At 49.8% G+C, this 144179-nt stretch overlaps 1 protein-coding gene across 1 annotated transcript; it reads right to left on the reverse strand.

Annotated features, from left to right (window-relative positions):
• Positions 1-5514: 5514 nt before the first annotated feature.
• On the reverse strand, positions 5515-86643 carry Col13a1 (collagen type XIII alpha 1 chain). Its single transcript, XM_051186749.1, has 41 exons — positions 86601-86643; positions 86296-86362; positions 79709-79735; positions 76791-76826; positions 73561-73587; positions 71641-71691; positions 64969-65004; positions 64451-64477; positions 64223-64249; positions 62310-62336; positions 62189-62215; positions 61429-61455; positions 58624-58689; positions 55798-55905; positions 54234-54260; positions 53185-53220; positions 44425-44469; positions 42931-42963; positions 42128-42154; positions 39392-39445; positions 38409-38495; positions 37792-37845; positions 36566-36610; positions 36180-36248; positions 33848-33871; positions 32722-32784; positions 31838-31882; positions 31414-31557; positions 30855-30953; positions 29456-29500; positions 26968-27009; positions 26177-26203; positions 25747-25827; positions 21343-21378; positions 18700-18753; positions 17652-17705; positions 16728-16763; positions 11329-11415; positions 10408-10485; positions 7218-7256; positions 5515-5789 (listed from the first exon to the last, which is right to left on the reverse strand). The coding sequence occupies exons 2-41, from the start codon at positions 86296-86298 to the stop codon at positions 5787-5789; spliced, it is 1923 nt and encodes a 640-aa protein (XP_051042706.1). The 5' UTR covers positions 86299-86362; positions 86601-86643; the 3' UTR covers positions 5515-5786.
• Between the last annotated feature and the right edge of the window lie 57536 nt (positions 86644-144179).

A 144179-nucleotide genomic window follows, 5' to 3' on the forward strand; every position in this document is an offset into this window, starting at 1 on the left:
TCTTGGGGGCTGAGGTGGTCTAGCTGAGCTCCTGCGTGTGGAGAGGGCAGAGGCCTTGCTCTTCTGCAGTCACAACTCCGATCAGCTCCTCAAACCAGATGGGCCTTCAGGAAGGCTTCTGCAGACAGCCTCTGTGAAGGGCAGATCCTCCATCTTGGTCCTCCTCCAAGGCTAGGTGCTTTCCCCATGGCCCAGGCTGCCTTCACTTCTTGGCTACTAGCCAAGGACTCTGACCCTTGAGAAGGCACAGAGAAGGAGCCTTGCTGAGCATTAGCATGTTCTATGGGCACTTCCTAGGACAAGAGATCTCCCCAGGCCAGCTCCCACATAGCTGTAGCCAGATCACCAGCTCCTCACAGCAAGATGAGAAGATGAGATCTTTATCTCTTTCTTACACTTCAATCTCACATTGGGCTCTTACTAATTGGAGATTCTCCCACAGAAATGAATCACAGGACTGTTGGCACCCAGAGAAGTGGCTCCATTTCATCTTCACTTAAGGTCAGAGAGTTCAAGCCCATTATTGCTCCTTCAAGGTTAAATTCACACTATGTTTGGCCTAAGGTGTGGCTATTGTGTGCCTTGCCATGACAACAGGATATTTGACCTAAAGTGTAGCTAATGGATGTTTCAACTTGGTAGCAGGAATATTTGGTTTAGGGTGTGGTTACTTGATGTTCTGGGAATTGAGAAGGTAATTAGGCTTGCTTGTTCTTTGTATATTGGTAAGGATGCCTTTTGCCTTCCCTCCCTCTTGATTGGGGTATAGAAAAGCTTTGAATAATGCTGATCCTAATATTCACTGGATGCCTTCCTAACTCTATCTCTTTTTCGTGTCTAATTCTTTCCTTAATCCACACTCCTTCTAAGGATGGACTGGACTAGCCAGCAGGATGGGACAGATGGATCCCACCTTCGGGCAGCCACTAGCGCCCCCCCCCCCACTTTGTGAATCCTTCCCAAAGACCTCAGCCCATCCTTCCTGACCATGCTGGCCCTTGGCATCCTGTGTCCTCAGGATCCAAGAGCCTTGGCTGGCTGTGACCCTCCTTGAGCACTCAGCACATGCTATTGTAGTCCAAAGACTCCAAGCAGTGGAGAGCACAGGACACCCCAGTGTCCACAGTCATTCAGGGAGCTGATCTGGATGTAGAATCCGAGGGCTTCGGGATATCAGAGATGATAGGGCCACTGGAGATCACCCAAATCTAATGTCCTCATCTGAAACTTAGACATACTGTGGCAGGGGCTCCCCAGGACCAGACTTGGAATGTTAGAGAAAAGGGCCAGAAGCCCAATCTGTGGACCAGTCCATAGGCCAAGTCATGTCCCTGTCAGATCTTGTTGTGCCTGTGATGTCAAGCTGCTGGGAATGGTGGTAAGCATGATGAGTCATAGATGGGGATCAGAGGGAAATGTGGGGAAGAGCTAATCCGCTCCTCAAGAAGGTGTGGCTCCCTACAGCTTGGGGACAGTCATTATTCTTGTCTGTTGAGCTGCATGTCTCCACTAGATGGAGTTGGGCAGTATGTCTCCTGTGGCAATATGTACCATGGGGCAAAGGCACTGGGCAGGCAGCAGCTGGACAGTTAGAGTCCTGAGTATTGCTTTTTCTTTTTCCTTTCTGGATAGGGTCTCATGTAGCCCAGGCTAGGCTCAAACTCACTGCGGAGAGGAAGATGACCTGGAATTTCTGACTTCCTGCCTCCACTCTCCCAAGTGCTAGGATTCCAGGCATGCACCAACAAGATTGGGTTTAGACATTTCTGGGGCCGGAACCTAGGACTTTGCACAAGCTAGACTACAACTCTACAACTGAGCTACGTTCACACACTCAGAATGACCTTTTCCTGCAGGCTTCTACAGTGCCCCCTGCAACCACACGCACCCTTCTCCTGATTGTGTCCATCTTCTTGAGTCACGGCACTCAACACAATTAAGATCCAAGTGGAGCCGCTAGGGTAAGGGTGGGGGCTGGGGTGCAGTTCAATGCCTGAAGGAGATAAGGGGGTTCCTGGCTGAGGGGCACAGGGGGTCCAGTGATGTGGAAAGATGGTGTGTTTATGCACACAGGCCTGTGAACCCCTGGCCAGGAAGGTGGAGACTTCACAGCTAGGCTTGAAGTGACGTGTGTGCCCACCTTAGTAACAGTGATGGCATTCCTGTTTCCTGCCACTGTTGTTTCCTTTGCTCGTATTTTTCTTTGGTTTTCTTTATGCCAGGCTGGGGATTGTACCCCGGGCCTCTCAAGTGCCAGGCAATGTTCTACCATTGAGCTACAGTCTGGACTTGACTGTAACCCATGCCAGCCTCAATTTCTCTATCCTTGGGCCTCCCTAGTGCTGTGACCAGTGCCAGGCATTCTCTATCACGGTGGGTGACTGGAATTCTCTAGGGGTTAAGTGGGTGAAAAGCACAGGTTTGGAACAGGAGAGATTTCCCACTGTCCCCAGAAGACTCAGTTGATGTGGGTCTTGGCTGTTCCTGTGTGTGGTGTGTGTGTGTGTGTGTGTGTGTGTGTGTGTGTGTGTGTGTGTGTGTGGTTTCACTCTTATTCTGACGATGTCATCACTGAGTTGTGACTACATCTTGCCAGCAGCCTTTTAGAGACCCTGGTGGCACTCTGAGTTCCCAGGGCCTCACTCAAGAGTGGGGAAATTGGCCCAGGAGCTGGGGGACATCCAAGTCGGGGTGAGGACCAGTTTCAATAAACACAACTTGAGACAGGCTGTGTGACTTTGGAGGGCCAGGCATTTTTGCCTATGTGGATTCCTTCCTCCATTAAAATGTAGGACATCCTATTTTGTGGCTGCTGGTAGAAAGACAGATGTGTTGCTGGCAGGAGTCTGAATGTGAAGACAGTGACATTAAAATGTATTTGGAGTTCATGTAACTGGGTAGGATGAGGAAGATGCTGGAGTGGGGGCCATGGTGCCATCCTGAAAGGGCTCATGGTTTGGGCCTGGCTTGGGTGGCTGCATGCTTCTTCCTCACAAGGAGGGGACAGGCAAATGCTACTCATGTCCACTGGGATTCACACCAGTCAGCAGCTTCCTTTTTCAGACGAGGAAGCCAGTATCCAGAAGGAAGCTGGTACCCAAGAAGGGAGGTCTGATTTCTAGTCTACTGAATGTTGCAGGTGACCCCTGAGTTCCTATGCAGAACTGGAGTCTGGGCAGCATGATTCCATTGTATGTGATGGTTAATGATTGTGAGCTCACCCTCACACATGGCAGGTTCTTAGGAATGTGGAGGATGGAGTGTGTGTGTGTGTGTGTGTGTGTGTGTGTGTGTGTGTGTGGTGGGGCAGTCCCCATTAACAGTGGCTGTATAGAGGAAATGTGAAATGAAAATAGGTCTGGAAAGGGAGGTATTGAAATTCCCAGAATCCTGTACTGTTTTCAGGTCCCAAGGGCATGCTAAACAGCTAACAGTAATCCAGCAGTCTACACCACTACATCCTAGTAATACTGACCTGGTCATCAACAGAAGTTTCCTATGGGAAGATTGCTAAGTGGTTAGAGCATTTGCTGAGCAAATATGAGGACCTGAATTCAGGTCCCCAGAACCCACATAAATGGTCCCAGACTCAGAAGGCAGGAGCACGACATGCCCCAGAGCAATCTAGCTACTGAAACCAGTCATACTGGCAAGATCTGGGTTTGACTGAGAGACCCTGCCTTTGAATAAGATGGAGAGGGATGGAGGGTGACCCCTGACATCAACCTGGAGCCTCCACATGCCCACACACCTACATGCACAGGTGTGCCCACACACATGCAAACATGCACACACACCACACACAGCCATGACAGTAGAAAAAAATAAAGAAGGGATTTCCTGAAACCTTCACCAAGCAGGCACTGTGACAGAATTAACAATACAACCTTTTTTTCTCTGCCTTTCTTTTTCTTTTGGAAACAAGGTTTTCCTGTGCGGCCCAAGCTAGCCTCAGATTTGTGATCCTTCTGCTTCAGCCTCTGGACAGCTTTATTTGTGTGTAAGAATAAGTGTGGCACCAGAAGACAACCTCAGGCACTGATCCTCAGAACCCACCCACCTTGTTTCTTGAGACAGAGTCTTTCTCAGCCTGAAGCTTCTGATTAGGCTAAGCTAGCTGTTGGCTAGCAAGGCTGGAGGAATCTACCTTCTGGGCACTGGGATTCCAAGTATGTGTACCCACATTTAGCCTTTGCCCATGGGTTTGGAGGACTGAACCCAGGTCCTCAGTCCCATGCAGCAGGCATGTTGCTGACTGCCTCACTTTTCCAGCACAACTTCATTTCTTAAATAAATAAATATGTGTGTGTGTGTGTAAACACTCTTTTATGTGTACTCATGCTTTGCCTACACGTATGTATGTGGACCATATGCACACTTAGTGCCTGCAGAGGTCAGAGGAGGGCATCAGATCCCTTAGAACTGGAGTTACAGATGGTTGCACACCCTGAGGGCGCTGGGAATCAAACCCTGGTCCTCTGCAAGAGCAGCCAGTGCTCTGAGCCACCCAGTCATCTCTCCAGCCCCACAACAACTCTATTTCCTATAAAATAACACAACTTGAGGTTTGTCACATATGGCTGAGCTCTAGTGGGTGTGGTGGTGGGGGCGATGCTTTTGCTGGAGTAGATTGGCTCCTCCAGCCAGCTGCATTGGACCTGCAGATTTCTATGAAGCTCTGTAGTAGCTGTTATTAGTGACAGTTCCTCATAAGGAGCTACAGAAGTTTGAGAAATGAGACTAGACCCTTGGACTCCAGTTGGTGGCACTGTTTGGAGAGGCTAATGGAGCCTTTAGGGGGTAGAGCCTTGCTGAGGGAAGTCCCTCCCTGGAGGTGGGCTTTGAGGTTTTATAGCTGGCCCCACTTCCTGTTCTCCTTCTCGGGTTCCTGTGTGTGGATGAGATGCCAACAGCCAGCTTCTTGCTCCTGTCGCCATGCCTTCTCTAGAATGATAGACACTACCCCTGTGGGACTGTGAGCCAAAAGCAACCCTAAGCTGCTCTAGGTTGCTTTCGGTAATATTTTATCACAGCAACAGAAATAGTAACTGATACAGAGGGCAAAGAAACTGAAACAAACAAAAGCCCTACCCAAACCCCGAAGCAATATTTAAGTCCCCTTTGCAGCCCTGTGGGTCCACGATATTGCTGAACCCTCAATGCTCATGTGATGAATTTGGGATATGACACAAGGAACATCCCCTTAATGAGTCCCTACCCTCCTTTTGTTGAAGCTAACATTTCCCAATATTGTTCCACACTTTTGAGGGCTCCTGCTTTTGAGACTTCCTGCTTGCACAAGACAGAATGGAGTTAATTTAGAGATTAAACAGGATCATAAATTGCCACATTTCACTTTTTTCTTTTTAATAATGAAAGTCACTTAGAGTTTAAAGTATTGCCAGACACATCTAGTCTGGTGAACATCATGGATCTCCACATTTCTGTGAGTTCACACATAAGTTTGCCACACCTCTGTGCTGGCAGACCCCCTTTGGCACTGGAACATAATAATTTATTAAGCTGTGATGTTTAATAAGTGTGCACAAATATCATGCAACATTAGGAGCAGACTCACAGACAGAGTGTATTAGATTTATACAAAAATGTCTTGTAAACAAAAGGGAAAGGGGTTATTTTCTGTACAAAATATGCAGGTTTTCCTCTTTTCTTTTTTAATGATCTGTAAGATGCATCATACTTTGGGCATTTTCAAAAAGTGAAAACTGTATAAAAATAAATATCCTATGTACAAACACACACAGGCCAATCCGAGGTTAGAGGCATCACTGCAAAACAAAACCAGAACAATGGAGAGTTAGTTTCAGGGAGCCTGGATGCTCACTCCTCAGGGCAAAAGGGGGTGGGTTTGTCTTTGATTGCATCAGAACCTGTGATAGGGAAGTGTGGGACCTTAATCCCCCTAGGGAAAGAACCTTATGTGGACATTCCCACTCCCAGGATAGGAAATCCAAATTTAACCTTTTAGCTACTCCCAATGTGGCCACTAGAGGGCAGTCTCTTTATGCTGTCTTGTAAACCATGCTATGCACTACATTTGCCCAGAAGTCACTTCTGGAATGAACCAGCAGACCTGGGCTTCTTTAGTTGCTTTTCCAACACAGTATAGCTCTGGGCAGCAGCTGTGGTTCCTTGCTAAGCACAACATGTTCCATGTTCTGCCCACCAGCAACAACCTTGGAGGAGAGAATCTCTGGGGACCCAGGAAAGTCTTATTTAATGGTCCTCCGACAAGTCCTGGATGAGGCTCTCAGTGAAGTGCAGATTCTTGGGGTGGGGGGAGGCACTGCCCCCTCAATGTTCTTCCTTTCTATGAACTTCTCCTCTCTATGCCTTGTGAGAACTTTAGGAACCCATGTGTTTAGTTTACATCTGATTCCTTGTTTGTCTACCTACTTTTTCTAGTCCTGTCAATTAGATTTTGAGGTTCGGGGTTCAGGGTGCCGAGTGAACTCATTGTACAATTCTGAGTTACAGGCACAGGGCTGGACTAAAGCTAAATTTTTGAGTATGGGGTCCTGAATCTTACTATGAGGACATACTGGTAGCTTTAGATGATAGTGGGGGGGTTCTGAGAAGATGCTGAGGGGGAAGTGAGGTACAGGGAGATGGCTGTCTACCTGCTGCAGACCTTGTGAGGACAGAGATAGGCTTCTGCCCTGAGGCTGGGGAATCCTGTGACTTGGGAGCTGTGGTTGAGAGGGCTGGCCTTGTGGCATTTGGCTGACTGTTTTAATGATGGCAAATGACAGTGGCATTGTGAATCTGGTGGTATCTCAGTATTTGGGATACCCTAACCTCCTAGGTGGGTAGGTGCTTATGTATCACCATGCAGGATTTATGCAGTGCTGAGGATCAGACTCATGGCTTTGTGCATGCTAAGCAAACATTTTTATCAACTGATCTACATGTTTGGTCCCTTAAGATGTCTCTAAGTGTTCCTCCAAGTGTGCAGTGAATGGCTGTGTAATGAGAACACTCTCCCCTGATGAGCGGATGTATAATGGGGACCCCCTCTTCCCTGCCACCCACTGGCCACTGGTGAGGTAGCACCTTTTTTTTTTTTTTTTTTTTTTGACCCACATCTTGCTGTCTCATCTGCAGAAAAGCAAGATGGAAAACTGCCAGCTTCACGGCACTGTTGGGAAATGGCTGCACCTTTGACCCTGAGCTGCAAGGGCCTCTGTGAATATTACCTTGTTCCAGCAGCCTTGGACTGGTAAGCCATCTTCTCCCTGCAAGGAGGTGGAGAATACTTAGACTCTGGAGGTAGTTAGCTGAGTAGACAGGTAACTATGACACAATCATTTCCATAGCCTAGCTGGGTCATGGCCTACCCCACTGTTGTCTGCTTCCTTTCTTGCTCTGGGTCAGCATCTTAGAAGTGAGTGGGAAGCTTTCAGACACCACTGTTTTCCCTTTGGCTAATGCTGAGTGCAGCTACAGTACAAGGCTAAGAGGGACTTGTGGTGATATACTGTTTATGATCTAATAAAGCCACTGAAGATCAGAATGCAAAGCTGGGTGGGCGTGGCACACACCTTAAATTCCAGGACTTATGAGACAGAGGCAGATGGATCTCTCTGAGTTCAAGGCCACCCTGGGTTACACAAGAGTGGATCAGTCTAAAAGAGAATTAGAGTTCATGCTTTTAATCCCAGCACTAGAGAATATATAAGGAGCTCAGTGCAGTCTCAGAGAGCAGTCTAGGATTGGTGGAGAGCAGTGCAGTCTGGAAATGCAGTCTGAGGTTCAGTAGATTGCTTATCCAGTGTGAGCATTGGTAGAGGTGAGACTCTACTGGCTGGCTGCTTTGCTTTTCTGATCATCAGCTTTAACCCTCGCATCTGTTTCTGGGTTTTCATTATTTGTGTAACAGGGACTGCTGTGGCTGTGGCTGTGGGCTCAGCCTGCATAGATGCTCTTGAATAACACAGAGAACCATCTTTGCTCTGACTTGGAGGAGTGCTGAGAACTCAGGTCACTGGGCCCTTGGGCCTCCTGGTCTTCCTCAGCAAACCTATTCAAGGAAACGGTGTACTGTGGTCCCCAGCCTGCCTGAATTTGGGAAGTGTCATCCAAACGTCTCAGAGAATGATCACTACTGGGTGGGGATGGGGTGGCAAGGGACAGGCAGCCTCAGGGACATTGCAACAGGATCTCGAGAGTCTTCTTGGCCCAGCACCAGACACTTGAATCTGGAGGGAGATGGAGCATTGGGATGGGAAGTGACTGTACGCGGTCTGAGGCAAGGCAGCAGCTTCAGGATGCTGTGCCCATGCCGGGGATCTTCACAAGGCTTCTTGGACCTAACATTCTGGCTTCTCTGGTATACCCTGAGGCAATCCTGGGATCTTCCAGAGGTTAGGTTTGGCGGAGGGTCAGGGGGAACCAAGAGTAGAGGTCGGGGTCTCAGTCTAGGTCTAGTGGGAGGGCAGCTCCATCTTAGAACTGCAGTCCCTAGGGTCTCCTCCACCCACTTCAGCAGAGAAACTCCCAATCACCATGCATACTGAGGTGTTGCCCCAGTCCAAGTAAACCTAGCACACACTCAAGTCATGTCAATAGCTCCTGTAGCCATTCCTGCCAACCCATGTCAAAGGAGGCATCATTATGGGATGTTTTTTGGAAAAGACATCATTTTGAATGGTCAAATAATGTTTCTCCTCTGGGCTTGGAAGAGGACTTGCAGGAGGTGGTGCATTTCAGTTTCATGGTGGCTTTTTGTCCCCTTCACAGTCTATCACACCATGCCAAGTCACCCACTGCCACAGTGCAGCACTCTGCACACAAATTCTGGAACGGAGTGGGCCTTTGAGGGACACAGTGGCATTTCCATCTGGACATGGATGGTGGCAGGGCACACTGGAAGAGCAGGCAGAGAGCGGGAGGGCCAAGGTGCAGAGTGCTCAGGGGTGTGTGTGTGTGTGTGTGTGTGTGTGTGTGTGAGACTGGCCCAGGAAAGACCCGGTGTTAATTAATAGAAGAGCTTTGGAAGTCATGGTTGAGAAAGGCACCCATGCATGCTGCATGCTAGGGATGGCACGCGGGGGGGGGGCAGTCATGTTAGGAGGAGGCTTGCTACTGTGTGTGCTTGACCTGTGCCGGCTGGCTTTGCATTTATGTTCTAAAACTTCTCTGGTGCCCTTCAAGTAACTCTATGATCATCCATGCTTTCTAACGCCATTTTTCATTCAAGGAGGATCCAAGCTAGGAATTTTTGGCAGGGAATTCTGAGGTGACAGCAGCTTCAGAATCTCCTGGGGAAATGGAAGGTAAGCAAGAATGCCTAGACTTGTGCCTGTAGGGTCAGGATTTGCCTTCCAGTTGTTTTACAATTAGTTAAGAAGGTCATACAGACACGCGATAAGTTACCGTCTGGAGTAAGACTGGGCCTGGAAGAAACCAGCTCCTGAGTTTCAGCTCCAGGCATGTTCAGGGGTGACTGGCCACCACATATCTCCTAACTACATTCTAGACCTTTCCATTTCTTTTCCTAGTGAGATACCTAAAGACAAAGGACAGAGACACCAAAGGAGAGTCTTCTGGGTCTTTAGCATCTGTGGCCATACTCTAGTTCTGATGCTGTCACCTGTGCCGTGACCCAGGATCCAGTCTGGAAGAATGGGATAGGGTGACCCTTAGCTCCACCTTAATTATAGAATGTCTCTGTCTGGAAGCATGCCCCATGTCCCTTGACAAACTGGGGAAGGGGTGGATTTGTATCTGGGCTTGGTTGGCAGGGTGACTGGCAGCTCACTCTGTGTTTGGCTAGTTTGCTCAGCTTGTGTTAAGTGCACGGTGTGGAGGCAAAACAATGAGTGTTAAAATTCTGCCCAATGGCTGGGCGGTGGTGGTCTCAACTTTATACCCCAGCACTCCGGAGGCAGAGGCAGGTGGATCTCTGTGAGTTTGAGGTCAACCTGGGTACAGAGTGAGTTCCAGGACAGGCTCCAAAGCTACACAGAGAAACCCTGTATTGAAAAAACCAAAAAGAGAGAGAGAAAAAAAATCCTGCCTAATGAATTTGCTGCCCTAGCTTCCACAATGGTCTAGATGCAATCAGGCAATAAGGATTAGATGAAGCTAAGATTGACTTTGCAGGGGGCTGGTTGATGGTGTATGTGTGTGTTGGGGTGGGTAGTGCTTCAGAAGTATTTGCAGGAGAAAGCTAAGAAAACACCTGGCCGAGTCACATGCAAGAGGGTGACATGCTTGGGAGCTTCTAAAGCTTTAGGCGGCATGACTCTTAGTGTCTACATAATGAAGAAACAGTAAGCAGGAGCTGGGAGAGTATAGCAAGAGGATCAGGCGGCACACGGGTACACACCACACGCGTGGGGTAGCCCAAATTGGCCACGCAGGCAAGGAAGGGAAGTGCCATACCAGTGGGCATGGGGCATCCAGTCCGTCCAGCCCTGGTAGCCCCGGCTCCCCTTTCTCTCCTTTAAAACCTCGGTGGCCCTGTTCATAAAATCAACCATGATGATTACTGAGGTCCAAGCCAACCATCTCCAGGTGGGGAGCGGAAAGGCCCCGTCCTACCCTGTCCAGGATGCAGACCCTGATATATTCAGACACCTACATAATAAGGGGAAGTGCACCGAGGGAACACTCTCTTCAGCACTGAGACCCCCTACATGGTACAATCACAGACAATCTCCCCTTGAGAGCATCGAGGCTTTTAGAAACTTCCGGAGCTCTGAAAGATGGTCATTTGAGTAGCCAGTCCAATGAGCCACAATCATTATTAATTGCTGGCTTGTTGAGAAGGCTGCTTGTGGCTATCTACCAATTTTGGTGTGCAGTTCTCCTGAGTCTTATCTGGGCTACTGGGCAGTGCCTGAAAAGCCCCTGTTCTGCCCAGCATGGACTCTCAATGGCCCTCAGGAGACTCAGTCTGGGGTCTTGCATGCTGACAGAGTGAGATCTCAGACAGCTAGAGCTGCAAGCCACAGAGGTGGCCATGACACAAAGGATGCAAATCCTGTGCCATAAACACCACTAGGGCTTGCAAAGCACGGCTGGGGACAGAGTCCTTTTTCCCAAACCCTGTGGGTTCTCTCCTTCCATCCATCCATTGTTCTGAATCTTCAAAGGAGAGCAACTCAAAGGCAAGGGACTTAGCAGAATGGCTTGCAGCTGTGGCTGTGAGGCCCACCCTCTGCAGGCAGGACTGCCAAGGCACAGACAGGCTTGGTGGCATCTGCAGAGCCCTGCTCCTCAGTGCATTTGCTTCCTTTGTTCCCAACCCGAAACCCTGTGGAAAAAAACTCAGAACCATGCAAACGAGAAACAAAAACATACCAGCGGGCAGGGGGCGTCTAGTCCAGGTGCTCCTTGGTCCCCTTTATCCCCTTTAGGCCCTCTAGAGCCTTTCTTCCCCCTTTCCCCCTGTAAGCAATGGTTTAGTCCAAGGTAAGGTGGGGGAGAAACAATACACATCTTCAAAACTTTAGGATCCTGCACATGTTAGAGATGGACAATTAAAGGATAGAGGGGGAAGTAGCTTTTCTTAATTAAGTTAGCATCTTGGTAGGACTATGGGGCATACCCACCTCCCAACTCTAAGCACCTAAGATTTTGGCAAAGAAGAGAAGGTAAGGAGAGGGAGGAGACAGAGGTGAGAGCAGGGGCATCTTTGAGCTGAAGTGGAAGGAAGAGCCCGCTGAAGACGGTGGTACCACATTTTGCTGAAGCCCTGCAAAGGATGATGGGTGGGAGGCACCTTCTATCTCTTTAAAGATTTAATCTTGAAGGCTTTGGACTGACAACCTTATTCCAGCTAAAGCTTATTTTCTTTTAAAACAGGTCTCTCTCTCTCTCTCTCTCTCTGTGTGTGTGCATTTGAGTGCAGGTGTCCACAGAATCCAGAGGTGTCAGAGCCTCCTGGAACTGGGGTGACAGGTGGTTTTGGTCTGTTCCCTGTGGGTGCTGGGAATCAAACTTGGGTCCTCTGTAAAAGCAGTATACATTCTTAACACCTAGCCGTCTCTCTAGGCCCTCTTGTCCCAGTTAGTTCTTTCCCCTTTGATGTTCCCTTGGGAAGCAAGATGACTTTGTTGAGAGTCCTGGCATGTGTACATGCATGCATGATTGCAGCCTGTACACGTGTGCAGGATGGTGAGTGTGGTGTATGTGCGTGCTTTGTCATGTATATATTTTCAGGTTGATCCTCCCTTATGTGTCTCTGGCTCTCATCATCACTACTCAAAATTGTACTGCTGGGCTGACATGCTAGTCCAGCAGGCAAAGATACTTGCCACTTAGCCTAAAAACCTGAGTTCATCCCCAACAGGGTAGGAGAGAAATAACTCCCATGGGTTATCTTCTGACCTCAACAAGTGCACAGTGGCATACTTCATTATAGATGTCTCAGGAGTTCATTTCCTTCTGAAAAGCTTCTGCAATCCTCCTAATTGAACCTCTGTTTTATGTCTTGGGGTTCATCTAAAGAAGGGCTCTGGGGCATTTCTCTTAAGTCACGGAAATGAATTTGCAGCTAAATTTTCCTATGCTCAGTCCTTTAAAATGGGCCATGGATGTCCCTGAGGTGCCTTCTGGGACACTCTCCTCTGTGGAAGGTGTGTTATCTCATGCCCAGAGACTTGTATATCGCTGCTCCATTGTGGCAAGACCAAAGGCACAGTCACTAACTTTAACTGCCAGTTACTAAGTTTAACTGCTCTGAGCTTCAGGTTTTTTTTTTCCATCTGTAAAATGGGTATATTACACTCGCTTCCAAAATTAGTGTGTGACCTGTGTACAAGAAATGCTCACTGGTGGATTGCTGTATTACTCAGTAAGGGAGTGTGGACCAGCCGAGTCACTCGCTGTTTGGAATGGAAGACCTAGCTAAGTGTCCTCAGGGGTGTGGCCCTTGCTCTCTGAGTCATAAGTACAGTTTCCTAATGAAGGGGACAGGCAGGGTTGCTGGGAGGTTGGTTGGTTCCAGGACTTAGTGGATTTACCTACAGGTCACTGTGTGGCCACCCACACTATGGGTGTTTTGGAAGACTCTGGAGCTACTGCTTTACCTACATGTCCCCTACTGCCCACTTCAGAGTGGGACATACAAGAGGTGCCCCCATCCCCAGCTCCATCCAGCAGGTGAGAAGGGAGGGACAGATGTGACCCACCGAGGTCCCTTATATATTCCTGACAAATGTGGAAAACTGACTTCAGGAGACACAAACCAGGAGGTGGAGGCAGGGTGAGAGGTTGGGGTTTCAGTGGGTGCACATATTGTGGGAAAGACAGAGAAATAAAAGGAGGAGGCTGGACTGGGCCAGAGAGACTGAAGGGGAAGGAAAGAGGGACAGAAGGGCTCAGGAAGCGAGATATGCACAGGCCCCCTAGACATGCCCCAACCCCCAGGCCTGCATGGTGGCATGCTTGGACCTTTTCCGCTGGCAGGCTTGCAGGCAACTCTATGGCAACAACCAATCAGCCAATGTCCTGATAATTACATTGCCAGAGTAATGATACCCTTACTCTTTGGCCCGTTTGTTGTTGTTTCCATCAGTGTTCTCCTCTAACCCAGACTAGCCTCACACTTGATTATGGTTGAGGCCTTCCACCTCTGCCTCCCAAACCCAGGGTTACAGGCCTGAGGCACCACGTCTGGCTTTGTTTGACCAGTGTTTCTGTTGTGAACATGAACCCTGGGCCAAATTCACTGGGTCACTTAGAGACAAGTGGGGCATGGGTGGGAGAAGGGTACCTGCAGAGACAAGAGTGGAGTGCCCTCTCAATGTCCTTGCGTGTCCTTAGCAAGCGTGTGTGTGTGTGTGTGTGTGTGTGTGTGTGTGTGTGTGTGTGTGTGTACGAGCACGCACACGCGCGGCTTGTGGGAGTCAGTTATTTCCTTCTACACATGGGAACTGAACTCAGATTGTCAGGCTTGGTGGCAAGCACCTTTGCCTGTGAGGCCATGTTGCCAGCCCAACTGTATAATTTTAAGGTTGCGTCTTGGCTTGGGTGAGGTAGAACAGAGTTCCAGTCATCCCCCAGGTGTGAGGAAAGCAAAGTTTGATGAGGGTACATTTTGAGGGATGCCTGTGAGAGCTACTCTTCAAAACTCAGGTTAACACTGAGTGTCTCCAGAGTCACCTTCCTAGGGAAGCAACATTGACAGTTTGAACCAGAACCTTGTCCCTCTGACATGTCACCTGGATCAATATCCTTTATCTCCCTCTAGGCCTCATTAGTGCTGGTGGCTTAGACACTTGAAAGAGGTGGCCAGCTTCAGCGTGTCTTTTTTTTTCATTTAGCATCCTGAGAGCTGACTCTTCTAGGTGAGAAAAATTAGTTGTACCTTGATTTAAAACCTGTTGAATGGAAACCAGGTGTTGGTGGCACATACCTTTAATCCCAGCACTCGGGAGGCAGAGGCAGGTGAATCTCTGTGAGTTTGAGGCCAGCCTGGTCTACAGAGAGAGTTCCAGAATAGGCTCCAAAACTACACAGAGAAACCTTGTCCCGAAAAACCAAACCAAAAAAAAAAAAAAAAAACAAAAAAACCACCACCACTACCACCACCAAAAAACAAATAAATAAAAGAAACCTGCTGTTTGGGATTCATCTGGACCTCCATAATGTACCACACTGCTTTCTGAACATGACTCCCTTCCTTCCTTGCTTGCTTTCTTTCTTCCTTTCTTTTTTTCTTCCTTCCTTTCTTCCTTCCTTCCCCCTCTTTCCCTCCCTCCTTTCCCCCTTCCTTTAAAGATTTATTTATTTATTATATATATATAGTGTTCTGCCTGCACGCCAGAAGGCAGCACCAGATTCCATTATAGGTGGTTGTGAGTCACCATGTAGGTCCTGGGAATTGAATTCAGGACTTTTGGAAGAATAGCCAGTGCTCTTAACCTCTGAGCCATCTCTCCAGCTCCCTGAACATGACTTTCTTTTTCATGGATTTCTGAGGTAAGATCCCAGGTGGGCCTTAGGGGGTATGTAGCAGCGTCAGCCCTGACTTCCCGATCCTCCTGCCTTGTACCTCCTAAGTGCTGAGATTACAGGCATGTGCCACCTGCTAAGCTTTATGCAGAGTTAACCTGGAACTCAGGGCTTTAAGTGAACAATTCTATCAACTAAGTTATACCCCCACCCCCTGACTGACTCCAATGAAGAGACATATTCTAATTTATATATAGGATGGGGAACGCTATCAGAGTGAAGGGAAATAGAGAAGCAAGATTTCCCCCCACAATTTCTGGGGCTTCCACTGATGATGGTTTAGCATCATAGACCCAGGCTGGTCCATTTTCTCATCCTCCCCCATCTGTGACACGGGTACCTCACTGGTCCTGACCCCCCACTATGGCAGAAACATTACCTTCATTTTAAGTGACTCAGTGCCTGCAGCCAACGGAAAAAGTCTTAAGAAATAGGCTTGAAAATGTTAATTGAGTGTAATAAAGAAAAACAGAACATATTAGAAATGAGTTAGGAAGGTTTGGATGCCAATGAAGAAATGGAATGATCAGGTTTTCTGGAGACTCAGAGACCAGCCACATGGCTGAAAGTGGGTCGGTCAGTTTGTTGCAGTGGATTTCCATGTGGTCTTGCTATAGACAGTTTGGTAGGGGTGGCTCTGCCTCCTCTCACTTGTTCATAGGTGTTTGGGAACAAGTTGAGTTGCTTTTGTGTGGCTGCCAGTAAGGAGACTTTAGGGGTTTAGAAGTGCCCAGTAAGTACTTCTTAAATTGAGGAGGATGGATTTAACTGGGGCTAGGATTCTGACAGTTCTATTCCTGAAGATAAGATCAGCGGTCCAAGATTGGTCAGGTTCTGGAATCCACGTGCTCTGCCTCTGTCTGGGGTGGGGTGAAGGGTAGGGATGGGGGGTAGGGATGGGGGAGGCGATTCAATTTAGCCTATTTCAGTGTTCTGGACAGTTGGTTCTTTGTGTGTTCCTCCCATTCCTTGGCATGTAAGGTCCATGAGCTTTACAGCCTGGTAGAAGATGCCTTGGTCCTCAGGGGAGTGTGTACATGGCACACTGATGGGCACTAGAGGAGGTGATGGAGAGGGCTATCTCTTGCATAGATGTAGTTAGATTATTGCTGCTGTGCCCAAATACTCAAGGCTATGGCCATTATGTGCCCATAGTGCTGGGCACACTTAAGGCATCCTGAAGACAGCAGGAGCCGGGGCGGGGGTGGGTGGGTTGGAGGGTGCAGTTTATTCCATTCCCTGCCAAGTCTCCAAGAGAAATAGTAGCTGGGATACTTTCTTTCTTCCTTTTTTTTCCCAAGGGCTTGGCTGTCTGTTCTCAGAGCTGGAATTTACTTTCTTGGTCACCAGTGAACTGGAATGCTTGGCAAACCTAAGTTTCAGGCAAAGATGAGGTGACAACAGATCTAAAAATATCACTAAGGGGACAGTTATCGAGGCAACATAAAGAGGGTTGGGTGAAAGGCTCCTGTTACTGGATGGACATGCTAATCTGAGGGTTGCTGCGGGATTCATTTAGCCTTCTCTGGAAATGAGGAGAAATACTGACTTCAATGGGAGCACTAGGCCCCCAGGCTTCCTGACTGCATGGCATGGAGCCCTTTGCTAGAAAGCCTCTCAATTTAGGATGATTTATCAGGGAAGACTGTTTGTCCTGTTAGGTCAGGAGTCTCCAATTGATCATTCCATTCCATGATGAAGACATTAGTAACCAGATCCCAAGTGCGAGGGCTCAGACTTACCCGGTTTCCTTTGTCCCCGGGTGGTCCATGTAAACCCTGCATTAAATCAGAGAAATGAAGACATGTTAATGAGAAAACACGAAACGGCCATAAGGTCCTTCCTTCAGGCTCAGCAAACGTCACAGATGCCCAGTTCAGTGGAGATGGGCTTCATGACCCCCACTTTACAGACGAGGAACAGAAAAGCAAGTGCATCAAGCAACTTGACCTAGAGGCATTTATGAGCTAATCCACGGACAAGGTTCTTGGTTTTCTTGCCCTATAGCCCATGTCCCTGTTGGTGATTGTGTTCTTCTGGGATCATTCATGGGGGGAGGGTGGGTTTTATGCTGCATTCGGGTGGGGATTGGGTACTCTGAGATGAATGTTTCCATGGCTGTCCGGCCAGGCCCTTGCTCCACAGCTGCTGAGACCTTCTTTTCAAGGGTACAGCACCCCAAGGGTACGAGTGTTAAGCATCCACTGGACACAGACACACTTGTTTAGTTAGTATCCACAAGAACCTCGGGTGGATGGGGAAACAAAACCCAGGCTCTGTGAGACAGCCACTTGGCTTCTGTAACAAAGCTGCAGGCAAATGCATTGCAGATGGAAGCCAAGCTTAGTCCTCAAGGCTAGCACCCCTTTCCGTGTTGTGGGGGAATCTGGAGCCTAGACAACAGAAATGGTGGCACCTTGGGACCCTGCTGCACAGCACAGGGGCTAAAGTGGAAGGTTCCAGAATGCTCTTACACACGTGAGTTGGTCCCTGTGAAGAGCACCTGTCCCCTGCCATGTCCCACAGGGACTTCTAACTCCATTAACTCTAGGCAGCTTCTTTCAACCCCGGGTATGGGCTCCAGGCTCTGGGCTATGTGTTTTGATCTTGCTTCTAGTTGCAGCAAGAGATGGACAGAGGGAACCCTCCCATCCCTGGAGACTCACAGGAAGCCCTGCAGCTCCCATTGGTCCTGTCATCCCTGGGTCTCCTTTGCTGCCCTGAAAGAGAGAGAGAGATGCCAGTGAATCTTCCATGATGTGGCGACTCCCTTTCCAGGACAGTTTTCTAATTCCCCATGGGGAAGTCCCTCTGGAGTGTGAGAAAACTGAGGCGCGTGTGAGGCAGAGCGTGCTCTAACAACACGTCCACTGTCTCTGGGGCACAGCCTACTTCCTGGAAGGACTAGACAGTAGGAGAAGAACACCACACAGTGGAGCTTTGATTTTGTTTTCCTCTGAAGCCCGTGTCATCATCCTGGAGTGGCTATCCCGGTTTCCCCAGGGGACCAATTGGGTTTCTCTGATCTCAGAGTGGCTTACAGTCTACGTAGAAGCCACCCACTTCCCCACCACAAGCATCTCCTGGGAAGGCAAAGGGCGGAGGGAGAAGGTGTGGACAGAGAACTCCACAGATTCTCCATGGGGGTGGATAGGCATGGAGTCAGCCTACTAAGGATGACGGATCCTGGGTGTACGGGAACCTGGATGGCTGAGAGGAGTAGAGTCCTGCCCCCGCCCCCAACCTGAGTTGATTCTTGTCACTCACATCCCTTTATACCCATTCTGTGAGGGATGGGTTGGGCTTCAAATACCGTGTTACTTGGCAACAGCCACTCAACACTAACGGTGGGAACCCTGCCCAATGCCCTGGCTTTCTGACTTACTGATGTCATCTGGGGGCTTTCTAAATCCCACATGGCCATCTGTCCCACACTGTTTCTCTAAATGAGCATAACAGACCTGCATCCTTGAGAGACTGAACTGTGACAGGTGCCAAGGTAGCAGCGGAGAGAGGGCCTTTTCTATCTCACCTGTCTCCTCACAGCCATTCAGTGGCTTTCTTCTCCCCCAGGCTACTACAGCGATAACCAGAAGTGGATGGAGGAAGGGGTGAGGGTTGAGACCCCAGGGGATGGGTCCCAGGCACAGGGGATGAACAAGCCTGGTGTAACCCTCCTTTCTGGTTTCCCAAGCCCCTACCCTGAGCACTCACCCGCTCTCCTTTTGGTCCGGCTGGGCCTGGAACTCCGATTGGTCCTGGAGTACCCTGGGGAGGTGAAAGAGAGCAGAGATAAAGGGCCAGTTGCTGGACAGAGCCCAGAGAATCCCAGCCAGGACTCGAAGATGTGCAAAGCCTGAGCCCTGGTTTTCAGGATTGGCAAAGCCAGGCTTGTTCAAGGAGGCCATTTTATTGGGCCACGATCCATTTTGGGTTTAAGGGCCTTGATGGAGCACTCCTTCCCCCTCCTCAGAGCCAGATTCATGAATGAGAACCTCTCATATCACAGCCAAGCTTGCCAAGGCTGAGAACAGTAGGACAGTTGCTTGGTTTGCCACCGACAAGAAATGGGGAGGGAGTGACCCGTCCCAGGAGTGGGGGCCTAGGGTCGGCGCCCCTTGCTGTCACAGCTCCACATGCAGCGGGAGGGTCTTCATGCCACAGAGACTGATGCAGAGACACACTCAGGCAGGCCAGGCGTGAGAGGGCCATCCAGCACCCCTCCCCCAACCCTCTGCAGACCCCACAGATCCCCAGGCCTGAGGAACAGGCAAACAGTCACGAGTTAGCGCCCTCCAATGTCAGAACCACACTGGCCTTCAGGAAGTAGGGACAGGTTCTCTCTTAACTTGGGGTCCCAGGGAGCTAGGGGCACGTCAGTACACTGGGGGATTGCTTAGAGAAAGAGCTGGGCCTGCTACAGACTCAGCAAACATTTCAACTAGACCAAGTATCTATTTCACAGCCTCATGTCTATTGGCCCCTCATTATTTATGTGTCTTGCTCAGACCACTCTGGCTCATGGGGCTGGCCTTAGGAGGATGCTGTCTGGTACTCTGAGTGTAGCTGGGAAGGTGGGGCATGAACATATGGGAGAATGCAGATTAGCTACATGGGTAACAACAGAGCCAGGAGAAGTTCTTGGTGTCCTCTGTGCCATAAGGAGGAAGAGGGTAGAGTGCAGAAGACAGTAGAGGCCCCTCAGAGTAGGACTGGAGGCTGGTTCTCTGCCTCCGCAGTTCTCAGACTCACAGTATTGAAAGGGTCCTCAGACTGACCCAGGCTTCAGTTTCCCACCATAAATCTAAAAGGTCAATCAGGGAGTCTCCAAGGCCTCCCCGGATAAATGTGCAAATGCTGGGCCTGACTCCCAACTATCAGCAAGACAGGACACTCTGTGGCTCTTTCATACAAGGAGACAGAATTGGCATTTGGTAGGATGAGGCTCTGATGGGTCACCTTGGGCATCCTACTACCCCTGAAAGCTCCAGGTTCTGTCCCACAACCCTGCCTGTAATCCACATCAGGAACCACCCAGTTTTTTTCACTCCCATACCACACTTCAGCCTATATCACTAACTGTAGCTGGTGATGGACCTTAGCAGGCTAAGACGGACCTTAGATGGCTACCAAGATACAACTGACTGGGTACAAGTGGCTGGGCACACATCCCTGGTATGGCTTCCAAACTGGGAAATCCTATGCCTTAATCCCCAAACTAATGCTTGATGGGCGATGTCATTCTGTAAATATGTTTCTCTTATTGGTTAATGAATAAAGCACAGTTGGCCATTAGGAAAGCAAGATAGGCGGGACAAGGAGACAAGGAGGATTCTGGGAGGTGTAGTAGGAGTCAAGATGTAGGGACTTGAGAGAAGAGGTCCAGACCCTCTCTCCAGTAAGCCAAGACCACATGGAAATATTTAGATTAATAGAAATGAGTTAATATTTAAGACAGAGGTAGCCAATAAGAAACACTAGTAACAGGCCAACAGCTTTATATCTAATACAGCATCTCCCTGTGTTATTGGGGGCTGGCCCTGCTCTGGGTCCAGGTTGGTGGGACCCAAGAGAGCTTCTCATAAAAAATGCTGGCAAGTCCACGGGTGTTCTGTGCGGGTAAAACAGAGGGGTGCTTCCTGTGGCCTTTGAGGACTTGTGTTTGCAGAAGGAATAATGAGAGCTCTTTTCTGGGATCTGGGGAAATGGAGTAGTGGGGAGTCCAGGTCCCTCCCTTGCTCTATTACAGACCCCTTGTTGTGCTTGCAGGGTGGCTTGGGTACAACCCACAGTGAAAGGTGTGGTTAAAACGCACTCACTCACACTCACAGGACACTGAGCTGAGATTGGTCTCTGAGGTCCTACATGCTACTCCCATCCTGACCCTTCTATGCTCGCCAACAAGCTCTCCGGGTGGGGTGAATACTTGTGACTGGAAGGCCCTCAAGGGTAGACAGGAGATGGACAGATTTCACAGTATGACAACAACACAGCGTGAAGGTCACACACAAGACATTTGTGTTTGCTGGGGACACATCTTGGCTCAAGCCCCAGGGTAGGGTTCCCAGGCTGGACTCAGCATCAGGGTCACTGTTGCTAGAGTGACTTCTGCTGTCCCATGCTTTGCATGTCTGGGGTCCTTGAGTGCACACTCACTGTGGCCAAGGGGTCTGAAAGGGCATCTCTGCTGTGGGGGGCAGACAGGACTTTCTGGTGTCTATGGCAGGACAAAGCATGATCGCTGTCTCTGCAGGGGTGGGGTGGGGGAGCAAACAAGGCCACAGCAGGAAAGACAAGAGGGATCATAGGCCAGACAGAGATGGGGCAGGGGAAGGGTGATGGAGAAATGACACTCACCGGTGGCCCAGGCCTGCCGTCCAAACCTGAAGCTCCCTGGACGAAGGGCACAATTTGACCAAAAGGAAGGGAAGGGAGGGAGTGGGAGAGAGAAAAAGGAGACAATGGGGAGGGGAGAGGTGAATAAGCGTGACTCTGGACAGACACAAATGCTATAAACACAATGGGGGTGAGCTTGGGAGGACAGGGGGTGTGTTTACACGGACACCCGGACGCTGACAAGAACACGGAGACATTGAGGGCTGTGGATGGCTGCTGAGCTGAGTGAATCCTGGGGACAGATGCTCTGACATTCCACAGCTCTTGTCCCCCTCTCTCCCTTCACCCCACAGGAGCCCCTCCTCCCAGGTGCTCTGATGCTCAGAGAAGGACACAGAAAGGCATTCCTGGGAGGACATGTGGATCCGGAGCTACACTCCCTCCCCAGGGCAGGCTACATGGAGTTTTTTGGGGAAGGGATGTGATCCCAGCTTCTTTTGTACTCCTATAGAGATAGGTCATTTGCACCTCCTAATCTCAATCTCCCCCTCTCTTTCCCTACCTACAACCCCCCACCGTGTGTGGTGTGTGTGCGCGTGTCTGTGTGTGTGCGTGGTGTGTGTGTGTGTGTGGTGTGTGTGTGTCTATGGTGTGTATGGTGTGTGTGTGTGTGTATGTGTGTGTGAGCCTGTGGTGTGTGTGGTATATGTGTGTGTAGTGTGTGTGTGTGGTGTGTATGTGGTATGTGTGTGTATGTGTGGTGTGTGTGTGTGTGTGGTATATCTGTTGTATGTGTGTGGTGTGTGTGTGTGGTGTGCAGTATGTGTATGTGTGTATGTGTGTGTGAGCCTGTGGTGTGTGTGGTATGTGTGTGTGTGTCTGTGGTGTGTATGTGGTGTATGTGTGTATATGTGGTGTGTGTGGTGTGTGTGGTGGGTGGTGTGTGTGGTGTATGTGTCTGTGGTGTGTGTGTGTATGGTGTGTGTGGTATGTGGTGTGGTGTGGTGTGTGTGGTGTGTGCTGGTGTATGTGTCTGTGGTGTGTGTGGTGGGTGGTGTGTGTGTCTGTGGTGTGTGTTTCTGTGGTGTGTGTGTGTATGGTGTGTGTGGTATGTGGTGTGTGTGTGTGTATGTGTGTGTGTGTGGTGTATGTGTCTGTGGTGTGTGTGGTGGGTGGTGTGTGTGTCTGTGGTGTGTGTTTCTGTGGTGTGTGTGTATGGTGTGTGTGGTATGTGTGTGATATGTGGTGGTGGTGTGTGTGTGTGGTGTGTGTGGTGTATGTGTCTGTGGTGTGTGTGGTGGGTGGTGTGTGTGTCTGTGGTGTGTGTTTCTGTGGTGTGTGTGTTTGTATGGTGTGTGTGGTATGTGTGTGGTATGTGGTGTGTGTGTGTGTATGTGTGTAGGTCAGAGAACAACTTCTTGGAGTTGGATTTTCTTCTTTCACCATGTTGGTTCCAGAAACTGAACTCAGGTTTCAGGGCTCACAGAAAGTAATTTTACCCACTTAACCCTCTTGCTGGCCCCAGCACTCGCTTTTAAACATAAGTAGAAGTAGACTTAGTTCTGCTCCCTCTGGGCAGGCGGAGGTAGCCTGAATGAGGGTCCTGGCAATGGCTGACATTTCTCTGGCCCTTTACAGTTAGACACAGACTTAGTCCATTCTACTTTCAAACAAGTGTCCTTTTACAGACAGAGGCTTTAGAGGCAGCTGGCAGGATCATAGGTCTAAAGCTACAAATTTGTGGTAAATGGGCCTGAAGGTGAGACACTAGTCAGCCTGCATGCGGGGGCCTCATTACTCCCTGCTGGCCAATGAACAAGGACTTGGTGGGAATGGGGCCTTTGTGCTAGCCCCGGGCTCTGAAGTGGTCTCTGGGATTGGCAGGAAGGGACATCTAGTCAGCAAGCATGGAGTTCTTGAAAATGGCTTTTAACTGAGACTCAGAAATGAGCCTCAGTCTCAGGGTAGATGAGGGGAGACCAGGAGATTGAGTGTAAGGAGCTGGTCCTGGGAAAAGGTAGTGGATTGGATGAGGCTGCAAAGCTTCATGCTCAGTGTTAAGACCACCAATTGTGGGACTGACTTTGACCCCAAGTTAGAGCTGAGGTTCCTGACTCTGGCTGCACATGTAGTGTCTTTCCTGGGGTTCTGTTTACAATACAGATATCCAGGTTCCATGCTGGCCCAGTTGCATGACTCTTCAAGAATGGGGGCCCTGGGTCAGGATATGTTTAGAAAGCTCCCAGTAGACTCCACAGTACCCTGGAACCACAGAGAGCTAAATGGAAGTGGGAAGCCAGCAGGATAGGCCTGGAGAGGCTGCTACCTGCTGCCACATGGCTGCTGACACCCAGGTGCAGTCTAGAAGCAGCCTGGGGCATCCATGGGATTTGCAGATGCAATGCCGCTGCCAAGTGCTCTTGAGGGATGTGGGTCAGTCAGAGGGCATGGGCCATAGCACTCAGACCCTTGGTGAGCCACTAGCATCATCCTTCCAGGGCTACAAATGCTAGTGATGTGTTGATCAGAGTATTTATAGGGCCTGTAAAATGCCAGGCATCCAGATGAAGGATTCAAAGGTGCTAGGCTCTCCTCCCTCCAAAGCCAATGTCCAATCATCACCACTCCCTATTTTCTCCCCAAAGGCCTTGTGAACTTCATTCTATGAACAAGCGTGTTGTTTCCTTTTTGTTTGTGTTTTGTAGGTGTGAGCATGGAGCATTGTGTACAGGTGAGGGGTGAGGCCATGCCCGGTGCATGTATGGGTCAGAGGACAACCTCCAGTGTCATTCCTTAGGCACCACCTCCCTCCTTTGGTTTGGGCCTGGAAGCTCTCTACAGAGTCCGGGCTAGCTGGCAATGAGCTTCTGGGGAGCTGTGGCCATTGTTGGAGAGTACAGGCACGCACTGCCACTGCCCAGCTTCTTTTTCTTTTGGTTTTTTGAGACAGGGTTTCTCTGTGTAGCCCTGACTTTCCTAGAACTTACTCTGTAGACCAGGCTGGCCTCGAACTCAGAGATCCACATGCCTCTGCCTCCTAAGTGCTGGGATTAAAGGCGTGAGCTTAACATGGGTTCTCATACTTGCAAGACAAGCACTTGACTGAGGAGTCATCGCCCCAGGCCTTCTGTTGCATTTTGTTTTCAAGCTAAGGAAAGGATTTCTCTGTACATGTGCCTCTACCAGAAACTGTTGGAGAAACAAACATAGAGGGGCTTCTCTGTCACTCATCTGTCACTGTCTTTGTTTACATCACCTGTTGGGTTGCTGGGTTATTGGCATGGGTATCCCTAACTGAAGCCTCTCATGTTCATCGGGGTTTTGGGCTCTATGAAGGTGAACCACAGGTGATCTGTGGTTGAAGGGGTCAGGAAGGTGCTTCTGTGTGTACTTAAGTCATTCCAGACACCACTTCTAAATGGGCAAGCATCTGCTAAAGCCATCACTTTCTTGTGGTCTGCCAAATGAATCAGATCTTTAGCTCTTCCAATGCTTGCTGCACCAGTTGGAGGGAAACAGTCCCTTTGGCCTCTGCTGTGTGTTTGCTATGACTGTACTGGTTTCCCATGGTTCCTCTGCTGTTTACAGCTGCCTGGGGTTAGGGACTGGCTTGTAGCTGGAGACAGAGGAAGCCCCCTGTAGCTTCAATGGAGGAGCATCCTTTGGCTCAGTCTAACCACCAACTTCAACTGTGACCTCAAATGACCATTAGTACAATGACAAGATGATTTGCTCGAGTTCTTTTAGCTCTTGAAAAACAGATTCAGACAGTGACGCATGAAGAGCCACAAAGCCACTGGGAGGGTAGGACAGAGACTCATGCAGTCTGATCTATAGGTCTAGACAAACAGAATCCTGGAACCCATCCTCAGAGGCTGATGAGGGAGTACTCCACCTCTGGAAGGCTAAGAGCACAGGCTGTGCAAGCAGCCTTAGCCTGCTGGGACCATAGAGCTGACTTTATGCATGCCTGTGTGATGTGACTAGTATACAAAAGAAAGGATTTGTGGTCTCCCTTGGGGTCATTTGGGGAAGACACGAGGAGGGAGAATAGCCATTGTCATACTGACCCAAGTCTTCCATGCTTACTCCCTAGGACACACATTTATGGAGTCAAGTCAGGCCCCAGCAGGCCCTGAGTTTGAGCTCAGGCCTTTCTGGTTCTCCATCAGGTTGTTCCTCAGGTGCGGACCCTACCTCAGTTAGCTTCACATTGTTCCAGTACTAAGACTAGGCCCGGGAAGGATGCTGAGGGCCCGAATTCCTTCCCCACTCTGGAAAGGGAGAACCCAACACACTACGATGCTGAGAATTTTAGATGCACAGGCAGAGCAGTGTCCTCCCTGGCCCCTGCCCAGCAGTGAGGCCTGGAGGAGCTACCAAGGGCGGCTCCTCCCAGAAGACTTAGGGCTCCCAGGTACTTACAGGCAGACCCAGAGGCCCCCGGTCTCCTTTTTCTCCCTGGGAACCCTTCTCTCCTTTGGAGCCATCCAGGCCTGCTTCTCCCTGCAGGAAAGGGAGATGGAAAGCAACAATGAAGGGGTCTTCCCGAGACAGCCCAGTCTTGTGCCCTGGGGTCTTGAAGGCTAGGAGTGGCAGTCTTGCCATACTTTAGGTTGAGGGAAAGGTTCGAAGACATAGGGAAAGAGTTTGATCATTTGCTAAGCAAGTCACTTCATGGAGCTCAAGAGGTGGGCAGGGGAAATTCACATCCCAAAGCAGGCCATGTGCCAGTGGTGGACTTCATTCTGCCCCGATGGCCTGGCTGTGCCTATTGGGTGATGCCATTTCGGGAGGTGGATCAGTTAGGTCTCAGAAGCTGACCCTCAGCACCTGTCATGTGACCTTTTCTTACCTTTGGTCCAGGAACACCTTGGAGGCCCTGCATTTGGAATGAGAACAAGAGGCATTAGAACTGCGTGTGTAGGTAACCACAGAAGGGCAAGGTTTGAGGTGTCTAGTTTCAGGTCTCAGATCTTGAGAGGCAGAAGGGAATGTGAAGGCAGTTTAAACATGGGGCTTCCTGGGGTGGAGTTGGAACCATCTGCCTAGCCAGGGACTGACACAAAATCTGTGACCTCCCACAGCTGACCCGGAGTCTCATGAAACTCAGAGAAGGCATCAATAAAAATGAAGTGAATCAAAGTGGGCAAGGCACTTAGTATGTGGGACACAGGAACTTCCACTAAATGGTGATGACTATCAGTACTGTTGCTGGTACGATGGATGACCAAGAATGTTAGGGGCATCATGGAACATGAAGAAGCACAGGTCAACACCTACTCATTTGAGGTACTTGGGGGAACCTCTATTTGCATCCAACTAGACTGGTTTAAATGGGTCACTTTCCTGAAAAGTCATCTTGCTAACTGGAAGGAGGAAAGGGCAAGAACAGACATCAGATAGAATAGGGTTAAACAAATGTCGGGCAGAGCAATGACTGAGCAAGCTTGTGGCTTCCATGCCAGTCAAATATGTCTTCCCAGTGACACATACCAGGGAGCCCATGTTTAAGATGGGAGGGAGGAGGGTTTGTGGAAGTGAAAAGCTCTCCTGTGCTGAAGTTGAGCCCAGTGACTGTCAAGGAAGGGGATATGGTAGGGCCAGCCACAATGGCTGAAATGCTACCAAGTCCTTGGCACTTACCGGAGGTCCTGGAGGCCCCTCTGGCCCTGGTGGCCCAGGAACCTGTAAGCCAAAAGGGAAGCTCTGTTATGCTCTGTTATGGTTCTTGTCTGGTCAGTGTCACACAGGATAGGATAGGAATGCCACTGAAGGTAGAGCCAGTACACAACCTTCCTAAAGGAGACTCAGGACAGGAATGTAGAGCAAACACTTTCATGAAACGGTTCCAGACACCTCCTCCAGGCTGCCCTGAAATATGGCTTAGCTAGCAGTGGGCTCGTGCTGTGTTGTGCATGGCAATCATTGCCCAGGTGGGGCATGATCTCCATTCTGTCCAGATTCCACCCCCTGCTATGTTTAACTCTGGCCTCTTGGCATTCATGTGTTGCCTGGACCTTGTTGACATGTTAGTTTGATCCTTGGCTGAAGGGAGTGGAGACAAGACATCTGAAGCCAAGGGAGGCTGAGATGTTTCTGAAGAATATTCTTCAAGACTAGCTTCACCCCCTGTAATGGGTAGGCCAGGGACAGTTGGTTGTATTTCTTTTGAGGGCAAATGTGGTAAGAGAGATTCAGGCTGGACAGGAAGATTCCAATATTCCTTGGACTGAAGTGTTTCTGCTCAATGTCAATGTCCTTGTTGAGTAGACAGTCTTTGAAAAGTTTCCTGGGCTTGGCTTAATGGTTAGCTTTGTCAGCTTGTCACAACCTAGAAGAGTCTCAGGGATTATTCACTTTGGGTTGACCCATGGCCATGTCTGTGCTAAATTAGTAAGTTAATTGACGTGGGACGAGCCAGCCCACCATGGGCAGCACCACTCCATAGGCTGGGAGGGAGTGAGGGGGGTGGGGGATACCTGAATTGCATGAGTGGAAAAATGAAGCTGAGTAAGTCAGCAAGCATGCATGAATTCATTTCTCTCTTGACTATGGACTTGATGTAACCAACTGACTCAAGCTTCCACCACCCTGGCTTTCCTGCAGTAATGGACTATAGCATGGTATTTTCAGATAAACTAAACCCTTTCTTCCTCCATGTTGTCCCCGCCCCCCCCCCCAGGGTATTTTATCACAGCAACAGAAATGAAACTGGGGCACTTGGAAGGGCTGTACCTTAGTGGTAGAGCATTTGGGTAGTATGTGTGAAGGATCTACACACGCACACCCTTCTTATTATTATAAGTAAATAATGTATGAATCTGATTATAAGAGTGCTTGTAAAAACCCAAACCCCACTGAGCATAGTGATGCACTCAGGAGGCAGAAGCAGGAGGATCTCTGCAAGTTTGAGGACAGCCTGGTCTACAGAGTGAGTTTCAGGACAGCCAGGGCTACAGAGAAACCTTGCCTTGAAAACCCAAACTAAACAAACAAAAACAAGTGTTTAAAAGCACCACAGGCTTATTAAATATTTTATAAATGAAAAAAATTGAAAGGAGAAAAAATAATACATTTCTGTCATGTTAATTGAGACTGCTAATATTTTGCTGAATTTCTTCCCTATTTTTTGGATGCATCATTTATAACTGAATATATTCATGTGCTTACAAGGATACATAAATATAATTTGGTTTTCTAGTCTTTTGTAGTCAACGTGAAACTAAATTTTCTATTTTGGGTGTGTTGCTTCATGAGCCTCCTCCCTTGATGATGCATTGGTCCTTGACAGGGCCGAGAATGGCTCTTGGCATGAGGAAGGCCCTCAACCATGGACAAAGCTAGCACTACTAGCTTATTAGCCTAAGGATTTTAATCCCTTCCTTCTTGTTAGGAACACTGTCTGTTTTCAATTTTCACTTGAAATACTTCTTGAAGGAACATTTCTGTGTATAATGCTTTTCTAGAATTTAGGATTACTTCTTTAGGGGGCAATCTGTTCTTAAATAAGGAACAGCGGTAGCATACTTGGGTCCATTTCACTAAATTCAGATGGGGTTGGTGACATCAAAGGGTGACAGGGCAGGGAACCTTGTGGGGGACCATGAAGCTTGGTGGTCTCTTGCTTTGCTCTGGGGTGGCTACTGGACTTCCCAGGCCTTCCTGCCAAACTTCGTCCCATTACCGATATGTCTGCTGCTTTCCCTGGACAAATACACATAGCACCCCCCATCTTTCGCAAAGCCTATCCGTTTCCAGACTGATTTCTTGTTCCTCACCCTTCTTCTCTGCTTCTGGAAGAATCTCACTTCTACTGAAAGCATTCCTCTGAAACTCTGTGACAAAATCCTACATGGCTGTTCAGAACTTGTCCAAATGGCTCACTCAACCTGTGTCACAACCAGGCAGTTCTATTTGTTTTCCTAAGCCCGCTGGAGCCTCAGCGTATTCTCTGAGTGCTGAAGAAACTGGTCAGTGTGTGGCCAGGGCAGCCTTGGGGCTCAGCTCCCAAGAGTTGCCCAGCATTCGGCCTTCCCCAGCCAGAGGCATGAAGCAACTTGGAGAAAAACTGGTATTTCTAGTGGGACCCGTGTCAGGTGCTCACATAGGAAGAAGAGCAGGGTCGACCTACCTCTGCTCCTGGGTCACCTTTGTCCCCAGCTTCTCCTTTCTCTCCCTGTGGGCACAAAAACATCCCAGTATGAGAGCTGGTAGCCAGAAGGCTGGCCACAGGCCACCCTCACATCTGTGATAAGCTACAAGGACCAGGCTGCCCCTGGGGAAGCTGCATAGGTAGCCAGTCTATAGGACAGTGGACCAAGATGGCCCTGTGACAGCCATCTCTGAGGATGTGAGACTTCAGAGGTGGGAGAAGGGCTGGCCCTGTGACTTGTTTTTCAGTCTTGGAAGAGGGAATGTGGTCCTGATGCTGCCTGCCACTCCTGTGACTATTTTACACACCAACACAATCATGTATTATATATAGGAAAATGTAACACATGCTAAGACATGTTATAAACACACACATAGACATATGTTTGCACATGGCTCTGTTTTGCTAGTTCTAGATGCTAGAAAAAAAAACCCTCTTGATGACCTTCAAGAAATAAACTATTGTGAGGTGAACTGTCCACAATGTGGCTGGGAATTATAGGTGGCAGGCAGGGGCTGGGGGACTCAGTCCTACTATCGCAAGGGACCAAATCTTGTCACCAGTTAGTGGCTTGGAAGAGGATTATAGAACACAGATGGCCACTGATCTGACTGCAGCCTTGGAGACCCTGGTTGGGGAACCCAATGATGACAGCTTGGCTCCTAAGACACAGAACATCATAATGACAAAGCTGTGTCATTTATAAGCTGCTGTTTGTGATGGCTTATGGAACACCAATAGAAACTGAACATAGCTCAGATCCCAGAGTCTTGGGGGAGGTGGACAAGGGGGAGAATACACCAAGCCCAGGAGTGCAACTTCCATCTTGGAAGTGGGCACCCTGAGAAGCTGCGTGTCATCTACCTGCCTGCGTGGCCCTGCTGGGCAGACATGCACTTTCAGGGTCCACTGAGTCACATTTGACCTCTGAGGTTCTTTTACTGTTTTTGTGTGGGTGTGTGAGGCAGGATGTCAACCTCAAATGCCCCCCAGGTGCAAGCCTTGTTTGCTTGCTCAATTTCTCCCCACCCTTTTTGGGGGATCTGGGGCTCACTGATTAAGCTAGGCTGGCTGACATGCACACCCCAATGACATGCCTGTCTCTTTTCAGTTCTAAGACAGGAATTCCATGTCTGAGTCAAGTACCCTTGGGCTAAGTAGCACCTGAAAATAGAAGCTACCATAGTTTGTACCAAAGAAGCTAGACTTCTGTTTGGACCCAATTAGGACTCCAGGCTTGCTTACAGGCCCAGGCTAACACAGCTTAGTGTGATGCCAGGCACCTTAGGCTGTTGGCCCTAGTGAGGAGCCCTTCACTGATGTGCCCTCAACTGCAGCTACCTGTGCACACCCTTGACACCCGGTCCTCTCGCCTTACTGTGAATCCCGGGAGCCCGATGGGCCCAGGTAATCCTGTCGCTCCGGGCCTCCCTTCGTCACCTGGTTCTCCTTTCTCCCCAGTTGGGCCGTCTAGACCCTACAGATTGACAAAGATCTCTGTCAGTGAAGCTCAGAGTCGTCATGCTGAGCAAATGTGCCCGTCTGTGGCATGCATACATGCGTGATCCCTTCCTCCAAGGTTGGATGTCCAAGGGTGGTACCATTTCACAGATGTTACTACTGAGGCCCAGGGAAAGCTCCTCAGCTAAGTCATGCAAATTCTGATGTAGGGCTTCCACATGCTTCTGGAGAAGTAGGCTCATGGCTCTGTCTGGGTCTTTTTCAACATTTCATGGAGGGGGGCAGGGATCCAGGAAAGGTATTGTTATTCCCATTTTAGAGATGGGAATTTGAGGCTCTGCAAGGCTCAGTGAGTTGCATGGCAGGTTGCAGCAAGTAAATTTTGGTTCTCTGAACTCGGGAGCAGCTGGCAGCATGCGGAGCCCATGTCAGGAAGGAGGCGGTGCATGCAAGGCAGCAGCTGATCAGACACTTACCTGGGGGCCTGCTTGTCCTGTTTCCCCTTTCTCCCCGGGGCTCCCTGGGGCTCCAGCCTCTCCCTTCATTCCTGGAGGCCCATCCTTTCCTGGGGGTCCTTGGGGGCCAACTGGCCCCATGTCTCCTGGTTTTCCTCGAGGTCCCTATAGAAATAGTAATGGCACTTCTTAGGGATATTAATGGAGAAAAGAGGAGGGAGGGAGAGAGACCAGAGAAGGCTTAGTGGTCAAAGGCTGGGGTCACTGGCACTGGATAGGAGCTGATAAAGTGATCCCCAGCCTGGCTCTGCTAGGGTATACAGCTGGAACTCCTCTTCATGGCCCTCCTTACTTTTCCTGGCTGGGCCTGCTCCTGAGCCCTCCTGTCCACCCTCTCTGAGTGAGAACCACATGCAGAATCCTTGCTGTAGACAGTGTTGCTTACCTTGTCCCCATCGTGTCCTGGAGGGCCTGGCAGTCCAATCTCTCCCTGCAGCAGGGGCAACAGAAATGGTTTAGAGCAGAGATACTAATGCCCATCTCCTTGGTACCCTGCCCCTAATCCCAGAGCTTCCAGAAGGCATACCTTTGGTTGCCTCGGAGTTATAGATCAGGTCCCAAAGTACAGATGTGAGGGGAGCTGAGCATCTTGTGACCCATGTTTTAGTCATAGTGCAACATGGCTGTCCCTGAGAGCCCTGTACATCCCCAGTTCCTGGTCACCTTAGCACAACCTTCCTGTCCTCATTGTCTACTTCACAGCAGTCTCAGACCCTTCCTCATTTAGGATGGGGGCAGGGTGTGGTGATATGATATAGGAAGGAACAGAGGGGAGAGACAGCTAATTCTGCTGGATGAGTCTGGAGTGTCTTCCTGGAGAAGGCTACCTGAGGGAGGGCAGGCTCTCAGAGGCAGAGAGAAAACACAAGGTTTCTTCTAGAAAAGCAGAGGAAAGGGCGGGTGGAGGATGAGAATAATGGCACAGGCATTGAGTGAGGGAGGGAGAGAGTTAGAAGGGGGTTACTTGGGTCTGGTGGCTACAACTAGGGATATGTTACAGATCCTACTGTATCTGAGGGGTCTCTGAAGCACAAAACCAGACTATTACCAGGGAAGAATGGTAGAGCTTGAGGCTGGGACTGAGGGGACTGGAGTGGGTGATCTAAGGTACAGAGAGGACTGGCAGACAAGTATGTGGCCCTGGGAAGATTGGGGGGTCACAGAACATGGGAGTGCTCAGAATGTACCATGCTTTCAGGCATTTTTAATGCCTCACTCTGTTCCCACCTCCCCAGGACCCCCCAGTTTCCCAGCCCCCCAAAGTCTTACCCTTTGGCCTGGACTCCCTGGAGGTCCAGGTGGCCCTGTTTGTCCAGGAAGACCAGGAGGACCCTAGGAAGAAAAGGAAGAACTTCAGCATGGGAGGTGGCAGTACTTTGAAACATAACTCACACACACACACACACACGCACACACAAGCTACAGCATGAATGTGTAGTTCAGGGGACAACTTTGTGGAATTGATTCTCTCTTTTTTTTCCAGGATGAAATTCAGGTCACCAGGCATGTATAGTAAACACCTTCACCTGCTGAGCCATCTCACTAGTTCAACACTTGGCTTTTTACATAGATTCTGGGGATCAAACCTGGGTCCTCTTGTTCAAAAGTACATCAAGCATGTTCCTGACTGAGCTATCCCCCCTACTTCTAATAGCCTTTTAAAATCAAATATTTAATGTTCTCAAACTAAGTCCATTGGTTCTAGAAACTTGTGGTTTGTTCCACTGTCCAGGGATGAGGTGTCCCTGGAAATAGTTTGTTTAAGACAAGGTCTTGTAGGCGACTCTTGCTGGGCCAGAACTCATTACATAGACCAGGCTGGCCTTGAACTTGAATGACCCTCCTGCCTCTGCCTTGTGAGTCTTGGGATTATAGATGTGAGCCACCTTGTGTGTCACCCTGCTGTATACAGAGACTCCCCCACATAGTTACAAAGACCCTTGGGCCCCTTTCCTCTTCACTGAGGAGGTTGAAGTTGGTGACAGTTGTCATAACTACACATATTTCCTTTGAGCCTGCCACATGTGCAGAACACAGCATGGAATTTACAGGGTTTTTCCAGGCATCGATACTGAGACTGCATAGACAGCTGCTACTCATTTTTCAGAGAGAGAGAGAGAGAGGGGGGGGGAGAGAGAGGGAGAGAGAGAGAGATGCTGTAAATACAGCCCAGAGTTCACATTGTGTCTGTGTGAACCACTGGGGAGATGAGGAAGTATCACCACAACCAGTCCTGATACAGTGACACACAGCTCCTGGCCCTGTCCAGGACTGGTGCACCCTTTGCCTGGAATGGCCCAGAAGCTCAGCATCTGCCTTCTGGAGGTCAGAACTTTAGATTGTGTTCTCTGTGTCCAGCCCAAGGCCTGAGGGAAAACCAGGGAGAGCAACTTACCATCAAGGCCAGTGTTCTGATCTCCTGAAAAACAACACAGTATAATTAGTTGGAGGACAACAGTCTCCAGCTGCCATGCCTCCTCTGCAGTCTCTAAAGGGCCAGGGTGGAGGAAGACCTCACAGATGGGCTCATTCTTTTTCTTCCAGAATGCAGAGCAGAGGCTGGCAAAACATTTCCTTAAAGCTTAGCAGGCAGAGGACCCCGTCCATGGTCCTAACGAAGACTCATACAGTTTCACATACCTCCACACAGTGCCACACACCTCTACATACCTCCACACAGCGTCACACACCTCTGCATACCTCCACACAGCGTCACACACCTCTACATACCTCCACACAGTGCCACACACCTCTGCATACCTCCACACAGTGTCACACACCTCTGCATACCTCCACACAGCGTCACACACCTCTGCATACCTCCACACAGCGTCACACACCTCTGCATACCTCCACACACTGCCACACACTTCTACATACCTCCACACAGCGTCACACACCTCTACATACCTCCACACAGCGTCACACACCTCTACATACCTCCACACAGCGTCACACACCTCTACATACCTCCACACAGCGTCACACACCTCTGCATACCTCCACACAGCGTCACACACCTCTACATACCTCCACACAGTGTCACACACCTCTGCATACCTCCACACAGCGTCACACACCTCTACATACCTCCACACAGCGCCACACACCTCTACATACCTCCACACAGCGCCACACACCTCTGCATACCTCCACACAGTGTCACACACCTCTGCATACCTCCACACAGCGTCACACACCTCTGCATACCTCCACACAGCGTCACACACCTCTGCATACCTCCACACACTGCCACACACTTCTACATACCTCCACACAGCGCCACACACCTCCACACAGCGTCACACACCTCTACATACCTCCACACAGCGTCACACACCTCTGCATACCTCCACACAGCGTCACACACCTCTGCATACCTCCACACAGCGTCACACACCTCTACATACCTCCACACAGTGCCACACACCTCTGCATACCTCCACACAGCGTCACACACCTCTACATACCTCCACACAGCGTCACACACCTCTGCATACCTCCACACAGCGTCACACACCTCTACATACCTCCACACAGCGTCACACACCTCTGCATACCTCCACACAGCGTCACACACCTCTACATACCTCCACACAGCGTCACACACCTCTACATACCTCCACACACTGCCACACACCTCTACATACCTCCACACAGTGCTACATACCTCTGTACACCTCCACACAGCGCCACACACCTCCACACAGCGCCACACACCTCCACACAGCGCCACACACCTCTACATACCTCCACACAGTGCCACACACCTCTACATACCTCCACACAGCGCCACATACCTCTGCATACCTCCACACAGTGCCACACACCTCTACATACCTCCACACAGTGCCACACACCTCTGCATACCTCCACACAGCGTCACACACCTCTGCATACCTCCACACAGCGTCACACACCTCTACATATCTCCACACAGCATCTCACACCTCTTCATACCTTCACACACCTCCACACACCTCCTCATACCTCCACATACATTCACACACCTTCACATACCTCCACACAGCTTCATACACCTAGGCAGTTCTAAGGAACAATTCTCAATCTGGTGTAGTTTTTCCCTCAAGGAGAACTCTGGAACTTCCTGGTCCTGACTAAGGATGGGGTGCTGCTAGTCCAGTAGGTCGAGATGTGCTAAAAACCCTTTAGCACATGGGGCAGTTCTTCCAGTTGCCACTACATGATCCAGCCATGAACAACTGTGCCAAGATACAGGCACTTATTTAAAAGATGGGGTGTCCATTCCCTATGGCGGGATGCTTTGCTAGGTCTTGATGCAGAGGGGAGGGCCTTGGTTCTGCCTCAAGTTATGTGCCAGGCTTTGTTGACTCCCCATGGAAGGCCTTACCCTTTCAGAGGGGTGGATGGGAGATGTATTGGGGGAGACGAGGTGGGGAGCAGGAGGAGAGATAGGAGGGGGAACTGAGGCTTGTATGTAATATAATAAATAAAAAAAACAAACAAAAAAGATAGGGACTCATGAACTTGAAACAGTATGAAACTGACAGAAAACTGATGTGTTTTAGGGAGGCAGAGGCAGATCCTACCAGGTGAAGAGGTGCCTGGGAGTCATGTGCCCCCAGAGCACTGATGGGAGCCAGGGCACTCTTAGTGACTGATTATCCAGAGCCAAGCATTAACTATGGGCTAAGACCTCCAGTGGGACTCGGAGATCTGCAGCCTCCAGAGAAGAACCCACTCACCTGAAGTGCCTCGTTGATGTTTCCATTGTAATCCACAATCTCTCCCTTGCCAGGTTCACCCTTGGAGCCCTAAAAGACAGAGAAACTCTCAGTCAGAGCCTGGGACAGGAGGGGCTTGAGGTCCTGCAGCCTCTCCTTGTACCTGCCTGGACACACATGGCATGGAGCTCCCAGCACTGCTTGTCAGGGTGCTCTAGGCTTTTCAGAAGAAACGAGCAGTGTGTGCTTGAGCATTCACGACTAGGCAGCCCCAGAAATGGATAAGTATAACCGCCTGGCTAGGCAGACCTCCCTCCTAGGGCTGGCACACCATTCCTTTCCCACCTCTCCAAGAGCTCTGGCTCAAGTCCCTTGGTGCTACAACTCCAGGCGACAGACGAACATACCTTGGGGCCAGCTGGTCCTTGTTCCCCAGCTGCTCCTGGCTGCCCCTGTTGCATGACAAATGAGTGAAGTTGTTGATAAGGCTGAATGTGAGAACACTGATGTCCTCAGACAAGCTACACTTCAGGAGCCACAGAGCGGTCAGGAGGCTCATCCATCTTGGCTCAAGCCAACAGGACAACCTCCCTGTATGCTTCAGTGCAGGCTCTGCCCCCTTCCAGAAACATCCTTGACACCTGCCCACACTTTCTTCCTGTGAGTTTGAGTTCCCCAGGGCCGTACTCCTTTTGCATTTAATGATATCCCTTTTCTGTACTGTGTTGTTAGTGGCACTCCTCTGTCCCTTTGGCCACCTTTCCCCAGTTCCCTAAACCAGTCACAGCCCTGGCGACAGGTATCTGCCCTTTGCTTCCTCTGATTTCTATTCTCTACTGATTGCAGGGGCTCATTGCCTGGTCTTCAGTGATGGCCTCAATGAGCCCATATGGTCTTTTTAGGGACGACTCTCCCCGGGGCAGAGAGAACCACAGGATGAAACACAGAGTCCAGGGATGTCACAGCTAGAGGGACACTGATGTCCTAGAGTGGGCCAGGGGCTGGTCATTGTTCCTACTGGAAATTAGAACCAGGTAGCATGGGTGGGATGGGACAGTGGTGTCAAGAGAAGGACAAATCACACACCCCGTTTTTCTGGGATAATGTGAACGTGGAAGACAAAACACAAAGTCAAACATAAAGAGAAGCTGAAAACTTTGTCAGCTCAACTCGGGTGCCACCACCCCTCTGAGGACTGCCCTTTGTGTCCCTCCCACCTCAGCATTTTGGTTGTCACATGCCTGTGAAAGAGACAGGGAGAAATGGACAGACAGGAGCTCTCCGTCTACATCTGTGGCTTGGAAGCTACTATATATAAGCCAGGGCTTGAACTCATTCCCCAATTAAAGTGTCCCATTCTCCAGGCAGACTTTTGCATGCCCATTGTCGCAGTGGATGCTTCTCTGAGGTTCAAGTCACGAGGTGGAGTCAGGAGTCATGGCTGGCTAGCCTGGGGTCAGGGAGTCAGGAGTCATGGCTGGCTAGCCTGGTGTCAGGGAGTCAGGAGTCATGGCTGGCTAGCCTGGGGTCAGCACTGGGTTCCAGGCAGGCTAGGCATGGTTGGTTTCCTGAGCTCTGTTTGAACACCTCACACCACCCTCATCTTGCTGTTCCTGATTGTGGGGGACTCTACCTTGTCTCCTTGCTGTCCTGGGGGCCCAGCCTGGCCATTGACACCAGCTTCTCCCTGGGAAGAAAAGACAGGAGGTGAGGGCACTCGGGCAGCCAGGTCAGCTGTAAGAGAGACATGACTCTGGAAGAGACACACTATACCAGGTCCTGCCTGCCTGGGCAACAGAAGGGGGACACAAAGGCCCAGAGAACCAGGGTAAGAGATTCTCCTGAGTGCAGGACAGGCTGCGTGGGGAGAGGTGTGAAGACAGAGACCACTTTTGCACTTCTTTTAGGAGCCCTGGGAAGTGGACTGGAGTTTGGGAATATAGCTTTCTAATTCCCCTTTCCCATATCAGAAGACATGTTGGCTAGGCATCCCCAAGTTCCTGCTGACATCTGGGCTGTGGAAACCTCATGACCTATGACCCCCCCCAGGCCCAAGAACATGGGGTGATGGTGCTGCTGGGTCTGGAAAAACCAAAGCTCCTGCTGAGTTGGACTGGAGCTATTTCTCTAGAATGCCGGGAAGTCAGTGGCTGCACATGCTCAGTCGGCACCTTTCTCTCCCACTGCTCTTCATCTGCCTCGGTTTGGGATTCCACAGCCCTGTGGACATAGATGCTAGCAACGACTCACCTTTGGCCCAGGGGGTCCAGGGAGCCCTGGGGGGCCAGGCTCCCCCCTGCCTCCTCCAATGGCATTGCCTGAATCACCCTTTTCTCCCTGGGGATGGAAAGTAGAGTCACATCACGGGCTCTCCACACTGTAGGAGGTGGCTGATGGACTCCTGTCCAAGGAAGAAGAGTGGCAGACTGGGAGTCCTGAGGCCAGGCCAGCTGCAGAACGGACACTAAAGGGCCAGCCCTGCCCCCAGGGACTGACATAATATTGGTGACTGAGGCAAGGGGTGAGGGCAGAGGTTACACTGGGGTCTTAGACACGGAGTGCTCCTGGGGATATGCAGTGTCTGCTTCTTCATGCTCACAGCTTTTGATCACGACTCTGCTGGGGACTTTTCTTGTGTAGCTCTCCCCGGGGAATACTGGATCTCAAGTCTTTTTAAAAATGGCTTACTTTTAAAAATAATCTTAAGGAACCTAAGCAGATATGCCTCACAAGCCCAAGGATGAGACCCAGGGCTGGCGGTTGGGGTGGGGGTGGTGGTTGAGGAAGGCAGATCCCTGAGGCTCAGCCTAGCTGAATTGTCAAGCTACAACCCCCCCCCCCCAACAAGGAACATTGTCTCAAAAAAACACAGTAGACCTCTCCTGAGGAATGACGACAAAGGAACCTTTGGCCTCCATGTACATGCACACACATGAGCACAGGGCGCAGGAGCACATATAGGAACAACGGATGCTTTACAGATGCGCAAATAAATAACCAATTTGAATGGCTTTAAATGAGCTCGTTTTTAGAGCTTGCACAAAGAAATTCAAGCAAGGTCATACATAGCTACTGAATTCTTCAGACGGGGGCATTCTTGGGCCATCTTGTGGGGTCCACACCTCCATCTGGCTGTGCCCCAGCTGCTTTCCCCTAATCTGGGAATGTGCAGGGCCAGGAGGACACCAAGGCTTGCAGACACCATCCACCATGGAAAATGTGTACCCACCTACCTTCTGCCCCAAGAGGCCGGAGAGCCCAGGGGAGCCTGTAGCCCCCTTGTCACCCTGCAGAGAGAGAGAGGGAGGAGGGGAGACAGAGAAGAAGAGTAAGAACAGCATTTTCAGGGTGTCTGGGGAGGCACCTCTTAGCACATTGCTCCTCTAGCTTGTTTTTGTTGTTGCTGTTGTTTTGTTTTGTTTCTTTCAAGACAGGTTTTCTCTGTGTAGCTCTGGCTGTTCTGGAACTTGTTCTGTAGATCAGGCTGGCCTCGTACTCACAGAGATCCGCTTGCCTCTGTCTCCCAAGTAGCTCCCTAGCTCTTGTGCCTCTGCTTCCTCTTGGGCCTCTGTGCTGACTCCTTTCCTGAGGCACTGCTTTGTTCCCACATGAGCCTGGCTCTTAGAATTCTCAGGATGCAGAAGAAACCCTGGCCACCGTCCACAGTTGAGTACCCGTCTTTTCCGAGAGCCCCTACAAGTGGGGATGGGGCAGTTTGGGGCGGTTTGGAAAGCCAGAGCTTGGGAAGTCCCTGTGTACGCTCTGCTCTTCCTCATGCCTTCATGTCTGTTCCCCGCGTCCTCCTCACCGGCCCCTGGCCCTTCTGTCCTCCTCCTGCTGCCTCTAGAGAGAACCCATACACCAGAATGCCAGAATGCCCTTTTTGAGAAGTGTGTATCTTGGGCCAAATTTGTAATCCAGCAAAGTTCAGTGTTGAAGTCCTAACCACTAGTACTTCAGATAAGGACTTTTTTTTTTTTTTTTAAATAAAATCACTGAATAAAATCATCAAATAAATCATTGAAGATTTCCTTTAGACCAAATATGAAGGGGCATATGGAGTAGATAGAACCCATAGAACCCAGTGTTGCCATGACATTATAGGATGGGCAAGTCTGGAGACAGGCAAGCAGACACACAGACACAGACACACAGATGCTATGTGGAGATGGAAGGATGGGGTGAGGCTTCGTCAAGCTGAGGGACATGAATATTGTCCTAAACTGCTGGAGAGGCAAAAGCCTCAGAACCCCCCCACCACCACCTTTGGGCTTCTGGCCTCTAGGGCTCTAGAGGATGTAAGTCTGTGAATCTTTAATGCTGTATTCCCTGTCCCAGCTTTGTCCAACATTGAAGAATTTGGCTATCTGTCCCCATGGCATGAATCACTGAGTTCTGTAGGGTTACTGGAATCTAAGCCTCATTTGACAGGTGGTGACAGCCTGCCCCATGAGGTAGGTGGCTTTGGACAGCCCCTTACTGAGCTAATGGCAGAGCCAGTTTCTCCTAGATATCCCATAGTCCACCTTTTAGGGTAAAGTATTAACGTTGCTTCCACAGTGTCTGTATGAGTCAGCACAGTCTCTTAACAAAATGCCAGGCATTGGTGGCTGAGATAGCAGAGGTCCATGCTCTTATCATGCTGTATTGTCATCTGGGTGCCTGTGCGAGGGAGAAGGGAAGGGCTGTCCTGGCTTGTCTTGGCTGTCTTCTGTCTGTTCTCACTTGGCAAAGAGGAAGACTATCTTCTTCGGATAAGGCCACCAATATATTCAGATTAAGGTCCCACCCTTGCAACCACTTTTAACCTTTCTTATCCCCTAAAAGCCCTATCCTCTAGTGCAGACATCTTGGGGCTCTGGGCTTCAGCATATGAATTTTGGAGGGGTAGTTCACTCCACAGCAGTGCCCAATGGAAAGCACGCCCCACCAGCAGGGAGTTGAAGCAGGTTGACATTAGAATTCTTGCCTCCACAGCAACAAGTGTGGTAATGACGTTCCTATGCACAAGAATATGACCTGAGAGACTCTGGGGTCACTGTCTTAATAATCTTTCCAGTGGGAGCCAGGAAAAATGCCACACCGAGTCTCTAGGTGTCATATCCCTGACGCTTGCCCTTGGGTATGGGCTGCCTGGTGACATGGTATGGAGACAGGAAAGGAGGTAGGGAGCCAGGCAGGAGCCTGGTGAGGACCATTGGGGTCAACCCCTGGGATGGGTTTTAACCTACAGACTCCCAATAGCTGGAGCAAAAGATTCTGTCCTTTCCACAGGGGTGGTTCGCAACAAGATGATGAGGTAGGGTCCTTGTGCCCTGGCTTTCACTGGTAGCTAAGGACTTCTGAAAGGATTTGTATCCTCAGGTTTGCTGGTCCATGCCATATTCCCTTCTACGTCATGCCCACCCAGCATAGGAACTATGGGGTGGAGCCCCTGGGACGGGTGTCCCGGAAGCCGTTCTGGCCTACCCACCCTGTCCCTTCTTTCCCAGCACACCTGGGGCCCAGCTTCCCTGCATCTCTCATAGAGATAAGAGAGGGTCACTGATAAAGGGACATGGCGCTGAGGGAAGGGTAGGTGGAATCAGAGACCCTTACTCTGAGACAGCTGGCCTCAGGCTCCTTGTAAGCGAGAGGCATTCAGATAAACATATGTGTACTGCATACTGTATTGGCTCTTTAGGATTTCGCAGTGCACATTTAGCATATCCACGTACTCCCTCCTAACAAGGCTGTCACCAAAGACTGAATTCAAGGCCTCCCACAAGCCAGGTAAGTATACCTAGTGCTCTTTTATCATTCCCTTGACAAAAAGTATTGCCAAGTTTAATGGGCTTGGTTTGAGTTTGTGACCTCCCTTCCTCAGCCTCCCCTCAGGGGTCCAGAAACAAAATTGTGGTCCCTGTTAGCTTCACCCCACAGCCCATCTCATTTCTCTGTGGCCCGTAGGATTCCCTTTCCATCAGTACCTTGGCTCCTGGAGTCCCTGGCTCGCCCTGTGTGGAAACAAAGACACGAGGGAAGAAAGGGGAGAGATGAGAGGCAAAGCCGGAGCAAGGATTCTCAGCTTGTGGGGAGGGGCTCTTCCTCTGCTCGGTGGGAACTCCAGGACAAAGGCCTTCTGGGAAGCTGCTCCTGAGGGTCTCATCTTCCCCCTAGATCCGTGGTTCTCAACCTTCCTAATGCTGCGGCCTTTTATACAGTTCCTCATGTTGTAGTGACCTCCAACCATAAAGTTACTTTTGTTGTTACTCCATAACTGTAATTTTGCTACTGTTATGAATCATAATGCAAATAGCCATATCTCCTGATGGTCTTCGGTACCCTGTGAAAGGGGTGGTATGACCCACAAAAGGGTTGCAACCCATAGGTTGAGAACCGCTGCCCTAGAAGGATGGACATGCTAGCAGCATCCCAGGAGGAAGGATGGTGGTGGTGCCCTCTGTGACCACTCTGTGATCTGCTGCAAAGACCAACGTTGGGCACCACTGGGCACTCCCATGGTACCCACACACTTAGTTAAGGGTTCAGGGGAAAGATGTTGGCTCTCCTCTCAGAGGCTTTGGAAGCCCATGGCAGCTGGTTCTGGAGTATGGGAAAGAAGTGGCTTCTCTCAGTGGGAGACTAGGGAGGCCTTGCAGCAGAGCCTGAGACATGGCTGAATCCTCATCCTCCTCTGGGTCCAGCTGGCATGCTGCTAAGGCCCTGAGCTCCTGCTCTGTGGTTTCATGATAGTCTGCCCCTAATGCGTTGAATGACAGTGTGTACCGACCTTCATTCCAGCCACAGCAATCCCAGGAGCCCCCTGGTAGAGAGAGAAAAAAGAAAGAAAGAAAAGCATGAAGGTCTCTGAGGTCCAGGCAGCTAGCCGCCGAGCAGCTCTGCTGGTCTGCACTTTTGTGCTGACTGATAGCCAGTCCTGCCCCAGGGTATGAGAGAATGTGACAGTCTGAGCCAGGCACCCCAAGAGTGCACCTGAGCTGGAACATGGGCTGTCCATCTGCTGGATTACCAGGACTTCCCTGGGATGTCCAGTGGGGACAGTGAGGCTTGCATTAGGTCCCCATCATCAAGGGGTGAGGACTTCCAGGCAACACCACAGGAAGGCATTGGTTTTACCAAAGCATAGTGCACCCCTGTGTCTAAGTGGGTTACTGCCACCCACAGCCCTCAGGAGCTGGGAGCAAACTCCATCCCTTCTTTTCTGTGTGTGGTGTATGTGTGTATGCACATGTGTTTGTAGGATCAGACATGTACGCACGAGAGGAGGTCAGAATTCAATGCCAGGTCCTTCCTCTGTTGCTTATGTTTTGAGACAGGGTCTTTCACTGAACGTTGCACTCATGATTGTCTAGAGTGGCTGGTCAGCAAGCCCACAGGAACCCTCCTGTTTCCTTTTCCCAGTGCTGGGATTATAGGCAAGAACCACCCCATTTATGGGGATGCTGGAGATCCGAACTCAGGTCCTCATACTTACAGTTATATAGTAAGCTCTGCTGAACCATCTTCCCCTTCCTTCCTTCCTTTTTTTTTTTTTTTTTTTTTTTTTTTTTTTTTCCTTGAGACAGGGTGTCATGTAGCACAGGCTGGCCTTGAACTGGATATATATTCCAGGTTGGCCCTGAATTCCTGATCCTTCTATCTCCACTTCCAAAGTGTGTATCACCACATCTGGTTCATGAAATTCATTTTCGTATTTCCCAAGACCGCATACTTTCAAGGTGAAAATGTTGCTCAAGATGCCACTTAGAGAAGGCCAAATGGGGCCGGAGAGATGGCTCAGTGGTTAAGAGCACTGGTTGCTCTTCCAAAGGTCCTGAGTTCAATTCCTAGCAACCACATAGTGGCTCACAACCATCCATAATAAGATCTGGTACCCTTTTCTGGCCTGTAGGCATACATGCAGGCAGAATAATAAATAAATATTTAAACAACAACAACAATTTAAATAAATAAATAATTTAAATATATATTTTTTTAAAAAGCCCAAGTGGAGGGTGTTGGGGTTCTTGTGTTTTCTTTGGGTCTCAGGACCATACTAGAGCTGATACCTGTGAGGGATTTTCGTGATTCAGAAATCCTAGGAGGCAACCAGAGCCACAACACACTAGCCTCACTCATGTTAGGAAAGATGGATATGGGAAGGGGGAGAGTTAAAGGACTGTGCAGCCTATGTTCCTAACAGGTTATGAGAAGGAAGGGACCCAAGAAGGAACCAAGACTCTCAGAGTTTGGGAGTGGAATAGGCATAGGGAGGGATGGGTACCTTGGCTCCGTGCTTGCCCGGCATCCCCGGCATGCCCCGCTCTCCCTGGAAAAAGAAGCAAGAGATACCATGAGAAAAAGGACAAGGCTTGGCATTGTGGCCTGCAAGCTTGAGCATCCAACCCCCATGAGTTCTGAGGACCCTGTCATGGCAGCAGCCACACAGGCCACTCCCCTCTGTCCCATGACACCATCTGGCAGGAAGGTCCAAGTCACAGGCATAGAGGAGAAAGGGAGAGAGACAAAGAGGGGGGTGGGGGGTGAAATGAACAAGAAACACATCACACACACACACACAGACACACACACACACACACACACTAAATTTAGGGAGATGGCCCTGAACCAGCTTTGCAGCTGCCTCCACTATGCTGGGCCTGGAGTCAGGCTGCGACAAGAGCAGCCATGTAGTTACTTACCTTCCACAGACCTTTCTATCCACCCGGCCCCGCCCCGCCCCCAAAGGTTTGATAACATGGTGCCCACTGCTATTTTTATCTAGGGCCTGTTCTTCCCAACCTCTCTGGGCTTGTGAGCTGTTGTTCATTTTTTCCAACTCCCTTTCTGATCCTTCCTGGCCACACACAGCAGCTGGCTGCAGCTTTTCTGGGGTTTATGGGCAGGGCTGTGTCATCTCAGCTCTATCATCTTTACTTTCAATGTCTTCCTCTTCCCTGTGACTGCCAGATCTACAGGAGAAGGGGGCACCAGGAAGGCAGGCAGTCATCCTGCCATAAAATGGGTCAGGAGATGACAGCCAGTGACAAAAGGGGGCCAAGAAAGGGTGAGTCAAGACAGTAATCCAATTGTCTAGGGGGGCTAACTCTTGCCTCAGGCACTGGACCCCACATACTACCCCAGGACATGAAGATGCACTACATAAAGATGCAGCAGTGCCCTGCCAGCCTGCTGGCTGATTGCTGCTGGTGATTCAGGTGATGCTGCAGAAGGGAAATCCAGAGCCCAGGCACACCTGACCTGTACCATTTCATCTGCTCAGACTCTCTTCCCTCTACCTCACAGGACAGCTCTGCTTCCCACTCCCCAGACAAAGGAAAGAGACTCCCACTTTCTTCCTCCATGCTGACCCCTCCACACTGGTGTCTCCAAGTCTCCCAGCACACAGCCTAGATAATGAGGTTTTCAACTTCACAGTCTCCAGGGCCCATCAATCTAAGGCATGGGAGCTCCTGAGTTTCTGAGCTGGTATTCTGAAATCTGCCTCCACCCTAGTTTCCTGGTGAAGATAAACCACTGTGTTCCTAGAAATGCCACCCACTTCCAAAGCCTCAAGGTTCTCTGCTACTTCCTCAGTTCAAAGCCATATTTATGACACTGTGGGACCCTTTACTGCCCCCACGTCCCAGTTCTGGGTACTCACATTGTATCCCCTACCACCAATGCTGGCCTGAACCCCAAGCTTCATGCATGCTGGGCAATTGTTTTAGTGTTGAACTCTATCCTAATGAGATGTCGTTCTTTAATTTTGAGACAGGGTCTCACTAGCCTTGTGCTTAATCTGCAGCCCAGATAGGATTGTGAGCATCCTGCCTCAGCCTCCTGATTATCTGGAATCACAGGCTAGTGCCACCATGCCCAGCTCACTTTGCACTCGACACCTGTACACATGTTCATGCCCATCTGTGACAGACATTGCGTCATATTCGTCCTCTTAGAGCCAAGTGCCTGAATTCTACAGAAGGCCCCAATCTTTATGTCCAAACACCAAATACATCCTCTTCCACCCTGGCCTGCTCAGGGTGCCAGAGGAGTCTGGGAAGGTCTACTCTGTGGCCAGCAGAGGGTGCAGGAGGGCCTTCTCTGAACTTTTGACATCTTGGCCATAGTGATCTTAAAGACCCCTTGGGGTTCTGGGTGGCTGTCATCTCTAGAGGATCAGGTCATCTGATAATATTCCAGTGGACTCCATCACACTGACTCAGCCATGACTCTCTAGACCTATGGTTCTCAACCTGTAGGTTGTGACCCCCTTTGAGGTTGCATATCAGATATTTACATTACAAGTCATAACAGTAGTAAAATTACAGTTACAAAGTAGCAACAAAATAATTTTATGTTTGGGGGGTCACCACAACATGAGAAACTGTATTAAAGGTCATGGCATCAGGAAGGTTGAAAACCACTGTTCTAGACAGAGTCCCCTGGTGTGTGCAGCGATGTTGGAGGGATATCACCTTGGGAGGCTCTGACTCCTCAGAGCGTCCTGTTTTGTTTTTGTTTTTTCCCCTGAGCTTTCTACAAGATCTCTCCTATCTCCCACTCATGGTGAACTAGGTGTCAGTGTGATTGTTTTCCTCTCTGGGTCCACACTTCTCTTTTGCACAGAGAGATCAGATTAGATCTATTCTCATCCCCCCTCCCTGACCACCCCCCAGCCCTGACCTGGCTGCCTGCATGGTGGGACATCAGTCAGAGCTAGAGAGGAGATGCTTGGTCCATGGATCCAGAGGAAGCAATCTTAGCTTTGGGTAAAAACACAAGACTAGGAGGGGGACTCAGTAGGGTACCACTGTGCCTCCCTGTACTTCCAGGATAGTTAAGGATGCTGTTTTACTCAGGTGGGCAGCCAGAGAAGCCATGCACACAGCGAGGGCCCCAGACTAACCCAAACAGTCCTTAGCTGGGGTTGGCTTGACCTTGTGAAGGCATGCCTGAGCATACAAAAGAACCAGCCATCCTTACTTCCTTCTAGGGAGCAGCCCTCTAGGGTGGCTAAGCTCCCCTCTTCCCCCTCAGCTGATCTTGGTCTCAGTGCCTCAGGACTTCCCTCCCTCCTGCCCTTTTGCTGGACAGGAAGCAGGGGCGCCTGGCTGACCCCATACCAGGGCTCTCTCCACTCTCATTAGCTTCACTGCTCAGCTCCAGCCTAAGGGCTTGCCCTGTCTGACCTCTGCATAGGCCAGAGAGCATTGCTTCCTGGATGGGGGGTGAGGCACCCTTCAGAATCCAAGATGCTGCTTCGGACAGGGGGGGCGGGCAGGGGCGGGTGTGGCCATTGCTGAAGGACATACATACTTTGAAGCTGTGGCATGCCTTTGTGCATGCCTCCTTTTCTGTTGCCTTCTTGAGTTTTTCAGTTCTGCAGGCACAGGTGGAAGGAGCTGTGCTCACAGCTTGGCCCTGCTGGCTCAGTGCCGTGCTTGGCTTTGTGGCTTAGATCTCACAGCTCTGATTCTTCTCTGCCTCTACCTCCCCAGTGGGGATCCCAGAGGCTCCCTGGCGGGGGGGGGGGACTCTCCACTACCCATCTGGACCATCCCATGGCTGGGAAGTGGGTCTCCAAGTGCCCCAAAGGGTCTTGGCCCCTCTGCCCAGCGTATGATGACTGTGACTCCCAGCCAGGCAGCCACCCTTGGAGGATGCTGGTTCTTTAATATGGTGCCAAGAAACAATGAATGGAAGCTGCACGTGGGGAGGAGGGGTACTGCAGTCACTGTGGTTCATGAGACAAATGGTTGATTAGGGCTATACTAAGTGATCTTGAAGGCCTGTCCCAGCTCCTAATAACACCCCCATGTGTCCTCACCCCCAATATCAACAGGTTCTATGTCTTTTAAAGTTTCTAGGTAGGAGGACCCATCCTTTCTACAGATGACAGTATGGCACAAGCCTGGCCAGTGGGTGTGGCCTCCTAATGGGTGATTTACTGTTTGTTGGACAAGCTGCACAGGGACTTGGCACGAAGTCTGTCTGGAGGGAATAGGGGTGGGGCGTCAATGTCAGTCCTGCAGCCAAGCAAAGGGCCAGCAGGCAAGGGAGATGAATGGATTTCCCTAACTTGGAGGCAGGGCTCTCCTACAGGGGGTCAGTGACATAGCATCTTTGTTTTTTGCAGGGGACAGGCGATTGCCTGATGAGTGGGGCTGGGGATGCTGGGGAGGCTGGGGAGCCCCTGGGTTGCAAAAGCTGTAGAGATGAGGGTAGGAGACACAACACTTTGTCTCAGGCAAGAGTTCTTGGTTTGTCCTTCCAGGGGAACAAAGGTGACTGAGTTCCTGCTTCCCCGGAACCATGGAAATCCCAGGTCCTCCGGTAATTAGGGCTGGCAGGAAGTGATCCAGGGAATTCCTGTGTCGGGTGCCCCATTCAAGGCTTGGGGCTTTGGAAGGATGGCTGGCTTGTAATCGCAATTTGAGATTGGTTGATTGTGTAGTCAATTCCAAAGGAAAAGTCAGTTCTAATTAATCTTTGGACTTTGGAGGGCAGAGCAGAGCCCAGAGGTCATGGAGTGGGGGCTGGGGCTGTCAGGTCCTCTGGAGGCCCATGCCTCCCTGTTCTTATCTGCATCCATTTCAAGAGACTGGATGTCCTCACTGGGACTTCCCAACATTGACAGAAAGTGCTGTGTACCCTCTGCTGCTGGAAATGGCCACAGGGGCCTTGGGTCACTTGGACCCTCTGTGAGCCAGAGAGCCACAAGGATCACTCAGGAGTGGTGGAGGTTTGAGATGAGCTGTTTTAGAAGCAATTCAGCTGTTTAGGGTCACTCTACCGGGCAAGCATGCTCTCAGTTCATCTAAATGAGGTACCCATGCGTCTACACCTTCTACCCTGCGAGAGCTGAACCCAGCCATGACCTCAGCTTCCATTTCATGTCCTTCCTGGGAAGATGAGAGAGAAAGCCTTTTAGAACACTAACACAAAGGTAGCAAAGTCATTCAGAGAAAGGGTTTGGGTTTAGACAGACCTAGGTATCACCACCTCCCAGCTGTGGGCTAGAGGGAGACAGACTGTGATCCAAGCTTTACTAGAAATATCAAAGAATCCTACTTTCTGAGGTAGATTTAAAAGAGACAATTCAATGGTACACAGGGGCTGGGGATGGGTCTCAGTTGGTAGAATGCTTGCTCAGCATGCACAAAACCCTAGGTTTAATCTCTGGTACCACAAAAAACAAACAAACACCAAAAAAAAAAAAAAAAAAAAAAAAAAAAAAAAAAAAAAAGAAAAAAGAAAAAAACAAAACAAAACAAAACAAACAAACAAAAAAAAAAACCAAACAAAAGGAAACCCAAAAAATAAAAACAAAGTCATCCTCAGCTACCAAATGAGTTTAAGGTAAGCCTGCACTTAAAAGGGGGTCAGGGCAAAAAAGTGATGCCTATGGAGTGTCTGGTACCCTGCCTGGCATGTAGGAGGGGCTCAGAGAGTATTCATAACAATGTTGATTATCGTTTCATAGAACTGTCTAGCTCCCATCAGGTGTGTAACCCACACTAGTCTGAAGGAGACATGAGGTTGTGATGTGTGATGTTGGAAACATGCTTTGTATTGTGCCCGTAAACTTGGACCAAGCAGATACCACATGGGGATACAACAATACATGCAATGTCTAAGCAGAAGAGTTGGCCCCTGGGCAGGTATAGGGGCTGCACAAGGGTGCTAGCCACCCTGGGCCTGGATCTCAAAGAGCTGGTAGAGAAGTAAAACTTGCTGGCCTGGATGAGAGGACACAGGCCTGGTACGGCCATGGAGGTGATGGAGGGAGTGTCCCATTCTCATACTTCACAGGCTGACATTAAACTCCACCTTGTGTGCCAAGCCTGGGAGACAGAAGAAGCAGAGCTCATGAGGCAGGCCCATCTGCTACACCAATGACTCCCCCTCTTCCACAGAGACCACTGTGGGGGTGGTCGCATAGCTATCTCAGCTCAGTGTTACTATAACTGGTGGCCATGCCTCCTGGGGGAGGGGTGGGAACATCTTTCTGACATCCATGTCTGTTCCTCCCCCAAGCTAATTTCGCCTCCTTTCACCTTAATGAAGCACAGAGTGGGAGGAAAGAGGGAGAGGGAAGGCTGACGGGTAAAGGGGGGCAGTGCCATTTAGCTTTTCTCTCCCAGAGAATCCACAGGTGCTCTTGAGACCTCAAATCTGACTCCAGAATTTTGTTCATCAACTGTGAAATTTTAGGCAAAGAATTAACACCTGGGGGATAATGGTCTCTCAGCCTGGTCTCTTGTAAGGACAGAGACTGGTACCATTGCACTTTGGCTGATGTGAAGGATGGCTGCATTTGATTGAGCATGAGTGACAATCACTTCGCATCAGGATTGAGAGGGAAGCAAGTGTCTGTTTGGACATGAGGCTTGCTGGGGCCAAGATGCCACAGTCCCAGTGTGTCTGTCTCCTTGAAGAGGATCTCTCTGCTAGTGGGCTAGAAGGCACTGAGAAATTGATGACAGAACAAGGGCCCTAGAAACGGGAGAAGGGCACGGGTGTGGGGTGCTGAGGTTACCAGGAAGACAGCTGGGAGGGGTGAGGGTCCAGAGAGGTAGAGGGGTCAACTATGGCCTTGTCAGTTAGAAACTTATGAAAAGAGACCTACAGAGGAGCAGAGGGGCATGGCCTAGCAAAGAGGGAAGCCATAAGGAACTCAGCATGAGGGGATGGGCTGAGGGGGCTGCTCCCCAGTCCTAAGGCTGAGGAGGCTCTCTCTGACTGCCCTAGATGCAAGATGAAAAGATGGGGACCAATGTGCCAAGAGGCTATGGCTCACAAAGCTCTGTAATGCCTCTAGGGGACATGTGTGGACAATCTGTGCCTAGGAAGCCATGATTTCCCTGAGCAAGGGACTGGAACCTCATCTGCTGCAGAAGCCACCATTAACAGTCCAGGCCAGTGGTTCCAGGCCTCTGGCGCTCTCCCTGGCACCTGGTGTGAGGAAGCATCTCAGATGAGCTTCAACAGTTTTTCTGAAGGGCTACCACAGTGCTTGCTCACATCTAATCCTGGGAGAACAGCGCAGTTCCGTTCTCCTGTGAGGCCAGAGCACTCTGTGACTGAGCCAGCCCCCTCCCCTCCCTCAATGATATTGCGCCATTCCTCTGCAAATGCAGAGATGCCTTGGTTGAATGAACCATGCTATCATCTACCCACACGAAGGATGGCCATGCACACGGGTCCAGAACCCCCAGTAGCAGGACACCCTAGCCCGCAGCTGGGCCTTCTCGGGTCTCAAGACAACAGTTTTCTAGACTCCATTTTTGAGGTATTACCCTTGTTTATTACCAGAGGGAGACACTACTGGTCACAACAGTGCCAGCCAAGGGCATCACCATAACCCTGGGGCCCCTCTGCCAGGGCGTCCACCCCTTCACAGCTTGAAAGGACCGATATGACTACTAATGGGAAAACCGACCCATGTTGCACCGGGAGGCAATAAATTTTGTGAGTCTGAGTGAGTGGATGGAGGCAACTGTGGGGGCTGTAATTTCCATTTCCTGACACAATGTGAACCTCTCACTTTATGCAGAACTAATTAAAGATCCCATGTCTCAGCATTTCACCCACTAGGCACCATAAAACATCATAGCAATGGCAGCCACCGGAACCCAAAGGGTGTGGCGTCTACTCCTAGGCAAGTGAGTCTCTCTTTCCAAGATTCCTTCCCCCACCCATACCTTTCCTTCCTGCTACATTTCTCCTCCTGGAAGGTTCTGGAGGATTCTGGAGCTTCCCAGGCAAAGCCTGAGATCCTTGTAGCATCTGGTACCGTGAGAAGGACCCAGACCTGAATTGAATTCTTGTTCTGTCTTCTCTTAGTTAAGACTTGGGTGAGCCTCAGCTTCCCCATGGGCTAGGTGGAAGAAAATTATAGCAGCCCTAAGGGGTATAGGACTGGGAGCTGTGCAGGCTGTATTGCAGGACAATGCTTGGCACATTCAGTAAGCACTGGCTGTGTTGAAAGTGTGATACTTTTATTTTATTGTAGCAACTGCTTCCCGGCCTTGGCTCAAATGGTTTTCATGTCTAAAATACTATTTCCTTTCAGGTATGCTGAAGGACCACAGAAGTCAGCTAAAAATGGCCACAGAGCTTTTCTGCCTCTTCAGTCAATCAATCAATCAATCAATCAATCAGAACTAGGTCTCTTCCTATGCTGTTGCAGGTAACATGGCTGTGTGACCCATTTAAGCAGAAGGTCCTTAAAAAAAGGAAATGTGGTATGAGATGAACTGGAAGGATGCTCATGTATTTGAGCCTGCCCACCTTGGAGGCTGTTCTGGGCCTGCTTTGCGGTGGGGAAGCCCACCCAGCCTGCTGGAAATTGAAAGGCACCTGGAAAGCAGAAACCACCAGCAAGGACCACCACTCAAAGGACTGAATAAGACTATCTTTGCCCTCCTCACTATCATATGATAAGCTCCTCCTCCTATGAACCCAGGTAGAACTGTAGAACCCTAGGCCACCAATCCACAGAAACATAAGAAATAATCATGATATTAAGTCAGCCAATTTGGGATACTTTGTTACACAGAACTAGCTAGCTGATATACCCACTCATAAGGTTAAGCACTTGACTGCTTTAATTCTTCCCACTTGAACTTTATCTTTCCACCCTGCTTTTAGAGAGCTTTGTAGTTGTAGCACTTAACAGTTTGCTTCTAGGAAGGCAATCTTTGCAGGAATGCTTGTCTGTCTGGCCTGAACTGACCAAGAGTGGGGATTGGTCTGTCTACACCTCCTTCCAGGTTCAGCATGGAGCTTGTGTTAAAGTGGCCCAGTACTCTGGCTCACCCGGTCCAGATACCAGACATAGCCAGCTAGGCATTATCCCATCTGTCTGTTCTTTCCTGAGTGTTTGGACAACCTTATAAACAATGAGGCTCACATGACTGGCACAGGTAAGAGCATGCACTGTTCCCATCAAGCCCCAGCCTGTGTGCATCCTTGCAATGAGGCCCCTCTTGGCTTCCCCACAGAAGAGGTAGTGTCCTCCCCCACCACTCCTGCTTACCTTGCGGCCATGGTAGCCCTGGATCCCTGGGTCTCCCTGGAGAAGAAAGAGAAGCAAAATGGCTTTCCATGCTAGACCAATTGGTACTCTTAGTTACACAATGCCACCTTCTGCCTCCCCATGAGTCCTCTGTTCTCTGGAGGTCCCCCAGACCCAGCTGTTGGGGAGCAACAGCCCTCAAGGTCCCCAGATATTGTTCAGATATTTGAAAGGTGCTGCAAGGGGTCAGCTTGTTGGAGACCCAGGACTCCAGTTTCGGTTCCACCAATGAGTCTTCTCCCTAGCCCCTCCCTGGCTCTCTGCTTCCATGTTTACGAAGTGGGGGCCACCCTTGGTGCTCTATGCCCTCTGGTTCCAGGGGTTTCTGACTTCAAAGTGAGTGCCTTTGCCATCGTGGGCTTCCAGGCAACATTTCACAAAAGATCAGATCACTTTGGAGGTTTTTCCATATTGGACAGTTTTGGGATACTGTGACCATGTCACAACATCTGTCTGCCTTGTGTTTCCAGCTAGAACATAAGCTCCCAGGCAGCCAAGATTGTGCTTTCTTCTTTTCTTTCTCTTTCTTATTTATCTATTTATCTATCTATCTATCTATCTATCTATCTATCTATCTATCTATCTATTTATGACTGGGTCTTGTGTAGCTCAGGCTGGTCTCTATGTTATATAACTACAGATAACCTTGAACTCTGGTCCTCCTGTCTCTGCTTTCTGGCTGTGGGCATAAGAATCACATTTTGTTTATGAAGCACTAGGGATCCAAACTCATGCACCCTAGGCAAACCCTCAACCCTAAACTGCACCTCCAACAGCAGGGTATTCTCTATGCCAACTATAGTGATTGCTCAGCAAGCTTGAGCATCCAAGAAGGATGCTGCATATTAGGATCCGAACAGCTCATAAAAAGGAGGTAATGTTTTAGAAATGGACCATGTTTAATCAATCACTCAGCTTCAGTTCCTTTCAGCTCCCTCCTCAGCTGACACTCCCCACCCCTCAGGGAATGCTTTCCCTCAGAGTACCCATAATCATGATCGAGCACTTACCTTTGGTCCAGGAGGCCCAGGTAAACCCTGTAGAAGTAAGAAGGTGAGTGAGTGAGGTTAGTCATGTTCACAATGGAGTCTGAAGCAGAGGGCCCCAGATAGCTTCAGGGTACCCTGGAGGGTAACTAAAACCTAGGGAGTGCACATGGGGACAGCAAGCTAGCATCTCCAATTGGAGCCATGTGGGCACTGTGGGCAACTGTGCTGTGCTCGCCCACTGGAAAGTAGGTTGCTGGCCTGGGGCTAAATTGGCAATGTGGCTTAGTAAAGATCCTTTACCTCCTAATTTAGGCCCCTTGCTGGAACACTGACCTTGCCCAACAAAGCCCTGATCTTGCCCTTGGCCCTGAATCCCTGAAGAAGAGACTATTGGCCCACCTCTGCCTCGAGGTAACCACAGCAGCTGGCCATGCTGTGGGTACAGGGGCCTGTGGGTACCAAGGGATTGGCCAGGGGTGGCTGAGTACTATAGTCTTGGGCAGAGATCTAGGCAATAAACGTGGGCTGGAGAAAACCAGTAAGTTTAGGTCCATTCTGTTTCCATGGCTGTAAAAGATACTCAGGGTTTATTCCTTTATAAACAATCCAAGAAAAAACAAGGAAACAAACAATACACCTAGCTGCCATGCGTACAGCGAGAGACCAGTACTGGGTCTGAGGGTGGTAGTTGGCAAAACAGTGAATGTGGGGCACTTTGGAGGCAGTTTTCTAAATTCATTTCCTTCCAGGTTTCTGTTTTCCTATTGACAACCTGATGGAGGTGAGACCTCCCCACAGCCACACCGCAGTCCTGGAGGTAAAATTCTGTAAATATGCCTTTTGGGAACCAACTAAGCCAGCTATGAGCTGTCTCTATTGTGCAGCCCTCCTAGCCCCGTGGGAGATTACAGTGGCCAGAGCTGCTGCCCAGTTCACAGGGACTTCCACAAAGTCTTGAGATGGTTAAATGTCAGAGCAGCCAAAGGGCCTGGGCACGAACTTGAGTGACTTTGATGTCACCTCTTACAAGCTACTTAGAAGACATCATCAGCATTATACACATATACTTTTGCTGTATTGTTGCTTCAGAGGACATGGTGTTGGCCAGAGTTTGAAAATGAGTGAGCTGGGGAATGGATCTGTCCCTTGAAGGGGACGCTCATGGCACCCTTCCCTAGCAGTGACACTACTAGTCCTCAGGCCCCAGGATGCAGGACCCCACTGACTGGGCAGCTTGCCTGGAAGGTGGTCCAGCAGTGTGGATTCTGCATTTACCTAGAAAGACTTAGACAACAGAGGCCACTTCAGTACCTGCCCTGACCAGGGACCAGGGACAGGTGCCAAAGGCCCTTCAGACTTTTCCCAGTCATTCTGCAGTGACATAAGGTAGTAGCTTATTAGAGTGCCCACTGGGACCACGATTGACACCGCCCTGTAGGCATGATGGTAGAACTGGGAGGACAAAGGGGAGCAGGGTCTCAGGCATGGGCAGCTCCTCACAGAGATCACCCATGGTTAGGTCCTTGACAAAATATTTCTGTCATTCGAGGTTTGGAAGTTTCTGGAGACTTCTAGAGATACTTACAGGGGGCCCTATGGGCCCTGGCAGTCCTGGGTGTCCCAGAGGGCCACTTGGTCCTGGGGGGCCTGGTGGCCCTGGAGGGCCTTGGATGCCAGCCTGGCCTTGTTCCCCCTGAAGTTGGAGAAAACATGCATTAGAGAGAAGGTCTTAGAGCAGCGGTCAGATCCTCCCCAACCATGTGGCATGCATCTGTGGGGGCCTCTGTGGACCCTGCTGGGAGTGCAGTGGGGACAGTGGGTGGATGGTGAGGGAGGGTAGTGATGCCGTGGTAGCGGTGATGGCGACCGCATGCAGGGGCTAATGGCAGCAAGGAGAGGACAAAGGCATCAGGTTGCTGAGGTGTGGGGGCTTCTAGAGGTCTCCAGGGCAGAGGGCCTGGCAGTAATGGCAGAGAGAGAAAGTGAGTGAGAGATGACCCCTGGCCTGATGCCTGAGCTCAGTCCCGGTGGTCTGCAGGCTGCCTCTACCACTCTCTTAAAGTAACAAGTTTATCATGAGGCTTGGCCTTCCAGCCACAGGATGGAAGCATTGGGTCCTTGTTTGCTGTCTTAGCATTTGCTGCTTTTGATTATCTGTTCTAGGGAGATCAAATGAAACCCTAGGTCAGAGGCCACAGGGGTTTGTCTGGCTCACCACTACTCGGCTGAGCAGGGCTCGTCAGCCAACTCCTTGTTCTTTGGAAGTGGCCTCCAAGCACCATCTGCTAAATGCATTGGTCAGCACCAGCTCTTACATAAGCTTCCCCTTTCCGCTAACTTGAGACCATCTTGTGTAATGTGCATAATCAGTACAGATTTATCAATAGGAAACTGGTAAGCCTTCTCATTGTCCCATGATGGCTGATGGTATAAAACCCTAACCCCACCCCCACCCCAACCCTGCCCCAGGGCATCTGCATCAGCCATGAGGGCAACTCCTGCTGGCTCTGCTTTGGAAACCAGGTCAAGGCAGTATAGAATAGTCTTGTCTGGCCACCTCTTTGTCTTGGGCCATAGTTACAGCAACAGATGGTGGCTAGATCTACTCCTGGACCCACTAGGGAAGTGATTCTCAACCTGTGGGTCATGACCCCTTTGGGAGTCACATATTCAGATATCCTGCATATTATATATTTACATTCTGACTCATAACAGCAGCAAAATTATGAAGTAGCAACAAAATAGTTTTATGGTTGGGGGTCACCACAACATGAGAAACTGTATGAAAGGGTCACAGCACTAGGAAGGTTGAGAAATAATGCTCTAGGGTCTTCTGCCAGCTGGAAATGAGGAAGAATATGACCCACATGGAGCTGGGATGCAGCTTACACAAGATAACTGTGTGTGTGCATATGCACATATGTATGTGGAGGACAGACATCAATCGTGGGTACCATTCCTTGGGGGCTGTCCTTATTTCTTTTCAGACAGGGTCTCTCACTGGGACCTGGAGGTCACTGGTTAGGCTAAGGTGGCTTGGTCAGAGAGCCCTGGGGACTTTCCTATCTTTCCCATCCAAGGGCTGGGATTACAAGTATGTGCTTGGAGGTCCAAACTCATGGCTTCCTTCTTGCCCAACAGGCACTTTACTGACTAAGCCACTCTTTGCAATTCATCAAGCAGTGTGCTTACAGTAGGAGATAGAACACAGTAAATGTCCATCAAACAGTGGCAAGTGCAAGCAAGGCTACACAATGACTGTGTGTGTGTGTGGGGGGGTGTCATATTCAGGAGCACTAACTCAGCTTTCCTCAAGCAGGTCCTGTCTGCAGCAGGATAAGCGGCCTTGAATGGGCCTGGCCTTGCTTTGAGCTGCCAGCAGTCTCCCGAGCAAGCCTTGGAGCCCTGGAGGCTCTCGAGGATTTTGGTGGGGGTAATGTGATCCGCAGCTTACAAGAATGGGCTGAATGCTTAATAGACTGCACATGTATCATGTGACTCTGTATTTTTAGCTGACCACTGAAGTGAGTTTTCAGCCTTATTCAAATCAGGTACTCAAGTATCCATGCTCCTGGGCTATGGACTCAACAGGCAAGTATCTCAAGGCCCTACCACTCCCAGCTCCTCGGGACCCTGGGGACACCTGGGCCATAGAAGGCAGATGAATGGTAAGACAGACTGCCCCTGGCCTCATGTGACCTCAGACAGCATGGGCAATGATGCTTTGTCCCTGGAGACCTGCTCCTGACCAAGCCTCCTTGGAGGCAGGAAGATAGGAAAGAAGCTGTTCGCCTGTTGGCTGTGGGCCTTGCCTCTCTCCCTCTCTCTCAATTTCCAAACACCTTTGTTCCTTACACCCAGGCTCTGGGTGGTCAGACTCAGCAGGCTGTGTGCCTGAGCAGGAAGAGTGTGGGTACAGGTGGCAGAGACCTGGCTCTCACGTCCACTCCACCCTCTTGCTATTCCTGTATCTTGGGCTCGTTCATTCCCTAAGCCTCAATTTCCTTGCCCTGTAACATCCAGGATGCCTGCTCTTCCTGTACAGAGGAGAGAGTTAAGGCACAGTGGGAACATGCAGAGAATCTGGTGTAAGTCCTCGTACTGTGACCTCAGGCAGCTCCCTGAACCTTTCTGAGCCTTTATTTCTGCATCTGCGCAATAAAGACAGGGACTCATAACTCACAAATCACTGAGAGGCTTAACATCAGAATGTCTGGTGGTGATGTCAGGAGTCATGCTGTGATGGGACCTGTGTGCTGTGTATTTCCACTTTTATGGCATCACTGGGCCAATGTCTGTCTAATTTACTGTAACTGTTAGAAGCAGGTTCTGGCAAAGTGGGTAACTCCAGCTGCCCAGTCAGGACCCCAAGATGCGCCAAGCCCCTGGGAAAGCCCCACATGGTATCTACCTGAAAGGTCCGCCTTTTAATGACTGGGGGTGGAGCCAGCCGCACAGAATTGAGGAGAGGCAACAGCTGAGGAGAGACGTGAGTTGGAAGGCCAGAGGGCAGAGGGCAGAGGCCACAGGTATTCAGAATGATGTAGGAAGTCACCAAGAAGGCCAAGTGGAGAGAAGAGGACGAGGGAAAAGAGAGAGATCAGTGTGAATACAGCAGCAGAATAGATCTTGGGGGAGGGGCACCCCTGAGGCTCAACTCAAGGGCAGACACAATGCTGATCTTGCCTTTGGCAGCCTCAGCTGTCTTTTTGAAGGCATGGCTTCATAAGCACCCTGCCTCAGCTCTGGCTACTGGCTAGTAGCCTCCTTGAGTTCCGGAAGAGGGGCTCTCCCTGGCCAGACCCACCTCTGAAACCATGCCAGGCCACTCAGGCCATGTGACACACCACACAACATTGTACTGCCCCACCCAGGCCTGCCAGGTGGACAGTGGCTGCTAGGCTGAGGGTCGGGAGCCACAGAATGAGCTAAATTGGTGCGTGGAGCCAGGCTGGCGTGTGGTCCCTGTGGGTTCCTTTTTGGTAGGACAAGAATGGCTGATGTCAGCGAATCTGAGGACCATGGTCAAGGGAAGCTAAGCCTGGCTCCTGGGGCTGAGTTGGCTGAGGGTGTGGCTTGTGAGGCACTCACTAAGTACTGCTGAGGCCTCATTCTGTGGCTGGCATGCTCAGAAAAGATGTCATGGGAATGGTCAACCACTTCTAGGGGGACAGGCAGCTTCATGGTCGCATTAGCTAACATGATTCTCATTTGTGGTAGTTTCTGCTGCTTTCTGTCTCCCTGCTTGGTTAGGCTGAACTCAAGGAGAGGACTGGAAGGTTAGAACCTGTATGAAGACAAAGACTTTGGGGGATCAGCTGCATATGTTTAAGGCCCCTCAACCCACCAGAGGCCCCTGGGATGGATGTTAAGAGTCACAATCCATCTGGGCGGAAAACACACTCAGCTAGAGAATTAGGAGCCCACTGGGGCCTTCTCAGTTCTGCTGCACACAGGGCAGCTGCTACCCCCTGAGCCATGCAGAGCCCCTTCCTCCCATGCTGGGTAGGTGCAATGTTGAGCTCTGTGTCCAGAAAGTATCTCAGCCAAGAGGGGCTGGGGTCCATCTAGAACCGACAAACCTTTAGGGAAATTATCGGGTTGGAGCGCAGAGCTGCTAGAGTGCCGCTTGGGTGCTCCTGGTTTGGGAGGCAAAGGGGGCAGCAGAGATAGGGTCACACGGAGCAGGAGAGAGAGAGCCCACAGACCTCCTAGCAACCATGCTGGATACCAGGGAACTTCCCACTCACTGCCTAGCCCTTTCCTTTCATGTTAGACTTGCCAGGCTGCCTTGGAGACCTGTCAGCACTCCTACCTCTGCCCACCCCGTGGAAAGCCATCAATCCCCCAGAGGCTCCCTGCTCTCATACTTTCCTTTCAATCAACTTGCCTGCCTGTTGGGTCTTCAAATCTCCCAACCCTGCTTGACTGCAGTCCTTAGACTACTCTTCTGGAACTTCCTATCACTGTTCCCTTCTCTGTTCTTGTGCAGGGGTGAGGGGCAGAGAGCCTGCCCTCCCCTACATCAGCACCCTTGTAGACTCAATGACACACTGCAGAAGGGCTTGCAGATGTGTTGTCTCTGAGCCAGGGGATGCTGTCTTTCTTTTGGGTAATATAACCGTCCTGTAAGCCCATCATTTCAAGTAAGCACAGCTGGCTTTCTATTGTTGTCAGGATCAGGCTGGATGGAACAGCAGGGCCCTAAGTCCCTGAATACGCCTATTCCTACGTCTTAGACACCAAACCTAGCACAGCCTTCCTCTGGTCCAAGGACCCAGATGTCAGGGACTGGCATGGTTTTCTGTGTCCTGTGAGCACTGGTAGAGGCTTGCCATGTTAGCCATACCATCCCAGAGACTCTGGAGAGTCAAGTACCTTCTGAGCCTGGTTTGTGGTGGGGGGGGGGATGGGGGAGTGTGATGGGCTCTACCCCACCTGGCTTTAGTAACAGCTAGGGCAACAGACTGTGTGTTTCTGAGTACACTGTAGTCCCTGTAGATGAAAGGTCACCTAAGATGATCTTCATCATACTTTATAGGTTGTTTTACTGTGTCCCATTGGGGCTTCAGGGAGGAATCAGGGAAGGACTGTGCTGTCAGGGCACAATTGAACATTGGGTTCCATATACTTAGAGGAAGCCAGGAAAAGACAGGGTCAGGAGGGGTAGGGGAGGAGCCATCTCAGCCCAGAAAACATCCTACCCCCACCATAATGCTCCTGCTGAGAAGGGTTTCCTGTGTTCCCAACAAGCAAGATGACACTGCCTCCAAGGATGCAGTGGCCAGATGATCTCCCCTCCTGGAGATGTGGGTCATCTGAAACCATGACTAACTCAAAAGCCCCTCATATTTGTCCAGGACTGCCAGACATACGGAACACACACACACACACACACACACACACACACACACACACACACACACACACACTATCCCACAGGGCAGAGACACACACACACTATCCCACAGGGCAGAGAGACAACAGCCAGACCCATTCAGACACACATTCAGACTCTCAGATACTTGTTCAGCAGACAAACAAGGTCATAGGAGTCTGGCTCCATGCAAATGTGCTGAAAGCAAGTCATTGCTGTAGGGTGGAGCACACTGCACCTTACACACAGGGTTGTGGGTTCCTCCTCACCCCACCCCCAGGGCAGTGACCCAGCTTCAGGATGGCTCAAAGAGCACCCTTAGCTTGAAGCATCACTTACCCGGTGTGGGTACTCGCCACACTGACCCTAGAGAAGAAAGAGAGAGGCATTAGGCACTTAATACAGGGATCTGTACCCCCTTAACACACCATGTATCTCCTCACCTGCTGGTACCACTTTCTGCTCTGGGCCCTCTGAGATGAAGTGGACCCCTCTCCCTGGCTCCTAACAGGAAGAACCCCTTGGGCCTGCCTGGAGCAGGCTCCATGGGGCACAGGGGTAGGACTACATGCCACCTGCCATGATGGTAGGATTAACAATATGTCCAGCTCAGTTGTCAGTCCATACTCTGGGTTAATTCCCAATAACCTTCATGGGGCCAACAGATTCTACAACAGCTTGTGGCTAGCAGGGCTCTGGGACGACCTCCCCTAAACCAAGAGTGCCAGGCTCCTGCACCACTGTCCAGAAGTAAATCTTGGTCCGAAAGTGAAGAAGACAGAGAATGTAGAAGGTCAGGGAAAAGTTAGGCCAGCAGGGTTCTAAGTTCATATCACAGAATGAAGGAACCCTGTGAGATAGCAGGGGGACAGGGCCAAACTGCATGAATCCATGTCACAGAGTGAAGGACCAGTGTGATGACAGGTAGACAGGGCCAAACCTATGCAGGTCTTCAGACTTGAGACCCACAGTGGGAGAGTGCCATTGTTTTTCCTTTACATACTAGGTATCTCAGGTCTGGAAGTGGCCACTCTGACGGCTTTCTGCCTGATGGAAGGCTTTGGCCCTGGTGCAGGCCTAGGACATCAACAGCACTTACCTTTTCTCCCTTTTGTCCCTGAGGGCCCTACAAAGAGAAGGAAATGACAGTGTCAGAGCTCAAATCCCAGGCCACATGGTCCCCAACCTCCCTGCTGGAGACAAGGAAGGGAGCTACCGACCGGCTGTCCTCGGGGACCCACCAGGCCCTGTGGAAGAAAACACATATGTCAGTGGGTGGGTAGATCAGAGACACATGCCTGGTTGAGTTGAGACAGATATTAGACTTCTAGGTACTTCTCAGACTGTCCCAAAGTCCTACAGGACAGCTCTGCCTATGTCCAACTGTCTAAGGTGAAAAGCCTTATATGCTGAGCCTCAGTGGGTGTGACCAGTTGGTCCCTGTCCCCTTCACTCATTTCTCCAGCCACTGACATCTCAAGGGCCCTCTGCATGGGAGGCTTAGATGTTAAAGGACCCTACAGCCTGCACCTGGAGGCCTCAGGAGGCCCCCAATATAGCCTGTTTCCTACTACCACTAAACCAGAAAGCCTTGTGTTGTGGAATATTATTATTGTTGTTGTTGTGGAATATTATTTTAAGATGTGTTACATTTGTTTATGCTGTGGAACGTTTGTTTTAATGATGCAAAGATGTGTTGCATTCTTTTATGCTGCATTTGTTTAACTCTGAAGCTGTGATTCTTTGCCTGTCTGAAACACCTGATTGGTCTAATAAAGAGCCGAATGGCCAGGAAGGAAAAAGGATAGGTAAGGTTGTCAGGCAGAGAGAAATCTGAGAAGAGGAGTGAGAAGAGGAGGGGAATATGCAAGGGGCCAGCCACCCCGCTACACAGCAAGCCCCGGAGTAAGAAGAAATGTAAATGGAGTAAAAAGATAGTAATAGCCCAGAGGCAAAAGGTAGATGACATAACTCAAGTTAAGAAAAGCTAGCTAGACATAAGCCAAGCTAAGGCCTGGCATTCATAAGTAAGAATAAGCCTCTGTGTGATTTATTTGGGAGCCGGGTGGTGGGTGCCTTCCCCTCCCCAAAGAGCAAAGAGTAAAAAACAACCAACAACAGGCTTGGGCATGGGTGGAGCAGGTCAGAGCAACAGACTCTAGGTTTTGAGAGGCCAGTGGTGTACAGGAAGCTGGATGGACACCCGAACCCATGTTCTGAGCTCCCTGGAAGGCACAAGGGGACTCGGCATTTCTGTCAAGATTGCCTTATCGTGTGGTCCAAGGGAGGAGTGGGACTCCATGTCTGGAGAACTCTGAAGAGATTTCGCTGAAGCCCTGATTGAAGAGGTCCATGCCGATGTGTAGGTAAGAGGGCAGTGCAGACATGTGTGGGCTGACCCCTCTGGGCCAGGCTCTACAGACCCTCACAGGGCCGAAGACGAAGGGGCTGGCATCGCTTCTGCCTCCCAGTGGCAGGACAATGACAATGTTCAGACATGGCTCAGAGTGTGATCGTGGATGGCTAGCCATTTCCAGTCCAACACTGATTTTGAACCCTTGCCTGAGCTTCTGAGGTTGCTGTTAGCCCTGTGCTGGCTTGTGGGGATCACCTGAGTGCCAGTCTTTGGGTCCCTGGGCATCTGTGTGAGTGGCTTCAGTGTGGCAAGACGTAGAAAAGAGTCCCTCTCCTGTTTCAGACTCACAACTGGCTCTACCTCTAAACTAGGAAACTCCAAGCAGGCTCACAATGTGGGGCTTGAGAGTCCTAGGACAGCTCAGGAGAAGCCACTGCAGGAAAAGCAAAGTGCTACCATCTCTAGGGAACAACCCACCGCCACCCTGATGTTAGTGTGTTGGGAAAAGCTCCACTTACGCAGTCTGGGAGAGTAAGCTAGTTACTAGCTGACCTGCTACTCTATGTGGCACCAGTTAAGGGTGACACCTGGATGTCTCCAGTGCAGGAGAAGGGCTTACCACATCTCCCTGCATGATGATGTAGGGTAGTGAGGGGTGTACCATGGTGTGCAGGGGTGGGGGGCTGAAAGTGATAGGTGGACTCTGTCCCTTTGTGGAAGTGAGACCAGGCTGGTTCCCCACCTGTCTCATGAAGGAAAGAAAGTAGGGGGTCTTACCGTCTCCCCTTTAGGTCCGGGGTGGCCCTGGAAGGAAAAGGGTTTCATGTACATTGTTTAAACACTGAAGCCCTTACCCTGCACACTTTCTTAGTATCACTTGTCACTCACTCATCTGCCCAGACCCTGACTTGCAGGTTGACTGGGCCAGGGTTGTAGGACTGCTCTAGGTGAGTGAGCTGGGCAAAGCCCAAGTTGGGGGTCTACTTACCCTAAGAGTCCACTTACCGGCTTGCCATCAAGACCAATGGGACCCTGAAAGAGAAAGGCTAGATGCAAAGGCCATTCCCCAGGTCTCCTGCCCAGGAGGCAGCCTGATCACAGTGTGTTTCATGAAAGCTAATGTTAGGCAGCTGCTCCCCTGGTCCTGCCCCTTAGAACCTCCATGGGTTCCATGGGCAGGGGTTAAAGAACACTCCCATGGCTACTTACTGCCACTGCCCTGGTAGACCTCTCCAGTGGTCTACTGTTGGCCCACATCCTGGTATCAAATGGGATGTATCAGCTGCAAGTTTACTCACTCAGCTCCTGCCAGGCTACCACTAGCTATATGGATGTCTCTGTCTTTTCTTGTAGCAGGAGCCCAGCCCTGAGCTACTGGCCCATTAAAGGTTACAGAGTGGGTCCTTAGTGGCTAGAATCAGGAGGGGAAAATGTGGCCTCGGGGATCATCTTGGTAGGTTCACTTCAACCCAGCCAGGCCCAGGGCCTTCCTATCTCTCCTAATCTGAGCCCTCTGCACTTACCGGAAATCCAGGGAAGCCTCGAGTGCCCGGCTGGCCCTGTGAAAAACAGAGCAGAGAGGATGAGTGAGGAGGGGCGGAGCCAAGCCCATCCTTCGGTTCATCTTTGTGCCCATCCCTGATTCTGTATTATCACCTGTGAGCTGGCTATGGGAAGACGGAAAGGACAAAAAAGGAGCATCATAGCAGAGTTCCTGTAGGGACCAAGTTGGGGAGAAGGAAGGAAACAGGCAACATCCCAGGATACTCCTTACTGCTTGGGCCCCTTGAGCCTTGACATATGAATAGGCAATAATAGACCAATAGGAAAGTCAGGACAGTGGAAGGCTTACTCTGATTTGCAATGAAATCCTGGACCAAATTGGGTTTGTTTTCTTTATTTATAGGCATTGCTCATGGCCACTAATCTAAGGAAGGTTTGGAAGTCTACAGAACTTGACCTTCAAAACTATATGTTTTCAGGCTAGAATGGGTCAGATTGCTCCTACTCTTCAGGCTTCTCCCAGCAGTTGAGAGACATCCAGGCTCATTTCCATAGAGGTGCAGAGTGCCACAGAGATTGTGTGTTTCCTGGCCACAGTCCCAGGGGCTACTGGTCAGGATTCCCACCCAAGCAACTCAGAACTGTGGCTGCAGGTCTGAGAGGGTAGCAGAGAGCTGAGAAACCTGAAGCCTGCTCCCTTGGCTCCACAGGATCCTGCAAGGGTTCCCCTTCCACCCATACCACTCAAGGCTCTAGCAAGATAGCTCAGCAGGTAAAAACACTTACTATAAAGCCTGAAGAATTTAGTGTGGTCCCTGGGGCCCACAGAGTAGAAAGAGAAAACGGACTCCTGCAAATTGTCATCATGCATGCTTACACATGCATAAGCACACAGGGCACACACAGATATATGTAATGATAATTTATGGGTTTTTTTTTTTGTTTTTTGTTTTTTTTCAAAGACAGGGTCTCACTATGTATCCCTGGCTGTCCTGGAACTTACTCTGTAGACCAGGCTGGCCTCAGACTCACAGAGATCCATCTGCCTCTGCCTCCTAAGTGCTGGAATTAAACGTGTGCACAAATACACCTTCATAATTGTTTGTTTGTTTGCTTTAAAGATGAACATATCCTTTACTCCATCCCTGTGACCTTGTTACCTCCCTTTCTGTCTCCTCCAGGCCTCTCCATCTGCCCAGAACAGTGGCTCACCTACTTTTCCTGAAACACATGCCAGCTATCAGCTTGGGATCCCCTCAGCTTACATGGCAGAGCCTCTTTGCAAGTAGGGACTGTTGGGTCTGGCAGGCTGAGTTCTAATGCAGCCTTCATCCACAACTGTGTAATGCCAAGACATTGTCTAACCTCCACAAGCCTCAGTTTCCCCATCCCTAGAATGGGAATAACCATGTAATCTTATTAGGCCACATAACTACCACAAATTCTGCTTGTAATGCCTCTGGAAATAGAAGTGCTACCATGGGCACTTGTTGAATTAAGCTGGCCAGAGGTGTACCATAAACCAGCCAGACTGCTTGTGTTTATTGTATGCCTGCATACATGTTTGTGTGTGTGTGTGTGTGTGTGTGTGTGTGTATGTTCATGCAAATGCAGGTATGAGTCTAGAGGTCAGACTCCAATGTCAAATGTCTTCCTCTATTGTTCTTCACATGAGTTTTAAGGCAGTGTGTCTTTGCAGAACCCATCGCTCACTGATTTGGCTAGACTAACTAGTTAGTCATTTCCAAGGATCTTCCTGTCTCCATTTCCGGTGCTGTGGTTACAGACACATGCCTGGATTTTAAAGTGTATGATGGAGACCTGAACTTAGGTGCTCACTGTCCACAAGGCAAGCATTACCCACTGAGCCATCTCCCCAGTGTCTTGGGATCAATGGAAGTTTTAATCAAGTAGTTCAGGAACAGAACCCAGAGCAGGGGACAACGTCTCTAGACTTGTATGCTGTGACCCTGAAATATTTCCAGGCTCCCTGGATCCTTCCTGGATCTGTGCATGGAGGTATCCAGAGGCCTCTGCACAGGTGCCATGTCACCTATGGCCAGGTGGCATAGGACACCCTTGCCATGTCAGTGTCCACAGGGAACTAACTAGCTGAAGTCAGCTGCAGGCCCATGATGGACTTGGGCAAGTGTCCAAAGGCAAGAGAGTGGTGACACCACTCATATGTCAGAGGGCCCTGGCCTCTGCCCTTTCAAGGATAAGGGTTGCTAAGAATAGGCCTAAGGAGAAACCCGGAAACTGTTGCAATGTTATCTCTGAAACCTCCTGATGTAAACTTTCTGTAACTGCTTTGAACACAGAGGAAGAGGTCAGGAGGAAAGGATTCCAAGAAGCATCTTCATGGCCATCTTAGCTGATATTTACATGGCTAGGATAATCACATGTTCTGCTAATTACAGTGCTGGCTCTGGTAAGCAGTGTGCATCCCTCCAAACCAGGGCCAAGTCTGGGACTAACCGAGGCTTTTTCAAGACTCTGGGGAGGAGCGCTGTCACTGACCACATAGAAATGGGATTCTACTTCCTGGAGAGTTTGGGCATGGACAGGGCAATTGGGGAGTCTTATAACTGAACTGTAATTTACATCTCAATTTATGCTGAGTTTACGGCCTCTTCCAGTGTTTTCTGGTCATACTGATTCCAGGCTGGGGAGCTGGCTGTTTGAGGCAATGTATTATTATGGTGTATACTTTAATATGTTAGACTAGCATTATATATTATTTATGTAATATGTATTATGTAAAGAGTATAAATAAGCACATATATTTGAGACAGGATCTATGTTGCCCAGTCTGGCCCTGAACTCCTGAGCTCAAGTGATCCTCCTGTCTCAGCCTCCTGAGTAGCTGGGATGGCAGGCTTCTCAATGCCTGGCTTACACTAATCTTTTCTGTAAGGTTGATCATCTTTTCTGGCCTGGTCTGAGTACAGCTATTTGTTAAGAACAGCTCCTTGCAAATGCCACCTAACTCACCTTGTCTTTGAAGTGTTTATTGTTGTCTCTGAATTGGTCAGCTAGAATTGTCATGTTTAGACAGATAAAATTTCCCTGTGGCTTCTGGGTTTTCTGCCATGTTCAAAGAGGTCTTATTGGGAATTATAAAGCATGTATTCATGTTTTGCTCATATAGTTCATGGTTTCATGTTTGACCATGCTCAGATTACCTCAAAATATCTTATTCATTGGCATCTGTCTTGATAGATTGGGTAGGATAGAGATTCACTATCAAGAAAGAGTCAGGGGCTGGCTCCACTGGTAAAGCCCTTGCTTCATACACTGATGATCTGAATTTGATCCCTGAAATGTGTGGAAAGGCAGAAGGAGAGAGCAGCCTCCATGAAGCGGTCCTCTGATCCCCATATGGCGTGCATCGCAGCTGGCACGCACACACACACACACACACACACACACACACACACACAGAGAGAGAGAGAGAGAGAGAGAGAGAGAGAGAATCAAAGTTTCTATTTGCCTCTTCCCCCAGGGAAGAGGCAAATGCCACATGCCACAACACCCATTTCAGAACAATATGCCTTTCTCTTCCTACTGTTAAATGACACTTTTATCATAAAGCAAATTCCCACGGGCATTTGGTTTGTTTTTTTGGTCCTTCTCTTCTGTACTAGCCATTTGTCCGTTGCCCTGTTCTTTTTTTCCCTCACAAAGTCATGATCTTACTTTTTTTTCTCCTGAATGAACTTCGCCATCTGATTGGACACCAGTGCTGGCAGCATTCACCAGGATGAGGCACACATTAATAACATTTATGCATAAAGGATCTATATATGAAAAGGGAAAATAAGCTACATCCACCCATCCCTGAAATTCATCTTGCTCTGAGGCACCTCCCCTCCCTGGCAACATCTACCCCTGCTCCTGGGAAGGGCACTGCCATGCACTGTGTGACTTAGAAGTGTGTGGTGTCCAAGACTTCTCTCTTCTAAAATTCATTTTGATCATCACCCAAACCCACCATGTCCACTCCCAATGGCATGTACAGGAACATCTCTCTCTCTCTCTCTCTCTCTCTCTCTCTCTCTCTCTCTCTCTCTCTCTCTCTCTCTGTGTGTGTGTGTGTGTGTGTGTGTGTGTGTGTGTCTATATGTGTATGGATGGATGGATGGGTGGATGGATGGATACAACCATAGCCTGGACCAGGCCATTTAAACAGCACTCACGGTCACTTCCATTCAATGTGCTCCCACTGAGCACAGGGACAGGCTACCTCTGTGAGCTGTGTACTATTGTGTCCCTCATCCACTTGCTACAACCCTATAGGCCCCTATGGCCTTGGGATACAGTTCCTGAACATCTTGTGGAGTCCTTCATGCAAAGCCCTCTCCAGCCTCTTTCTTGCTTTCCCATTCAGTCCTTTTTCTAGGTGTTTCTCCTAGCTCAGGAGCTTGACACCCCTCCTGACCCTCTTTCCCTGAGTGGACTCTGTAAGACCTTGGATGCAGTTCAGTTATCCCTTCCTCCTAAAGCCTTTCCTTCCTGGACTGTCCTGATCCCGGTGGTTTCCTTCCTCTGTGTCCCTTCTACAAATGAGATTGCTATCGTGGGCCTGGAGGGCAAGCAGGCAGCATCCCATCATCCACCCCAAACCTGGCAGCTCTAGGTTCCTGACAGTATGTGTGGGCAGCTCCTTGAGGGTGAGGATGGGAGCTCAGGTCCTTCCTACTGATCCCCGAAGAGCAGCTGGGGAGCTCCTGCGAGGGATGGGCCCCTTGACATGCAGTCATCCCTAGCTTGGCCATGACCTGCCAATACCTTGGGGTCTGGTCTCCCACTCTGTTTCACGGGGCTTCCATGAGGACACCCAGCCACTAGGTTCTAACTCCTTGTCACTGGAATGGGAGTCATCCTTCTCCAAGTGCCTGGATGGACCCTTTTGCTTGAACTCTTGATCAGCAGAGTGGGCAGGGGGCCCTTCAGAATGGCCAGGCTGGAACCAGGGCAGTGGTGGCACATGCCTTTAATCCCAGTGCTAGGGAAGCAGAGGCAGGTGGATCTCTGTGATTTCCAGGACAGCCAAGGCTACACAGAGAAACCCTCTCTCAAAAGAACTAAACAACAACAACAAAACTTAGTTCTAGGATAGCCAGAGCTATTACCCAGAGAAACCCTGTCTCAAAAACCAAAAACCAAAACAAGCAAACCAACAAAAAAGGTGACAAGGCTGGTTCTGACCAGCAGTATTTATTCTGGATCCTTCCTGATGGAGTAGAAAGCCACATGTCCTCATGTCTGCAGCTGCCACCTAAGACTTGCCTACTTGACCTCTGCTCTTAATGTCAAGCAGGCCTTTTGTCTGCCTATCTCCTGCTTCCACAGCAGGTGCAGCTGAAGGGCAGCTTGGTGTCTGGTAAGGACTCAGAGTGGTGCGGCCTTCTGGTTAATGTCGGAGGACTCTGGGCAGGGTCAGGACACCAAATGTCACAAAACCAATGGAGGCACCAACAAGGACCATCATCTCCCCCTCAAGGTGAAGATCCTTTATAGACAGTGATGCTGTGAGTGGAAGGGGCTGTTGGGACAGAATCTCACTGATCGCTCATGAGTCTGATAATCAATGTGGGCACGAGATTCTCAGGTTCGTCCTGGTGTGCTGAGGTGTGGGGAAAGGATACCTCCTGCCTGTTCTGGAGGCCTAGCATGTGATTGGTGCCTGTGAATTAGTCACTGTGACTACTTGTTCCTCTACTCCAGCAGGTCACAACCCTTTTGGGGGTCACATATCAGATGTCCCGCATATCAGATGTTTACATTACTATCTGTACCGGTAGTAAAATTACAGTTATGAAGTAGCAATGAGACGATGTTATGGCTGGGGGTCACCACAGCGTGAGGAACTCTATTAAAGCGTAGCAGCACTAGGAAGCTTGGGAACCACTGCCCTATTCACTGCACGTTCCCCCTAGCCCACTCTCTCATTGTGTTCCCTGCTACCCCTGCTCCCTCATCACATGGAAAGTTCATGACCACACAGGACCCTGGCCAAACCCCTTCTCCTCTATCAGAGAGGCTGTGAATTCCTGACCCCTCCCTGACACTGGTTCCATTAAAGCTGTGTGAGTGGGTACCTTGGGATCCCATTCCTCCTTCTACCCATAGCTGTGCTATCTTGCTGAATCCATCACCCACATGCTAGGCAGTCCCTAAGGAAGCAAGTCAGAGGGAGGTCAAGAGGTGCTAGTTAACGCCCAGGACCTGGTACTACAGTGAGAAGGAGGCTTGGAGCATGGAAGGTGGGTTAGGGTTTCATTAGAACCAGGCGTGGGTGCTGGGGTCAGTGAACCCGGACTATGTCATCTTTTCCTGCCTTTGGGAAGCAGAGATTAGTTTCAAAGAAAGCTGGGGCACCCACTCAAGGCAGGAGGCACTTGTCCCTTGCGTAAACAACAGCTACCACCTCTCCTGCCTCCCAGCTGCTGGAGTTTTGTGGCCAGAGGCTAGGCCCTGGAGCCCTCCCAGGAGGCAGTAATTTAGGTATATTTAGTCAGCCCACTTTCTTTAACATCAGTAGCAATGCTGGAGACCAACAGGGCTGACCACAACACATGAAATGGCCACACCCAGAAGCCCACGCCAAGGCTCACCCTTATCCCCCAAAAGCTCTCTTCATTAAGTTTCCCAACCTCCATGCCCCCGAAAGAAGAACAACAACTTACAGGGGGGCCTCGAGGCCCGATGATGGACATCCCTGCATCTCCAGGAGCGCCCTGTAGGGAGACAGAGGATGGGTGGAAGGGTAGATGGAGGGGAAAGTAGTGTGAAAGAGTGCAAAGGGGACAGGGGACCTGGCATTTGGGAGAGGAGATGCTACTCCATAGAGCAAAGGGAGGCCAGGGATCAGTTGGAAACGGGGAGCCCAAAGATAATGATTAGAACATTCTAGAGGACAAGATGAAGGCAGTAGGAAGCATCAGACATGAAGAGATGTGGGTGGGAGAGGTCAATGGGTTCAAAAGTGCAGAGAGCAGGGTCCATGACACTAAGGGGCAGGAGGGAGACACAGGAGAAGGTGTCTCAGCAGTGGCATTCCACCTATTTCAATACACCCTACCATTGATTGTTAAACAGGGTTACAAGAACAAACAGGTCATACAACACCCTGGCTATGTGGGCCCAGCAGCCTTGAGCCCAAAGGCTGAACATCCCAGAGAATGCCACAGAAGAACAAAGGCTGAGCCAGGGCTGAGCCCCTACAGCATGTCCCAGAGCCACTTGGCTGAGAGTCCCAGGTGATAAACACAGGGTTTGTAGGTGCAGGGGTCCCCACCAGGACTCCATAGCAAAGGCAAGAAGGGAATGAAGAAAAAGCCCAGGACCCGGAATTAAAGTCGAGGCAGCTTCCTGAGCTCACACAATCCCTGAGAGCTGGAGCTTGGAATGTTCTGCAGTCCTTGTGCGGAAGGGACTGAAAGACATTTTAAGGGACTGAAAGACATTTTGTTAAAATCTTACCTCACATACAGGTAGCAGTGATTTTAAGCCAATAATTGTAGTACTGTGAAGGGGTAGGCACGGCTTAGGGCAAAATGCATGCTTTGAAGGGGAACGCTGCTCCTTAGCAGGTGTGTGATTTGAGACAAGCTAATTAACCTCCCCCTTGAAGTCACAGCACACAGAGCGGATATCCAGCTCTGTCACTTTCTAGCTGTGTGACAATGGACATTCGACTTTCCTTCTCTGTGCCTAGTCACAGAGGAAGAGCAAAGTTTCCAGGAAGGGCTGTCAGCATTAACTGGGCCAATAGGAACACTTAAGAGTGCCTGAGGCTGGAGTGTGCAGAACCTTGGATCAGCTATTATTGTTAGCATTTGTTGTTACATTGGGGATGGGATACTCTGTTGCAGAAGCAGTGTGGGGGTGAGGTGGGGGGTGTGGGTCTCATGCCTGTAATCTCAGCTCTCAGCAGGCAGAAGCAGGAGATAGGAAGAACATTATGAGTTTTAGGTCAGCCTGGGCTACACAGTGAGTTCTAGCCTAGCCTAAGCTACAAATCAAATCCTGTATTAAAACGGGGGAGGGGCAGAACAAAAAAGGTCCACAGTACTAACATGCCCAGTATCTGCAAGAAGGGAAGAAAACCAGAGGACCAGGAATCCCTTGCTAATGTTACAGCTGGGGGTATCAGACAAAGCCAGCTTTGCCTGATTCTTACTTTCTCTTCTGTTTGGATAGGTTATGCTTTGAAATCTCCACAACCTGCCACATTGCTGTTTCAGGATGCCCCCCTCCCTATGCTTGCCCCCCTCCCAGAAGTACTGGCTTCCTAGGCAGGGTGGAGGGTCCTCTCTGTGACTCTGTACCCCACCCTGGGCAGTCCCAGCCACACAGCAATGGCAGGCCAGTCTTTTCTTTGGCGGTGGGGTGGGGTGGGATGACAGCCCATAGCTAGGAATCAGAGCAGTGGGATCCATGGCATGTGGTTACTGCAAGTTCCGGCAGACTCACTGAAGTGGGGCAGCTGGGATCTTGCTTGGGCATCCCAGGGCTCCACACCAGGGTGTGGAGGATGTTAGCCTGAAAGCCTCCCCGTAAGAGACAAGACTGGGGTAAAGGTGGAGGGGACAGCAAGGACTCACCTTCTCTCCTGGTTGACCTTTGACACCCTGGGCAGGCAGCCCACGAAACACATGGCATGGGGTAAATTGGAGGGGGGGCATGGAGAGAAAAAAGAGGATGAGAGACAGACATGGACAAAGGATCCATGTTAACGGCACAGCAACTGAACAAAAGAAATCACCGTGAAATAAGAAACACAGTGCAACAAGACACAGATGCAGACACAGGACAGCCATCGCAGCCAGCAAGCATGGCCAGCTGCTCTACATCATTAGGAGAGAAGCAGGGGAGCTTGTCCAAGTTCTGTGTGCACACTGTGAGTGAGCAAGTGAGTGAATGAGTGACACACACACACACACACACACACACACACACAGAGAGAGAGAGAGAGAGAGAGAGAGAGAGAGAGAGAGAGAGCCTCCCAACCCAGTCAGAAAACCTCCCTGAGTGGTCCAATGGCTATGGGCAGGTCTGGGAAGTAGTTCCGGAGGCCCACGATCATGACCCAGGATCTCTGAAGGTCCCTCTGAACACTAAATACAGAGCCTTGTAGCACTTTATATTTAGAGAAGGAACACTGGAACCTTTAGGGCTACCCATGCCAGATAGAGGGAAAGCCAGAGACATGGGGTGGGGGTGGAGGACAGAAAGTGGCTACTGGGCTTGAGTGCTTTGGGCCTGTAATCCCAAGCAGGAGACTGAAGCAAGAAGAATACAAGTTCAAAGCCTGCCTGAGCTAGAGAGTGAGTTCAAGGCCAGCTAGGGCCAACTTAGTGGGAAAGATAAAGAGGACTGGACTCTGGTAGCATACTTGCCTCATAAGCTCAAAGCCCTATCTATATTCAATCACCACTACTACAAAAAATGATGGCAGTGGTTGGAAGCAGTAGGTACAAATTATGCAAGGATGGAGGGTGAGTATAAAAGAAAGCTGAATACCCAGCCAGGGGTCCCTTGTCACCAAGGTAGCCAATGGATAGGTATCTTCAATCTACCCAGCTCCCAATGGACCAGTGGCGCCACCTTTGGTGAAGTATGGAAATGCCCCAGGAATTTTACACCTTCTAGTCATTGGATATGCCAGTCCTTATCAAGAGACTTTTGCCAGGACCCCTAGTGAGTAGCCAAATGGGCCATCCCACATTGAAAATAGCACCAGCAGTGGGAAGCTACAAAGTGGCTAGAAGGGAGATTTGCCCAGGAGGTGGGAGGGTTCCAGAGGCTCCCCTACTTCACCCCATTGCCACTAAGCAGGAAGCTCTGCTGGAGGGCGGGGGGGGGGGGGATAGCTGGAAGTACATTTTGCACTCAGCAGGACTTCCTGCAGGCCAGCTGCTGCACCCTGGGGGAGAAAAGCTCCCAACACTTACCTAAGAGGAGCAAGACCATAGGTCAGTTGGCTTGGGTACAGGATCAGTCCCGCCCCCTTCCTGGGTAAATTTTACCCATGAAATGGGATCTTTATGGCTGTAGCAGAGGCTGTGCTTCACTTCGTGGAAGGACGGAAGGGTAATGTCTCTTCTCTGCATATAGACCCAGTGTCTAATGGGTGGACTGATGGAGCAGAACCACAAAGCAGGCAAAATGCCCAGTGTCTTGGTCCAGAATTAGTGTGAGGACTTCATGGAGGGAGCCAGGTCTCCCACACTCCAACAGGCCTTGGTAGCCTTATGATACTGAAGAATGGCACAACGCTGTTTGTACTCACTGACTGTTTTTCCAGCCTTGTTGACTGTGTGTGTGACAGGAGGGTGAGGGGGCAGTGGATAAGAGCTTTGAGGTTGCTGAAGTCCCCATGAGATAATACTTTGGGAAACCCGATGCCAAGAACCTGGTAAATGTCAGACAAAATGGCATTGACTAATATGATTCCTCATACCACGGAGTGGCTTCACAGCTCAGGTTGCATGGAGCACCTGTACTGAACTCTGGAGTGTTCCAGACCCCTGGGGCATCAGTTTAAAGCCCCCTCCTTTCAGCAGTGATATTATGGGTGGACTGCCAGGGTCAAAGGCTCAAATGTGGAGCCTGGTTGCCTGTGCTACTCACTTCCTAATGAACAATCTTGAGAAAGACATTTACCTTCCAAACCTCTGGAGTACTGGGGGTGGGGTGGAGACTGTGCTTCTCAGCATGCAGGTCTCTCAAGGATGGAATGAGCTGATCTGTGAAGGTCTTTGGCTTGGTTCAATACTCAGTGTGATATCAGTACTAGTAAAAGTTGCCTAAGCCTTGGCTACCCCAACTCCATGCTTTCTCCAGCCATGCAAATTCACACACAGATGTCACAGTCATGCTTAAGGCCAATACCATCACAGAGATGAGAGTCATAGGCAAAGCCAGCAATGACGGTGGTGGGAACACGCTGGAGGTGAAGGCTGATGCTGGTGGGTAGTTAGCAGTCAGATGAGGAGGGCAGTCCTGAGTATGGATGTCCTGGCTACATCCTAATTCAGGAATGCCCTTCACCACCTCAGACCTGTCTTTCTAGACCCTGGAGACCTTCATCCTGAGGCTGACAGGACAACCCAGGTGCCAGGGACTCGATGCTTGGATCCAGCCTTCTCATGTCTTCTGCCCAACCACTCTCATCTCCCTTGAACTCTTTCATCACTCCTCACAAGGGGAATATTAACTGTATTCACCTTTATGAGGGCCTAGAGGAACTGCCTGGCACCAAGCCCTGTCTTTAGTACCTCTGAGTGTAGAGTCCATCCGTAGAGGACATCCAGGGGAGATAGTGGTGGCTCTGAGGATGGTTGCATGGACAGCTGGTACCTTGGGATGCTTAGGTATCACTCCATCCTCCTATGTGTTCAGCAATTTTCTTGTATTTTTTTTCCTCTGCTGTCTAGTGTGTTGCAGAGAACTTAGTCCCTGCATCTCCAAGAACAAATCCAAGCCCTCAGGAGGTGGTAGAAACACTGGTATGCACGGGACCTTCTGTATACTGTGTCTTTCGGCACACTAAGAAATTAAAAACGATAGTTTCTATTAAATAGTACAAGTTTGACAGTATTTCCTAAGAGGTTGGGCAGATATCTGTAATATCTGACTAGAAGCTGAAGTTGTGTGTGCAGATGAACTGCAAGATGCTGTTTGGTACAGACTGGAGACTGGGATAACATGTCTTTTCCCTTTTTCCTTGGCTCTCCTGAAGTTGCCCTGGGCAGAACTTCATCATGCATGGAAGACAAGCGATGGAGAAGCAAGGGAAGGCCCCCAAGCAGGGACATGTGGGCCAACTCACCATGCGTCCAGGCATCCCGATGGCACCCTTGTCCCCCTGATGAAGGAGGTGGAAACAATCAATGTGGTTGCCACCTGCCAGAGAGTCCCATGTGCTCACACACCCCTGGCTTGGGGACTCAGCTAGGGAGCTTTGTTCGAGCAGCTGGGACAACATCTGGAGTGGCATTAAGTGTCACATGGATGTCACAGATGAACTGCCCAGAAGATCTCACTAACTAGTGTCAGGACCTTCATGCTTGGATGGAGCCAGACTTCTCATCTCTCACCTGTGGTTCTCTGCACTCAAGCATGACGGTACAGAATAAAGGTTACAGCAGGAGGAGGTCACTAGCCAGGGCCTCAGGTTCCTTAGGTGTCTCCAAGCCCCTTTCTCCCTTAGGCTTGTGTTGTTGCAGCCCATCAGTGACAACCAAAATAGGCCTAGGAGTCATCATCTGTGACTTGAAGGCACATACCCAGACAGAAAGGGGAGTGACTTCCCTGGGTCTGTCTGTCGGAGCCAGGGAAGCAATGCCCATGCTCTCCCACTTCTCCACCCCCTGTTCTGTGTCTCAGCCTGTCCCCTGTCCTCACAGGCTGCTCCAGCATGTGGAATCACATGCTTTGCTTTGTAGCCAGGGTTATTACATCCTCTAGCTCTGGAAATCTGCTTACGAAGTTTCACTTGTCCCCTTTTCAGTAGAAAATATTTTTTTGTAATCATTGGCATGCAGACATCATAAAAATCTGGGGTGGGGCCTCAAAGGATGAGGAATAACAGGGTATAGAAGATGATGTCCAACCTCCTGGACAGAAGATTGCCCTGAAGTTCCCCTAGGGTGTGTGTGATGGGGGAGTTCTGGGGTGACTTTGGATCTGCTGATCCCAAAGAGGCAACCACAGAGACAAAATGCCTCCAGGGATAAGCGTCATCCCAAGACACATGTGGGACACACAAGAAATGCTGTCAGTTCCTGTTAGGCTTACATTGTCATGATCAAGGGCATCTATGAACAAAGCATTCTGCCTTTGCTAAGAATGGTACAGTGCTGGTTATAAGCACCAATCATTTCCCCATCCTCCCTGAGTACCAGCCTCACTGAGTGGGAGATGGGGGATGAAGCTTTGAGGCTGCTGAGGTCCCCATGAGATGCTCCTGCCTTAGGCCAAGAACCTGACACTTGGTAAATGTTAGGCAAAGTGGCATGGGCTAAATAAAGCGGAAGCCCACAACACCATGTGTGGTTCTCTATGCATGTTTACTCTTCCTGTCCTTTACATCCAAAAGCAGGACCAGCACAGGTGTACCTGCTGGTGGGTGTCCTCACAACCCTTTACATGGAGGCTCTGCCCCTCCCACCGAGGGAGGACACATCAGGCCCGTGCCTAAGTCAGCTCTGACTCTGGTGACCTCACAGTCCACTCACACTTAGGCTTTTAAATGACATTACAGGGTGTGTGGCTCTTGGATCATTTTTCCTTTCTTTTGGAAAATAATGTTATTTGCAGCCTTGGCCATAAAATGTTCGGGTTAGGGACAAGCATGGAAAGGCCAGTGGCTGGAAACTCATCAGCATCCTCTGCTCTGAGAATCGCCCCCTAAATGCCTTTTAAAGGTGGAAGTTGTAAGAGAAAAAGTCCGCCCACATTCCTCTCAGTCACCTGATCATTGCTCTGCTTAGATTGCATAGGGACCAAGCCACTGTCTTGCTGAGCTACAGAACTGGGAGAATCTCAGATCTTGAGGCTGAGCCTTCTTCCATGTGTACTTGACTAACGAAAGTTACTGGCCATGAACTGATTCTAGAAGCTGTTGGATTAGTCAAAAAGTTATAATTCACATCCAGAAGGTTCTAGAATCCAATGGAAGTGGTCTTTAGCAAAGGGAGACAGGGAAGACAGGTATCAAAAGTACCCCCTGTAAGCCTTCCATTCCTGGCCTGAATACCTCCTCCCTGCTTAAATACTCCAACACTCATCTATGCCTTAACCCCCTTGATGGCTACAGCATCTTGCCTGAGCCACTCCCTGCTCCAAAGCCCACAGTGTCTATATTCAGTCCTCATCTCATTTATCTAAACAGATAAATCTCTTAGAAAACTTTAAAGATGGTGGCATGGGCCACAAGAAAGTGGTGTGTGATAATCCACTAACAATCCACTATTGATAAACATGGACAGCTTGCACGATGTACTTTACCCTCCTGAATCTGAGCTTTTGTCTTCCCATCACTAAAATGGATTTGGAAATGCTTGATTCTCTAAGTTGTTACTATTTTTCTGTGAGGTATTAAGCAATCATGGCTTGGGATGCTCAGAATTCTCAGCATCCATTAAAGCTCCAGGAAGTGATAGCTATTTAGGTGACCTTTACCCACTTTTGTTCAAAGTCCCTGTGGTTTCTCAGCTTTCATAAGGCAACTGGAGAAAAACAAAGGTTTTGAGTCTACCCTTCACCAGAGGGCATGGGGAGACTAGAACAGTAGTTTGAATGCCATTTGCCATGAAAGAGGATGGTAATGATCCAGGGGTAGGATGGTAATGACCCAGGGGTTGACCAGTTGTCCCAGTCCCTCATTATAAAACTATTCATCTTGACAATAACTCCTGTGTTAGGAGGGTCTGATGCTGGGCCTGCATGCATAATACATTAAGAGGGTTGCAAAAAAAATTGTAGCCAAAGACCCCAGGTATTCTTCAGTGTTGCAAGGTAGATGGCATGGGAGTGGTTTTACCCTCAGCCACAGACTAAAGAGTCCAGAGGGAGGTCACACTTAGAGAATTGTGATAACTCACCACCCAACCCAGACTGAGAAAGGCTGAGTGATGGGGCAGGAGTGTGGCTCAGTGAGAGAGTACTTGAAACATGCCAGTACTCTGGGCTCCATCCCCAGTGCCCACATGGAAAGGAGGCAGAGAGAGAAGAAAAACTACTTACAGGGAGTCCAGGTCTTCCAGTGGGGCCCTGAAATAAAGAGGTGGAGAGTGAACTTGACACAGGTCAGAATTATGAATAGTTAATGGGGTAACATTGCCTCAATCAGCTGTGATCTCAGGACAGGAAACAGAAAGATGATATGTCCCTTCCCATGGCTCAAGGGTCACCAGGGCTTTGCATCTCACTAGCACACCCCAGTCTCTGAACCCTTTTGTCTGGCTCCTTGTGGTTCTCTGGACACCACTTCTACCCATTGGCCCTAACTCAGAAAGGGTAGAGATGAGAGACAGTCAGGGCTCCATGTTCCCTGCTCCACCACATATGAAAAGACAGGAATAGGGCAGAGCCTGCCATCTGCAACGATGCCCCTGGTGCACAGGCCACGTCTATATCTATGATATGGGGCCAGAGAAGGGCAAAACCCATAGAGGATCACGAGGGAGACAGTGGGACTTGCTTTGATGTGTGACATCACATAAGATCATCTACTCAGTGATGGGTCAGCACTGGGGTGGAGGGTGGGGACCATTCTGCCTTCCTGCTTCCAGGAACCCAATAGACAAAAGTCTCCACAATGTGAAAAAGATAAGAATACCAGCTGGGCATATGTCAGCCTAGAGTCATCCTGGCACTTGGGAGGCTGAGGCATGAAGATGATGAAGTCTAGGCCAGCATGGGCTATAGAGTAATACTGTCTCAAAATAAGTACACATGTAAATAAATAGAAATTATCCAACAAACATCCTATCAATTATACTTTCCATCATAGCAATATATACTGGAAATCTCTCAGGAACCCACAAAATCTAGGTAGTAGTGTTTTTCTACAGCTAGACCCTGACCTCATATGGGTTTGACCCAAAAGAGCTGCTGAGGTATTACACTGACAGTTGCCTCCTTCCAAGAGGGGAAGATTTATGAAATACTCTCAGGAGCTAAATCTGCATGGATCAATAGGACTAATATTGAGACAATGGCCATTCTACCAAAAGCAGTCTATAGATTCAATGCAATCCCAATCAAAATACCAATACAATTCTTCACAGAAATTGAAAAAGTAATCTTCAACTTCATATAGAAACACACACACACACCAAACAAACAAACAAACAAACAAACAAAACCCAACAAACAAAAACCAAAAAAATCCAAAAACCTAGAACAGCTAAAACAACCCTGAATGATAGAAGGACTGCTGGAGTATCACCATCCTAGATTCCAGTTGTATTGTAGAGCTGTAGAAATAAAAACAGCATGGCCCTGGCATAAAGAAAGACATGTTGATAATGGAATTGAGCTGATCAATGGAATTGAATTGAAGAGTCAGACTAAGTTTCACACACCTATGGACACCTGATTTTTGACAAAGAAGTAAAAAATAAACAGAAGAAGTAACTTCTTCAACAAACGATACTGGTCAAATTGGATGACTGTGTGTAGAAGAATGAAAATAGATTCATATCTATCACCCTGCACAAAACTCAACTCCAAATGCATCAAGGACTTCAACATAAGACCAGCTGCCCTGAATCTGATAGAACACTAAGACCAACAGTTAATGAATGGGACCTCAAAAAGCTGAGTTTCTATATGACAAAGGACACTGTCGTTCGGGAAAAATAGCAGCCTACAGAGTGGGAAAAGAGCTTTACCAATTGTTCATCTGATAGAGGGTTAGTAGCTAAAATACATAAAGGACTTTTAAAAACCTGAACATCAGGAAACAAATAATCCACTTTTAAAAATGAGGTACAAATCTAAACAGAAAAGTTCTCAAAAGGTGAAACACTAAGAAATGTTCATCATCCTTTGAGATTTCACCTTACCCCAGTTAGAATAGCCAAGATCAATAAAGCAAACAACAGTTTGTGTTGGTGAGGATGTGGAATAAGGGAAACACTCATCCATTGCTGGTGGGAGTGCAACTTGTACAGTCACTTTGGAAATCAGTGTGGCAATTCCTTGGGAAATGGGAATCAATCTACCTGAAGATCCAGTTATAACTCTCTTATGCTCTATATCTTACTATAGAGACACTTACTCATCCGTGTTCATTGCTGCTGTACTCATAATATCCAGAAATTAAAAACAGCCTAGCTGTTCAGCAGCTAATGAATGGATCATGAAAGTGTGGTACATTCACACAATGAAATTACTCAGCTGTTAAGAAAATGAAATTATCAAAGTCACAGATAAATGGATGAAACAAGGAAAACTCATCCTGAGTGAGGTAACCTAGACAAATATTGTATTTTCCTTTTATATGTGGACATTAGCTTTTAAGTTTCCAGTATGTTTGTTTTAATCCAAATAACCACAAAAGTTAGGTGCCTAGTAAAGAATGGGGGCAGGCAGCAGCAGAGAGTATCTCTCAAGGAAGGGGAAATAGAACACAGTGTTATGGGGGGAGGTGGACAAAGGGGAAACCAGAATAGGAGGATTAAAGGGAGAGGGGAATGGGAGGACAGGGTAAAAGAGGGAATAGCAACTAACACCAAAGGCCATTTGAAAATGGTATGGAAACCTACTACTGTAGTAGCTTCTTAAAATATAAACATACATGAATGGAGTCACCAAATAGCAGAGACAACACCTCAGCTAGACATCTTATGACACTGAGTAAAACCTTCAGTCTAGGAATGAGTTATGTATTATTGGATTGTTGGCCAAAGAGGATCCATGGGAATGCCCAACCATCACAAGCTATTGCCAAGCCTATCAGTTGCTCTCCTCAACCTGATGGTAAGGGCCTGTTGCTGAAGACACTTATACAACTGCACACAGAGAAATCAAGCTGGTGTCTAACTAGAATCTTTACCATATTGACTAGTGTTCATGGTACTGGAAGATACTCTGCACATTACTAGAGGAGACAGGTAAACACCAACCCAGTTATGAACCTTGCGACCTACAACAATAACCTGCCTGCAAGATATACTTGTGCAATGGTGGTGCAGATGCTATGGGAGTAACCAACCACAATTTTGGGGGGGATTGGATTTAAAACCCACTCCATGAGTTGAAACACCTGACACTGCTTAGGTGGCCCAAAATCTGAGACTAGTTAGTTTGTGGGCTTAGGGGAAACCTATTTATTATTTTAATAAAGGGTTACAGCAGTAAATGACAAACTGCTATATCCATAGATCAGTGCCTTGTTCAACCCACATCAGAGAAGCTGCTTTTGGAGGTAGGTGGTAACTAACACAGAGACACACAACTGGGCAATATGCATAGAGTGATAGACTCTGGAGCACTCAGTCCTAAATGGAACCCCTCTCCTCAAGGCTTGGGAATCTACATAGAAAGAATCTAAGAGCCAGAGGAAATGGATGATCCCAGGGAAAAAATGTCTCCCTAACACAACAGGACTGGAGCATATGAACACACAGAGACTGTGGCAGCATTCACAAAACATGCATAGGTTCAAGCCAGATAGGGCCCCAGAACTGAGAGGGGAAGTAGACACAAGGTCTCCACCTGTGATCAAGAGTCTATTGGCAATTGATACCCAATGGTAAAGGGAAAATAAGTATTTTCTCCAATGGAGTATTATTGGGTATATCAACCACACTTTGACACAGCCCAGAAGTACTTGGCCAGAATAAAACAAACTCAGGCATTTTTGTGGGCCTTTTGTTTCACTTTGCTCTGTTTAGGCGTTTTTGTTTTTGTTTTTGTTTTGGGGGGGTTCCTTTTCTTTTCTTTTCTTTTTTGTCTTATGGGTCTTTTGTTGGGGACCAAGAGAGGGAGAGAGTCTTTTGCTTGCTTATTTTGATTTTCGTTTTTGTGGGTTTTTTGTATGTGTTTCTTGATTGTTTTTATTTTCATTTCTTGTTTGTCTTTGAAAGTAAGCGAGAGAGAAAAGAACATAAAGTTGGGTTGGTAGGGATGTGGGGAGGATATGGGAGGAATTATGGAAGGGGAAACATGATCCCTGAGCCTGAGCCCTGCCACACAGAGTGGGGTCCAGCACTAGTGGAGGTGTTTCAGGAGCAGAGATAGAATCTTCTGGAACAGGAGCAAGTGCTGTGCAGCCACCTCACCTGTGCTCAGTCTTGGCTCTGCATTTACAATGCCTTCCTTTGCTGAGCTTGAAGATAGGAGAACAGAACTGCACAATCACCTGCCTTTTATGATGACACTGAACTCAGGGACTTGTATAGAGTAACTGCAAAGCAAATGCCAGCATGAGCCATTACCAGAAGGGGACAAGTGGTAAGGCACAGGACCAGGAAAAGCCATGCTCTGTTGAGTGTCCAATACATTGCTACCAAACTATTGACTGAGTTTTTCAAAAAACAAACAAACAAACAAAATGAAAAAACAAACAAACAAGCAAACCTGATTTATCTTTTTGTATGGACCAATAGGGAGCTTGAAGCCAGTTTTCCTGCCTCTTCTGTTCAGTTCCCCATCCTTATTCCCATACCTAGTTTGTTCCAGTTTGCTTCCTATTGCTGTAATAAATGCCATGACCAAGGGGGAGGGTTTATTTGGTTTGCACATTCAAATATCAGCCCATCGTGAAGTCAGGGCAGGAGCTGAAGCCGAGGGGCACTGCTTACTGTTTGCTTCCCATGGCACGCTTAGTTTGTTTTTTTATGATATAACCCAAGACCACCTGCTCTAGGGTAAGATCATCCACAGTGCACTAGGTCCTCTCTCACACCAGTCACTAACCAAGAAAACAACTTGCCAGTTTTTTTCAGCTAAGGGGCCTCTTCCCACATGACCCTAGCTTGTGTCAAGTTGACAGAAACCTAACTATTACATAATTTTAAATCCCTCCCTCCCAAAATGAGGTGGGCTAGAAATAAATAAAATAACAGGAATTATAGATTTTTAAAAATCAGAGAGTGCTGTGTATTCCTATAACTGAAATAATGAGAAGGGGCAGGGGAAGACAGGTTTCTGCCTTGGACACTAGGGTGGGGACAGAGGGGAAGTCTAATTTGCTACCCTTTGCTAATTCCTGCTGCCACATCAATGCATCCTCCACAGTGTGTGCCAACCTTGTGCCCACAGGAACCTGAGTGTCACCACTGGAGTACAGAGCCAGCCCCTAGGAGATAGCCCACAGGGCAGCACATGGTCATCTGTCCAACCCTCACATCTGGCCATCAGCATCCTTCCTCTGCAGGAAGAACCCCCCCCCCCATCTCTCTGCCCCATCCCTCTGTCTTTTTAGTGAGCTGGGCAAGGACCTCTTATGTGCATCAAACTTAGAAGTTCAAAGAACTACCTGCCTTACTCCTTGTGCCACAGCTCAAGTAGGTAGAGACTCTAAGTAGGAACGTGTACCCAACTCCCTTTGCCAGTCTCCAGAATCCAGGAGCGACAGTACCCACTCTAGCTAGGAACATGACAGAAAGGGCATGTTTAGCTCTGTGGATGCTAAAGTTCTTGCCACCTCTGGGGTATCCTCAGAATGAGACAGATGTGGACTCTTGCCAAAAAAAAAAAAAAAAAGAAAAGAGGGATACATGGCCCCATTCCAGCAGGTTGCCTGTCATAGTTCCATTAAAAAAAAAAAAAAAAAAAAAAAAAGACAAAGTCTTAGGTAGCCCAGGCTGGTCTTGAATTCCCTATGTAACTGAGGTTGAACTTGAATTTTGGATCTTCCCGTCTACATCTCCAGGTTCTGAGATTTATGCTGGGGATTAAACCCAGAGCTCCAAGCATGCTAGGACGGCACTCTACCAGCTCAACCATATCCCCAGCCCCTGCCATCCCTTCTGGAAGATATGTGACAGGAATGACCATTTGATGCTGGCAGGATTCTTGGGTATGAGGGCTGGGATTTCAGGGTAATCATGGTGTATTAAATAATGGTCTCTTTAAGGACCAGGTGCACTGGTTTCACAAGCAGGGTACTCTCTTCCTCTGGCTTCCACTGGTTCCTTGCGGTCCCAAAGCCACTTCCTAGCAACTCAGGAGGGAGGAGGTGGGGTAGATTTCAGTAACCTTGAGAAAGATCTGATGTGAAGTGGCTGGGCCCTTTCAGAGTCAGGCTCCAGGTTTTCCCGTACCCTTGGTCTTTTGTAGGGCTATCAAATGCTGTCCCTCAAAGAGTACATGATTCTGGTGTTGGCTCTTTTACCTTAGGGAGGTCTCTGCCCACACTGGGACTAAGGCCCAGAAAGCAGGACATGTTGCCTCTACTGTCACTGCCACCACCAGCCTCAGCTGCCCCTTAGGGCCTGGCCAGAGTGGGGCTGCCCACACAGGGGTGTGGATGGCACTGTGGAGTTCCCCTAGCTTGGAGCTGTGCCCTGACCTGCTTTCTGCACAGGACAAAGACACTGGGGGAGCCTAGCTGGGTAATCTTTCTTCTTTCTGATAGCTACTACTTTGTTGCTATTGTTGTTGTTGGTGGTGGGGGGTGTGTAAGGGAGAGGACCAAAATAGCTAGGTCAAGAAGGAGTACGCCAGTCTTCTAGAATGAAATGAAGACCAGAAGGCCAAAGTGGCCCTTGTCTTGCCCTGAGGAGATGCAGAGTCCTCATCTTTGTGGGACACGGGGAAGGACCCTCCTGAAAGACAGCAGGGGCAGGCTGTCAGTGCTCCACCCAGGGCCCTGTTACCATAGATGACACAGGTCTTTGAGACGCACACACGGGGACCAGCTGCAGCCTGTACTTACAGGAGGTCCTGAAAAAGAGAGAAAAGGGCTGGTCAGTGTCACTGCGCCAGAGGGAGAGGGTGGGGAGGTCACCTTAGAAACAACATCCAAGAATTCTTTGGCAAACGGGTTTCCATCTGGCCTTCAAAGTTCTTTTCCTGGCTCACTCTTGCCAGTGTAATCCATTTCCCCTTTATTTCATCTCCATATTTTTATCTGAACCCCAGGCTCAGCCCAGAGAGGGGCCTAGTGGTCCCCACCCCTCACCTTCCTGCCTGTCAAATAGAGTTCTTGGGGACCTGCCAGTGTTTGCATTCCAGACTGCTCCACGGTGGCCTCCATTGCATGCTCAGAAAGGTCACAGAAGGCGCTGCAAAGATTGACGCTGTTAGCATGCTCACCCCCCTCAGGCTTTCCCAGGACATGCGATGGAAACCTGGCAAAAGGAGCCGGGACTGTGGTGGAAATGGGGGGCTCTCTAGCCCTCCCCTCCCAGACTGATGTCTATTGGCCTGGCCTGGTTTCTGTTAGGCACTGAGTCAGACATCTTGCCCTCCTGGGTCTGCCGCCCACTACTGCTTTCTCGACACCCACTTGTCAGTCTTGGGTCCAGCCCTCTCTCTCCATGGACTCCTTCCTCCTCCCTCCCTCCCCCCCTCTCCATTTTCCCTCCTCCTGCATGGACTTTAACAGCAGCCCTGTTTCATTACCAAGAATCAAAGTTCAAATATGGTGAGGGTGGGAGCCAGGAGGGTAGGAAAGGAAGTAGTGACAGGAGACAGCCTAAATGGCATTTCTGAGCCCCACGGCCCCAAAGGACAGGGGTCCTGGCTATGTGTCCCCTCAGCCCCTGCTGACCTGGCCATGTCAGCTTAGAGGCTGGCCACTTCTGCTGCCTTTAATGCTCTGCCAACATGGTTGCCTGATGCTTCCCCAGTGGTTCCTTATGGCCCCAAAGCCACTTCCTTTCTCCCCTCCCTCATCTGCCAGTATCAGTCTGTGTTCTGGTTCCCATCCAGGAAGAAACAGCCCATCTCACGCTGGCCTCTGTCAAGCCACCATGTCCGAGTGAACAAAATGTTTCAATTAAAAACAACAACCAAAAAAAGGTGTAGTGGCTGGCTGGGAAGCTCTGGGCTAGATGGCAGGGTTCCAGAACAGGCTGGGGGCAGTGTGGGTCAGGCAGAGAGAGCATCTGGGACCTATTAGCCTGAGGGACAGGAGGATGTCATCCAGAACTTGCAACTGTCTCGAAAGCATAGGAAGGGCAAGTATTCCTGTTTGGGGGACAAGTATACAACAATGACAAAAATTGAGCCTCTGGGAATTTTTGGATGGTTTCGCCATATGAGCGGCAAGCACACCGAGCCTATCCGGTCTGACAGGGCCTCCGCTCCCCATTTGCAGGATTGGGGATGCTCCTGATGATACAGGGTGGAGCTCTGGTGGTAGATGTGCCGGTTGCTAGTTAGCCAGGAGTGCTCCAACCCAAGTCTAGTGTGACCCTCACTCGGAGAGAGGTCCACATCCCGCACAGACACCTGCAGCTCTCTGTAGGACTTCTCTACAGCTCCCAGGGGACTCTGCCCTGCTAGTAGGCTCTCGCCACCCCACAACCTGTCACTCACAGGGACTTCAGTGAGGAAGAAGTCCCTGTGTTGATGCAGTGAGCCAGGATGATGTGTGTGTGTGTGTATGGTGTGGGGAGGGGTTAGTGATGACTGTCACCTTGACAGGGTCTAGAGTCACTGTCACCTAGGGGACCAACCTCTGAGTGTGTCTATGAGGACATTTCCGGGTTCATCCTCTGCTTCCTGACTACAGACACAATGTTTCCACGGATAGGAACAGCCCCCCCCCCCAGCTGCCATGCCTTCTTTACCATGATGGATGCTGGCCTCAAACTTTGAGCCAAAATAAATTTTACCTTCCTGAAGTTGCTTCAGCCAGGTATTTTGTCACAGCAACAAGAAAAACAACTAGTGCTGTATGGGAGCATGAGAGGACTCAGCAGGTAAAGTCTCTTTCTGCCAATCCTGACCACCTGAGTTTGACTCCCAGGACCCATATGGCAGATGGAGAGAACTGATGGGAATAGACTTGGAGACCTGGCAGGATAAGGCTTTGTCCAGACAAACACTTCTATCCGTGGGGAGGACTACCATCATTCTGACAGATCCTCTGGAAGATCATGAGAGATCCAACTGTTGCCTTCCTTCCTCTCATCTCACAGCCTGGTGCTGTGTTCAATAAACAGTGGGTGGCCAGCTGGCACTTCTGCAAAGTGTAGTAGTGCTATCATGTCACATGCCTGTGCTCAGTCAGTCATGTGACTCATGACTGGTCCATCTTTCTGGCCTGACACTCAAAGGACAGCCACTTCAAAGCATCATCAATTCCACTTTAGACAGATTAGGGACTGAGGGACCCAGGAGGTTGGTGAGAATGTGAACAGAACCCAGCCTCCTGACTCCTCATCCAGGACCCTCCTAACAAAATGCTCCATCTCTCAAGACCGGGGGAGGGGACTCTGTGAGCAACTGTGTTCATCACCCCATCTGAAGGAGGAGGAAGACACCTGTACCTGCTGCAGGCCATAGGGACACAAGGGAAAAGGAGGCAGATAGTCCCAGATCACCCAGGATGGAGTGAGCTGCAACACCATGCCCAGAGACCATTGACAGTAGATACCCAGAGTAGAAACCTTCTGTCTAAGACCTTCTTTCTCATACCTGTCACCGGCCACCGTGGCCTCTTTGGGCAAGGCAGTCTTGCCTCTTTTAAATAGACAAACAGAAGCAGACCCTGTATGAAACTTGGGACAGCCAGAATTCTGAGTGACCTTTCTTCAATAAATTCTGCACCAAGTGGCAGCTATATAAAGATGAAGAACACACAGGCATGCTCTTTGAGGAAGGAAAACCGCATCAAACAACAACCACCCCACACATTATCTAAAGGCCTGATGTTAGCTAAGCTCTGGTGACAAAGAGACAAATAACTCATTTCCTCCTGCTGAGAAGTTAGAGTATCCTATGTGAGAGACCTGGAGAACAGCCAGAGAGCCCTGATGAATGTGAGGAGTCTAAAGAAAGCCTGTGGTAGGAAGGGCCATTCATTCATTCATTCATTCATTCATTCACTCACTCACTCACTCCCTCACTCACTCACTTATTCAATAAACATTTAGCACTTCCTCAGGGCCCTTCATTCACTCATCAAATCACTAATTATTCTATCAATCGACACTGCACGGGGTGCATGAGGCATAGCACCACACACAAGGCCCTTGTGACATTGCATCATCTCTTGGGACAAGCGTGGGGTGGGAGTGACAGGCTCACCCCTTCCCTTCGACATCTGTGCATTCAAACCTGACAGCACATCACAATATTGTCATCAGGAGAGTCCATGCTGGAGCACTGTGCAATCAAGTTAAAAGAAGCAAAAAGGTAAAATAAAGATTTTATTGTGTTTGGAGAAAGTTGGGCTGCCTCTGCTCATCCACTGGGGGTTAAGCAACTTGTCTAAGGTGCTCCCATGACCTTAGGCACACCTGGGCTTTTGTTTGTTTGCTCTCCATGGAGTCCTGGAGCTCACCACTATATAGACCAAGATAGCCTCAAACTCACAGATTCTCCTGCCTCTACCTCCCAAATGCTGGGATTAAAGGCATGCATGACCATATCTGACCTGACTTGCAGTTCTTAGTCTGTTTTTTTTAGGCTTTAAACTCTCCACTGCCTGCCTAGCTTTGAACCTGGCCTCTGAGAACTCCATGTTTTCCATGCTGTAATCAGAAGGTCCTTGAGTGTGGAAGGGTCTGTCTATTTATCCCCTCTCCAAATCTGGTCCTGGTCTTAGGCAGAGCCAGTACAGTCACAGTGTGCTATGAATTCAAGGTCACCAGAGCCATGTTCTGATACTGCCTGACTGTTGGGCTTCCAGAAGTTGTGGTCTGAATCCTGCTCCACACCTCCTACTGTCAGCCTGTCTCTACCAGGACAAATACTGGGCATCCCAGACTCTCCAAGGACCTTGAGTTGTTTACAATATCAGTCATACTCTGCTTGCAGAGTGGGAACTACTCAACTAGGCTATCTTTACTTTCAAGAGACAGCTGGCCATGTCTGGAGACCCCAATATAGGGAACCCTGATAGGGAGGACTGAGGCCAATTTCTGGGTAGAGCATCTGGATTGGTTGTCCCAGGTAGATGCTGGGGAAAACATGCTTTATGGTTGACACAATGAACCCTGGTCTATGCATGAAGAACCTCTGGCCATAGCCTGAGGGAGGTTTACAGCTCATAAAGCCCAGAACAGGTAGAGCTCTGGGGGATGGCATGGAGTTTTAGAAAATCTGGCAACTGCTGAAAATCAGCACATTCAGTCTCCCACGAGCCAGCATCCACAGCTCTCCTTAGCTTTGCACTTCGGAACCTCATACTTGACAGCTGAAAACTGGCCACAGTAGGAATTCACATTATAGAAACTGGTAAAAACATAAAGCAGGCCCTTTCCCACCCCACAAACCAGTTGTTACACATCTGTAGCAGCCCACAGGTCAGATCTGTCATGCTTTCTTCAGTCCCAAACATTTCCAGTCATTCCAGGTGAAAGTGAGTGCTAGGGCTTGGGAGACGTGGGCAGCAGGTGCAGCATCTGCCTCTCCCCCTCAGGCTTTCTTTCTGGACTGTAGAAAACAGTCCTCGAAGCAAAATGGCCAGCCTCAGGTTGGCTATGTCTGCTTGCAAAGGCTTCTCACAGTCAAGTGGGCTGACTATTGACATCCCCTCCTAGGAGGAAAAGATGAGGAGACTCCCGTTCATGGACTCTCATCCTAGACGCCAGCTGTGACCTGTGTGCAGTTCTATCCTATTGCACAGCCTTGAGTGCTGGAGTATTTAGGCTGAAGAAAGTTAAGGGAAAGGACTTCCCATCTATCTAGCTAAGGGGAAGCCACCGTTCATATTAGATAAAGTCTGTTCCATGTGGCTGCTTTGGGGTCATTCAAGTTCCTGCCAGTAATTCTTTACCATGCTGTATGTAAACCCAATAAACTAATTGGTTCCCCAGGAAGATCTTTAATAGACTCATACTTGTCTCTGGGACCTTCTGAGGGGAGGGGAAATATGTATTTCCAGAGAAAGAATTCTTTAAACATACACTTTTGTACTCACAGTACATTACTGATCAATTGTGGCAGCTTGAGTAAGAATGCCCCTCCATAGCTCATACATTTGCATGCTTAGTCTTCAGGGAGTGGCACTGCTTAGAAAGATTAGGAGGCATGCCCTTGTTGGAGGAAGTGTGCTACTGGGGCTGGGCTTGGGATTTCAAGAGCCCAAGCCAGGCCCAGGATCTCTCTCTTCCTGCTGCCTTCGGATGCAGATGTAGGATCTTAGCTGCCATGTCTCCTGTGCACTGCCATGCTCCCCGCCATAAGGCTGATGGGCTAAAGCTCTGAAACTGTAAGCCAGCCCTAATTAAATTTATGAGTTGCCATGATCATGGTGTCTCTTCACAGCAATAGAACACAGACTAAGCCATCAGTCATTGCCGTCGTCTGTATGTGGTGCCCCCCCCCACTACCCACAAGCACACACACCATGAGCCTAGACAAGGCTTTGCAATTCTTTTTACTTCCAATCAGCAGACATGAGACAAGAGACATGAGACAAGGTCTAGCACTAGAGCCACCTGGAGGATGGGACAAGGGATGGAGCTCTCTCCTGACTTCCCAGGGAGGCCCAGCTCTAGCCTTCTTGGGCAGCAGAAAGGCTCCCAGCATGCCTTGTAGCAGATGCCAGATAATTTTGTGTTATCCTTTCTTCCCTTTCCACTCTGCTGTTTAGATTGTCAGAGAGGCAGATGGGGCTATAGCTCAGTTGGTACAGTGCTTGCTTGGCATGCAGAAGGCCCAAGATTTTATCCCCAACATCACAAGAACTGATCACGGTGATCCAGACCTGTAATCTTAGCTCTCAATAGGAGCAAGCTCAAGGTCACTCTCAGCTACATAGGAAGTTCAAAGCCAACCTGGGATAGGTGAGATCTCCCATCTCAAAAAAAAAAAAAAAAAAAAAAAAAAAAGTGTGGGGGCCAGAGAGAACCACCCCCAACCGGTCCTGCCCCAACCCCAGAAGTTCTCACTCAACAGCTTTGTTCCCAAGACCATAGACATAGTCTCCTAAGGGCGTCATTGACTATTTCCTGTGGAGCCCATGGACTTGAACTGGCAGGATGCGCTGACTGCTCTGCTGGTGGACGCCCTGCCCTTCGGTGCAGAGACCATCCCTTTGGTGTGTCACTTGCTTCCTCATCTTGTTTGGTGAATGCTTGGGTAGGTTTGTTACAGAAGGAGGCACGGGATGTGCTAGGACTGAAAACTCCCTCCTTTGCCTCCCCTGCAGCTCTCTCACATCCCTCCTCCTTCTGAACAGAACTCAGCTTCATTCCAGCAGCCTCTCTCCAGTGCCCAAGCACCCATGCATCTTCTGATACAACCCGAGACCTAGCTGGGAAACAGCTGTGGTGAATGCCTGGGGCCAGGCGCCCTTGTAAAGATGGCGAAGGAGGAGTTCACAGAAGTTGGGGGCCTACTGCCACCTCTTCAGTTTTATCTTCCCCAGGAAAAGCAGCCCTGAAGCTCTAGGAAGCTACTGCAGGTGGCCACAGACAGCAGGCCTGGGTGTAGGGCCTTGCCTAGGTGAAGGAGGTCAAGTCTAGTCTCAGGCCACTTTGGTGAGGGAGGGAGAGATGACTGGGAGGAGGAGGAGAAAGACTGAGGATTGGAGTTGGACCAGGCTCGGCAGCAAGCACCTTAGTGGCTGATCCATCTCCCCTGCTCCCGAAACCGGCTTTTGAATGGCTGCATTACGCTGACTAGCCCACCCTGGGTGGTATCTTCCTGAGTCTTTTTTCATCGCTCCCTCAGTATTGTTCTCTTTACTCTTCACAGCACTGCTATAAGGTAATGGCACTACAATTCACAAAGGGCAGAGTGGGCCACAGGGGTTGTGTCTCCAGTGCAGAATCATGCAAGAAGCTGGAGGACAGTGGCTCTCAACCTGTGGGTCTTGACTCCTTTGGGGTTGCATATCGGACACTTACATTGCCATTCATAACGGTAGCACATTATAGTTATGGGGTAACAATGAATAATTTTATGGTTGGAGCTTACTACAACGTGAGGAACTGTATTAAGGGTCGCAGGGTTAGGAAGGTTGAGAACCACTGCTATAGAGGGATTCATGACCTCACAGCCCTCATAGCAGGGTGGTTACCCTATTGTCCCATTTTGCAGATGAATCTTTTTCAGCACAGAGAGGTTAAACAATTAGTTCAAAGTCACAAAGCTGGCAAGTGGCAGAGCCAGCACCTGGGACATTCTATTCTTTGAAGTTTGGCCTCCTGACTCCTGTATGTTATTTCTTCAGCTGTAAAAGCAAACTAAGAATTAGCCTTAGGCAGTGAGGAGGGGTTCAGACAGCACTTTCAGGATGCCCTCTCAAGCCCCTGTGAAGACATTACAGCATCATCTCTGGGCATCTTCCCTCTCCCATCTTTGTCCTAACAGTGGCTCCCCACTGGGGTGGGAATGTTAACCCCATCCAAATATGACCCAACCCGGAACAATGACAGCCACCCCAAAAGCATGTACAGCCAGTCTCTCATTGTTCTGTCAGCTGTGAGGGGACTACACCACTCCACATGCCACCCTCAGGAGCCTGAGGAGTTCCCAAGGCTTTCTGTTGCAAAGGAGAGTTGGGGATTTGCTCATTAAATGTATTATTATTGTGTATGTGTGCATGTGGGTATGTGGTCCGTGGTCAGTGTGTGGTGGTCAAAGAATATCTCTGTAGTTGTTTTCTCTGGCCTTTACCACAACACTGACCCACACCAGGAAACGTTGTTAAAGAGTTTTTAATTTAGGCTTTGAACATGGAGGAAAAGAGACAGGGAGGCTCTAGGTAGAACAGAGGGCACACTGAGGCCATGAGTGTCACAGAGCTACATCGGGAGTGTTCAAGAAAACCTTGACTTGCTATTCACTAGCTGTGTGATCTTGGGCAAACTGCTTAACCTCTCTGAGTTTCAGTGTTAGCATCCACCCTGTTGGGTTTGGAGGAGCAAATGGGAGACTGCAAGCAAAGTGTCTTCATGGTGCCTGGTTTAAAGTAAGTATGCCATAAATGGTGCCACAGCAGCTACAATGCTTATAGGAGGCCTGACAAAGTGACATCCAATACCAGAAGCATGTGGCACATTTGAGAGCTCTTCTCACATGTGGGCCACCATATGTGATGTTTTACAGACGTGTCATAGGCAGCCCTTATGAGTCCTGTGTTCACTGCATGCCGATACCAGCTCATTTTCACATTCAGGGACACACCAGCACCCAGAGAGATGTTCCTGCAGGGGGTGGGGTAGGGGCACAAACTAGGGAGGGACAGGCTGGTCTAGCTGCCGACCACCCTGTGAACTGCCTTTCTGAGGAGATGCTGGAACTCTGGAAATGCAGACACAGCAGGCAGGATTAGGAGATTAGCAGACAGGATGGACCAGGCTGGGTGAGCCCTGGTTGAAACAGAAACAATTGATCGGTGTCCCTAGCTCTGCACAGCGGGACACGCTGTGTATGTTCTTGCTTCCTTGGGCCCCCAGCACTTCCAGGCCAGGGTCAAGAGTGAAAAGTCCTGAGTGATGGACTCTTGCGTAGGTCTCACGGGTGGTAGAGATTGCGGCTAGGTTCTGTAGACTCAGTCCAAGGGCAGGCATTGTTCTCAGGCTGAGCAGTTTCCGGGCACAGCCCCACCCACCCCCTCCCCAGCACAGGGCAGAGGGGCTGATGGCCACACACAGATGAGGATAGCAGGTCAGATAGGGGGATGGGCTGCGTGACGAAATGAAAATTAATCAGGGCTGGGGCTCACAGAGTGGACTCAGTCAGCTTAACTCAGCTTTATTTTGATAAGAATCTGGAGTCCCAGGGTCTCTGAACTTGAACCTGTCACTCTTGACTGAATCTCCCAGGAGCAGCAGGATCCTCCCATATGACCTACAGAGGTCTTCCCAAGGAGGGTGACTTCCTGTCCCATCCCCCACCTCACCTCGGGTCCTTCCCAGGAAGTCAGCAGTTGTGCAAGCCAGGGTCCCCTTTCCATGACCCACAGGGACAGCCGGTTCTCTGGCAAACACAACACGTACATCTCAGACCACACCCCCTCCTGCAGCCTGTGGATTCTAACCCACCACAATCCTGTGACTTCAAAAAGTTTCTTTTGTTATTCTCCCTCGTATCTCTGCGCAGATGTCAATCCCATTTCTTTTTTCTGCCTGGCACTCTCTACTAGGCTGTGAGGTCTGTGGTGGGTGCAGGCTTTGCTCACCACTCCAGGAAGAGTTGAAGATTAAGGAATGCACACTGTGGGGCTTCAAGGAGTCAAGCAAGTAGCAGACGGGAATGCAATGGACTAGGCACTGTGCAACTGGGAGTGGAGAACCCTGGGGCAAGTGCCAAAGGCTTGTCTGTCTGTCCAAGATGGACTGACTACTCTTAGTAGCAGTTGTTTGCCCCAGATCTTGACAGTGAAAAGTTAGATCTTTTGTACAGGCTCTGGTTTCCAGATTTGGGTGCGGATTCAGCAATATCTGAAAACCCTTCTGCAAACCCAATGGGGTCATGAGACCCATCTGGTCTGTGGGTCCTAATTCCTAACACACGTTCTCTGTGGCCTTCTAGGATCTACTACTTCCAATCTCATGGCCCAGAATGGCTGGCCTGGAGTGAGTGTTCAGCCAACGCATGAGTGAATATGTGAGTGAAGAAGGTACAGGGTTGCAGAGCCCCTGGCTTCCTCCTCAATTACACAATGTGGAAAGGGTGTTTGTGAGCTACACAGCACCTGAAAGCAATGGTTGGTGCTTTCCTCAGATACCAGGACTACTCCTTTCGCTCAGCACATGTCCAAGCAAGTGGCTTGAAGGCTGTCTTACTCTGGCTTGAAGTACAGCAGGGCGTGATGAGAAATAATCAGCAATCGGTTCTCAGTGAGGATTTTAGCTGTCTGTGGGCTATAAGTATTTTTGTTGTTTTTCCAGTACTGGGGATTGGAGATTGAACTCGGAGGTTTGCATGAATGCTAGGCAAGTGCTCTACCACTGAGCTACACCTCTAGTCATCCCCTCCCCACAACTTCTTTTCTTTCTACTTTTTGGTTTTTTGAGACAGGGTTTCTCTGTGTAGCGTTGTAGACCAGGCTGGCCTCGAACTCACAGATCCACCTGTCTCTGCCTCCCAAGTGCTGGGGTTAAAGGTGTGAGCCACCATTGCCCAGTGAACTTGTGGTTTTTCTTAATGTCTTGCTGCATTTCTTTTCTTTCTTCTTCCCTAACCATTCATAGCCTAGACAGGCCTTAAATTCTATGTACTCAAGGATGATCTTGACCTTCTGATGCTCCTGCCTCTAACTCCCAAATGATAAATTATAGGTGTATGCCACCACATCAGTTACTTCTGGTGCTAGGACCTTGCTCATGCTGGGTAAGCATTGTACTGACTAAGCTACAATCCCCAAGAGGAAAACAAAAATCATTTTTTGACTTTGTCTCTCAGTTAACTGCATCTCAATCAGCTGTGTAGTGTGCCCACGAGGCCATGGTCAAGGTATGTACCACTGTGGTCAGGGAGATCTAAAGAAAACAACCTCCAGCACTGAAGTCTGGCCTTCACAATGGCCCTAGCAAACCTTCTATGGCCAGGATATCAGCTGCTTTGTGTGCCTCAGGAGGCAGGGCTCTTTCTATGACCCATTTCTGATCTTTACAATTCAACTTAGTGTTTTAACTTACAAATTAAACACCCAGACACCATAGGAGAAGTAGTTTATCCAAGGTCAAAAAAAAAAAAAAAAAAAAAAAAAAAATAGGGTGGAGATTTATGTCTGGGCCCAGGTGACTGCAGAGAGATCATCTTCATTCCATACCAGCACATTTCACCAGAAAAACAGGATCCTTTCCTTCCTCATGCTGGGACAGCTATGCAGTAGCCATTAAGAGGAGCCCTAATTTTTAATGCCAGACTACTCTGGAATAGCAAATTCTGAGAACAATCCACTAGTCCCTATATTGGGTTCCCTGCAGACATGACTAATTGACTTCAGCGCTGTTACCTGAACTTTGGGCAGCCATAGCTAAGGGAGAAGAGACAGGGAAATGAATGGATGAAGTGGCACCCAAAGCATGGTAGGCAGGGCTGGATGTTGGTGGCAGGGGTAGCTGTATGAACTCCCCATAGCATGGGTCCAGCTGAGCTGAGAAGAGCAAAAACTGTTTGGATTTTCTATTAGGTCCTTCCTTCCTTCCTTCCTTCCTTCTTCCCTTCCTTCCTCTCTTCTTCCCTCCCTCCCTTCCTTCCTTTCCTTCTTCCTTCCAATTTTTGTTTTCTGACATTTATTCATTGTTAAAATGGCTCTTTAAAGATATTAAAGATATCATTCCTGGTCCCATGCCCTACTGTCCCTAAACTGTTTCTATTTTCTCCTGTCCCTGGGATGCTGATGGCTACTATGGAATCAGTACCTGCTCCTTCCTTTTTCCCCAAGGCAAACACATTCCCACATGCATGCAGCTCTCATGACTGTCTAGGAGCCCTGGATGACAAGGACCTAGATTATACACAGGACAAGAGGGGCATGGTGTTACAGCATCCAGGAGAACAAAGCTGCTCTGGTGGCTTCCCCTCCTGTCAGACCTACTTAAGAGAAGATGCTGTTTGGAGGGCATGAGTACCTGAGGTTGGTAGGGTGTGGTATTGGGTGTCAGTTCTCACAAAGGGGCTCCCACACTTCACTGTCTGCTCATACACCCCCAGCTCTGCAGCTGGACAGCCCGAGGCAGCTGCTCTGGAGGGCAGAGGCGTGGGAGTTGCACATGGAGGAAGAGGCTGGGTGGTCTCTGCCCTAGGCGCTAGAAAAGCACAATAAACACAGGCCTAATGCAGACTCAGCCCTGACACAGCATCAGGATGGTAATGGTGACAGCAGGCCATGTCCCCTTGGGCCTAGCCTCACTCAGCATCCAGGAGCTAGGCCTGTCTGGTTTGGGCAGCCAGGTAGATTTCCCTCCCTATCCTAGTGTTTCTAGAATGCAGTGGGTGATGAGGCTGCTTCTAAGCTAGAGATGTCTGGACCTGCTATTGTTTAACAGTTTCCTCTAAGATTGACACATTTAGAGAGAAGCCCCTAAAGCAGGAAGTGAAACAACTCAAAATAGCTTCAGGAAGTCCCTGAAATTGACCAGATTCACTAGGCCCCTCCCTGCCAGAGCCACCAGTAAAAACTTCAAAGTCTGTCTCAGGCTAGAGGAAGCCAGGCTGCAAAGAAGACTCCCAGATAATCAAAGCTGCAAAGACTCTGACACCAGACCCTCTGCTGGGGAGAAGCAGAAACCAGCCCAGCTGCCTAGAGGAGGTTCAGACCAGGGTCACCTCTCCAACCCGCTGAGCTGCTGCAGGCTGTGCAGTGTGCTCCAGGGCCCCAGCTTTGTGAGTTGTCACCCAGGTTGGGGTGGACTTTGGTGTTGTAGCTACCTTTGAGTAGTTTCTGCTTCTGTAACCCCTCACCCATATTCCTGCAAGAAACCCAAATAAAAGCCATTCGTTTACCAAGCTGGACTTTGGTGGTATCTACACTCTGGTCTGTTCTTCCCTATCTGAGGTGAGTAGACATGTGTATTGCCATCTCCTCAGGGAAGTTTTTGTCACACAACAACAGCTAAGGCCACTTAGCATCTCTTACTGCCTAGGCCTACCCATTTTCCTCCCTATCTTCAAAAGGATATTGCAGACAGCAGGTGGCCCAGCTTCCAGCATCAGGAGAATCTGAGCCTAGTCCTCTAACAGTAGGTGACAGTTCAAGAGTCAGCAAACATGAGTCCCATTAGTCAAGTTCTACCCTGGTTAGGCAGGCAGAGTTCTCCAAAGGCAGCTTCCTCCACATGGGGATCATTGCTAGAGAGACTCCAAAGGCCCTAAGTTGGACCTGTTCCAGGAATAAAGAACGTGTTCATGGGGTAGCACCCCCATGCTGGGTAATTTGCACAGGCGTTCCCAGGTCTCTCACAAGGTCCTTAGGTGATATAGCCATATTCTCACCTGTTCTACTGGGGACAGACTGAACAAGATTGGGAGTCATACTTTCTGAAGCTCTCATATATCACTACTGGGATTTGAACCCAGGCCCTGCTGACTCGGTGGCTGCTGCTGTTTGTGGTAGGCACTACTTAGACTGCATAGTCAGGGCTCCCATAGAGCTCCAGTCTCACAGGGTCCTCGATTAGTGCAGATTTTTTTAAGGAGATTGGCATTTTTTTTTTTTTTTTTTTTTTTTTTTTTTTTTTGATCTTGAGCCAGGGTATCACATAACCCAGACTGGTCTCAAACTAGCTGTGTGTCTAAAGATGACATCGAACTTTTCATTGTTCAATCTCCAACTCCCAAGGAATTAATGGCATGAATCGACATGCTCATTTTATGTAGTGCTAGGGATCAAACCCAAGGCATTAAATGTGAGCAAACACTCTCAGGAAGGCAGACAGCTTTCAGGTAGCCGAAATCCAAAGGGACAGCCTTCTTCCCCCTTGCTCTACTGAGCCCATTCTATAGTTGTGCCTAGTTCAGCTGATGCTAATGTGTGTCCAGCTAATGGGAAGAGTGGTTAGTAAGTCATCAAGTGCTCTCCTGACCTCCGAACTCACCCAGGAGCTCATTGTGGGACCACTGCTGTCCCAAGAGGCACTAGGGTAGAATGCATATTTAAGGAAAGCTAAAATCAGCCAGACAGTTCACCCAGAGCAAGGAGCCTGGAAGTCTGTCTGGAGCATTGACACTCCAGCAGATGGGGTCCGTCAGGGATTGCTGCAGCCACCCTCCCTGGTGGCAGGTTGAAGCATCCTGGGAAGACTACAGGTGACATCATCCTTGTCACTATAGAAGATTATATAGTTGGCTTCTGAAGAAAGAGGGTTCCTTAACTACTAGGGTCAGAAAATTGACCAAAACTGGGGACAAGGACTGGACCAAGATCAAAAGATATAGAGAAAAGAGAAATAATATTCTGTTCACGTAATCAAAATAAATAAAAATGGAACCTTGCTGTTGAGAGAGAAGAAAGCCACAGCCCTCCCCCAAGACAGGGCATGAGAGTACCAAGCTGGGGCCTGACCACAGGCCTCCATGAAGGACGGATGTGGAGTGACAGAGGGGGGACTAGCCAGAGGCTTCCTAAAGACCAGACAGGTGACTGCGGCATCTGGGGAGAGGTGGGAAAGGAGATTCCAGAGGAGGGCACTTTGTCCATCCCTAATGTGACAAGAGAGGAGCTAGGCCTGGGCATGATTTTCCATTGGCTTAGGTTTAGGACACTGCCTCCTGTGAGTGCTGTGGTAGAATTCTGTTGAGAATTCAAGCCATTTTAAAAAGGCACTAAATTTGTTTTTATGTATATGTATGTATGGATGCATGAATTTGGAGGTCAGAGACAACTTTGGGGAGTCATCTCTCCTCTGAGAATGTGGATCCCAGAGATCACATTCAGATGATCACACTGACTCAAAGCACCTTCATTCACTGAGCCATTTTGTCCCTCAAAGCCCTGAAAAATAATCTTTATGTTTCCCTTTGGGCCTGTAAAGTGGTTGAGAAATTTCTACTCCACCTGAGTTGGCAAGGGATGTAGAGATGAGATAAAGGCAGGGTTTAGGTACCTTGGCTATCTGCATACAGACCATTCTGGAAGCCCCACCAGGACACAGACAAAGGAGTAACAGCTGGCTGGAGGTGCCACAGTATCTAGTGATCTGGGAATAGGAGGAGTGATGCTGGGACCCTCACTTGCCCCTGCCCTTGGTGAGGGCTGTTTCTCTACAGATACTTTGCTTTAGTCTCCTAAGGCAGCTGGGTAAGGCAGCTGTCCTTTTCTGGTCTAGTGAAGTGTAGTGTCCTAGTCCATTTTCCTGAATTGTGTGGAAAAGTCCCCAGTTAGGTGATAGCTGAGGGTATCGAATATCGAATGTCAGCCAGCAAGTCTACAGTCTGCTCCTTCTGTTGTCCTGTGAGCGATTCCCCCTCTGAGCTCTGAGCACCAGCTTCGCTTCCTACTAGACTCCACCCAACCCCACCCAGGCCAAGCTGTCTGAAGCAGAGTGACTATGATTTGTTTCATCTCTCAAGCTTTTTTTATTCATTGGCAACCTCAGCCACATTACCTTGTGACACCCCCTCTTCTAGGAAACTTCTGACTCCACCCCCTCTCTTCCCCAGAAGTTTCCAGTGTTAGCTGGTTCACTGACTTCAGCAAGTGATCAAGAATCTCTCCAGTCAGACAACCCCTTCATAGGCGCCCTCGAACTGCTGAGGGAGGAGCAAGAGGGGAGCTGGGAGCAAAAGGGCTGCCCCTGCTCCTAGTCCAAGCACACCGGGTCCCCAGCTCCTCTGGGCGAGGAATGACCCTAGTCAACAGCTCTCTACTTCCTCCCAGGGGACCAGTCCCAAGCCCCCTCAAAAACCTTGCTGTTGAGATGCTCCTGAACTCTCTTTAGGTTTCTTGCCTGACTCGGTGAAGCCTGCCACGCTTTCATCAGTCACAGATGGAAAGGGGAAAGGGAGAGTGACTAAAGCCTGCTTCCCTGCTGCCTGGGCGGGGCCCTGCCCCTGTCTCCTAGGGCTCCTGATGCTTGAGCCAGCAAGAGTCTGTCTCCCGAGCTGAGATCCTGCAGAACCCAGGCTCTGACTGAGACCTGTTATTTATTGGGAGGCTTAGGGCCAGGACAAGGGCTGGAGGCCACAGAGCATTCTCGCTTGTGAGGAGGGAAGAGAGTAAGGGCAGAATGAGGGAGGAGAGGGGTGAGGAGGGAGGGAAGAGGGAGAAGAGGGGGAAGGGGAAGCAGAAGGCTGTGTTGAGTGGCTGCCGTGTATAGGTGCATCATTTAACAGATCGCTGTGTTTTGGAGCCAGGATGGACAGCATTCAGCGGCAAGCCTGACTCTTAGGGCTGAACTTACACAGACAAGTGCTGATTCTCCCACCATTCCCACCCCTGCTTCTGGTCTTGGTTTTCTCCTTAGTGCAACGGAGCCAGGAATTCCTTTCTCTTACAGTCTTGCCTAAGCCTAAGCAAGTGCCTGTAAAGTAGGTGGTGGCTGTAAAGAAGAGGAAGAGGATGAGGGAGGATAGGGATGACAGAGAGGACAGGAGAAGGGGGGGGAGAGAGAGAGAGAGAGAGAGAGAGAGAGAGAGAGAGAGAGAGAGAGAGAGAGAGAGAGAGAGAGAGAGAGAGAGAGGAGGGCACTGATCCTAGAAGCAGGGCTAAGGAGAAGAAATGGTGAGGATCAGAGTGCACTTCGGAGCTGGAGAATTTCTCTGCATGGTTTCCCAGGCTCAGGCCATCTTTAGCTTTCTTCACACACCGTGGGGTGGCCCCACCTGAGGATGACTGAGGATGCAGCAGGGAGCTGCTTCTGCACCCCAGTGCCTGCATATTGGGGTTCACCAGGACACCGCAAGAAGAGCCTCCTGGGGAAAAGTTCTTTGTGTTCCCCAGAGGTGGGGGTACTGAGGCCTCTCCAGGGACTCCCACTGAGAATCAGAAAAGTGCCCTGTGTCTTTAAGGAGGCGCCAGTGGGGAGTACAGAAGGGAGGAAGGTTCAGACGATTAGCGGGTGCTAACAAATTTAGGATGTGGAAGAAGTCTCTTCTTGGCTGTCCATCAAAGGAAGGATTGAATGTCCCTGAGTGTGGAGAGAGCAGAGGGGAGAACGAGCGAGCAGGGGAGGGGAGCAGGAGGGTGCCATGGGACTAGGCAAGCTCACTCCCTGGGCAAACCTTCCGCAGGGCAGGCGTTGAGGGTACAATGAGTAGGGTGTGTAAGTGTGGCTGGCCAGTGCCTGTAGGTCCCAGCCCTGGCCACCGCCGGGCATGCATGTCACCACTCCTCCCCCATCCCCATGCTCAGGTTCTGTCCAAGCAGCTGGCTGAAAAGTGATCCTGGAGGAAGAGGCCCTTCCTGTTGATTAGGAACCAGGACAATGTCCCTGAGCCCCCTGCTGGTCCACCTGACCCCTCCTCATTCAAGCTCCTGTCCTGGAGCCACTCTGTTCCTTGTCACCCAGAATTGGGCAGCTCTTCATCTAGGTCTCTCTGTAATCCAGGGAGACCCGCACAGCTACCTAGAGAGAGACCACAAACTGTGCCAGGAGCCTGTTACAAGGCTATTTCCGGCAAGGGATGGAAGGAGGGAGGATATGGGGCCCTATCAGGTCCAGGAACAGTTCATCCATCCTACCCGGGGGCCCAGAGGAACAGCAGCACTATCTCCATTAGTACCAAAGTCCCTGTCCTCAAATCCCTGTCAGGTGCGGGAAAGAGAGATGAGAACAGAGACACACTCAAACAGTATACACATACAACAGCAGCTTTTGGAACACAATAGGCAGACTGCTCTCAATGGCTGGCTAAAATGTAGAGTTCCAGGCCCAGCCTTAGGGTGTGTAGGGCCAATATGGGAACTACAAGCCTATAGTTTCAAGGACAGCTGGTGAGCTGTGGTTTAAGAGCAAGTGTGGTGGCAGGAGCCAACACCTGAAGCAGATTGCTGCTTCAGAGGAAGGAGGTAGGCAGGAGGCTGTACAAGGAGACTTGGAAATGCATGGTTCAATGCTGGGACGGAGGAGGGCTCGCCTGAATGGCTTTGCAGCATGGAAAGCCTGTCCAATTTGCCCAGTGGAGATGCTGGAGCAGCAGTGGTGAGGAGGTGGAAGGGGTAGATGGGATGGGTCGTTGGGGGTGAGGGGTGACTAGGAGGGAGAGGAAAGCAGCACTACAGTGGAAGGGAGGACAGACATGGAGACAGTGAGGAGGACAGACATGGAGACGGTGAGGAGGACAGACGTGGAGACGGTGAGGGCAGACATGGAGACGGTGGGGACAGACATGGAGACGGTGAGGACAGACATGGAGACGGTGGGGAGGACAGACATGGAGACGGTGGGGAGGACAGACATGGAGACGGTGAGGAGGACAGACATGGAGACGGTGAGGACAGACATGGAGACGGTGGGGAGGACAGACATGGAGACGGTGGGGAGGACAGACATGGAGACGGTGGGGAGGACAGACATGGAGATGGTGGGGACAGACATGGAGACGGTGAGGAGGACAGACATGGAGAAGGTGAGGACAGACATGGAGACGGTGGGGAGGAGAGACATTAAGACGGTGGGGAGGACAGACATGGAGAAGGTGAGGACAGACATGGAGACGGTGGGGAGGACAGACATGGAGACGGTGGGGAGGACAGACATGGAGACGGTGAGGAGGACAGACATGGAGACGGTGAGGACAGATATGGAGACGGTGAGGAGGACAGACATGGAGAAGGTGAGGACAGACATGGAGACGGTGGGGAGGACAGACATGGAGACGGTGAGGAGGACAGACATGGAGACGGTGAGGAGGACAGACATGGAGACGGTGAGGAGGACAGACATGGAGACGGTGGGGACAGACATGGAGAAGGTGAGGACAGACATGGAGACGGTGGGGAGGAGAGACATTAAGACGGTGGGGAGGACAGACATGGAGAAGGTGAGGACAGACATGGAGACGGTGGGGAGGACAGACATGGAGACGGTGAGGAGGACAGACATGGAGACGGTGGGGACAGACATGGAGAAGGTGAGGACAGACATGGAGACGGTGGGGAGGACAGACATGGAGACGGTGAGGACAGACATGGAGACGGTGAGGACAGACATGGAGACGGCGAGGAGGAATGCCAAGGACAGAGAGCCTGGCAGAAGTGGAAGCAGAGGCAGAGGAAGACAATTTTAGGGTGTGTCTAGAGATGCCATGCTGGGTAACAGATGATGCCTGACTGTCCCTGAGACTGGGGACACACAGGGACTGATTCAAAAGGAACACAATGTATCTTCTTTGCAACCTAGTGATTGTAGCCTCTGTTGGGGGTTGGGCATCCTGGTGGGAGGTAGACAACTAGACTATAGATCCAAAAGGCAAGGAAGAAAAAAAAAATGAGCCCAAACACAAGTTGAGGAAATTGAACTCTATGTCTATGGATGTCCAGAGTTTGACCATCACTGTAAGAATATTCAACTGGGACATATCCCAGGGATGAGTGGCAGTGGCCTTCCTACACACAATGCATCTGAAATTTGAGACTTCATTTTTCTTTATCCTATTAATTTAAAAAAATGCTGATCACACGTCATCAAATTGATTTCACAAGCCAGAAGGTTGTGATCCAAAATTGAAAGATACCAATCTCCATGGAAACGGGAGGCCCTGGGGTCAGAGGCAACATGTTCACGAAGAAGGGGGTGAACTAATGGGGGAACCCCAACACTTAAGGCACTGGTGAGAGATATAGAGGCCATGGAGATACCTGAGAAGGGAGGCATGAGAAAGCCCCACAGGGTCCATCTCTGGCAAGCAGAATGCCTTAGAAGGAAAGATGGACAACTTCAGGGTGTCCTGCAGAGGACCTGGAAGCCAGTGGGGGTGTGGCTGAGCTGTCATAGACACCCAGAACTCTCAACCCAGGAAGATCGGCATAAGCAGAGGCCACAGAAGTCCCCTGGGACATGCAGCACAAGGGGAACTAAGTCCCATGGAAGTGTGAGGTCTTACCCAAGGAGACCCAGGACCCAATTGCTCACCCCATGTCCCCTTCTCCCCTGGCCTATGAGGACCTGGCATACTGCCTCATCTCCTCAAAGTTCAAGTCTCTAAGGGTCCAGAGAGGGAGATATATTACTCTCTCATGCTCAGGTTGCCTAGCTTTAAATAAAATGAATGTCAAGGCTCAAGGAGGTCCTGTAACCTCAGCAGAGTTGCTTATCACAAACTGACGACCTACTATGATCTAGGCCTGCAAGGCAGGGGATTTAACCTATGGAGGTAGAGGGTGGAGACAGCATTCCTTGGATGGAGGGTGTGGGAGGAATGTGGAAGAGCAGAGATGAATGTCACATTGTGTCAGGACCCCGGGACACAGGCTCTATGGGGATTGACATCCTTGTGACTGAGTAGACCTGGGTGAAAATTAGGGGTGTTATCCTGGCTGGGGGGGTGTGAGGAACTAGAGTCAGAAAGTGTGTGCTGGCTCAAAGGCATCCAAAGACCCGGCAGCAGCCTCTTCTGCAAATAGCACATCCTTCCAACCAGGGGTTGGCTGTCATTTATGACTTCTCTATCCTCCAAGGCATCTATCCATATGGACCATGAACTACAGAAGTCAGGGGGATACACACAGGGCCTGAAGTCTGCCCACATGGCATTCTCTAAGAGAGGAGCCCCAGGAATTCTGGGGCACCCCTGGAGAAAATCACAGGTACGTCTCACTGGATGCCTGTACTGAAGAGAGAGATGGAAGGTTCTGAACACATTTGGTGTCTTGGCAAACTTTCTGGTAAGCGTGGAGTGAGACTTATCTCCACACCCATCCTTTGTGACTCTTGATGGTTATCCTAATTGATATTAAATAAAACTTAAGTTGGGTGTGGTAGCACATACCTATAATTCTAGAATTAGGGAGGCTGAGGCAGGAGGGTCTCAAGTTCAAGACCAGCTTGGGTTATGTAACAAAACTCTGTCTCAAAATCAATGAGTAGCCACACGTGAATAGAGTTCGTGGCAAGGGGATTTCAGTACAGATGAAGAATCAACAAGTGAAGAAACTAGGAAGCAACAAATCTAAGTTGTCTGGTTTTGATCTACTCCTTAAGCCCCACTTTTTAAACTCCACCATTTTAGGTGGAGCAGGAAGGGATTGAATGCTACCTATAGTGTGGGCAGGTAGTCAAACACTGACCATATGAGCAGTGTGAAGATATTGGACCTCCCTCAACTCTTATTCTGCTGTGACACTGGGGGCTGGAGGAGACAATCAACACTTTCCAATGTGGACATCCTAGGAGCCATTATTTCTTTGCAAGAGCCTTTGATTCCAGGCTTAGCACTGGAGAGCATAAATCGTTGACTCACTGCACTGTGACAAGGGTTTAATTTGGCTGGGTCCTGGCACCAATTTCCACATACATGGAACCCAGGCACATGAGGGTCTATGCTCTGCCATTGATTCTGACATGGGGTCCTGGCAAGGCCCATATGAACCCATCTAACTGCATGCGGCAGAGTTCAGCAAACACCGTGGGAAGCCCAGCTCTCTGCTTCCGGAGGGACAGTCCCTGAATGCTGACATCTTACCCAGTGAGTTCTGGGGCTGGTTTGGACAGTCTGCCCTGAGCAGAGGGAGGTTGTTAACCAAATGGAGGCAAACAAAGTAGCATTCAGATTTTGGCCCCATCTTCCACTGAGTGAGAATGTTCAGGTCGGAATGTGCCATAAGCATGAGCAGAGCAATATCTGAGCTTGGATAGGTGGTCCCAGTGAGCAGGGATCCAGTGTAATACAGCACCAGTATCCTATAGAGGATACTGATCCCATTAAGCACTTGGGGTGGATTGGGGTTTGGTCCCTGCACTGAACTAGTCTCATCTTTCACACCAATATAGTCTGGCAATGGCCCTGCCCAATATATCCTAGTAGCTTCCCATTGTTCTTAGAATAGAGTTCCACATGTCCCAGCTAATGCTGACTTTCCAAATTTCAACCAGTGCCACTCTGTTCCTAAGTTCCCTGCTCCAACCACTACCCTCTGCTCCTCATTCACCCTACTCTCTTAATCAGCCTCAGGGTCTTTAAACATTCTGTTCCCTCCTCCCTTTGCCTGGACAATACTACTTCCATCTCAGAAATATGTTCAAGGGTCACTTCCTCAGCGAAGTCTTCCTGGATCTCTCTCTGAGGTGGTGTTTGTGGTTTTAAAAACCTCTGGTGCCACTGTGCAGTTTCAGCAGAGGGACGATGGAGGATGGAGAAGAATGCTTCCTAGGGCAGTCTGGGCCCCTTCCAGCTCTGGCGCCTGGGGTCTGGGAGCCCAGGCTGACGAAGGTCCCCTCCTCACTGCCAGCAGAGGCCCCGAGAGACTGATTTTCCCCCTTGACGTCAACCGAAAGGTCACAGAAATCCCAGCTTTCCTCTCAGGGGCTCTTTAGGGCCCTTCATCCTGTTCTCTCACCCAGGTCCTGTGGGCAACTCCATGACCACCTCTGGAGTCGCCTGAGGTCCAGAGACACCGTAAGAAGCAAAGCTTCCTCCAGTTTGTCCTAACCTCACCTCACTCAAGTTTCAAAGGGGGCCTCATGCGAGAATCTGGGGGTTGGGTGGAGGAAGGGCAGCCTGCACTGTCTGCCAGGGTGGGAAGGGGATCTCAGGCCAGCCGGCTCCGGCTCCAGCTCCAGCTCCCGCAGCCCCTCCAGTCCTCTAGATAACAACCCCCTCTGGGACTACAGACAGGCAGCTGGCGGTCTTCCCCTGGCCTGATCTTCGGCACCTAAACCAGCATGTACTGATGACCTGGAAGTGAACCAGGATGTTCAGCCTCTGACTTCTTCCTCTAGCAAAGGATGCCACAGCAGGGGATGCAGTCTGCCAGACCCTGAAGTCACCAGCCACTTCCATGCTTCTTGACTAGTCCTCTACCGTCTTCATCCAACCAGGTTCTCATCCCTGCCTGGAAACCTGCTCCTACAGGTGAGATTGCTCCTCAGCCACACTCCCTCATGCTCCACCCCCTAGCATCCCATCCTCACTTAAACTCTGCCCACTGAAGGGTGCAAGTCCACAGGCTGTCATTTCCCTTTGTTTCATTTCACAGCTATCTATAAGGCCTGCCAAATGCCACCCCCCTCCTCCAAGGTGGTCGCTGTATTCCTCCCATGCCCCTCATTGCCCTCCTGGACACCCACAGTAGACTTTTCTCTCCACTTTCCTAAAGGAATAAGAAACAGAATCAGAGCCCTGGGCTGTCCCAATCTCCCCCGACTCCCTTCCCTCTTGAAACCTTACAAGACCTTCCTGGATCACTGAGGGGAAAAAAATCTCCAAACTCCAATGACCAGAGTCCCATTGGCCATGGTAGAGCTGGCCCTACCACCCCTGTGAGCACTGCCTCCCCCACCCCAGAATCCCTCACCCACACACCATTCACTTCACCAGATCACACACACCTTCCTTTCTTCTTCAGACACAAGCTAATTCCTACCTCAGGGTCTTTGCCTGAGCTGTTTCTGCTGACCAATGACTCAGATAGATTTAGTTATTGGACACGTTTGATTGACATCTTCACAGTGGCTTGCTCCACATCAAGCTCTGCCCAAGTGCTTCTCAGGGTCTGAGAATCAACTGTTAACTCTTGGGGTAGCTGACTCACTCACTTGTCAGCCCAAATGCCTCCTTCCTACCAATTTCTCCCTCAGAAAGGATCTCATGTAGCCTAGGCTGACCTCAAAATTATTATGTAGCTAAGGATGACCCTGAATAGTACTTGCTGAAATTACAAGCATGCACTGCCACACTCAGTTTGTGGGTGCTGGGATCAAACCCAGGACCCCATGGCAAGCAGTCTGCCAGCCGAAGTGTATCTCCCCCACCCAGCACTCCAGCTCCCCTTCTTTCATTTTGTATTTATTTTGTCTGTGTCTCCTGCTAGATTTGGCAATTCCACCAGAGAAAGATGTGCTCATCAGGTTGGTCCTTGGGACCCCGGAGGCCTCCTCATGGTCCTCATGGCAGGTGTTGGTAGAAATTTCTTGAGTGAGTAAATGAACAGTCACCTGCTCCAGGAACGCTGCTGTGGCCAGAGCCCTCAAAGCACCACAGCTGCCAGGCACAGACTACAGGATATAATTGGTGAGGCATTTCCGGTGGCCATCACTCTGAGGCCCAGTGGGGATGGGTTTCTAGAAGGCACGGGTCAGGCCTTGTCCATCACCCTGTAAATAACAGCTGGCCCATTTGCCGCAATCTGTTTTAGATCTTTCAAAGGTGCTTAACCCTTGTGAACTTACTGGCTTCTCAAAGCTTCTGGCTGAGGCTGACAGAGCCCATTTCACAAACATGGGAGCTGGGCGTCAGAAACTGGAGGTCACACAGCTGATGAGCCAGGCCATAGCCCTTTATCCATGTGCATATCACATTCTGTAGTCAGCAGACTCTGTGAATATAGCCAAAAGGCTTTCCTGTCCAAACAGAATGCTCTGGAAGGCCAGTCCCCAGAGCCAAGGTGTGTCAGAAGCACAGGAGGGGAGGCAACGAGAATATGGGCAAAAGAGAGCCCAGTGCCATTTACCAGGCATATACCATGTACCAGTTTAGTCTTACTCACCTGTCCACAGTAGGGCAACCTTGATAAAGTCAAGACCTTAGCCCTTGTCTGGGTTTAGTTCTACCAGATCCTATCCGGGCCTGTCTAGCTCTGACAGGGTATGATGGGGAAGGCAGCAACCTGTAGATACTGCTGGTTCTTGACAAGCCTGTTACATAAAGAAGGGGTTTCTTGGTACCTCCCTGCCCAGGACTCTATGGGTGGAGAGTTCAGAGTAAACCAACTCCTAAGACCTCAGCTCTCTGCACTGACTGGATAGAGAAGGACCATGAAGGATTTCTAAAACCAAGAAAGTGACTCATCAAATCCCAGGAATGTGTGAAGGAGGCAGATGCCCTGAGTAGTGCCCAGTATAGTTACCCTGGAAGACTACGGAGACAACCACCAGAAACCTGCTGTAGCCTGAGCTGCTTTAGAGAAAATCTGGCTCAGTTGGTATTGTACTTGTCACACAAGCAAGGGGTCCTGAGTTTGATCACTGTAGAATCCATGTACAAAGCTGGGCACGATGACTTACCAGTCAGCCTAGCATACTCAGTGAGTCTCAGATGTCAGTGAGACTCTGCCTTAAAAAAGAAAAAGTGAACAGTCCTCAAGGAAGAATGACACCCAAGTTTCCTTCTAGCATATATGCAGGGGCTGTGGAGATGGCTCAGTGGTTAAGAGCGTTTGCTGCTCTTGTAGAGGACCTAGTTTGCCAGCACCTACAAGACCGCTCACAGCCATCTGTAACTCAAGCTACAGGGGATCTGACACCTTCTTCTGACCTCTGTGAGCATTGCACACACAGTGCAAATACACATACAGACAAGCACTTATACTCCTAACACCAAGATTAATAAATATTGAAATAGTTTTAATTCTAAGCAGAACAATGAAGGAATCCCTCCCCCAACTACTACCCACCTTGCACATACAAGCATGCACAAACACACTTGGGTCCTTCCCCAAATGTCTATTCCTTCATTCGCTCTGAGTCTCTCTACAGATGCATGCTCCCAGTACCTCAAGCCCACCCACAGGGGTGGGACTGAAGGGCAGAAAGGACCAGAGTCATGGCCAAATGGTGTCTATCTAGAGAACCTGCTGTGCTTCCTGGACCCCAGCAGATGGGACAGAGGTCTGGCTTCATAATGTATCAAGAAAGATGGCCAGCTATGACTTTACCCCTAGAAATAGTTAACAGGGACATGGTAGCTTCTGAGGCCAACTGCCTTAAGGGATATGGTAGCATCTTTGATTGTACCTGTCAGGAAGAATAGGTGTCTAAGGGACAGAGGAACCTGGAACCATTAACCTGTCTTGGCCCTAGTAGCCATCAGGGGCCTGTGGTGCTAGCTGACCCTGGCTACTGGGCTGTCTACATCTTTACACCTGGTCTCGGAGTCCCTCCAATTCCTGCCTCCATGAGACTCTCACAGTGTCTCTGTGGTCATTTATGGGACAAGGCATGGCGGAAAGCCTGGCCAGATCAGCACACACTTCTATCCCTGTCTGGCCATGGGTAGAAGAGAATCCCCTCCCCCACTTGATCACCCTTTCCTGTAACAAAACACAAGGGTGATGGCATCTGTGAGCTTTGTATTGTATTCCCTGAAGCTGTCCGGTGATGCCTGCAAGGAACTACTAGCCCCATCCTAACCATAGGGTTCTGCTCTTAACTTATACCTGACATATATTTGTGGCTTCCTGTGAGATATCCTCTGAAGAAAGGTCTTGTCACAGTACTATCCTGCCTGAGATGGCTCTGATGTCCATTTGGTGTTCACAGCTTGAACTCCACACTTGGGAAGAGGCTTGTGCTCTGTGAGCTCCTGTAGGACAGCAGGGTGGGGGTGGGGGAGCTCCCTCCTCCATACTGGCCAGAGGTGCTATTTGGAGCCAGAATGAAGGCAGAATTGTCCCATGATCAAAGGCCCTGGACAACTATCTCTTAAAGTGCAGTTTGGGGAGCCCCAGATCCTTCCCCCACCAAGCTGGGGTAGGAACTAGCAGGTGTCACTAAGCTAGGTAAGGCTAGGAGCTGGAGTCTGGAGCAGTGGTTTTCAACCTTGGGTTGCAACCATTTGGGGAGTGATCGATCAAATGACCCTTTCACAGGGGTTGCCTAAAACCATCAAAAAACCAAATATTTCCATTATGATTCATTACAGTAGCAAAATTAGAGTTATGAAGTAGCAATGAAAATAATTTTATGGTGGGGGTCACCACAACATGAGGAACTGTATTAGAGGTCGCAGTGTTGGGAAGGTGGAAAACTACTGCTGTAGAATTTAGTGGATCTCCCGAAGTCAAATTTTTGCTCTTTTATTCTAGTTTGGTGATGGAGAAACAAAAGAATGGGGTGAGAAATGCAATAAGAGATAAGAAAGGAGGCATGCTGGGTACCAAACAGAGAAGCCTCAATTAACCAAAAGGGACACAGTTCCCTGGACCACCACCAAGATGTGTGGCTAGGAGGGCCCCTCTTCCACATCAGGGTGCAACTCTGGAATGCACATGGCCAGTGTGCTTACACAAGCTGCCTCCAGGACATCCAGGTCCTTGCTGCCTTGACACAGTAAGCCAGGCACCTTCAGCAAATCCTACCGGCGTGTGCCACCACAATCAGCATCAGGCCCCTTTGTGATAACACACATAACTATGTAGGGAGCTGGCATCCATTTATACCCAAGTCGCCTGCTGGGTGTGCTGTGTCTGTGCCAGAGTAGACTATTGCATTTCCTCTTACTTCATTGGAGTTCAAAGTGGTCCTCACGGGGACAAGATGCTAGGGTGAGTCATGACCTCAGAAAGATGATGGGAGGGGTAATGAGCTGGCAAGGTGCACAGGTAGGGGCCATGAGGACACCCTGATGGCTGAAGGGGGTGGGAGCAGCTGAGGTGAGAGGTTGGTAAGAGCTGACTTGGAATGGGGGCAATGAGTTGAGGGCTACGCCTCATGGTACCTTATCACTCTCGGAGCATAGGCCTCTGGCCCCATTGGGAATTCCTTTAGTGTTACTGCAGGAACCTTCTCTGGGGATCCTTCAGGGCAGAGCTGGTCATGACCATTGAGGTACTCACCACTGAGTCAGGGCAGACAGCTATTAGCCTCTACAGAGGGTCCTGAATGCTGCAGCTCCTGAGGACAAAAGTGGTACTGCACCCCTGCTCATGAACTGTTTGGTGACCAAGTAGGAGAATGAATAAGGGGGTCCACAGCAAGTGAAGCCATGGACCCTGGGCTGTCAGGAACCCTCTCTCTGCATTAAACCTTGTTTCTCTCCTGGAACAGAAGGTCTCCACCCTCAGTATCTCCAGCCAGCTCCCAAGATGCACCATCTATCTCCCCAGATGAGCAGCAAAACTGGGAACCAGCAAGCTGGTGGTTCATGGGAGGCCTTTTGTTTCCTAAGGCCATTGGACCAGGGCTGACCTCTCATCCTTCCCATACCTCTCCCTCTGATTAGTACATTCTTAACCCTGTTGAGTACAAGAAGAGTTGCCTCAGAGTATCTGGTACCCCACAGCACAGAGAGCATCCCGGATCCACTCTCTACCCACAGGCAGGCTTAGGTAATTTGCCAGTGTTGCTCACAGGGAGCTTAGAGTCCCAAGAATCCATAGCCAGTCCAGGAGTTCAGCCATGTTCTCCTGTATTGTCCTGATAGGTTGGGGTGCGTGGATAGCAGGAGGGAATTCATGCTGCTGTTGGCTGTACTTTCTCCTCTCACACAGCAGAGTCTAAGAGGAAGGTTTCTGGCAGGTGAATGTGTGATTCACATCTGTAGAATCTCAATGGATATAGGAATATCCCAGCTGCGGGGCAAAGTAGTGTTTCTGTTCTCCAGATTTTCCCTCACTGACATCTCCAGGTAGCTCAACTGACAAGGAGACACCCGTAAATCTACGTACTAGCCAACTGTCCAATTGTCCCTTGTGACTCTCTCAGAAGTTCCAAGACAATGGAGTTTCTACAAAAAATACCATCCTAACAAATTGCTGTCAGGAACTTAGTCCATGGTCTCTTAGTGCACAGTGAGGGTTCAGGAGGAGGGGAAGGGACATGGCCTCGAAGGACATTCAGTCATCCAGAGGTTCACAGTTCACAGTGTAGCTGGAGGATAAAGGAAGGGGTATCTTTCTTTGTACACCAGGACCCCAAAGCCCTGAGCCTAGACAGCACCAGTGAACTCCAATGGAGGGGCCAAACTGGCATTCTTACTCAGTATTAGCCAATGGTCCTTTCTTCATTTCCCATAGCAAGCTACAGTCTGACCTCTACTAATAGCTGGGTTGTAGCTGGGTCTGCTCCCCTCCCTTGATACCCCCCATCTGTACAGTACAACTAGTCAAGAACTGTTAAGGGCATGTTGTATTAGCTGGGTTTGTGCATCAACTTGACACAAGCTAGAGTCATCCATCAGAGAGGAAGGAGCCCCAGTTGAGAAAATGCCTCCATGAGATCTGGTTGTAAAGCATTTTTTCAATTAGTGATCAATGGGGGGAGGGCCAGCAAGTAGTGGATGGTGCCATTCCTGAAATGGTTCTGGGTTCTATAAGAAAGCAGGCTGGACAAGGAAGGCTGAGCAAGTCAATAAGCAGCACCCCTCCACGGCCTCAGCTCCTGCCTCCAAGTTCCTGCCCTGTTTGAGTTTCTGTTCTGACTTCCTCCAATGGGACTATGATCTGGAAGTGTAAGTCAAATAAACTCTTTCCTCCCTACTTGCTTTTCAGTCATCAAAGCAGTAGAAACCCTAAGACACATATAAATATGTAAAAGACAGCCAATGGAAGCTCAAAGGTGGAAGTAGATTTTCCAGGTTTGGAGAGCTAGACACAGAAAGCTGAGACTCTGACAAGGGCTCCTTGCTCCACAGCAAATGCACATCCCACCCGGGAGAACAGTAGGCATCTCAAGTCCTTTAGAGCTCTGATGATGTCTTCTAAATGATCTGGCCTCCAAAGGTACAGAAGAAGGAAGGAGTGAGCTGGCAGCCCCTTGAGCAGCCCAGGCCCTGGTTCTCCATTTAATTCTGTGGTAAAGATGCAACCAGACAAAGGCCATATCCTCTCCCTGTGGGCTCCATGTCACCAGAAGCACCTTTGCACTCCCGTTCACATCATGAGCATCATTATCATCATCATCATCATCATCATCATCATCATCATCATCATCATTGTCACCATCACCACCACCATCATGAGCATCATCATCATCACCATCATCATAGGCAACATCATCATTACCACCATCATGAGCATCATCATCATCATGAGCATTATTATCATCATAAGCATCACCATCACCTCCACCACTACCACCACCACTGTTGAAACCAACAATGATTTAGAGACCTGTATGTGTCAAGCCCCATATTAAGCCCAGCTATCCCCAAGTTCTGTACCATTTAGATGAGGTCTGGTGATAGCTCACAGCTCTAAGACTAGGCAGAAGCAGAACTGGGGTTCCTGAGATTAGAATGTGGGGTATTGGAAGTACAAGCCCACATTTGAAACTGCTGGGTTACCCTGCCTTTCTCATGGCAAGCCGATTGTTACCCATGGCCACTGCCTGGCAAGCATCACTCTACAGACAGGACAGCCCTCACAGGACCACCCTCCTGTACAATGGGTCAACAGGCCCTTATGCTCATTGACTACCACCCCCTACAGGTAGGTTTCAGCATCTATATTTTATGATGGTGGAGACTGATGCTCACAGCCATCAAGGACAGTGCTGGGCTAGAAGTCTGACTGGCTGGTCTCTCAATGGATTTCAAATCACCACTGTAAGGCTCTGTAAGTGAGTCAGGAGACAGAGCTGCCAGCTATACCTGGATGATAAGTCAGAGATGGTGATCTTGAGCAGGAAAAGATGCACAGGGCAGAAGGGAGTCCATGTTGGGGCTCCACTGAATCCAGATATTACTGTCTGGCATTACTGTCCCTAGCCCAGAGATCGAAGTGGAACTCAAACACCAAAACTGATACATCATAGTTGTTGGAGAATACCAAGGGAATATTTATTAATAATATCCACTGATCCAGTGCTAGTCTCTAGACAACCCTACTGTTAGTACAGTTTCTATCTTGAAATGTTCAGCTAGCCAAAGAGGTTTAAAAATCATGTCAACCAAGAACTGACACCTGCACAACGTGAATAAACCTTGAAACTGTTAAAGGTAGAAAGGAGGCTGGGGTGATGGGGTATTGGAAAAAGGTAGCAGGTTTCTTTTTGAGGTGATAACAATGTTCTAAAATTGGTTACAAGGATAGCAACACAACTTTGCAACAATACAAAAAACTGTCCAAATATACAATTTAAATAGAGAAAATACTTACATGGGTTACATTTCAGTTAAGTTGCTACAGATTTAGGCTACAGCTCTGGCATATCCAGCACCCAGCTAAACAGGCATCCAAACATCAGAGCACCCTGAGGTTTCCACCATGCCCCCACACCCCACTGAGTCTGAGGCTTGTCATGCCACACATTTAGATGTTTTATTATTTTATTTTTGAGACTAGGTCTCCCCAAGTTGTATATGATAGCTTTAAATTCACTCTTACCGTACAAGTTTTTACACATTTATGACATATGCCTACGAACATTGTGCTATTTCTAACTTTATATAAATAACTAAGTATTATAAATCCTTGTCATTACTTTTCCTCCATAGAATAATATCTATCCATGGCCTCAATCAGCTCTAGTTCTCGATAACTGATGTTCCCTGTGGATGGTATTTTGTTGATGCCATTGTGACACTGCAATGCTCCATAGAATCTCTGGCTACTCTCTTGGCAGATCATAGACCTCACCCCCACACTCCCAGTCCTTTACCTTGTAGCAGGCACAATGCTGCCTATCCATGCTTTCATCTCACACACATATTTGTTTCTGTGGTGCCTTGGTGGAGAGCAGCTGCCACACACATGTGCACTTCTCCAGGCTTTGTCTAGGAGGGGAGCCACTCTGCCAGGCAAACCTTCCCTTCACCAAATGTTGCCAAGCTGGGCTCACCATCACCATAAATACATACATACATACATACATACTACATACATACATACATACACATACATACATACATACATACATACATACATACATACACACACCAAGGTACAGAGACAGAAAGCCACTTGAGTCCCTCAAGGTCTGGAACAAGCTTTCTGGGCTTCCTTCCCACCCACCCCCCAGAACTTTCTATTTCCTTATTTTTATTCCCTTACAAATCTCTGTGACCACCTGGGTGGATGTTATCAGAGCTACTCTAGGAGAAACACATTATCAGCATCGTTTGGGGGTCTGGAAATGTTTTCAGGAGGAAATAGGGAAGAAATACTCCTCAGAGGATTCCCCCAGGGGTCCTAAAATGCAGGCCAAGGGCGGGAGAAAAGATGCATTTCCAGGAGCAGACACAGCACTCTTGCAGCTTGGAAGCACCTGGCCACACAACAGCTGTGGGCTGCTGGGGTCCTCCCATGCTGGTCACCTAACCTTCCTTCCCCTGAGCGGCTAGAGCTGCTGCTCAAGAGCACAGAGCCCTTTCCACACTATCAACCAACCTCCCTTCTAGTGAGAACTCAGGGCCCAAGAGCTGGTAGTGACAAGGCAACGTCTGAACTTTGCACCTGCTTACTGGGCTGTTCCTCTCTAAGCCCCAGCATCCCTGATCCAGGTGGCCAGGGCTACACAGACTTGCCACTCCCACAGTGGACAGGTCACCAGCAAAACAGATGTCCCTGGGAGCCTGCTGGGAGTATGTGAAGATTAAGGGTGAGGGTGCTGAGGAATTCTGTCTCTCTCCTAAGGGCCACAGGCGATGCTGAAGTGCTGGGTTAGTGAGGGCTGGGCATTAGCCTTAGAAACACCATCTGTGTGTTTTTACGATGGTATGAAGGGTTGAAAGTGGCCTTGTAAGTGGGTTCCCTGCAGTACATGAGGTGACACATGGTGGCAATCTGGGCAAAGTGATGCTTGTGGATAGGGAAAGATCAACAATGGGGACTAATGATTCTTTTTTCTTTGAGATAGTGTCTTACTTTGTAGCTCAGGCTAGCCTAGAACTCACTAATAGCTGGTCTCCAATTTGCAGCAATCCTCCTGCTCCCACCTCCTGAGTGCCAAGGTTATAGGGTTATAGCCATGGACCACCAGGCCCACTTCAGTGGCACTTGTGACTGATGGGATATGAGGGAAAAGATGGTGTCACAGAACCCTACCTAGGGCTTATAGCAAGATGGTTCAGCAAATAAAGGCACTGATCAAGCCTGATGACCTGAATTTGGATCCTCAGGACCCACATGGTGGAAGGAAACAACTGACTGCTGTAAATGGTCCTCTGACTCCTACATATGGAACATGGCATGTGCATTCATGTACACACACACACACACACACACACACACACACACACACACACACAATTTTTAAAGCCTGCTTAGGTAGGTCCTTGCAGAATTTTGAGAAGGCACAGTGTGGGGGAAGATGCTGGCTGTAGTTATGCATCCCTGTGGAAGGATGGCCTGTGAGTCACACCTATAAGGCTACAAGCATGATTTGTAGGTAGAGCGTTCTCCCGGGCTAGGGATCCACCAGGGAACTCCCACTTTATCATTCCCATGCTGATATTGCTCTCAAGCTTCTATAGCACCCATATTGGACAGCTAATGGGCTAATGACTGTAGCCTAGGAGAAACCACAGCAAGTGTGAGCCTCTGGGTCTGCTTACACTTCATATTTGAAAAATGTAAGACAGAGGTTTCACCTGGATTATGCACTGAGCATGCACCAGGAACTCTCTCAGCATGATCACACAGCAGAACTAAGGGACATAGCAAAAGTGGGAGGTGATGGATAGAAGGTGCTGAGGGGTGGTACAGCAGGATGGGAGGGCTGCAGAGTTAGTTCAGCAGGGAGGAGGTGAGAATAGAAGCAGAAAGGGGGCAATGCATGGCCAAGAGGTCCCACCCAAGTTTACAGAGAGAAAAGAGGAACGGCAGGAGATTGGCAAAGATCAGGCTAGAGAGAGATTACAGTAGGCATGGCATTGGATTGGGAGTACAGGGGAGCCACAGATGGTGTTGGAAGAGAGGAGTAGAGCATAGTGGGCAAGGTAAAGAGGTAAAGCAGCCATTGAAGCTGCTGCTGCTGTAGAACTGAACCTGTAAGGGGGTTCAGAAGAGGGGAGGGGCAGGGACGAGGCTAACACTGCTGGTGAATGCATAACCTTCATGCTGCAGCAGAATTAGGGTGAGTTTGAACATCAATGATATCAATAAGTGTGTATGCCTTACTGGCTGACCATGCGAACTGCTTCAAGGACTAGCTACAGATGACTCAGAAATCACCTGGAAATTATTTGTAGGTTCAACAAAATTTTGGAACTGCCAGAAGATGGTATCTCTCTAGTTCAAATGATGGCCCTACAATACCCACTCTGCAATCCTCTTTGGCAATGAAGCCAAGGGAGCCTCTAGTCTTTAGTCTCCTCTTTCTTGGTTAGCTAAAACTGAGATAAGGGCCACGAAGAAAGGGCCCTGTCTGTGGATTTGCTCTGCTGCCACTCAGAGGTGGTGACAGGAGCCCAGATGAGACCAAAGCCCTGACCACAGGCTCTACCAATGTTGGCTGTTGGGGTAAAAAATCTGGAGCCAGGAAAAACAGGGCAGGGCTGGCCGAAGGAGAGGGTTAGGGTGTGTGGCAGCAGCTGTCACCACCCATGGAAAGTAACCAAGAGTCGTGAGAAAACAAAGTCCTATTCCTAGGATCACAAGCTTTGGTGCTGGAAGAGGCTGCTCCTGCCTTGGAGGCATCATCCACAGCACAACTACTTATTGTTTTGAAATACACATTGGACTGGACCACATCCTTCCTCCCCAAACTGTTCCTGATGCTACATTTATGCTCTGTGAGGAAGCACAGCCTGGGTGCAAGATTGCAGCTGCTGCTCACCATCCCTGCACCCACAGCAGACATCATTAAGTGATTACCACACTTTTTGCTAATCTGGATGCAAGAAGACTCGGGTACTGGCCTCTAGGCAGCCATTACCACATGCTTTGGTTTGGATGTGTCATGTGCCCAATGTTTGAACACTTGGTCCTCAGAAAGTGGCAGCACAGGGAGGTGGTGGGACCTTTAGGAAGTTGGCCTATCTAAAGGAACTGATTCAGTACAAAGTGAGCCTTTGGGATGACAGTCGCTTTTATACGTCTGACCCAAGCCCTCTGTTTTATGGCCAATGCCATATGATCAAGTGCTTACTCAGATTCTTGCTGCCACCAAGCCTCTTTCTGCCATGTTTCTTCCACCATGATGGACTGTGTCATCCTGAACCATGAGCCAAAATAAATGTCCTCTTCCCACCCCATTAAGCTGCTTCTGTAGAGTATTGGGTCAAAGAGGAGGAAAGGAAGTAACACACTGTCTGTCAACCACTCACAACATAAACAGCATCTGAGCAGAGTTTGGCTCCCTGCAGTTTTGACATCTCTTTCTACTCTAATTCCTATTCATCCATTTCCTGACACCACTCTGGGCTCTAAGTTCCTTAAACTACTGGTCAACTCCAGATACACTCATTCCTCAAAGCTTTTATTCTGGGAATTTTCTAGAAGGACCTGTGGTCTGACTGTTGGATCTTCAATGCTGTTTCTCCCACCTTCTGTGGAAATAAAGACTTACTGGCTTTTTAATACTGAGCTGGCTCTGAACTTGCCATGTAGCTGGTGCCTACCTTGAACTTCTGATCTTCCTGCCCCCCCCATGAGATCACAATCTGTACATGAACCACTCAGCACGTGTCTGCTGGCTTTCTGTGGGCCACCCTGTAACTCAGGTCTGGCCAGAGGTGGGTAAACAGGACTGAAGTGTGGTTCTTCCTTGGCTACTCTGTGCTCATCCACTCTCCTTTCATGCTGGTGAAAGCCTAAGCAGCTGCCCGGGCCTTAGAGAAGAAATCTACAAGACACAGACAGCACAGCCCCCTCCCTGCTCTGCACAATGCTCCTGTGATACACTCAGTAAGAGATATTTCCCCTCTGAAGTCTTTACTGAGACTTCGGTTATGGTGGCAGATGAGCCTGTACCCTTACTGAGCATACCTTCTAGCTTGCTTCCTTATTCTATATGGCCAACCTACAGTGCCATATCCTAGGTGACATTTTCCTAGTGTTCCAGACTTTGAGGGGGCGCTTTGAGATTTCACAGTGTTCCACACAGAATGTCTGGACCACTGACGGCTGTACCATCACCCACTGGCCTGGCCAAAGCAACTTTTCCTGTCCCCTCCATCTATCTTCTAGTCATGTACCTGTACTGGGGCTGACAGGCAGGCTGGTGGCCTACATCACCCCATATTCTCGCTGCTGCTGTCCAACCCTTCCAGCCTGATATTCAAGGCCCCAGTCTCCCTGTCCCATAAGAGACCAGGCCAAGGCAGAAGGGATGGGTCCCACAGCAGCATGCCTGCTGCCAGCCCCACCCAGCTCCAGCATGACGGGCCTGAAGGAGCTATTTCCTTGCCAGCTGGACCCTATATTGTCCTGCTTCTCATTTGTTAGTAGGAACAAGGACAGAGAATGGGTGAATTTCCCTGATCTTTATATTGGCTTCAAGTGGTCTAGGAAGTCCCACGGTATATATATCTGTTCTCAGGACCCTCCCCCTGCCCTGTGTGCCTTGCAAATGACCCACACCAATTCCTCAGTTTCTGGCTGCTGTGACCCTCCTCCCTGAGATTTGACCTCTGGTATCCTGCCTTGAGCCTGTGAGCCCATCACTCCCCTGGCAAACAGTGTCTGTGGCAGGATGCTGGAAAGAGAGCTATTTTGGGGCAGGGAGGATCTCAGGAGGATGCTGGCGAGGTCAGCATAGGAAGGGAAGGAGGCAGATTTTCTGCCCATGATTATGAGCTTTCTGAATGCTGCCCAGGGACCCAGGGCTGCCACGGGGAAGAGCAGGCCCACCACAGGACTCTGGCTCTGGCCTCTTTTGACCACAGAAGCCAGAGGAGGCAGGCGTGGGTTTGAAGCTATAGGATCTTATCCATCAGCCATCATAAGCAGAAACAAAGGGCATTTCAAGGCAGGCAAGACTCAAGGTGTAGTGCAGGACAACACATGTGGAGTGATGGTGGGTAGGGACTATGAGAAAAACTCTAATCATCAATTTATTAACATTTATTGAGCACCTACTGTATACAGGGACAATATTAAGTGCTGGTGGGACAAAGGTGTGTAATAATTTGTGTTTTATAGTTTACAATAGCATCAGGAACCACACAGAGATTTGTGAACCCTGACCCTAAGATGATGACCTAAAAGAAGGATCCGGGTCCAGGGAGGAGTGAGGGAGGGCTTTCCTGACCCATTTGAGGACTTGCAAGCCCCTGGATGCTCAACTTCCCCTCACCTCTTTTTTTCCATAAGTTTTTGTCTTGTTTTACAAAAGAGGGTCTCATCTTAGAAGTCTCAGGGTAGCCTTTGACTCACTATGAAGCAGAGAATGGCCTTGAACTCCTGATCCTCTTGCCTCCACCTCCTGAGTGCTGGAGTTATAGGAATGAACCACCATATATATATATATATATATATATATATATGTGTGTGTGTGTGTGTGTGTGTGTGTGTGTGTGTGTGTGTGTGTATGTGTATGTATGTATGTATGTATGTATGTATGTATGTATGTATGCGCTGGGAATGGAACCCAGAGCTTCGTGCATGCTAGACAAGTGCTCTACCAACTAAGCTGCATTTCCCAGCCATTTTTTTTTCAGCATCTTGAGGGAGGTTATCCATCGAGTTTCTGTGTTAAGGAAATTCTTTCACTGTGGGGTGAGATGCCTCTGCTTCCCCTAGTCAGCAGGGGCAAGTAACTACCATGGCCTTGAACATGCAATCAACAGTGTCTCCGATGCCAGGATATGGTCATTGAGAAAATAGTTTTGGTGCATCATTGACAGACATGAGACAGCCCCAACTCCAGGGCCCAATCTCCTAGACTCAGAGAGAAAGGAGTTGGCTTTCTGGGGCTCTGGAAAACCTTTTAATTAGTCCAGACAAGCAGCTTGTGGGACCAGTGACTCTTATCACAGTGTCATATCTTCAGGGATAGTGCACCAGCCCATTTATACCTGGCCACCAGGAACCTCCATTGTACCTGTATTCTTAGTGTGTTGGCTAATCATCACTGTTGGGTTGAGTGGGGTTAGCATCACCAAGGAAACACATCTCAGGGTGTGTCTGTAAGGGCATTTCCAGAGAGGCTTAGCTGATGAGAGTAAAGCCACCCTGGACATCACCTCATAGGCTAGGATTCCAGAATGAATAAAAAAGGGAAAGTAAGCTGAGAAATCTACTCTTTCCTACTCCCTCCCCTGATCTGCTGAGATGTGAACAAGCAGCCTCTTCCAGCCACAGGCAGGGGATGCTGGTCATGCCTAACCCATCACAATGGACTGTACTTCCTCCAACTGTGAGCAAAACGAGCCCTTTCTCCCTGGAGGTGCTTCTTGCCAGGTATTTGTTCACAGCAAGGGAAAAAACAATTAATACATTTAGCATCTGTCAGTCTTTCTTCCCTGGCTCAGGGAATCTGTTGAGGATTTCTAGAAGGTTGTAAACTTCTAATGCCAGGGAGGACCTTCCCAGGAGGCCAGAGGGAGACTTTCCAGGGCCATTTGCCTACCACAGTTACCTAGGGGGTTTCAGTATGCACCAGGAGACCCTGAGCAGGCAAAGTCCCCAACAGTTGTTTAAGCATGTCTCCCCTTTTCCCCAAATCCTTTTCTTTCTCTTCCTTCAAATTACAGCCCAGTCCAAACAGTTCTAATCCTTCCTCTGTTATTAGCTTAATGAACATGCTCAGAAACTGGAGGAGTCCTCATTCATACTCACATATCAATGGTGACAGTGCACCTAGCACCGAATACGATGCCTGCACTGAGCAGACACTCTGCACACGTCTTTGAAGACAGAAAGAGACAGCTGGGGAGCAGACTGTGTGAGCCAAGGCCCTGTGGCCAGAAAATAGCCAAAGCAGCATCTGAATCCAGTTTATACTTTCAGCACTACAGTACCATCCATCCATTCAGGTGACAGACATTCTTGTGTGCCCACTACACCTTCAGAAATGGAAGGTACAACAGTGATGTGGTAAGAAGAGTCCCCACATCTGCTGTGCTGGTTTTCTCTTGGATGCCACACAGCCTGTCATGAATCTCAAAACATGGCCACATTCACCAAAAGATATGCTTTTTCACTTAACCTACTTTAGAGTCAGGTGTTCGAGGAACTGACAAATGGGTGTGTACTTAGATTAATGAGTGATGGATGGGTACATGAATGGATGGAGGAAGAGAGGAATATAGAAGAAGGGGAGCGTGGAGGAAAGGATGGAAGACCACAAGAAGTTCTGGGATGTGGTGCCTGACCAAGGGATGCTGACCTGACCTTACCCATTTGCAAGGCTCCTTACCTGGTGGGCAGTTGCATCCTGGAGACATCTTCGGAGCCTCCCGACGCCTGCGCGAGTAGAACTTCCATTTCTGCACAAAAAGACAAGATAAATCACCAGGAGCTCATAAAAGATCCAGCCTTGGAGAGCCAGTAGGGGAATGAAGGGGAGTGAGTGTGGGGGAGGGGCCAACAAAGGAACATGGGTTGGTGGGGTGGTGAGGTAAATGGGACTGGTCTAGGACCAAACCCTGGCAGTTCACAGCCCTCCACTGGCCACATGAACAACCCTGATAATCTTTGAAGAACTCTCAAATGCTCCTCGTGTGGGTGACAGGAAGTAGGATAAAGCTTATCACAGTCATTGCAGCATCTGCTGTCTTCAGCAGTCTCTGCTCAGGGCCCATGGTGACTTGATGGCACATGCTTCTTAGATCTTTGCTATTATTTTCCTTCTTCAGCTGGGTACCTGGGCAGGCTCTACTCACCCCCTCAAGGCCAGCATGTTGGACAGGGGTGGGTGAGGAGGGGCCAGGGAGGCTGAGCAGGCCCTTGCTACCTGTTCCACCAACCTTTCTCCACACTTTGAAACTGCAGAGCTAATCTGGAAGGCCCTAAAGAGGCAGGATACCTCAAATCTGTCTATACATGACAGCAATCAAATGTGTGCATGCAAAATGGCAGCACGTGGTAGGCTGTTTGTGGAGGTCAGCGACTCTTATGTGAGCCTTGTTAGGTCAACCTGGGTACCATAGCGGTTGACTGGAGTCCCCACTTCTTCAGCTCTGCCATTCATGGCATACAGAGCGTATTTCACAGGCATAGACCAGCTCCATGCCACCACTTCTCTTTGGGGGCCGATCTACGCACGATTCTGGCACTTCCATGAGCTGCACTTTACCAATGGCCTGGGTTCTCTGACACATGGAGGCAAGCCTCAACTTTTCCCGATGATCACTTCAAACCTAGTATCTCTACTCATCTGAGGCTGTGCCTTCACCAATGGCTTCTCCTGGCCTCTGCTAGTACCAAGCTGTTCTCCATGACTCTGTCAGTCTAGAAGCTCTCATGATGCCAAGATCAGTAACACACGGGTTATTATTACACATTTACCAAGTATGGCTACCAAGGAGATGCAGCCTTAGACCCCCGTCTGGATAATTTCCAAAGACTCCACCTCCATGATGCTGGGTTTGTCTTAATTACTGCTACTTTCTCAGCTCTAGCTGAAGGGCATCAACTGTCCCAGCAAAACAAAGCTGACCAGACACCAGAGATTCTCAATTCAAAATGCCACATGAACAGCCCTCATGGGTTCTTTGAAGAGCTCTCCAACTTCCCTCTGAAACTTCACAAGCCAGCCTCCAATGTCTGCACCACCATGACATTCTCTTCTGACTCCCATAGAGCAGTCCATTAAGCTCAAGCCCCGGAACAGCTTTTCCAGCTCAAAGTTCCAAACTTCTTCCACTATCATCCCCCCAAACAGCATACCTCCTGAACCTGGTACCAGTGTCTGTCCTGGTTTGCTTTCTATTGCTGTGACCAAAAAGCAAGTTGGGGAGGAAAGGGTTTATTTCGTTTAGACCTCCACATTGTAGTCCATTACTGAAGGAAGCCAGGACAGGAACTCATGTAGGGCAGGAACCCGGACACAGGAGCTGATGCAGAGCCATGGAGGGTGCTGCTTATTGGCTTGCTCCCCAAAGCTTGCTCAGCCCACTTCCTTATAGAAGCTACTCTCTTATAGAACCTAGTGGTGGCCCCACCCACAATGGGCTTGTCCCTCCCCCCTCAATCACAATTAAGAAAATACCTTACAAGCTTGCCTATACTCCTATCTTATTGTTCTTAGTTGAAGCTCCTTTCTCTCCAATGACTCTAGCTAGTGTCAAGTTGACATAAAACTAGCCAGCACTAACAGCACTCAGGAGGCAGAGGTAGGTGGATTCCTGTGAGTTTCAGGCCAGTCTGGTCTACACAGCAAGTTCCAGAACAGCCAGAGTTACATAAAGAAAACCCTCTTAGAAAAACAAAACAAAACAGAACAGAACACTAGTCAGCACTGTGGACCAGGCCCTCCCTCATCAATCATTAATGAAGAAAATGCCCTATAGACCTGCCTACAGGAAATCTGATGGAGGAATTTTCTCAACTGAGGTTCTTCCTGGATAACTCTAGCTTGTGTCAAGTACACACACACACACACACACACACACACACACACACACACACACACGCCAAAAGAAATAACAAAAAAACTAACCAGGACTCCTGGCAGACGGTTTCCTTCTGGGGGCTGACCATGGTCTGGGATGCTGAGCCTGGTGGTCACTCCTTGTCCTCCTTGACTTTGGCCATATTTACACACTTCTCCTCCCCATCCTGCATACAAACACATCCTGCACTTGGCTCCCAGGAAGCCATGCTTTCTCAGTTCCCCTACTCCCACCCTGGCAGGTTCCTGTCTCTCTCCTTTGCTGGCTCCATCTTGTCTACTTACTGTCTAAATGTAGATCACAACAGGGCCATGGTTCAGGGCCTGACCTCCGCCCTCTATAATACTGGTTTCCAAGACCTTGCTTGGTCTGAGGTCTTCAATATTGTCTATTAGTGTCTTAGCCAGTGTGCTATTGCTGTGAAGAGATACCAGGACCAAGGCAACTCTTATAAAAGAAGATACTTAATTGGGGCCTTGCTTAGAGTTTCAGAGGTCTGGTCTATATTGTCATGGCAGAGAGCATGGTGGTAAGTAGGTGTGCTGGAGAAGGACTGAGAGTGACAACCCGATCTGCAAGCAGAGAGAGAGAGAGAGAGCGAGAGAGAGAGCACACTTGGGGGGCCTGGCATGGACTTCTGAAATCTCAAAGCCCACTCCCCAGTGACTTTCTTTCTCCAACAAGGCCACACCTCCTAATCTTTCTAATCCGTTCAAACAGTTCCACTCCCTGGTGACCAAGTACTCAAACACATGAGCCTATAGGTCTGTTCTTATCCAAACTACTACAGTGATCGATGACAGCCCCATATTCCCACTTCTAGCCTGGACCTTCCTCTGAGTCATGTGACCAGCTCAGTTCCAAGACTGAGCCACCAGTCTGCTGCCCCATCCCTCCCACACATGTCCCATCAGAACCAACTCAATATCTCCTATTCTCCAACTCATCACTGATGACTCTCTTCCTCACACCCCCATCTTCTGCCGTGTAGACACACCCACATCAGCCCTTCTCCCCAAACCCAGAACTAACACCTGTTCCAGGCACAACTCTAGCCCACTGGCCTTGACAACCTAATGCCCCCCCACCCCACATCCAACCTGGACCAGAAGCCCCGTTCTCAACAGTTGTCAGACCCACCATCTCTCCTGGCTTTCTCCTACCCCAGGGCCTTTGCACTTGTGATCACTCTCTTTCTGGAATGTTCTCTTTCTGGCTGAAACCATTCTTGCTTTCCGTCCCATTCCACATATTTCCTGTCCCCTTTCCCTTCCTCTACATATCTCTCTCTCTCTCTCTCTTTCTCTCTCTCTCTCTCTCTCTCTCTCTCTCTCTATTGTCTCCCCGTTGCTAAGAGAGGATACATTCACAGAGAGATAAACTGAATATTCTGTGTTCTTCATCACCATGTGCCCAGTGCCTACAACAGAGCCTGACACACAGCAGGCATTCAGTAAACACTAGCTGTGTACTAATCAGGTGTCACAGTAAGCTTGACTTGACTGGGGAGCTGGGGGTCACGGGCTATGACTAACTCAGACAGGTGTGGAATGAGAGTCAAATCCCCTCAGATAGGAATGAGTGACCCAGGTCACCATGACACACCTTCCGGGTGACCAGCTTTGGTTGCTTAACTCACTAGTCCTGGCCCCTTGGGTATCATGAGTTGGAGGTCCTAGTGAGAGACCCCAGACTAGGCTAGAGGTAGGTGGGTGAGTTGCTTTCTGCAGTCTTGATTGGGGGATGGACCTTAGCCCCTTTACGAAGAGGGGCCTGTCTGCTCTCTTGGCTGGTAGCCAGGGCCTCCTGGAATGCCCTGTGTGGTCAGGGCTGAAACACCACCAGCCTGATGGGTCGCAGCTATTAAAATGCCAGTATCAGTATCAAAGGGAAGATGCCAGGCAGCCACTGGATTCCCCAGAGAACACAGTTCCAACCCAGCTTGGGCTTAGGGATCACTCACTCACCATGTCCTGGCTCAGGGCTCTTAAAGGGACCAGGCACCTACCCAGCCCAGGCCTCTGTCACACACGGGACCAGATGGTGGTAGAGGGCAGCAAGGCCAGAGGCCCAGTGTCCCTGTCCCTCCTGGGGTCTTCTCTCAAGAAGAGGCTTTGAAATAAGATATTGCCTCCTGACGACCATGCAGGTGTTGAGGCTCAGGGGTATAGAGTTTGCCCAGTATTCATGAGGTTATGGCTTACATCCTCTGCACCAGAAAGAAAAATGAAAAAGCCAGGTGTAGTGGGGGCATGTCTGTAATCCCAGCACATAGTAGAAGCAGGGAGATTAATGCAATTTGGAAGCCAGCCTGGGCTGCATAGAGTGACTGTCCCCACAGGTGCCACCAAAACAACAAAACAAATGGGTGGGAAGATGGCTGGTAGCGGAGTGCTCGCTAGGCATGTACAGAGCCCCAAGTTAACTCTCCAGTAGCCCATAAACTGGGTGCAGTGGTCTGTGCCTCTAATCTGAACACTCAGAAGGTAGAGGCAATAGGATCAGAAGTCCAAAGTCATTCTCAGCTACATGCCAAGGTTGAAACACAAACCCGAGCTACATGAAACCTGGTCTCAAAAAAATTTTTTAGGCCAAACCTGGTGTTGCACAACTTTAAACCCAGCAGTCAGGAGACAGAAGCAAGCTGGTCTCTGTGAATTCAAGGCCAACCTGGCCTACAGTGTGAGTTCCAGGACATCCCCATCTCAAAAATTCTTTTTTAATGACCCACGCTAAGTACACTACACTACCCATGGTGATAATCACTTTAGGAAAAAAGTAATTAATTTTGGCAAATGATCTTATGACTCCCACCTGCCCTTGGGACTACCTGGAGCTGTCATCAACCCCAGTGAATCATCTGTTTTCTGTGAGGTTTTGCAGTATGGATAGGAGCTTGGGATGACATGGTGGGGCCAAGCTTTTGTGCCATCCCAACTTCCCCATTAACAGTTCTTAAGCAACAGATAAAACATCTGGGCTTCAGTGCCCTCAGCCATAAAGTAAGGGTGGTTTTAGTTATCTGTGGGACCAACGGATGGCTGAAACACTAGAGGGATGGGACAGCAAGAAGAGATGCTGGACTTGAGGCAAATCTGGCTACTGCTCTGCTGGTGTGGTGTGGGCCACCTCTGCCCTTCCTCTCCTACCTGCCACATGCTGCCATGCGCTGGTGTGCCCATGCTACCTGGGGGTACCGACCTGGTGGGTACTGGCTGTCCTGTGCCAAGCCCTTCTCCTCCTGTGGTGTTCCTGCTAAATCTGGGGCTCAGAAGCTGCCAGAGGCGCACACAGCTGTGGAGGACCCAGTTGGGAATCTCTCTGGTCTGCCTTATGGCTTTGGGCTGGACCTGGGCAGAACCCACAGGAGGTAGAGGGTCAAATCAGCACTCAAGGCCTGGCTGTATGGCCCAAAGCCGTAACAGCACAGAAGGTGGGATGGAGGGGGCCCCCACAGAAGCAAGCTGGGAAAGGGACAGGCCCATATGTGACTGTGTGCCCAGGTTGGATGAAATCAAAGCCAAGGAAACTCAGACATCTATTCAACCCCAAGCAGACTCGCCTAGACCACTCCAGGGCTGTGGGCCACAAGGAGTTCAGCTCCCTCTGGTCTTTGTGTGAGAGCTTGGAGCCCAATCATAGACATAGGAAGCTGGGGCCTGAGGGCTTATGGGTGCCCTGTGCAGCCTCTTTTAGTGGCTGTATGATAAACCACAGAAAAAATGTAACCTTAACTCCAAGGTTCAGGGAAAGGACGTAACTGTACCTGTGTGTGAGCTTTCCAGACTTCATATAGGAAAATTCTTCCCTCTAGCTACCCTGACATCTGCCTACTGCTAATAGGAGTGTGGAGTCAAGGAGCTAGGTAGGTCCTGCAACTGGCTGTAGGTGGGAGTGAATTGGCATGGGGTACAGCACCTCAGGGACCAGGACAGAAAGCCAGGTCACTGAGGGGACAGGTCCAGAGACAAGAGTCCTGGATAGGGAGTGTTGAGGTTGCTTTTGCACTCCCTTCCCTCCCCTCCCTATCCCTGACAGGACTGCAGTGCAGTTATGTGTTTTGCAGAGCAGTTAAAACCAAAGGGGCCCAGGGGCTGGCCCTGGGCAGCCTGTAACGAGTGACACAAGACAGTCCTCAACCCCATTGCTAGCATGGCTGAAGTTGAGAGGACTGTGTGACCAAGAGCTAGACATGGCCACAGACTGCCCTCGCTCATCACAGGAAGGTGACAACTGAGCTGAGCAGACACCAGGTGAGGGGCCAGTGCTGAGTGTGACGGGAAGCCAGCAACAAGCTTCATTCATTCAGTATTTGCCACAAGCCATTTCATGAGCAGGAAACTGAGGCACAGAGGGCTTTAAAGCACCAGACTAGACCCAGAAAGCCTGGCTTGGAGCCCATGCCCTTCATGCCATGTCTGTGACAGATGGAGTTAAAAATATCGATTAGCTAAATACCAGGAGTATCTCAAAACACAATAACTCTGTGTGCGTGTGTGTGTGTGTGATTGTGTATATGTATGTGTGTTTATATGTGTGTGTATTTATATGTGTGTGTGTCTGTACTTATGTCCATATGTACAAGTTTGTATAGATAAGTGTGTAGGCATGGGTATATATAAGTGTGTAGGCATGGGTACATGTGTGTGTATATATATATGCATGTGTGTTTGTATATGTGCACATGTATATATGTATGTATGAGGGTATGTATAGGCGTGGGTGCACATGTGTGTGTGTTTGTGTAGGTACAGGTGTGTGTATGTAGGCATGGGCATGGGTGCATGTGCATGTGTATATGCATGTGTGTGCATGTGTGTATGTAGGCATGTGTGCATGTGCATGTGTGTGTGCATGTGTGTATGTAGGCATGTGTGCATGTGCATGTGTGTGTGCATGTGTATGTATGTGTGTGTGTATGTAGGCGTGGGTGCATATACACGTATAAAAGACCAAAGGTTGACACAGGTGGCTCCCTTGGTTGCTTTCTTCTTTTGAGGCAGGGTCTCTCACTGGACCTAGTTTACTTACTGACTTGGCAAGGCTGGCTAGCCAGAGGATCTGCCTATTTCCACTCACCCAGCACTAGCATTACAGACACATGCCATCATGTCTGGCCTTAGAAAACAAAACAAAAAACATAGATGCTGAGGATCCATGCTTTCTTGGGTGACTTCCTTGACTGAGCCATCTCCCTGGCTCTTAATTTTTTTAAGTCTAGAAAGATCCCTCATAGAGGGTGATATTCTTAGGATTATCACACCCATTTTATGGAGGTGCAGCACAAGGCACAGAGAGGTCTATCAACTTGTTTAAAGTCACACAGCTGAGCTGGACTTGAACCAAGTGGTGCAGCTCCAGATGCAAGGGTAGGCAAGTCATCTCTGGGCCGAGAGCATGGGAGGGAAGAGTTTCCATTCTGAGGATCCTGACACGATCTGAGTGTGAGGTCACTGTGGTTGCTGTGCAGAGTAAGTGGGTGAGTTAGGAAGATGGCGGCTGGGGCAGAGCAGTGATGGGGAAGAGGACAGACATGTCTACGGGAGGTGACCACAGATGATGATGTGTAAGAGAGGGCAGGCCCTTTGATTTAGACACAGTTTTAGATGCTTTTCATTCATGCTGGAAATGAGTAGTGGCAGGTGGGAGACAGGTCTGGAACTCTGACAAAATGAAGAACACATTAAATTTGAGATTTAACCAACCCTGCAATAGCCATGTCATAACAATAGATGGTACCTGTCACAGGGGGCGTGTAAGCTTGAGGACCAAGGCTGGTATTCCTAACACAGCCCACGACTTCTTTCCTTTCCTTATGAGGCTTGGGGGGGGCGGGGAGGCCCCAGCAGGACCACTTTGGGGGGTTTCCTAGGTAGCCACTCCTTCTGTAGGCTCAGGAATCCTATCCCTGGTCCAGAGGACAGGACAAGAGAGCCCAGTGAGTGCCTGCTCGGCTTGTTCTCTCCAGCATCCTTGTCTCTGATGTCTGTCCCTGGCCTGCCCTCAATACCCAACTCTGTGCAGACGGTCTGGGAAAACACCCGGAATGCAACTGATAACTGTGATTGGGCTCTATGGGTGTCAGGGCCTTGGACAGCTCCTGGGGCAGCCAGGCCTCCCTGTGGCAGTTTACAGACCAGGCAAAACTGAGGCTGCCTGGGAGGCTGGCTGGCAGGGAGTATCTGAGAAAGGAGAGGGAGGGGGGTGAACACAAGGGAAATGAGAGAAGGGAAGACTAGGCTGCCTCCCCAGAGGCCAGAGAAGCTGGGGTTGGGTCAGGAAAGGAAGGGGCTAAAGAGGCCTATCCGGAGTGGACTCCAGCCATGTGGGGCTTCCCAGAACCCCACAATAGCCTCCAGAGGAGAGACAGGAGTCCAGTGTTCCCTGGGAGGTCGGGCCCGCCTCTCCCAGGCCATCCCACCCATTTGTGCCTAGCTGAAGGGCCAGGGGAGCCCACCCTGCTGGCAGCAGCCTCCTGCTGAGTGTCCTCAGGGTCATAGAGTGTTGGCAGGTCCATAGAGTGACACAGCACCATGGTCCTGTGGGATGCAGGGAGTGTGGCCTGGGATCTGCTGGGAGTCCAGATGACACCAGGAGAGGTGGGAACCCTAGCCTGACTAGGGTCCTCCCCAGCTCTGGGCCTGTTTCCCCTGAGGTAGCCTGTTTATTCCCCTCACTGGCTGAGGAAACACCAGCTGCTCAGGGCATACAGATGTCAGTCAAAGGGAGCAGAAGAAGAGGCTGCAAGCGCGGGTCTAGTTCCATCCTTTGTAACACAGAGACAGAGACAGACAGACAGACACACACACACACAGAGACAGACAGACACACACACAGAGAGACAGACAGACAGACACACATGCACACAGAGACAGAGACAGACAGACAGACACACACACACAGAGAGACAGACAGACAGACACGCACACACACATGCACACACAGACATACAGATACACACACACAAAGAGACAGACACACACACACATACACCGAGAGAGAGAGAGAGAAAGAGAGAGAGAGAGAGAGAGATATGAACCAGGACTGAGCCTGTGCCCATCAGGTGAGCACAGACTCATGATGAGGCAGTTCGTGGTGTAAGCAAGAGCCCATCCCTCGCAGAGCCCAGCAAGGTCAGGACAAGATGAGGGTCCTTAGGGTTTTCCTCACCAAGACTAAACAGAGTCATTCTTACTATGGACAATAAGACAAGGCCGGCACCAAGAAATTCAGTTAAGCATCACTTTTGTAGGGACCAAATCCAACCCAGCACCTCCTTCATCTTGGCCTTTATGCAGGCAAGCCCATGTTAGTGGTCCTGTCAACTACTTTTAATGATTCCATTACTATTAACTAGCTGTGTGACCTTAGGGAAATAACTTAACCTCTCTGGGCTTTGACTTCGTTCTGTCAAAAAGGAATAGTGGAAACAGAAAGCACACATAAGACTGTTGCACAGCTTTAGTGAATCAGTAGTACAAAGCTATGGACTGTGAACCTGGGGCGGTGGGGGACAGGGAAGTTGGCAGTGTGGTTACTGTCACCATACCTGGATGACTAATCAACCATCATCTCCATGTAGAGAACATTGCCATTTGTATTTTTCTAATCAGGATCCTGAGTTTTATCCAACTAGTCACAAAGGTCTGTGTGACACCAAATGCTCTGGGCTTGCCTATGGTGTTATTTTGCAACTCCCCTCCCTATCTGCATATGTGCATACATGTGTGCACACAAAATCTTGACAAGCAGTCTAGGAAGGAGAGGGATGGAATACTTGACCTTGGGGGTGGGGGCCAAAGGGGAAGATGCCCAGGTGCTTGGTCCAGGCAGCAATGACCACATAGAGCCACCCCATCCTCCAGCCAGGGCCAGGCATGCTGCCCGAACACTGCATCCTCTATTGACTGCTGTGAAGCCCCTCTCCCAAGAGCACTGAGAGCAAATGTTGAGCCCACAGCTGGGACAGGAAGTGTGAGAGGCTCAGCTGGCTGGGACACTTTTCCTAGCCTCCAACAAGATTGTGAATCAGACTGGGGAGAGAGAGAGAGAGACAGAGCTTAGTTGCACAGCATAGGGACCTGAGTTCAATTCCTAGAACCCGTGTTAAAAATCGGCAACACAGAACCAGTGTTAAAATTGGAAGCACAGGCTGGGCATGCTTGTAATCCTAGTGCTAGAGAGGCAAAGGCAGGAAGATCCCTGGGGCTCCCTGACCAGTCAGCCTAGCCTACTTGGCAAGTTCTAAGCCAATGAGAGATCCTGTTACACACACACACACACACACACACACACACAGAGAGAGAGAGAGAGAGAGAGAGAGAGAGAGAGAGAGAGAGAGAGAGAGCTAAGGAATGATATCTCAGGCTGTCTTCTTGTCTCCACACACTTGTACATGTGCAAGCACATGTTAATACTCATGTGAACTTCAGAAGGTTGGTGAAATCTGCCTACCACCAGTCACACTCAATAACAAGCCTGGAGACCCTCTACTCCATTGCCAGGTTGTGTGCAGACAAATGGAGAACAGGATATTAGAGGACACCTGGCCCGTGGCAGTCACAGGTGACCATTAGACTTCTCCTGGTGTTTTTGTTCCGATGGGCTGGGAGTATAGCCTGGAGTCCTGAATGGGGAAGGATTGACAGGTCTGAACTGGCTCAGGGAGAACACTTATTGAGTGATTAGTAATGTCTGCCACCACTGGGCAGGGAAGTCAGCAGTGTGTGCTACATCTGCATTTCCTTTCTCTAAGCTAAATGTCATTTTAGACATATCCAGGAAGTGCCACAGAGCAGGGGGTGAGTCCTCATGGCTCCAGAAATCTTTCCAGAGTACACTGAGAAGAGCCTAGAAGGATCTGGAGTAAGGGGGAAAGAAAACTTTCAGGGAGTGACTAAATTGTGACACTGGTTTCCGGCAGATGGGACTTGATTTTGCACTTTGACATCCCACCACTGTCCTGGAAGGGTGGCTGGCTACCCGGTGAGCACCTTCATACTGCTTGAAACTACCTTGACAAGACTCCGAAGAAGACAGAGGCTGTGACACCTCTCCCTCACTTAACCTGTAGTCTTAAGTAAACTTGATCTTTAAAACTAAAACTTCAAGTCATGCGATAGCTCTCTTTACTTTGACTGTCAACTCTTGCTAGCTCTCCAGAGCTTCCCAGAGCACTGCTGCAAGGCTCCAAGGCCATGTGAAGCTTGATGGGAAAGTGTTGTCCTGTAATTGATGGGCCATGCCTGCTGAGGACCCTGGAATGGGAGTCAGGCATACTCGTGTCAAGTATTGACCACCTATGAGCTGGTAGTTAACTAGAGACTAGAAAGGGTGCCATGGAGGAGACATGTCTTCTGCATCCCTCCAGCAGAATTATGTTCTGGTCCTCTGACGCTAGTGTGAGGAGAATCTTTGGTTTCTCCTGTCCTCCCATCACACAGTGAGAACCCGGACTTCACTCCCTGCACAGAAGCAGGCAGGGACTTGGGACTGACTCAGCGGCATGCTGGATTTGAGGGTGCCTGGACCTAGGGTCTGTCTACTTTCCGAGGTCAAGCAGCTGCCATCTGTCCAGGACGCTGCTGCACAGGCAAGGGGTCCTGTTACACAGCCTGCTCCTTTCAGACCCCACCTCAGTAGACTGCCCAGTGTCTCGGTCTCATTGCCTCTGCTTTGATCTCTCCTCTCCACAGCCCAATAAAAGTCCCTGTACACATACCCTATAACGAGAGACTGGTCTTTTAGGGGCAGTGGGGTCTGCCTGCACTCTGTCAGCATTTTGGCCAGGAAGTTTCTATAACTTCCTTTCCCAAGGATTCCCCAAGGTGGAAGAAATGAGTCACAGAGAGTGGGAGGGAGGTTCAGTGACATTGGCCCCCTTATCTGTAAAGTGGGGTTGGACAGTGTCAGCCAATGGGGAGTAGAGAGGATGTAAGCCACTCTCCTGATCATATGTATGGCCTTGGTGCACACTATGAGCCACTCCAGGGGACCGTGACAGCAAGGATACTGGGAACAGCGTTCTAACTGGGGTGGGAGTCTGCTTGGCGTCCCTCAGAGTCCTCAGGGCTGTGCCACCTCCCTCCTCTAGTCGTGGGCCTCCAAAATGAATTTGGCTGTTTTTAATCTTAATCCTGTCCCCTCCCCCAACCCTTTCCTCCCTCTCCCCCACCTCCTGCCCAGTCTTAGTCTAGGTGTCATCTGATTTTCTCCATTTGGGACATTCCAGCTTCTTTCTTCACAGCAAGGAAATCAACTGTCAAGCAGCTGGAGTGCTCATTAAGTGTCCCAGCTCATAGAGAGTCACTGAGTCAATCCACATTTTCAGTTTCCAGGCTGGTCATCGCCCAGTGATGACCCATCCACCAGTGGCTGGGCCCCTAGGATCTGCCCTTGCTGGCTTGGCCTGCCCTCCCAGGGCCCTCCTTCTCAGTCCTACTCGGTCTCTATCCTCTGCACACTCTGCTTGGTGTCTCCCTGGATTTCAGGGAACCTGCAGACCATCGCATGGGCCTCTTCTGAAGGCCCTCACTCCTCCTTCAAGGAGGGGCACAGGCTCACCTGCCCAAGGACTTGCTACCCCAGGGTCCTGGAGCCTTCCCCCATCCCTGCTGGCATCACTACCCCCTGCTGGTGGGACCACTGCCTCTTACATTTTGCTGTCTGCCACCTCCTGAGGGTCTCACAGCAGCACCTGGATGGTGTTGGAACCTATGTCTGGCAGAGAAGTAACCTAACTGCAGGGGGTGATGTGACTCACTATAGTCACATAGCAGTGGGAATTTAATCTTAGTCCCTAAACCCTCTAGCTTGCTGTGTCACCATAAGGGCAGGAGTTCACCTCACAACCATATCACAAATCTACACGCCCCACCCCCTCTCTCACCCAGTTGTGCCTCACCCATTCCTTATTTTTTAATTAAAATGTATTTATCATCAAGGGGCGGTGGTGGTGCACGCCTTTAATCCCAGCACTCTTGAGGCAGAGGCAGGTGGATCTCTGTGAATTGGAGGCCAGCCTGGTCTACAGAGGAAGTTCCAGGACAGGCTCCAAAGCTACATAGAGAAACCCTGAAACCCTGTCCCCCACAAAAAAAAAAAAAAAATTCTATCATTGTATGTGTATGAGTGTGTGTGCACCTGCCCTCCCTCTGGGATTGAACCAGGTCATTCATTAGGCTTACTCAGCAGATGCGCTTACCCACTGAGCTATCCTTCCTCTGCTTCTTTGCCTGTACTTGGGAGAATTCCCCTGGGGAGAGAGACAAAGAACGCTTCCCTCTCCAGCTGCACTGGAAATGCTTTTTCAGGCCCCGCAGTTGCCCATTGTAATAGTTAATCTTATCAATGTGACTGAATCAAGAAATGTCCAGGAGATGAGTGAAGCACACCCCTGGGTGTGTCTGTGAGGGCGATCCCAGGGAGGATTAGGGGCAGAAGAGCCAGGGTGAGTGCAGCATGTGTAACTGGAGGTGGGCAGGGGATGGGAGTCCCACCAGAGGGACTGAAACCTCAGAAACTGTGAGCCAACATAAGCCCTTCTCTCTCCCCTTTGTTGTTTCCGGCCAGTTATTTTTGTGACATCAGCAAGAATCATGGCTAACACAGCCTGCTCCGTGCATCCCCATATGGACTTGTTTTGAGACTGTCACCATATCCATGGCCTGCCCAGCCAGTCCCCAGCTCCTGTGTCTGCCAAGCCCTTTCCGTGAGACCAAAGTGCTCGAGGAGCTCCAGTTCAATTTTTATTTAATTCCAATAGAATAAGTCACATATGCTAGTAATTACTGTATGAGACCATGTGGCCTTTGAGAGTCCCTCCAGCAGCCCCTAGACTGTAGGCCTCATATTTGCCAAGTTCCATGACAGGGCAGCTCCCTCCAACACCCCCTGACTACTGCCTCCAAGTGGTACTGCCCCTGCAGTCACTATATCTTCTCAGTCCTGTACCCAATATCACTCCAGGCTACGGACCCCAGCAGCCTCCTATCAGCCTTCCCATTGGAGGGACTAAGCACCTTCCATTCAACCCTTCAGTATTTCCCTACTTCCCTCTTTACCCATCAAGCAATCTCTAAGGCCTCTCTTGACCTGGCTTGCCCATCTATCTCATTCAGCCTCACCATGAACCATGCCACTCTCCCTAGTCCCCATGGTTCATTCATGGCCTCAAAGCACTGCTGGGGATATCTTAGAATAAAGCCTGATGCCTACCCCCTTGTACCAGGCAAGCCCCTTTTCACTCTTTAAGTCTTGCCCTAAACAATCACTTCCTCAGGAAGCCCACTTTGGTTGCCACCACCATCGTGTCATGTTAAATGTAGCACATCTCCTGGCCACTCTCCCTCCGTTATTGGAACCTTTCCCACACCCTACGGCACCTACTCATTTTCTTTCTGTGTCCTACTCAAGTTCAGGAAGGTTGAAGTGCTCCCAGGGCAGCTCCCCTACCCCACCCTCACCCCTCACCCCTCACCCCTGCAGCTAGCTCTCAGCTGACAGTGGCAGGATACTGTGGTGAGAGGAATGGGTGCAGGGTAGGGAAACTTAGCTCTAATACTGGATGTCACCATGGGACCTTGAGCAGATACTGCCCTTCTCTAGATCTCAGGTTTCCCCTCTGTAAAATGGGAGTCACTTCAGATCATCTTTGGGGTGTGTCTCAGTTCTAGAGACTGAGGTCTTGAAGTAGCAGGGTAAACACGAGCTACTGTTTGGAGCAGGGGACTCCCCAAGAAAGACAACAGTGATCTGGCAGGTTCTGGGCACTGGAGACCTGGCACAAGGAGGCCTTGCAAGAGTTGGGTGCACACGGGAAGGTTTGTAACCCTCTCCACAGTTCAGCCACAGCCCTCTCCACTCAGCCAACCAGCAAGAGCCCAGAGACTGCCCCCAGGCCCAGGGGATTGTGGGTGTCCTGATTGAACCTTCTTAGTTCCGACCAGTCATGGCAATGGGCCGTAGCAGCAGGCATGGGACACCACTCACATAGCAAGGACTTGTCCATGGGCCACCCTCTATGTTGTGGCTTGTGACCTCCCCCATGGGACCAACTAGGTAACTTTACCCTAAAAGAAGCACACCAGAGAAACCCAATTACAGGAGACCCAAGCCTGTTATACCTGGCTAAATGCTTGCCATTATTCTGTAAGCTCAGAGAGGTTACCATATTTGTCTTAGGTTGCACAGCATCCAAACCTCAGCATGGCACAAAAACCTAGGGCTGATGGCTTTTAGCACTCTGTTGGTTACTATCCCACACCCCTCCCATTGTGCAGGAGATACCCCTCAGTCCTGCCCCTGGGAACCATTTCAGCCCTTCCTCCATGACCTTGGGTCCTCTGTGCTGTTCAGATTCTCTTAAGTCACTAGCCTTCTCCATCTTGAGGAGCTCAGCTTTCCCTCCTAATCCTCCCCACCCCCACCCGCCCCATTAGAGTGCATTTCCCGCCTCCCTGGGGAGGATGCCACTGCTGCACATTTTGAGGACTGCCCAAGCAAAGAGGCACTTTAGTAACTTTTGAGCTACCTGAGATGGAGCACATTTGGGGACCAGGAGAGAGAGAGAAAGAGAGAGTAGCATCTTTTTCCCAGTTGAGGGGAGGGAGTTAGAATCTTTCCAGTGGCCACAGCCGGAAGAGTCAAAGGTTAACGGGACCCCTAGAGGATAGAGCCCGGCAGCCACACTTGGGCCCTAGGGGCCTGGAGCAGCAAACAGCAATGAGCGGTCTGCTTTAAAGGCTGTCCCTTTAGGTACTTAAATGGCTTGCCCTGCTTCCAAATGTGACCGTAAAAATCAGGCAGCACCCAAACTCGAGGAGTGGAGAGGACCACCAGAGCCCAGCAAGCTTCCCCCAGCCTATTTCCCTTCAGCCTAGGCTGCCTCTGCGTACCTTTTAAGCGCCCTGCCTTCCTCCACCTGACTGTAACGCGCGCAGGACTCCCCAAGAGAAAGATCTTGGGGTCTCCCGGAGCTGGGAGGTCCTGCACATGCCGGCGTGGTGCTCTGGATCTCTGGAAGCCCAACGGCGGTCACTGCCCTCAGTCCTAGTGCAGAAAACCTGGGCGACCATGCAAGCGAACACCGGCCGGCACCAGCTCCTGGAGTCCCGGGAGTGTGCGAAGGGGTGCCGTGGGGAGGGGATAAAAGACAGCAACAAAGGGCACAAACCTCGTCCAGCAGTTGGTTGACTCGTCCCAAAATAGCTTTCTCCATTTGCTGCTCCCCGTGCTCCGCTTCCAGGCGCAGCACCCGGGCCTGCAGCTCGGCGGTCCGAAAGTGGGAGAGCAGGCTGAGCGCCAGCGAGCACAGCGCCAGCGCCAGCAGTCCGCAGCACCCGGGGCTCGGCAGCCTTGCGCACTGCTCGGTCAGCTCCACCGTCCCGGTCCCGGGCCCTGGCGCGCCCAGCTCCCCAGGGCCGCGAGTGCCGGTGGCTGCCCCTTTACGGGCGCGCTCCGCCACCATATCCTCGCGTCTTAAGAACCAATAAATAAATAAATAGAATAAATAAAAGTGAAATCCAAGAAGCGCAATCCAAACTCCGAGGCAGGGGGAAAGGGGAGCTAGAGTGGCTGAAGGACTTCCCTTTCCTTTGCTCTCCAAAAAGGACAGAAAATGAGCAGTCGGAGTGGGGGAGAGCCGAGAGCCACCAGCAGGCGCAATTGGGGTTCGCCAAAGTAGGGAAAAAGTTACTTCGAAGAATGTTCCAGGTTGGAGTTATCTGGCCCCGCTCCCCCTCACTTTCCCCTTTCGCCTCTGCAGAGTCCTCGGGCTGGTGCGACGCTCGGGGTCCTACTAGGTGTCCAAGTCTCTGGGGCGAGCGAGTGTCAGTCCCCAGGCGAAGGGGCGCGCATGCAGGGCCCCATGGGCAGAGGTGGGTCGTGGCCGCAGTGAGCAGTGCTGGGGCCGATTCTGGCGCCTCTGTAACTTGACACAGCCGGCGCGGCCGCGCGGATCGGATGAGCGCCGGGCGCTACTTCCCAAACTAATCTCCCGCGCCCCTCCCTCGCCCTCCTCCCGCTCCTCCTCCGCCTCCTGCCTGGCCGCGGCTGGGGTTTGTTTATTTATGCAAAGTCGCCCGGGGTCGGGGGCGTGGTGTGTGGGGCCCGCCGACCCCTGTAGTCCCTGTCCTGCGCTCCCGGTGCCCTTTGAAGTGACACTTGGGGTTATTTATAGGCGGGGAGGGGGTGTGGAGTGGAGCGGGTTTGCGCTCCTCTTCCTTTCCCTAGATTCACACTCAAGACCTGGGGCGTATTCCTCAAAGTAATAGAGACCAGGCATCACAGCACCCCACTTTCCCAGAAGATCTGGGACACTCCTGGCACCCAAGACCTGGCATCACAGCACCCCGCTTTCCCAAGGCCTCCCGACATCCTATCACTGTCAGGGCTCCTGCTTGGTTCTGTGTGGCTCGAGCTAGGGGATCAGCATCAGACAGCCTCTCCCTCATCCATCCTCACCCAGGGTCCTTTGCTTTGCAGGTGTATCAGGTAGGACCACTGCACCAGCCACAGATTCACTCCAGCGTGGAAAAATCAGCGACCCGGGGCAGCAAAATTGGCGACCTTTTCTCTTTCAGGACAGAGCTACAGAACAGGAATTTATTAGGGGTGCCCCCCCACCTCACGCGCACCCAGGTTTATTCTAAGAGGTCTGACAAGCAAGGTGTCTTCCATTCTTATCTGTGTAGCCTACTAGACTACCTAGAAGTCCAGGCCATCAAAGGCCTGCAATTACCGCACACTCACAGCCCATCTTCCACCATCCTCCTTAGAGATAACCCCATGTGGCCTGCGTGGCTTCCTCTTCGGTAGAAGAGGTCAAGCTGTGGGCATTCTGCACTTGGAATTTTCCTCTTTCCTCACCCCCTCCCCACAAGTGACTTTTGTCACTAGAGTTCTCATTTCCTTGTGCCTCTAGATATTCCTGCAAATGAGGTGGGGGCATCAAGTCCTTGAACCGTGAAATGGAAGTGAGGTGGCAGGGGTGTTGGGGTGGGTGCCCTTTCCTAGTAACAGGGCACACTTTACATTTTGTGTATTTACTGGTGGGAGGGAACTTATTATACAATGCTTATGTTAGTATGTAGTGCATACTGTTGAATTCGAACAGATGGGAGCTTGTAATATAGTATTCACATTAATTAATGTAAGATTGACCACTAGGTAGTCAGCCACCATGGAGAACTAGAATTCTAGGAGGCACTGTAGCAGACAGGTCTGGTGGCCAGGAAGTCCCTGTGTTAGCATTTTCTTGATGTGCCTCATTAAGGAGCTGGCCTCTGTGCCCTCAGCCCTGTCAAGGGATGTCTGTACCCAGTACAAAGACAACAGCATTAAGGACCACTAAGGGGCGCTGGAGAGTTTCTCGGCTAGGATGTTCCCTGGAGCTGTTTGAGGCTTCTCCATGCCTTGCCCAGGTCAGTCTGTAAGAAGACTGGAACTGAGTGTTCTTGTCACTGAGCTGATGCAGTAAAACTGAGGACCTTTGGGGCTGCAGCATTGAAAGTTTCAAGGCTCAGGGTGTCATGGCAGCCTGAGCTGAGCCCAGCAAGTGGGAGGGGGGATATCCAAACCCAATGCTCCCAGAGACCCATACAGCGAAAAACAAACAAACAAAAAACCAACCAAACAAACACCACCCAAAAGCACCCTTTTAAAATAAGATAGGTGTAGTGACACATGTCTGCCATTCTGGCACTTGGATAGCAGCTGGAGGATGGCAAGTTCAAGGACATTCTGGGCTACATGGTGAGTTTGAGGGCAGCATGGGCTATATGAGATCCTGTTCCAAAGAAAAACTAACTAAATAAATAAATAAAATGGGTTTATGGTAAAGGATCTAGCTTTGGGGGAGAACGTTAATGAAGAG

This window comes from Phodopus roborovskii, unplaced genomic scaffold (assembly GCF_943737965.1).
Source record: "Phodopus roborovskii unplaced genomic scaffold, PHOROB, whole genome shotgun sequence".
Classification (NCBI taxonomy): domain Eukaryota; kingdom Metazoa; phylum Chordata; class Mammalia; order Rodentia; family Cricetidae; genus Phodopus; species Phodopus roborovskii.

Bases quoted from the DNA above. Each gene is read 5' to 3' on its own strand.
- Col13a1 (XM_051186749.1), bottom strand. The intron at 55,906-58,623 runs GTAGATACCATG...CTCCAACTTCAG, and splicing joins TTAAAAGGCGGACCTTTCAG to GGGGAACAAGGCCAGGCTGG. The intron at 10,486-11,328 runs GTATGTTTTTGT...TTTTATGAACAG, and splicing joins TAGACGCCCCCTGCCCGCTG to GGCCACCGAGGTTTTAAAGG.